This window comes from Hyla sarda, chromosome 2 (assembly GCF_029499605.1).
Source record: "Hyla sarda isolate aHylSar1 chromosome 2, aHylSar1.hap1, whole genome shotgun sequence".
Lineage (NCBI taxonomy): Eukaryota > Metazoa > Chordata > Amphibia > Anura > Hylidae > Hyla > Hyla sarda.
The window spans coordinates 86,783,069-86,902,245 of NC_079190.1; the positions used below are offsets into that span (position 1 = coordinate 86,783,069).

At 44.8% G+C, this 119,177-nt stretch overlaps 1 protein-coding gene and 1 long non-coding RNA gene across 2 annotated transcripts; both read right to left on the reverse strand.

Annotated features, from left to right (window-relative positions):
• Positions 1–2,759: 2,759 nt before the first annotated feature.
• On the reverse strand, positions 2,760–18,642 carry LOC130358745 (uncharacterized). The gene is made up of 2 exons (XR_008889641.1): positions 18,517–18,642; positions 2,760–3,252 (listed from the first exon to the last, which is right to left on the reverse strand). It is a non-coding gene; the product is annotated as an uncharacterized LOC130358745 (long non-coding RNA).
• A 10,303-nt stretch (positions 18,643–28,945) lies between these two features.
• On the reverse strand, positions 28,946–104,768 carry LOC130358746 (retinol dehydrogenase 7-like). Its single transcript, XM_056562471.1, has 4 exons — positions 104,443–104,768; positions 53,624–53,882; positions 52,261–52,424; positions 28,946–29,208 (listed from the first exon to the last, which is right to left on the reverse strand). Exons 1-4 carry the CDS (start codon positions 104,753–104,755, stop codon positions 28,976–28,978), a joined length of 969 nt encoding a protein of 322 aa, XP_056418446.1. The 5' UTR covers positions 104,756–104,768; the 3' UTR covers positions 28,946–28,975.
• Between the last annotated feature and the right edge of the window lie 14,409 nt (positions 104,769–119,177).

A 119,177-nucleotide genomic window follows, 5' to 3' on the forward strand; every position in this document is an offset into this window, starting at 1 on the left:
ATCCCAAGGGATCGAGGGGTAGAGTCCTACCACATCACATGTTACCCAGGAGAAATTTGGTTGCCATTGTATATCCTCCAGGATGCCAATCACATGCTTAGTGTCCTGGATGAATGTGGGGGTTAGAGTAGTAAGGGGTTGTAAATGGTGGTCCACCCACTCCCCAAGTTTCTCCAAAAGGGACCCTATGCCCGCCACGATGGGCCTAAGGGGATGTGGAAAAATCCTCTTATGGAGTTTGGGGAGCGAGTGGAACACAGGTATAATAGGGAGACATACAAGGTTTCTTCTAGTTTGGTATCCAATGCCCCTAATGCTACACCTTCTTTAAGTAATTTCCTAAGACTCTCCTGAAAGGCTTTAGTTGGATGGCTTTTAAGTTTGCGATATGTACTACTGTCTGCAAGTAGTTCCTCATTCTGTCTTTTGTACAACCCGGAGTCTAGAACTATAATGTTGCCTCCTTTGTCAGAGTTGCGGACAACAATGCTATTGTTGTCACATAACTCTTTCAAAGCTGTCCTCTCTGATTTACTCAAGTTGCTGTAACCCCTAGCAACCAATGTTTTTTCATACAATTTTACAAGATCTCTCTCCACCAACTCCTGGAATTTATCCAGGGCCTCTGTGTGAGAGGCCACAGGATAAAACCCAGGGTTGGAGGAGATAAATTGAGTACGCAATGCATCACATTCCTTTGCATTTTCTTTTTATAAGCTCATTAGATGTAACATTACGTTCTGATCAATACAATTGTTACAATCACTTATCACAGTAGGGGACAACAATACATCTTTAGAAACTGCATCATCTTTGATATTAAAGAAATGTCTTTGTAATGTAAGGCCACGTGCTAGCTTATTAACATCTAAAAGTGTATTAAATAAATTGAACTTACAGGTTGGCACAAAGTTAAGTCCCTTGCTGAAAAGTTTAATTTGATCTTCTGAAAGCACGCAGGCCGATAAGTTCGTCATTGGGCTCATCTCAGGGTCAAAAGAGACCTGAGAGGATAACGCCTTTCGCCGATGTCTTCTGCCTGCTCTCCATGTGCCTGTACTCTTTTCTTTAGTCTTTGCCCGTTTTTTGGAAGAGTACCTCCCTGTGGAGTTGGCTTGTTAGAGCTGGTTGTTTGACTCTGTGCAGATTCATCTCTGTTCTTTCTATTACTGCTCTCTTCTTGTGAGCTCTCCGGGTCAGAGAAACTGACTCTTCTCCTTGATTTGGATTTGGCTCTACGTCTTGACTTTGATCGAGAGGTACGTAAAATAGAACATGGAGTGTCTGAGTCCTCTTCTCGATTTTGGAACCAGGTGAATACCTGGTCTTTATTATAGTCCATGGTGTCTCTTTGGAATTTACTTCTTTTAACTTCCATTATGTTGTTTTCAGCTACATCCAATTTATCCCTAACTGCTTTCTCCAATCAGGTGAAATCTGCATGATCTTTGTAATCAGATAAATTGTCTTTAAGTTCTTTTTGCATAAGTGCTAGTTCCTGCTCCTCTTCCTCTACTATGTAGGACATTGGCTTCGCTGAGCAGTCCAAAAGGGCTGTGTCCCATTTTGTGAGAAAGTTTTGAGAGTAGGATTTAATAGGTCTCTTTTTTAGTCTTAGACCACGTGATACCATACTTCTGGTTAGATAGGTAGACAATTTCTTGTGGTCCCACCAAACCTTGGTTTCCCTGGTCATGAGCTTCTCCATTTGTCTTGTAATAGATGTTAGATCCGTGGGAGCCATGTTTATAGTTGTTGTAGCAAAATCTCCGAACACAGACTGTGCTTTCATGTCCCTGTTCGGACCATACTGGTTGCTCTCGCTGTTATTGATATTGCTCGTGGCTTCTACTACCTCTGTACTAGGTGACTCTGGATTACCTTCCATTGTAATGCAAGCAAGTTCGTTGGTGGAGCAAAACTCTTGCGGGAGACACTTGTAATAGCAAATTCCAGTGTCGCTCACTGCACCGATCAATTCCACTACACATGCGCACGGACACGCCGGTCCCGCCCTCGGCTGAAGCAACAATAGAAGAAAAGGATTGTCCAGGCGCTGGGCTTGCGGATAAAAGCTTGTTCTGTATTGGAACAATGCTTGTTCTTTATTGGAACCACATATTTCTATGAATTTTTGTAATTTTAACCAATTGATGATGCATTAGGTCATGTAATCTGGCGTTCTTGTATTTTAACTTGTGTGATTCGTACAATATGTTAGTCTACGATTAAGCACTAATGTGTGAAACGCGTCAGCCGTTGTCCTCTGTCAAGTGATTTCTGTGAATTTTCCAATAAAGAACAAGCTTTTATCCGCAAGACCAGCGCTGGACAATCCTTTTCTTCTATTGTTGCATTCAGCCGAGGGTGGGACCGGCGTGTCCGTGCGCAGGTGTAGTGGAATTGATCGGTGCAGTGAGCGACACTGGAATTTGATATATATGTAAATATATAGTCATTTATCGGTTTTTGCTTATGTGTGCTAAAAAAATGGTGTTCAAAAGCGATTTATTGGTTTTTGCTTAGGTGAGCCAAATTTATCAACCCCCCTGTGATAGTATGATAAATATGTCACACATAAGCAAGTCCAAAGCCCAAAAAAAAAACATGAGTACAGAACTCGCTTACCAAAGCAACGATGATGAATGTCCCCGATAGATTTTATGAAAGACAGAAGGAGAGCATTATCCCTCCCTTTATCCCATCCCTTTATACGTTATTATCGCATAAATATTTCTTTTCACAGCCTACTGATCTACATCTGAGGCGGTCAATGGAATCTCTGCTTACTGATCTTCATCATGTGATATCCTTCGTTGAATTCAACATTCTCGAACACTCGTGTTATATTCGTTATGTTGGACTTCTGGATTTTTTTCCTGACGTAATAGACTGTTCCTGAATTTGGCAATCTGCTTGTTGTTTTCTTTCTCTTTTTATTTTCTATTTATACTATTTTTCAGTTATTTAAATTGCCAAAGAAAGAGGGTGTGGCTTATTATGCAGTGCCTTATATTAGCTAAGCTGCATCCTCATTGGTTATGGTTATGTATAGCACACTTGGTTGTACACCCTCATTGTAAAGTTTTTTGCTTCACACTGATGTTAAACGTTTTAATGTTGCTGCTATAATTTGCAGTAAAGAAAGAATTGCATATAATGCTCGCCTCCTGTCTTCCATAAAATCTATATTTTCCGTCTCCAAGGATAGGAAAATCTCCAACTTTTACTCCAAATTCTTTTAGCTCTTGTCTGCAATAAAGAGTAAAAAGAGGGAAGCGTTATTTTTGTAAAGCATTTTTTTCAAGTTCCAAAACTCTGTGCTGATTTTATAATAATATATTTAGAAAAATTTCTATCAATCCCAGAAAGGGAGGAAGGAAATGGATTTCCCTCCCCGTCAATAAAACCTTCAACCTTCTGATTCAGGAGCAATCTCTATTCCAAGAAGCGTCACATTTACACCTGATGGCCTCGATATTACGTGGACAAGACAAAAACCTTCTTCTTAATTTCATAGATTGCCACTTGACTACAGTTCCCTTAGACAGCTCAATCACAGCTAGTCCGGAGGTCGAAGGCGGTTGTCTTTCAGTGCCCGGCGGCAGTGGGGGCACCTACCTGATCGGCGGCGCAGGACCAGGAGAGTCGGCGCGGCATCCAAGCAGCAGCAGAAGGTACGGACTGTTTACCTCCTGCTGTTGCATAACCACAATTCCCAGCATGCACTGAAAGTCAAAACGCATGCTGGGCATTGTAGGCAGGCAACAGCTGGTGGCACACAACTACAACTCCAAGCATGCCCTTTTGCTGTCTGTGCATGCTGGGAGTTGTAGTTATGCAACTGCTAGAGCCATTTCTTTACTATGAAAAAGTGTGCCTCCAGCTGCTGTATAACTACAACTCCCATCATGCGCGGACAACCGAAGGGAATGCTGGGAGTTATAGTTGTGTGTCTCCAGCTGTTGCATAACTACAACTTCCAGCATGCCCTTCGGCTGCCAGCGCATGCTGGAAGTTGTAGTTATACAACAGCTAGAGGACATGGCGGTTTTACAGTAAGTTTCCCGCTCAGAGTTTGTGTTGCGGAAAATTTGCCATGGCTCAAACTTGTAGCAGGAAACTCATTGTAAATCCAACTGTGTATATTACAGTAAAAACATTGCATTACACTACACTTACACAAAATAAAGAGTAAAACACTACATACACACACACCTTTACACAGTTACTCCTCGCCTCCCCCCCAAAAAAATAGTACGGCACTGATTCCTAACCAGGGTGCCTCCAGCTGTTGCAAATTGACTGTCCAGGCATGCTGGGAGTGGTAATTTTGCAACAGCTGAAGGCACCCTGTTTGGGAAACACTGCCGTAGGGTATGCAAATCCCTAATATCGGCCTCAAATGCGCATGTAGCTCTCTTTGGAGTCCTGTCGTATTTCAAGGCAACAGTTTAGTTCCACATATGGGGTATTTCCATACTCGGGAGAAGATGTGTTACAGATTTTAGGGGGCTTATTCTCCTTTTATCCGTTATGTAAAAGAAAAGTTGGGGGCTACACAAGCATGTTAGTGTAAAAAAAATTACATTTTCTACACTAACATGCTTGTGTAGCCCCATACTTTTAATTTTCACAAGAGGTAAAAGGAGAAAAAGACCCCCAAAATTTGAACTGCAGTTTCTCCCAAGTACAGAAATACCCCATATGTGGACGCAAAGTGATCTGCAGGCACATAACAGGGCTCAGGAGTGAGAGCGCACTATGTACATTTGAGGCCTAAATTGGGGATTTGCACAGGGGTGGCTGATAGTTGCAGCGGTTCTGACATAAACGCAAAAAAAAAAACACTCACATGTGACCCCATTTTGGAAACTAAACCCCTCACAGAATGTAACAAGAGGTGCAGTGAGCATTTATACCTCATAGGTGTCCTGCAGATTTTGTGAACAGTGGTCCGTGAAAATTAAACATTTTATTTCTCATTTGCACAGCCCACTGTTCCAAAAATCTGTCAAACACCCATGGCCAGTTTTAGGCTTAGTGTGGCCCTGGGCAAAATCAAAAGTGGGGCCCCAAAAGTCGTAATAGTGCACTAACCAGATTTGCACATTTTTGGTCACTTCAAATACCATAAAAATATCTAAAAAGCAATTGAAAAGTCCCATCAAAAAAATATGGTACTGATAACTACAAATCACAGCGCAAAAAATTACCCTCATACATCCCCATATACAGAAAAATGTTATAGGGATCAGAATAGTACAATTTTATATTTTTGTATAGTTCCCCCACATTAGGTTGGCAGTATAGTTCCCCCACATTAGGTAGGCAGTATAGTTCCCCCATGTTAGGTTGTAGTTCCCCAACATTAGGTTGGCAGTATAGTTCCCCCACATTAGGTCGGCAGTACAGTTCCCCCACATTAGGTAGGCAGTATAGTTCCCCCATGTTAGGTTGTAGTTCCCCCACATTAGGTTGGCAGTATAGTTCCCCCACATTAGGTTGGCAGTATAGTTCCCCCACATTAGGTTGGCAGTATAGGTCCCCCCACATTAGGTTGGCAGTATAGGTCCCCCCACATTAGGTTGGCAGTATAGTTCCCCCACATTAGGTTGTAGTTCCCCCACATTAGGTTGTAGTTCCCACACATTAGGTTGGCAGTATAGGTCCCCCACTTTAGGTTGGCAGTATAGTTCCCCCACATTAGGTTGTAGTTCCCCCACATTAGGTTGTAGTCCCCCCACATTAGGTTGTAGCTCCCCCACATTAGGTTGGCAGTATAATTTCCCCCACATTAGGTTGTAGTTTCCCCACATTAGGTTGGCAGTATAGTTTCCCCCATATTAGGTTGGCAGTATAGTTTCCCCCACATTAGGTTGTAGTTCCTCCACATTAGGTAGACAGTGGACCACACAGACATACAGCCTTCAGCCATATACAGTGTATGGCTGGAGGCTGTATGTCTGTGTACTGCCCCACTTCAGTGCTCCGTCCACCTCTCCTCCTGTCAGGGGTCACGATCTACTGCTATGGCCTATAGGCCATAGAAGTAGGTCCCGGGACCAAAGGAGCGGTGGTCGAAGCACTGAAAACGTGCCTCTGGTAACTTACCAGGCCACCAGCGCGCGTCCTCCTTCACAATGCTTCGAAGCTCCGCTCCTCCGTTCCTATGGGCGCACGCACGGGCGTCAGTGATGTCTTTGCATGCGCAACCTCCCGGCGGCCCCTGCATTTTTAAAGTTAACGTGGGGCCGCAGAAAGGTAACCGGGATATCCTTGTGTCCCAAAAAGATTTTTCGGGACACAGGGATGTCCCGAATGTGATGGGGGCCCCCTGCGGGCTGCTCAGTGGCAGCCTGCAGGGGCCCTCCTGCAGGATTGGAGCCCCTGGCAATTGCCCAGTTTGCCCAGCCTTAACGCTGGCCCTGCAAACACCAGTGGGATTTAAATGCTCACTTCACTCCTTGTTACATTCCTTGAGGGATGTGGTTTCCAAAAAGGGGTCATGTGGTGGTGGTGGTGGTAGGGGGGAATCCACTGTTCTGGCACCCTGGGGGCTTTGTAAACGCACATGACCCCCGACTTCAATTTCAGCCAAATTCTCTATCCAAAAGCCCCATGGAGCTCCTTCTCTTATGAGCCCTGTTGTGTGCCCGCAGAGAACTTTACGTCCACATATGGGGTACAGTGATCCCCCGACCTACGATGGCCCCAACATACGATAATTTCACCATATGATGGCCTCTCAGAGGCCATCGCATGTTGAAGGCAGCATCAACATACGATGCTTTTGCATGTCGGAGCCATTGCATAAACGGCTATCTGGCAGCGCAGACTGCTTCAGCTACTGATGGATAGCTGGTTAATGTTCCCCGTGTGCTCTGGTGAGTGTCACTCACCTGTCCCTGCCGCTCCAGACCATCCTCTTCTGCATAGCCGTCGCTCTCCTTCGTTGTCATCATGCCACCACGCACGCCGTCCCTTCATCAAATAGGAGCGGCATGTGCAGCTATGTGATTATGGCATTGGAGAACGACTATCCAGGGCAGAAGTGACGGTCCGGATTGGCGGGGACACGTGAGTATAACATTCTATATTACTATCGCACGGATCCCTCAACATACGATGGATTCAAGTAGCGATGGTTCATTTGGAACGAATTAAACTTCGTATGTTGAGGGATCACTGTATTTCCATACTCAGAAGAAATAGGTTTCCAATTTTTGGGGGGCTTTTTTTTTCCTATTACGCCTTGTAAAAATGAAAAATTTGGGATAACATTAGCATTTTAGTGAAATATCAACATTTTCATTTTCACGTTCAACTTTAATTTACCAAACAGCTAGCTGTGGGATGTTAACCCCTTTAAGGACCAAGCCCATTTTCACCTTAAGGACCAGAGCGTTTTTTGCACATCTTACCACTGTCACTTTAAGCATTAATAACTCTGGGATGCTTTTACTTTTCATTCTGATTCCGAGACAGTTTTTTTCGTGACATATTCTACTTTATGTTAGTGGTAAATTTCCCCGATACTTGCATCATTTCTTCGTGAAAAATTCTAAACTTTGATGAAAAAATTTAAAATTGAATTTTTTTTTACTTTGAAGCTCTCTATAAGGAGAATGGACATTCCAAATAAATTATATATTGATTCACATATACAACATGTCTTCTTTATGATTGCATCATAAAGTTGACATGTTTTTACTTTTGGAAGACATCAGAGGGCTTCAAAGTTCAGCAGCAATTTTTCACAACATTTTCAAAATCGGAATCCAGGTTTGAAGTGGATTTGAAGGGCCTTCATATTAGAAATACCCCACAAATGACCCCATTGTAAAAACTGCACCCCTCAAAGTATTCAAAATGACATTCAGTAAGTGTGTTAACCCTTTTGGTGTTTCACAGGAATAGCAGCAAAGTGAAGGAGAAATTTCAAAACCTTCATTTTTTACACTCCCATGTTCTTGTAGACCCAGTTTTTGAATTTTTACAAGGGGTAAAAAAAAAAGGAGAAAAATCCTCCCAAATTTGTAACCCAATTTCTCTCGAGTAAGGAAATACCTCATATGTGTATGTCAAGTGTTCGGCGGGCACAGTAAAGGGCTCAGAAGGGAAGGAGCGACAATGGGATTTTGGAGAGTGAGTTTTTCTGAAATGGTTTTTGGGGGGCATGTCACATTTAGGAAGCCCCTATGGTGCCAGAACAGTAGAAAAACCCCCACATGGCATACTATTTTGGAAACTACACCCCTCAAGGCACGTAACAAGGGGTCCAGTGAGCCTTAACACCCCACAGATGTTTGACAACTTTATGTTAAAGTCGGATGTGTAAATGAAAAAAAAAAATCACAAAAATGCAGTTTTTCCCCCAAATTTTACATTTTTACAAGGGGTAATAGGAGAAATGACCCCCAAAATTTGTAACCCCATTTCTTCTGAGTATGGAAATACCCCATGTGTGGACATCAAGTGCTCTTCTGGCGCACTACAATGCTCAGAAGAGGAGGAGCACCATTGAGCTTTTGGAAAGAGAATTTGTTTGGAATGGAAGTCAGGGGCCATGGACATGCTCAGTGGACCCCCCCCCCCCCCCCACATGTGACCCTATTTTGGATATTACACCCCTCACAGAATTTAATAAGGGGTGCACAAAATTCTGTCAGACACCTGTGGGGTGTACATGCTCACTGCACGTCTTATTACATTACATGAGGGATGTAGTTTCAAAAATGGGGTCACATGTGGGGCGGAGTCCATTATTCTGGCACTATGGGGACTTTGTAAACACACGTGACCTTCAATTCTGGACAAATTTTCTCTCTATAAACCCAATGGTGCTCCTCTTCTGAGCATTGTAGTTCGCCCGCAGAGCACTTTACATCCACATATCGGGTATTCCCTTACCCAGAAGAAATGGGGTTACAATTTTTGGGGGGCATTTTTCCTATTTTCCCTTGTGAAAATGAAAAATTTAGGATAACACCAGCATTTTAGTGAATTTTTTTAAATTTATTTAATTTTTTTATTTAATTTTCCCATCCAACTTTGTGGGGTGTTAACGCTCACTATACACCTTGTTACGTTCCGTGAGGGGTGTAATTTCCAAAATGTGTTCACATGTGGGTATTTATTTTTTTGCGTTAATGTCAGAACCTCTGTAAAATCAGCCACACCTGTGCAAATCACCAATTTAGGCGTCAAATATACATAGTGCGCTCTCACTCCTGAGCCTTGTGCGCCCACAGAGCATTTTACGTCCACCTATGGGGTATTTCCGTACTCAGGAGAAATTGCGTTACAAACTTTGGGGGTCTTTTTTTCCTTTTACCGCTTGTGAAAATAAAAACTATGGGGCAACATCAGCATGTTAGTGTAAACATTTTTTTTTTTTTACTCTAACAGGCTGATGTAGCCCCCAACTTTCCTTTTCATAAGGGGTAAACGGAGAAAAAGCCCCCCAAAATGTGTAGTGCAATTTCTCCCGAGTACGGAAATACCCCATATGTGGCCCTAAACTGTTTCCTTGAAATATGACAGGGCTCCGAAGTGAGAGAGCACCACGAGGACATTTGAGGACTAAATTAGGGATTGCATAGGGGTGGACATAGGGGTATTCTACGCCAGTGATTCCCAAACAGGGTGCCTCCAGCTGTTGCTAAACTCCCAGCATGCCTGGACAGTCAGTGGCTGTCCGGAAATGCTGGGAGTTGTTGTTTTGCAACAGCTGGAGGCTCCGTTTTGGAAACACTGCCGTACAATATGTTTCTCCTTTTTATTGGGGGGGGGGGACGACAGTGTAAGGGGGTGTATATGTAGTGTTTACCCTTTATAATGTGTAGTGTAGTGTTTTTAGGGTACATTCACACGGGCAGGTTTACAGTGAGTTTCCCGCTACGAGTTTGCGCTGCGGCGAAAAATTCACCTTGCCTCTATTTATGTTGAGAGCCTGTACACCCGCATCCCACATGATGCGGGTGTACAGGCTGTCCGTGAAATTCTCACTGTGACTGACAAAACCCCTGAATTTATTACTTTTGTTACGGAGGCCCTACAATTCATATTGGCACACAATGAGTTTAGAGAAGGAGATATTCGGTATAGACAGGAGACCGGGACTGCGATGGGCACCCCGGTCTCCTGTACATACGCCAATTTATTTCTTACAGCGTTTGAACGCCGGTACGTGTTCTCTCATAGCAACCCTTATGTGTCCAATATAAAGTTGTATTTGAGGTTCGTCGATGACTTCCTAATCATATGGGAGGGAGGTTTGAAGCTTTCGTTTCCTACTTGAACACGACAAACCTAGAAAATATGTTATTTACATCTGAATTCGGTGACACTGAGCTTACATTTTTAGACGTTAAACTTGTTGCACAGGATGCTGTCCATGTAACTTCTTCTATGGGGCAAGACAATTCGCCCCATGTTTATGCGTTTTCGTGAGCATATTAGGTCTATTCGCACCGGTGTTGGTGCACCTAGGTTGATTGCCCACGTGGAAGAAGTTCATGGCAGTGACCCTAAGACCCTTAGATTTTCTGGCATCGAAAGGGTGCGGGCTCTACCTAATGGAGGTGACAGACATGCCGCTCTCTTGAGAAGAGAGGCGGCTTGGATACTAAAGTTAGATGCTACCGAACCCTTAGGTCTCAATGACGGGGTGGAATTAGTTCCTTTCCTCCAGCATTGAGACCGTTCTAAAACTGTCACTAGGTATACTACAGTGAATGCACCAATATTGCTTTGTGATTTTTTCTGTCCGTATGTAGCGGTTTCAATGTTTATTTTTGTTTGTTGTTACACGTTTCTTTTGTTTTTGTCACATGATCCTTTGTTATGACACGTGATTCAAACGCCGCCTCCTGGAGCGCTGATAAATAGCGTCACCGACAGGGGCCGCGTTTGTATACCGACTGGAAGAAGCGCCTGAGCGGCATGAAACAGTCTGTTCCGGTCTCTCCCCACCCGCCTCCACCCTACACCAGCCTCCACCCTACACCAGCCTGTCATACCTGACACGAAGTGAATAAAGCATATTCTTTGGATGGTGAGTGCAAGCTTCTTCTTTCTTTGTTTCCAGCCACTGTTTATCACTCATAGCTTTGCACCACCGCTACCAAGGATTCCTGTACAGGAACGTCAGCCTTATCCACACCATATCTAAGCCGTATGCCTTAGTCTAGCAGTGCTGGATAACCTGCTCTTTCTTTCTAGTTTTCTATACAGTGCTCACATCTCTGCTCTGTACTCCGGACAGTGATATGAATAGAACATCACTCATTCATATTTCCCTCTGAGAGCTGTGATTGGCTGCAACCATCCGGCCAATCCCCACTCTGGGTGGAAAATATGAATGAGTGATGTTCTATTCACATCACTGGCCGGAGTATAGTTCAGAGATGTGAGTGCTGTATAGAGCCACTCCGCATCTCTGCTATATTATGGATGATTGCATCGCGTGATATGTCTATTAGTTCAGGTACTACTACTCCCATCATGGAAACAGTCTATTCCATGCTGGGAGTAGTAGTACTACCTAAAAAATTTCAAAAAATAGAGGAAAAAAAAGTGAAACACACACACTTTATTAAAAATTAAATAAACAAAAAATTTAAATTTCATTTTTTCCATCACTACTGCATCCTTTTTTTTTTTTTGGGTACCCAACAAATTTTGGGTACCAAAAAAAAAACGCCAAAGGGGCCAAAAATGCAATTTCCACACAAATGAAAAAACACCAGACGCAGGAAAAAAAAATTCTGTCGTTTTTTTCAAACCAAAAAACGCAGGACAAAAAATCAAGTAGAAACTTATCCTCAGGCCAAAATGGGCTTGGTACTTAAGGGGTTAAAGGGGTACTCCCCTGGAAAAAAAAAATTCTTCAAATAAACTGGTGCCAGAAAGTTAAGCAGATTTGTAAATTACTTCTATTTAAAAATCTTAATCTTTCAGTACTTATCAACTGTTGGATACTACAGAGGAAATGGTGTAGTTATTTTTAGCCTGACCACAGTGCTCTCTGCTGACACCTCTGTGTTAGGAACTGTCCAAAGTAGAAGCAAATCTCTGTAGCAAATGTCTCCTGCTCTGGACTGTTCCTGACAAAAAATTAGATATTGGCCCTGATTTACTAAGAATGGAGTGTAGTTTTCTTTGTGGGTTTAGTTTCCTGACAGGTATTTTACCACGGTATTTACTAATGTTTCCCTAAGTTTTGCTTTTTTATACCTGCTCTGAGCTGTGGGGTTTTCCTCAGCTCAAATCCACTACATTTTATGTGGAAACATTAGTAAACATGTTGGGATTTTTCGAAAATTATGGGAACATGCACCTTTTTCTAATTCTAAAATGTAGAATTGGTCGGGTTTTTTGAAATTTTGGCACAGGCACAATCTGTGACAGATCCGGCCATGTTTTCAATAGTATATCAGGGCGTCTATAGGTTTTGTTTTATTTTACTATTAGTAAAATTTGTTACAATTTTCCTCTTCTGACCCCTATAACTCTTTTTCTGTATATGGGGATGTATGGGGCCAATTGTTTGCATCATGATCTGTACTTTTTATCTGTACCATTTTTGATGGGACGTTTTGATAGCTTTTTATTCATTTTTTTCTGAGGTGACCAAAAAATACGTTATTCTGGAATTTTGGAAGGTTCACGCTGTGCACTTTCCAGTAAAAATGATATGTTTTCTTTATTCTGTGGGTCAATATGATTAAAATGATACCCATGATATATGCTTTTCTACAATTGTTTCTAGAGGTAATAATCTTACACAGAATATGAGCCTTTGTGACCACCTTACCATCATATCTCTAAGATTCAAAAGACGCTGTCACAAAGTTGCAGGAGATCGCATTCCCTCTAGTACTCTTATTGCCAGTATATACGTAGAGTCTCTTTATATTGTAATGACCTTAATTATAGATCAGCCCCAAGAAGATGTTACATAATCATCAAATGTATTGGCTCTTTTGATGAAAATAGCTGTAAAATCCCTGGCATTTTGCAGAAGTATTGTCCTTTATTAACATGCAATCCTGATTTGAAAAGATGTGATCTCACCCATTCCATCAGTTACATATCGCCGTGGGTGGAATTTTAAAGAACAATGACTTTAAAGCTTTTATGCTGAGAAGTCTCACGCTATTTGGTTGAGATCTTTAATGAAAGGCTCCTATCCTTTAGGATGTTATACCTTTTGTCAGTACATGCAACCGACTAAGGACTTTATCTATCCTGGTAATAATCGTAAATACACAATTTAGGTATTCATAAATTGTCTGACTATGGGAGGAATTTATGTAGCCCAATGTACATGACTAGGAATGTGCATTCCCCAATACAAATTGGGGTAATTTGAGAAAAAAAATGTTTTCCTACATTAAGGGGTCATTCACACTACAGAGTCCATTGAGGGGTCAATCACACTACAGAATCTTTGCTTGAGATCTTCATCAGAGATTCCATTGGTAGTCGGCACTAGCAGAACTAACCAACTCTAGGACCGATCAGACATTCTGCTCAGAAAAGGACTGCTCCATAGACTGCAATGCATTTTCGATCGCATTGCGAGTCTGGGATCTGAAATTCCGTAGTGTGAATAGTGCAGCAGAATTCCTTTAAAAACAACAGGATGCTGCTGAACCGTATTTTTCGTAGCAGAACTCTAATGCTCCAACTACAGGACGAAAATACGTAGTGCAAATAAGCTCTTAGATGCATGGTGGATATACCAGCTTTGAGCCTTTAAGGAGTACTCTGGTGAAAAACAAATGTTTTCAAATCAGCTGGTGCCAGAAAGTTAAAAGGATTTGTAAATTACTTCTATTAGAAAATCTTAATCCTTCTAGTACTGTCCAGAGTAGGAAAAAATCCCCATAGCACACCTCTCCTGCATAATATAGCTTTGATATTAAGCATAAATATATGCAATATCAAACTTAATATTATGCGTTTTAATAGTCAATTGCTCTGGTCCAGTATGTAGCGCAAGTGTGTGTCTAGTGCAGCCATACCAATTCTGTCACGATAAATACCTGCACATGTAGTATACATGATGGAATAGAGTAATAATTGTTAAAAAAAAAAAAAAAAAAACACCAATTTCATCTGTAAAGACATTTCATGAAAGTTAACTTTTATGTAAATTCAAAATAGAGAAAAAAACAGACATGGTTGAACATCTACAACATGCACAGTGATCTAAGGCTTCTCAGCAAAATTTATTAAACTAACAAGTCGTTAGTGTACTTAACCTCTTAAGGACCCAGGACGTACGGGGACGTCCCCGCACCCTGGGCTTTAAGGACCCAGGACGTCCCCGTACGTCCTGGCGTTTTCCGGTCTCTGCCGCTCGCCGGGCAGAGATCGGAACCGGATGCCTGCTGAAATGCTTCAGCAGGCATCCAGGGCAAACGCCGAGGGGGGCCATGCGATCTGCGGCGATACCGGGCTGATCGGGTCTCTGGGACCCGACCACCCGGTAATTTCGCATGATCCCGGCTGTCACAGACAGCCAGGACCATGCTGGAGTATAGGAGCGAGGTGGCAAGCCTGCCTCCTCCTCCTATTCCCTGCGATCTGTCGGTTAGTTAACCGACCAATCGCAGGAGGGGGGGCGGTTACTTCCTCCCGTCCTTCCCGGCCCCTTGAAGTCCGGAGAGGACGGGAGGAAGACCAGAGGACGCGGCGGGGGACGGGGGAGTGCTGGGGACCGGCCCCGATACTTACCTCGTCCCTGAAGACCCGGATCCCGGCGATGAAGATGGCGGCGGCGGCGACAGGTGAGTTGATCTTCAGCCGCGGTCGGGCCCTTTACAGCAATGCACGTCGCCGTAAAGCGACATGCATTGCTGTATTGGGACCCTGTAAACTACAACTCCCAGCATGCTCAGACAGCCCTCGGCGTCTGGGCATGCTGGGAGTTGCAGTTTTGCAACTTCTGGAGGTCCACAGTTTTTGGACCACTGTGCCCTTCCAGATGTTGCAAAACTACACATCCTCAGCATGCCCTTACTGTCCAGGCATGCTGGGAGTTGTAGTTCTGTAACATCTGGCCCTTCAGATGTTGCAGAACTACAACTCCCAGCATGCCTGGACAGTTTTGGCATACTGGGAGTTGTAGTTTTGCAACATCTGGAAGGGCACAGATTGGGAACCACTGTATTAGTGGTCTGCAAACTGTAGTCCTCCAGATGTTGCAAAACTACAACTCCAAGCATGCTGGGAGTTGTAGTTCGGCAACATCTGGCTCTTAAGATGTTGCCGAACTACTACTCCCAGCATGCCTGAGAATGTTTGGGAGTTGTGGTTTTGCAACAGCTGGAGGCACACTGGTTGGGAAACATTGTTTCCTAACTCAGTGTTTCCCAACCCGTGTGCCTCCAGCTGTTGCAAAACCACAACTCCCAAACATTCTCAGGCATGCTGGGAGTAGTAGTTTTGCAACAGCTGAAGGTCCCCCCCCCTGTGAATGTACAAGGTACATTCACATGGGCAGGGGCTTACAGTGAGTATCGGGCTGCAAGTTTGCGATGCAGCAAATTTTGCGCGGCAGCTCAAACTCTCTGTAATCCCCCGTCCGTGTGACTGTACCCTAAAAACACTACACTACACTAACACAAAATAAAATAAAAAGTAAAAAACACTACATATACACATACCCCTACACAGCCCCCCTCCCCTCCCCAATAAAAATGAAAAACGTCTGGTACGCCACTCTTTCCAAAATGGAGCCTCCAGCTGTTGCAAAACAACAACTCCCAGTATCGCCGGACAGCCGTTGACTGTCCAGGCATGCTGGGAGTTTTGCAACAGCTGGAGGCACCCTGTTTGGGAATCACTGGCGTAGAATACCCCTATGTCCACCCCTATGCAAATCCCTAATTCAGGCCTCAAATGCACATGGCGCTCTCACTTTGGAGCCCTGTCGTATTTCAAGGCAACAGTTTAGGGCCACATATGGGGTATCGCCGTACTCGGGAGAAATTGCCTAACAAATCTTGGGGGTCTTTTTCTCCTTTCACCCCTTATGAAAAGGTGAAGTTGGGGTCTACACCAGCATGTTAGTGTAAAAAAATAAACTTTTTACACTAACATGCTGGTGTTGCCCTATACTTTTCATTTTGAAAAGAGGTAAAGGGGTAAAAAGCCCCCCAAAATTTGTAATGCAATTTCTCCCGAGTACGGAGATACCCCATATGTGGGCGCAAAGTGCTCTGGGGGCGCACAACAAGGCCCAGAAGGGAGAGTGCGCCATGTACATTTGAGGTGATTTGCACAGGGGTGGCTGATTGTTACAGCGGTTTTGACAAACGCAAAAAAAAAAAAAAAAACACATGTGACCCCATTTCGGAAACTACACCCCTCACGGAATGTAATGAGGGGTGCAGTGAGAATTTACACCCCACAGGTGTCTGACGGATCTTTGGAACAGTGGGCTGTGCAAATTAAAAATGTTGTAAAGACCACTGTTCCAAAGATCTGACAGACACCAGTGGGGGGTAAATGCTCACTTTATCCCTTGTTACTTTCCTCAAGGGGTCTAGTTTCCAAAATGGTATGCCATGTGGGGGTTATTTTGCTGTCCTGGCACCATAGGGGCTTCCTAAATGCGACATGCCCCCCTGAGCAAAATTTGCTCTCAAAAAGCCAAATATGACTCCTTCTCTTCTGAGCATTGTAGTTCGCCCGTAGTGCACTTCAGGTCAACTTATGGGGTACCTCCATACTCAGAAGAGATGGAGTTACAAATTTTGGGGGGTATTTTCTGCTATTAACCCTTGCAAAAATGTGAAATTTGGGGGGCAAACACACCTTTTAGTGATTTTTTTTATTTATTTTTTTACGTATGCAAAAGTCGTGAAACCCCTGTGGGGTATTAAGGCTCACTTTATTTCTTGTTACGTTCCACAAGGGGTTTAGTTTCCAAAATGGTATGCAATGTTTTTTTTTTTTGCTGTCCTGGCACCATAGGGGCTTCCTAAATGCGACATGCCCCCGAGCAAAATTTGCTCTCAAAAAGCCAAATATGACTCCTTCTCTTCTGAGCATTGTAGTTCACCCATAGTGCACGTCAGGTCAACTTATGGGGTACCTGCATACTCAGAAGAGATGGGGTTACAATGTTTGGGGGTATTATCTGCTATTAACCCTTGAAAAAATGTGAAATTTTGGGGGGAAACACACATTTTAGTGAAATTTTATTTTTATTTTTTTACATATGCAAAAGTCGTGAAACCCCTGTGGGGTATTAAGGCTCACTTTATTCCTTGTTACGTACCTCAAGGGGTCTAGTTTCCAAAATGGTATGCCATGTGGGGGATTTTTGCTGTTCTGGCACCATAGGGGCTTCCTAAATGCAACATGCCCCCCAAAAACCATTTCAAAAAAACGTACTCTCCAAAATCCCCTTGTGGCTCCTTCGCTTCTGAGCCCTCTACTGCGCCCGCCGAACACTTTACATAGACATATGAGGTATGTGCTTACTCGAGAGAAATTGGGCTACATATATAAATATACATTTCTCCTTTTACCCCTTGTAAAAATTCAAAAATTGGGTCTACAAGAACATGCGAGTGTAAAAAATGGAGATTGTGAATTTTCTCCTTCACTTTGCTGTTATTCCTGTGAAACACCTAAAGGGTTAAAACGCTGACTGAATGTCATTTTGAATACTTTGGGGGGTGCAGTTTTTATAATGGGGTCATTTGTGGGGTATTTCTAATATGAAGACCCTTCAAATCCACTTCAAACCTGAACTGGTCCCTGAAAAATTGTGAGTTTGGAAATTTTGTGAAAAATTTGAAAATTGCTGCTGAACTTTGAAGCCCTCTGATGTCTTCCAAAAGTAAAAACACGTAAATTTTATGATGCAAACATAAAGTAGACATATTGCATATGTGAATTAAAAAAATAATTATTTGGAATATCCATTTTCCTTACAAGCAGAGAGCTTCAAAGTTAGAAAAATGCTAAATTTTCAAATTTTTCATCAAATTTGGGGATTTTTCACCAAGAAAGGATGCAAGATACCACAAAATTTTACCACTATGTTAAAGTAGAATATGTCACGAAAAAACAATCTCGCAATCAGAATGATAACTAAAAGCATTCCAGAGTTATTAAATGGGCACTGTCATGAAATAAAAAAATTGATATGTTGTAGTACTTAAGTACTACAACATATCTCTAATATAGTTTAATTAAAAAAAGTGATTTTAAACCAGTTTAAAATCACTTTTAAATTCGGCCACTAGGGGTCGCCCTCCTAGTGGCCAAATGCATTCGGCAGTGACGTCACTACAGAATTTCGTCTCATTTGAGCCTGGCAAATGAGTCGAAATTCCAGTCACTGCGGTGCTCGCTCCCGCCTGTCAATCAAACAGGCGGGAGCGAGCACAGTGAAATCCAGGGCTGCGCATTGGCTCCCTGGACTCTCACACTGGCCGCCTCCCTGCTGCATATTCTCCCTGCAGCAGGGAGGCACATGGCTCTTACCTCTGCTTACAGCCCCGGCTCCAGTGGGGATACGCCACCTCCTCACTGCTCCTTGCAGCTGTGTCCTGTCATTGCCGGGGGGAGCGCGTTATATGGAGCAACAAGTGTATGCCCGGCTTCCTGTCATGCTCCTACACTCTGGTAACTCTCTCTATGGTTCTGGAGGACTTTCAATCCTCCAGAAACATAGAGACAGTTTCCAGAGTGTACGGGCATGACAGGAAGCCGGGCATACACTTGTTGCTTGCTACGGACCCCTGCTCATGGTCCGGCACCGGTGAGGGGGAGGGGGAGGGGGGGGGGTGCGATGCGATATTGGTCGGGGGCTGGGTGTCTTCCAACACAGGGTGCCTCCAGTTGTTTCCCCACTACAACTCCCAGCATGCCCTGACAGCAAATAGATGTCAGGGCATGCTGGGAGTTGTGGTGGTGAAACAGCTGGAGGCACCCTGTCCTGAGAACTATGGGCGGAACTCGGCCCCCAGCAGGCATCAGTGACGTGGTGCCTGCTGGGGAAGTCTGCCTGGTAGTGAGCACACTACCAGGCAGACAAAATGCCATTTTTAAGATAATAAAAAAAAAAATAAAGGCAGGGAGGGGGTTAGGGATAGATGGGCAATAGGCAGGGACAGAAAAAAAAAAAGAGGATGGTGGGAGCTACCCTTTAATGTTTAAAGTGACAGTGGTCAGATGTGCAAAAAATGGCCGGGTCCTGAGGTGTAAAATGGCTGGGTCCTTAAGGGGTTAATGATCATGAAGTGCAAGCCCACTAGCCACCTCACACTACTTGGTCAGCACTCTGCCCCTCACCCTAGCCCAGACCTATATAAAATGGCAGAGGCTGAAAAGGGCCCCTATTCTTTTTGGAAGTCTCACAGTCTTTGGCTGGGAGTGCATGGTAAGTCAGCTTTGTCACCTGTTCACAATGGTGCTGCGCTGTGCGACGTCCATTGCTGCCATGGCGCCGCGTCTGTGGGGAGGCGCAGCCCAGGGTCTGGTCAGGCAACACTGCCGCTGCTCTGCCTGTGGGTCGTTCCCCCTGTGGGCACTGGTGTTGTGGGGGTGGTGGTCGCTGGTCAGTGCGGCGCCATTTTATGCTAGGGATTTTAGGAACCCGCTACTTACAGGTGGGCGTGACGTGGCTAGCAGGCTTGCACTTCATGATCATTAAAGGGGTATTTCGGCTTTAGACATTTTATCCCCTATCCAGAGGATAGGGGAAAAGATGTGTGATTGCGGGAGGCCCGCCGCTGGGACCTCCCCCGCGATCTTCCTGCAGCACCCGCATTATGTGCAGAGCTGTGTCTCCATGCTCAGAAACTGGAAATTTTTGGGACTGGAGATGTGACGTAACGTCACGCCCCTCCATTCATGTCAATGGGGGCGCAACGGCCGTTATGCCCCCTCCCACAGACATGGAGGGAGGGGGCGTGACGTGATGTCACAAGGGGGCGTGGCATTACGTCACGTCTCCAGTTCTGAAAACTTCTGGTTGCCGAGCCTGGAGACGCAGGGACCCCCCACGATCAGACATCTTATTCCTATACTTTGGTATAGGGGATAAAATGTCTAAAGCTGGAATACCCCTTCAAGTACACTAACAACCTGTTAGTTTAACTGGTTAACGACCATGGACATGTATGCTCGTCCATGGGCCGTTAACCGGGTATGGTGCGGGCTCCCAACTCGAGCCCGCGTCATACCGGCCGGCCCTTAGCTGATTCTTGTAGCTGAGGGGCGGCGTTAATAGCCAACATGCGGCTGGCTATAAACCCTTTAGATCACCACTGTCAAAGCTGACAGCAGCGTCTAAAGAACCCTGTAAACGCTCCCTGGTGGTCCAGTGGGGTGGATCGCCCCCCGCAGCGCGATCGCGTGGGGGTGTTGGGGGGCTAACTTTTCCTGTGCAAGTTCCGGCTTTCGCATTGATAAAGCCTTGCAGGACCAGGCTTTATCAATCGAGTGCAGATCACACAGATCAATGTGGTTCTATGGAACCACATTGGTCTGTATGTGGAATCCAATGATTCCTCCTAAAAGTCCCCTAATAAAGTGTAGAAAAAAGTTTATTAAAAGTAATAGAAAACACACATTAACCCCTTAACCCCTTCCTTATTAAAAGTTTAAAACACCCCCTTTTCCCAAATTCTATATAAAAAATATAAAAACATAACAAAAATAAACATATGTAGTATCGACGCGTGCGGAAATTGCCGAACTATAAAAATATATTGTTAATTAAACCGCATGGTCAATAGTGTACGTGTGAAAAAATTCCAAAGTCCAAAATAGGGTATTTTTGGTCATTTTTTTGTACCATAAAAAGTTTATAAAAAGCGATCAAAAAGTCCGATCAAAGCAAAAATGGTACTGATTAAAACTTCAGATTACGGCGCAAAATATGAGCCCTCATATAGCCCATATGCAGAAAAAGAAAAAAGTTAAAGGAGTCAGAGAAGGACAATTATAAATGTATTAATTTTCGTGTATGTAGTTATGATTCTTTCCAAAAGTATGACAAAATCTAACATATATAAGTAGGGTATCATTTTAATTGTATGGACCTACAGAATAAAGATAAAGTGTCATTTTTACCAAAAATCTACGTAGAAACGAAAACCCCCAAAAGTTACAAAATTGTGTTTTTTCTTCAATTTTTTCCCCATTTCGTCGTAGATTTTTGGGTAAAATGACTGATGTCATTACAAAGTAGAATTGGTGGCGCAAAAAATAAGCCATCATATAGATTTTTAGGTACAAAATTGAAAGGGTTGTGATTTTTAAAATGTAAGGAGGAAAAAACTCAAGTGCAAAAACAGAAGAACGCTTGGTCCTTAAGGGGTTAATAAATGTTGCTGAGAAGCCTTAGATCACTGTGCATGCGACCATGCCTGTTTTTTTGTCTATTTGAATTCATAAAGTTACTTTTTAGTCTGCAAATTAGTGATGGGGAATTGAGGGTTACAGTGATCATGTTATTGGTCTATTGTATATAGTTCTTTAGTGATTAGCCCTTCATCCATAGGTCTCTTGCATTCATAAAATCTACTGGTACGGTCTGACAGATGGTCACATTAGGCTACTAGCCAACCTGACATACCTTGTCCATTCTTTAGGATCACCTGCAGTTCGGTGGTTTCCGACCATGGCTTTCCTCCTCCATTCACATCTGGTTTCTTTACAAACAGATGAGTCCAGGTAATGACAGGAAACTAAGCTTATTTTAAGAGGCATGTTACTTGGGATTGAGTGAAATTCTGACAGCATTTGACTACTGACCCTGATCTTGTTGCTGATTTTGCCTACAGTCTTACCTTTGCCTTCTGCATCGTCTACCTGGTTCCAACTTTTAGCTTTCTCCAGCAATTGTTCTGGTTATCCTTTGACTTATCACATACGAAGTGATTTAATGGGGTCATGACTATTCTGTGAGCCTGGGTATGCTCCTGCAGCAAAGTCCCTACCTATTTAAGGGTTATAGGGATGAAGACCAGGGGGACCTTAAAGTTCTCACCCCAGTCTAGCCTATTTCAGTTGGTTTGCAACCTAGAGGACTCACATTTTAGTCTGTGACTGTAACATATTGGTATTAAAAGGGATTAATAACACGTTATGATCAAACACAATCGTGCCCCTATATAAATAATTTTTGAAGTCACAAACTTGCCACATGCATGACCCCTTTAAGAGATTGATCAGACAAGATTCCAATTTGCAAAGGATGGAACAGTTTAACTTATTTTTTTTTCTTCAATATTTCAGTCCAACAAAAATTTTAAAACTTCATAAGAGATTGTTTATTGCAACCATCAATAATTTATTAAAAGAAGCTGCAAACAAAGATGTGATGGAATATATCCAGGCTAGTAAAGGTTAAATGGGTTGCATACAATAGGAAAAATATAGCTGCTTTATTCTGAAACCGTTCCACACTTGTTTACACATAAAGTGTTGCATTTCAGCCCTATTTCTTTGTGGAACATCACTGTAATAACAGACACAACCCATGAACCAAGCTGGTGATGTTTTCTGCAGTTGTTGTCCCGCTCCAGCTTGGATATAAGGATATAATGGCTCCAGTTCAAGGCATAATGGCTCTAGTTCAAGGCATTGCACACAGTGATAGAAACAATAGTAATTCAGTCAATATAGGACTAAAAGCTTCTTTCTTTATTAACAGACAAACAGCTTCCAGATAAAGATTTGGATGTTTTTTTTCCACATTAAAAAAAGTTTATAAATATATTCGTGCTCTAACAGTCATGAAGCATTTTTAGGATTCTAAGTTTAGCTGGTAAAGTGTTGGTTAATGAATTTAAAGGGTTACATTTTCTGGAACGTCTCTGGCGACATTGCAAGAATTGTCAGATGTATGTATACAAGCATCTGGAAGAAGCTAATACTGCATTGAGATTTACTGCAAAAAAACATCTGAAATTGAATATACAGTATGTTGCCAGATAGTTTGGGTGGAGACCCCTTAGTAGCTTTCCAGAATTAGTTATTTTAACTGATCATGGAATGTGAAAGTAAGGGGAGAGTCATTACGAAAAGACAAAGGAAATATCTAAGGGTAAGCGGGTTGCTATGGCGTCTATCCTTCATGCAATTCCAAAAGTGCATAAAAAAACAAAAAACATGAATGCGTGAGTGGCTGAATAGTCTTTGGCAGCCTTTCGTCTAGCAGAATAGAGAATTTCAACAATACATTTTGGATTTGCGCTATTAACCCTTTAGCCCGAACAGCTGACAGGACAGCGGGAGGGCCCCTACCTGCCTCCTCGCTGTCCGATCGCCGAATGACTGCTCAGTGCCTGAGATCCAGGCATGAGCAGTCATGCGGCAGAATCGTTGATCACTGGTTTCTTATGAGAAACCAGTGATCAATGATGAAGATCAGTGTGTGCAGTGTTATAGGTCCCTATGGGACCTATAACACTGCAAAAAAAAAGTGAAAAAAAAGTGAATAAAGATCATTTAACTCCTCCCCTATTAAAAGTTTGAATCACCCCCCTTTTCCAATAAAAAAAAACACAGTGTAAATAAAAATAAACATATATGGTATCACCGCGTGCAGAAATGTCCGAATTATAAAAATATATAATTAATTAAACCGCTCGGTCAATGGCGTGCGCGCAAAAAAATTCCAAAGTCCAAAATATTGCATTTTTGGTCACTTTTTATATAATTTAAAAATGAATAAAAAGCGATCAATAAGTCCTATCAATGCAAAAATTGAACCGTTAAAAACTTCAGATCACAGCGCAAAAAATGAGCCCTCATACCACCCCATACACGGAAAAATAAAAAAGTTATAGGGGTCAGAAGATGACAATTTTAAACGTATTAATTTTCCTGCATGTAGTTATGATTTTTTCCAGAAGTCCGACAAAATCAAACCTATATAAGTAGGGTATCATTTTAATCGTATGGACCTACAGAATAAAGATAAGGTGTCATTTTTACCGAAAAATTTACTACGTAGAAACGGAAGCCCCCAAAAGTTACAAAACGGCGTTTTTTTTTCAATTTTGTCGCACAATGATTTTTTTTCCCGTTTCACCGTAGATTTTTGGGCAAAATGACTGACTTCATTACAAAGTAGAATTGGTGGCGCAAAAAATAAGCCATCATATGGATTTTTAGGTGCAAAATTTAAAGAGTTATGATTTTTTAAAGGCAAGGAGCAAAAAACGAAAATGCAAAAACGGAAAAACCCCTGGTCCTTAAGGGGTTAACTTACTTACGTCGGCCTTACACTGGGGACTGGAACGTCGTACAGCCGTCAGCCTATCACCGGCCACAGCGATGTGATAGGCTGATAGCCGGCTTCTTACATGACAGTGTGCTCAGCCTATCACTGGCTGATGGGCGGGACATCGCTCCGGCCGATGATAGGCTGACGGCTGTCCGACGTTCCCGTCCCCAGCATAAGGCCGACGTAGGTAAGTTAAAGTTTATTTTCTTTATCTTTTGCAGCCCGGGCATAGGCATACAGCGTACAGCTGTGGTCTCAAACCTGTGGACCTCCAGATGTTGCAAAACTACAACTCCCAGCATGCCCGGACAGCCAACGGCTGTCCGGGCATGCTGGGAGTTGTAGTTTTGCAATATCTGGAGGTTCGCAGGTTGGAGACCACTGGCGTACAGTGAGTTCCAGCACCAGCGGCCCCCAACAAAGAGGAGGAGGGCAGTGCTTGACACATGTGAGTAGTACCCCGCTCGGCTGATAATTAATTGGGGGGGGGAGCAGAACAGCGCTGGCGGGTCACATATGATTAGTTCCCCGATGTGGGGACAGCACAGCGCTGGGCTGATTCATTCATTCCCGAGACCGAGGGGCCCAACCGGTATTGCGGTATGGGAAAAATTCATATCGTGCAGCCCAAAAATGTCGGTATTCGGTATGAACCGGTATACGGCCCAGCCCTAGATTAGACATTCTTATAATAAATATGTCAACAAAAGTTATATTTTATTTCCATCATTTACACCTTCAAAATAACAGAAAACAAAAAAAAATTTTGTCTGCAAAAGTTTGGGCACCCTGCAGAGTTAATATCTTGTACTGCCCCCTTTGGCAAGTATCACAGCTTGTAAACGCTTTTTGTAGCCAGCCAAGAGTCTTTCAATTCTTGTTTGAGGTATCTTTGCCCATTCTTCCTTACAAAAGTCTTCCAGTTCTTTTAGATTTCTGGGCTGTCTGTCACGCACTGCTCTTTTATGGTCTATCCATAGATTTTCAATTATGCTGAGGTCAGGAGATTGTGAAGGCCATGGCAAAACCTTCAGTTTACGCCTCTTGATGTAATGCCCCGTAGATTTCAAGGTGTGTTTAGGATCATTATCCATTTGTAGAAGCCATCCTCTCTTTAACTTCAGCTTTCTCACAGATGGCATCAAGTTAGCATCCAAAGTTTGCTGAAATTTTATTGAATCCATTTTTCCTTCTACTCGTGAGATGTTCCCTGTGCCACTGGCTGCAATACAACCCCAAAGCATGATTCATCCACCCCTATGCTTAAAAGTTGGACAGAAGTTCTTTTCATTAAATTCTGTTTCCCTTCTTCTCCAAACGTACCTTTGCTCATTCTGGCCAAAAAGTTCAATTTTAACCTCATCGGTCCACAGAACTTGTTTCCAAAATGCATCAGGCTTGTCTATATGTTCATTTGCAAAGTTCAAACGCTGATTTTTGTGGTGAGGACGTAGAAGAGGTTTTCTTCTGATGACTCTTCCATGAAGACCATATTTGTACAAGTATCTCTTTATAGTGGAATAGTGTACCACAACTTCAGTGTATGCCAGATCTTTCTGGAGGGATTGTGCAGTCAAATGTGGGTTTTGAATAGTTTTTCTCACAATCCTGCGAGCTGTTCTGTCTGATATTTTTCTTGGTCTTCCAGATCTTGCTTTAACTTCCACTGTTCCTGATGACTGCCATTTCTTAATTACATTCCGAACAGAGGATATTGACATCTGAAAACGTTTTGCTATCTTCTTATAGCCTTCTCCGGCTTTGTGAGCATCAACTGTTTTCAGTTTCAATTTCTAGACAACTGCTTAGAAGAACCCATGGTGCTGGTTGTTGGGGCAAGGTCAGATGAGTCTGGGCATTTAAAACCTTTGAGATTGACATCACCTGGTCTTCCCAGATGATAATTGAGAACAATCCATGACACTGGCAGGTCTCTGCTTTGCAAAGGGGGCAGTGCATGCTATAAATTCTGCAGGGTGCCCAAACTTTTGCAGACACCATTTTTTTGTTTTCTGTTATTTTGAAAGTGTAAATGATGGAAATAAAATCTAACTTTTGTTGACATATTATAAGAATGTCTAATATGTAATTTGATGCCTTTTGGAGATTTTCCCATTTTTCTTTGGCTTCTTTATGCACATTAATATTTTTTTTTTACCTGGGATGACCAAACTTTTGATCCCCACTGTAAGTAGATATATGTCCTTATAGATAATCCATATTAAAAATGCTAATGACACTATAATGAACGCAATGGTACCTATTGGTTAACATAAGGAATATATACTATCAATACTAATATCCAAAAGTGTGAAATATACTGACGCTGGATGAAATGAATCACAGATGGTTACTGGTAATATTTAAAGAAAATTGTCCATTAGTGACAACAGTAAGAACTATACTATGATCTACATCAAATCATTTAATACAGTCACAATAAGAAGTATAGTAAAGATTCATTGCTTTTCTCTCTAAGTGCTGTGACATGCAAGGAAATAGCAGCATGTCTGAACAAGACCATGAACAAAAAAACATCTATTAAAGCAGGAGATACTGTATTTTGGAACTCAGAATTGAATAGCAAACAACCATCAGGTTTAAATGAAATCTGTACTTTTAAAGCTTATTTGTAACCTGTACAAATAAGTGTTATGTACAGGATATATATATTTTAAAAATGCTACGAAAGCATCTGATTGTAAGTTGTTATTTGCTTGCCTAAATGAACATTTAACTTAGAAACATACTTACCCCTGTGGTTGATCAATTCTTGGTGGTGAAGTCTAAGTCCGGGAGGGTCCACAGTTCACAGAAGCGTTGGCCGCAGATGACAGGAGTGGCGCAGAGAAATGATGAATAAAATGGTGTTGGGATGTGTTGGGCTAACACTGGAGATGATTGGTGAGTAGCATGGCTGCTCCTTAAGTAAGAAATGTATTGGTAGTCACTATTGAACCTCGATCAGAGGCTCTGTTAGGCTGGGTTCACATCAGGTTTTTACCAATACGGGACCGCACATGGCTGGGGGGGAACTAAAACCTTGCGCTCCCGTATCCCTGCCATTTGCCGCCCGTATGCCGCCCGTATGTAATTCATTTCAATGAGCCGACCAGAGTGAAACGCTGACTCCTTACGGCTCATTTTTGCCCCGTATGCGGTTTTCCACCGGACCTCAAACCGTGGTCGACTACGGTTTAAGGTGCAGTGGGAAAACCGCATACGGGGCAAAAATGAGCTGACCGGAGTCAGCGTTTCACTCCGGTCGGCTCATTGAAATTAATTACATATGGGCGGCATACGGCAGGTTTTAGCTCCCCCTAGCCATATGCGGTCCCGTATTGGTAAAAACATGCTGAGAACCCAGCCTCACAAGTGATCTCATCAGTCACTGTACCATGCGGGCACTGATGACGTCATAGGGGCAAAGGCTATATATACCCCTGCTTTCTATGATTATGAGCTATTGCCATCGTAACCTCTTGACAACCCTGTTATTACAGTGAAACATGTCGATGAGGGAATGACACATTTAACCATCATACTGTGACACTTAGTAGTGTACTGCAGTCACTGCAAACTGTTCATACAAGTAGGTATTAATCCTTGTCTAACGCCAACTGGTGCAGGCCCCCAATGTTCTAGATATCACAGTATCAGTTATATAGTCTCTTGTTTGAGGTTTTATAAGGATACAATAAAAGTACTGGGCTTCAGCCCAGGAGTTATTGGTTTTATGTGTTGTACAAACTGTATCTAAATACTAGGGACCTAGGGACACTTGTAGATTGTTAGCCCTTGCAGGCAGGGCTCTCTCACCCTCTATATCAGTGTGTCATATACTCTGTTTCATGTTCTTTGTACTTATTGTACAGTGACCCCCCCGACCTACGATTGCCTCGACATACGATCATTTCAACATACGATGGCCTCTCAGAGGCCATCGCATGTTGAAGGCAGCATCAACATACAATGCTTTTGTATGTCGGGGCCATCGCATAAACAGCTATCTGGCAGCGCTGACTGCTTCAGCGGCCACCGGATAGCCGTTTACGGTGCCCCGTGTGGTCCGCTGACGATCACTTACCTGTCCTCGGGGCTCCGGCTCCTCCTCTTCGGGATCCCCTGCATCGTCGGCGCTCTCCATCGTCGTCATCACATCGCTGCGCACGCCGTCCCGTCATCCAATAGGAGCGGCGTGCGTAACGACGTGATGGCGGCAACGGAGAGTGAAGATGCCGGGGAAGCAGAGGCCTTGCCGGAGCGTTGGGGACACCCCGGGGACGCGGCGACAGCAATGGACGGCGACATCCAGGGCAGCGGTGACGAGTGGTGACGGTCCGGAGCGGCGGGGACAGGTGAGTACAACTTCCTCTACCAGTGGTCTTCAACCTGTGGACCTCCAGATGTTGCAAAACTACAACTCCCAGCATGCCCGGACAGCCGTTGGCTGTCCGGGCATGCTGGGTGTTGTAGTTTTGCAACATCTAGAGGTCCGCAGATTGTAGACCACTGTCCTATACTTTACATTGCACGGATCCCTCAACATATGATGGTTTCAACAAACAATGGTCCATTTGGAATGGATTACCATCGTATGTTGAGGGACCACTGTACTTATGTATCTTAACAATTTTTATATGTACAGTGCCCTGGAAGCCGTGTGTCTGTATTAAAATAGACGTTAGTCATTTATTATTTTTACTTTGCAGAAAAAGAAACCTTTTGGGCTGGTTTGGGCTGTCCCTTGGTTAGGAGGTAGTCTGTGATAACTGTAGGCATATATGAGAGTGGAATCAGAATTAATTTGGTATCCCATCCAGCAGAATAACGTGTCCAGGGATGAACTGCTGTTAGTGCATGCTCCATGCAGTCTGTGGCAAGGGACAACTTCGTTGAGCAGAATGACTCCACGCTGTCCATATAGCCATAACCTGTAACAAAAATACAAACCCCAAATGTTTATTCATGCTTTAAAATAGGGATGTTGATTGAAAGAATGAGCTTGATAACATGCCAACAAGGCATAACATACATACATGAGTAGCAACTAATATGGTTGATTATTTATTTATTTTTTGGTCTCATTTTAATAAGCGATTTCTTCTATTAACAAAAATGTGCACAAGTGCATAAAGCCAGACAAACTGGTTGTATTTTTATCCATTATAAGCAAAGCAGCCAGATTGATGATTGGGTCTTGTGGTTACACAGTACTACCCCTGCTAATCTCCGTCCTCTCTTATAATGGTTAAGCATCATTTTGGCTTCTGTTAGGCTGCATTCACATCACGTTTGCAGCCTACGGCTGCCGGGTCCTACGGCTGCTGCTCCGCAGCTTCTCATTCACTTTAATGAGCCTCATTTTTGCCCCTTATCCGGTTTTGGTGGTATACTACGGTTTTAATTCCAGTCACAAGACCAGATACATGGCAAAAATGAGCCGACCGGAGTCACTATCTTACTCTGGTCGGCTCATTCATATGAATGAGATGGGAGCCGGGTTCGGCTGTAATATGGGAGTGCATGGTTTTCCCATCCCCAGCAGCAGGGTCAGTGTTAGGTCGGGGCAAACCAGCCAATAGCCTAGGGCCCCCATCCCCCAGGGGGCCCCCTGCTGGCTGCTCAGCATAGGCATGCGCACAGGGTGAGGGGTTCCGCGGCCGCCATTGAGCAGCCCGCAGGGGCCCCCCGTCACATTTTGGACATCCCTGTGTCCCGAAAGATGTTTTCGGGACACAAGGATGTCTCGGTTACCTTTCTGCGGCGGCCCCCGCGCTAACTTTAAAAACAGCCATAGCAGTAAATCATGAGCCCGGACAGGAGGAGTGGTGGTCGGAACACTGAAGTGGGGGCAGTACACAGATATACAGCCTCCAGCCATACACTGTATATGGCTGAAGGCTGTATGTCTGCGGGGGAACTATACTGCACCTAATGTGGGGAACTATACTGCACCTAATGTGGGGAACTATGGTGCAATATTGCTCCCCACATTAGGTGCAGTATAGTTCCCCACATTAGGTGCAGTATAGCTCCCCACATTAGATGCAGTCACCTAATGTGGGGAACTATATTGCACCTAATGTGGGGGAACTATACTGCCAACCTTATGTGGGGGAACTACAACCTAATGTGGGGGAATTATACTGCCAACCTAATGTGGGGGGAACTATACTGCCAACCTAATGTGGGGGGAACTATACTGCCAACCTAATGTGGGGGAACATACTGCCTACCTAATGTGGGGAAACTATACTGCCTACCTAATGTGGGGGAACTATACTGCCTACCTTGTGTGGGGGAACATACTGCCTACCTAATGTGGGGGAACTATACTGCCAACCTAATGTGGGGGAACTACAACCTAATGTGGGGGGAACTATACTGCCAACTTAATGTGGGGGAACTACAACCTAATGTGGGGGGAACTATACTGCCAACCTAATGTGGGGGAACTACAAACTAATGTGGGGGGAACTATACTGCCAACCTAATGTGGGGGAACTACAACCTAATGTGGGGGGAACTATACTGCCAACCTAATGTGGGGGAGCTGTACTGCACCTAATGTGCTAATGTGCCAACCTAATGTGGGGGAACATACTGCCTACCTAATGTGGGGGAAATATACTGCCAACCTAATGTGGGGGAACTATACTGCCGACCTAATGTGGGGGAACATACTGCCTACCTAATGTGGGGGAACTACAACCTAATGTGGGGGGAACTATACTGCCAACCTAATGTGGGGGAACTACAACCTAATGTGGGGGAACTATACTGCCAACCTAATCTTGGGAAGCTATATATGGGGGATCTATACTGCCTACCTAATGTGGGGGAACTATACTGCCTACCTAATGTGGGGGAACTATACTGCCTACCTTATGTGGGGGAACATACTGCCTACCTAATGTGGGGGAACTATACTGCCAACCTAATGTGGGGGAACTACAACCTAATGTGGGGGGAACTATACTGCCAACCTAATGTGGGGGGAACTATACTGCCAACCTAATGTGGGGGGAACTATACTGCCAACCTAATGTGGGGGAACTACAACCTAATGTGGGGGAACTATACTGCCAACCTAATCTTGGGAAGCTATATATGGGGGATCTATACTGCCTACCTAATGTGGGGGAACTATACTGCCTACCTAATGTGGGGGAACTATACTGCCTACCTTATGTGGGGGAACATACTGCCTACCTAATGTGGGGGAACTATACTGCCAACCTAATGTGGGGGAACTACAACCTAATGTGGGGGGAACTATACTGCCAACCTAATGTAGGGGGAACTATACTGCCAACCTAATGTGGGGGGAACTATACTGCCAACCTAATGTGGGGGAACATACTGCCTACCTAATGTGGGGGAACTATACTGCCTACCTAATGTGGGGGAACTATACTGCCTACCTAATGTGGGGGAACTATACTGCCTACCTTGTGTGGGGGAACATAATGCCTACCTAATGTGGGGGAACTATACTGCCACCTAATGTGGGGGAACTGCAACCTAATGTGGGGGGAACTATACTGCTAACTTAATGTGGGGGAACTATACTGCCAACCTAATGTGGGGGAACTACAAACGAATGTGGGGGGAACTATACTGCCAACCTAATGTGGGGGAACTACAACCTAATGTGGGGGGAACTATACTGCCAACCTAATGTGGGGGAACTGTACTGCACCTAATGTGCTAATGTGGGGGAACTGTACTGCCAACCTAATGTGGGGGGACTATACAGCCAACCTAATGTGGGGGAACATACTGCCTACCTAATGTGGGGGAACTATACTGCCAACTTAATGTGGGGGAACTACAACCTAATGTGGGGGAACTATACTGCCAACCTAATGTGGGGGAACTACAACCTAATGTGGGGGAACTGTACTGCACCTAATGTGCTAATGTGGGGGAACTGTACTGCCAACCTAATGTGGGGGGACTATACAGCCAACCTAATGTGGGGGAACTATACTGCCAACCTAATGTGGGGGAACTATACAAATATATAAAATTGTACTATTCTGATCCCTATAACTTTTATTTTTCTGTATATGGGGATGCATGAGGGTAATTTTTTGCGCTTTGATTTGTAGTTTTTATGGGTACTATTTTTGTTTTGATGGGACTTTTCAATAGCTTTTTAGATATTTTTATGGTATTTGAAGTGGGGGAACTATACTGCCAACCTAATCTTCGGAAGCTATACTGGCAACCTGATGTGGGGGAACTATACAGCCAACCTAATGTAGGGGAACTATACAGCCAACCTAATGTGGGGGAACTATACAGCCAGCCTAATGTGGGGTGACCTATATTGCCAACCTAATGTGGGGGAACTGTACTGCACCTAATGTGCTAATGTGGGGGAACTGTACTGCCAACCTAATGTGGGGGGACTATACAGCCAACCTAATGTGGGGGAACTATACTGCCAACCTAATGTGGTGGAACTATACAAAAATATAAAAGTGTACTATTCTGATCCCTATAACTCTTTTATTTTTCTGTATATGGGGATGTATGAGGGTAATTTTTTGTGCTTTGATTTGTAGTTTTTATGGGTACCATTTTTGTTTTGATGGGACTTTTCAATAGCTTTTTAGATATTTTTTTATGGTATTTGATGTTACCAAAAATGTGCAAATCTGGTTAGTGCACTATTACCACTTTTGGGGCCCCTCTTTTGATTTTGCCTAGGGCCACGCTAAGCCTAAAACCAGCCCTTGCCCAGCAGGATCCAGTTCCTGGTCACCAGCCTTGGAGAGGTTTCTGTTTTTATGCTGGATGAGGTCTGCATTGTTCCATTGAGCAGGATCCATTAAAAAAACAATTCATGCCACGTAGTATACATTTCTTTTGCATCCAGCCTTACCTGTTTATTTTTTTTTTCAAAACTCTCCTTCTTATCTACAGTACTCTTTACAATACTCACAAATCTATATTCTCTACTGACCCATCTGTGATTTTATTTTCCACTTTCTACCACTCACATTTTCCATTATTACATTCTCCTCCTCTTGTTTTCAGAATCTCTCCTGTGCTGCACCCAGCCTCTGGAGTCATCTTCATGGTTACAACAAACACTAAAACATTCCAAATTGCCTTAAAAAATGTTTTATTGGAAGGTTTCCTTGTGAGAGTAGTTACACGCCTGAGACCACCATGCACAGTAAATGTTGAATTGACTGTTGTGAAATTGATTACCTTTGGGATTTGAAGTACATGGTGGAGATTTATTAAAACCTGTATAGAGGAAAATTTGACCAGTTGCCCATAGCATCCAATCAGATTGATTATTTTATTTTTCACAGACCTGTTTAACATGAAATAAGCAATATGATTGGTTGCTATAGGCAACTGGTGAAGTTTTCCTCTATGCAGGTTTGGATACATTTCTCCCATGATTCTTTGGAGTAATGAATTAAAGTGACCCCCGCGACCTACGATGGCCCCGACATACGATAATTTCAACATGCGATGGCCTCTCAGAGGCCATCGCATGTTGAAGGCAACATCAACATACGATGCTTTTGTATGTCGGGGCCATCGCATAAACGGCTGTCCGGCAGCGCAGACTGCATGCAGGAAAATGTATACGTTTAAAATTGTCATCTTCTGACCATATAACTTTTTTATTTTTCCGTGTACAGGCCGGTTTGAGGGCTAATTTTTTGCGCCGTGTTCTGAAGTTTTTATCGGTTCCATTTTTGTATTGATCAGACTTTTTGATTGCTTTTTATTAATTTTTTCATGATATAAAAAGTGACCAAAAATACGCTATTTTGGACTTTGGATTTTTTTTGCGCGTACGCCATTGACCTTGCAGTTTAATTAACAATATATTTTTATAGTTCGGACATTTCCACACGCGGCGATACCACATATGTTTATTTTTATTTACACCGTTTTTTTATGGGAAAAGGGGGGTGATTCAAACTTTTATTAGGGAAGGGGTTAAATGACCTTCATTAACTTTTTTTTTTTCACTTTTTTTTTTGCAGTGCTATAGCTCCCATAGGGGGCTATAGCACTGCACACACTGATCTTTTACCCTGATCCCTGCAAAACCATAGGTTTGCATGGATCATCTAGATAGAGGCTCGATTGCTCAAGCCTGTAGCTCAGTCTTGAAGCAATTAAACGCCGATCGGACGCGACGGAGCAAGGTTAGGGGGTCTCCTCTCGCGTCCTAGCTGATCGGAATATCGCAATTTTATTGAGATGTCCCGATCAGCCAGACTGAGCTGCCGGGAAGCGTTTACTTTCACTTTCAGATGCGGCGGTCAACTTTGATCGCCGCGTCTGAAGGGCTAATAGTGCTCACCACAACGATCGGTGCCGCACGCTATTAGCCCAGGGTCCTGGCTATCCTTAGCAGCCGGGAATGACCCGGTGTGATGCGGGGTAACAGCGTGACCCCGTTTTAAACACCGGGCAAGGGGGCATACAGGTACGCCCTTTGTCCTGAAGGAGTTAAGAAATAAAAGAAGCAATCTGATTGGCTGCTATGGGCAACTGGTAAACTTTATATCTGCACAGATTTTAATAAATCTTCCCCATTTTCTTAAATGTATTACTTAGATAAAATTCTGAATTTCTAGCCATCTGCGAATTAGCTCTCTAACAGAAGAGTTCTCTCTATAGTGCCACCTACTGGAAGTAACATCTCTGAGGCTGCTTTAAAAGCCTCAGAACACCACTGGCTAATATTTGCCTTAACAGCATAAATGACTGTCTAAAAATAGATCTCTTTGTGGATTTTTGTGGATTTTTAGGCTCTCCAGGCGATCCAACCATCTTTTCCTGTCAGTGAGTCTTGTACTATGGTAGCAATGCAGATGTGGAATTCAATAAGTGGACACAGTTCTCAGTTATAGTCATATGTATTGCAGGTTTTTGTACAAAAGGAGACAGATCAACAGTTCTCAGACATAATGCAGGGTTGAGTTTGAATGCATAGTACATATTCGTTGAGGCACAGAAAAGCTACATCAAAGACAAGCCATAATAATCAGCACAGAAGTACAAAGCTGTGGAGTGATGGAGGGCAACAAGTGCAACCCATTACTAATCACTAGGTGCAGAAAACACATGGCTGGGCAAAGCTAAAACAAGCAAGACACTTCCTAGTAGGGCAGTAAACAAATGCAAAAAGTCCAGTACAGCTCCTAAAATCAATGTACGATCATGTGAATACACCCTAGGACAAAGATAAGATTTCCTGCTCCAAATTTCATACAATTCAAGCTTTATTTGACATCATCTTAAAAAAAAACATTTGTTTTTAGGGTGTACACGTTATAGTAAAAATGACATGTTCTCTTTATTCTGTGAGTTAATACGATTAAAATGATACACATGATATATGCATATATTGTACCGCTTAAAAAAATTTAAAACTATTTTAACAAAATTAGTATGTTTGAAATTGCCCTATTTTGACCAGCTATTACTTTCTCATTTTTCTGTAAGGTCTTACCGGATCAGGTCTAGAAAGCACGGGATCTGAAGAAAAGGCAGACTTTAGGCTGAAGAAAGCCTCTCCGGCCTCAGGATGCCATAAGTTAGGGTTAGAGTTCTTTCTAGTGAGAGCTACAATGGGAGCGACCACAGAAGAGAAATGTATAATGAATTGATGATAACAATTGTCAAACCCCAGGAAACGTTGACTAGCCCGAAGACCGGTAGGGCGAGGCCAATCCGACACCGCAGACAGTTTTACTGGATCTATTTGCAGACCTTGATGAGAGACCATATAACCAAGAAACAGGAGACTGGATTTATCAAAAAGGCATTTCTCCAGTTTGGTGTAGAGATGATTCCTCCGGAGGCGTCGAAGGATGAGACGAACATGAGTGAAAATGCTCCTCCAAGTTGGAAGAATAGATCAAGAAGTCATCAAGATACATGACAACACAGGTATAGACAAGGTCGCGGAAGATATCATTGACGAATTCCTGAAAAACAGCTGGAGCATGACAAAGACCGAAAGGCATCACGAGATGTCCATCTCGGGTATTAAAAGCTGTCTTCCATTTGTCTTCCTCTCGAATTTGAATCAGATTATCATCTCCATGTAAATCCAATTTGGAGAAGACTTTGGCCCCCCAAAGATGATCAAAAGGTTTAGTGATCAAAGGAAGAGGATAATGATTCTTGACCATGATTTTGTTGAAACATCTGTAATCAATACATGGGCGGAGAGAACTATCCTTCTTGCTCACAAAGAAGAACCGGCTCTGGCAGGTGAAGAGGACTATCGGATAAATCCTTTTTGGAGGTTCTCTTGGATATATTTTTGCATGGCTTGAGTCTCAGGGACTGACAAAGGAAAGATTCTACCACGAGGAGGCATAGTCCCAGGCAGTAAATCAATGGGGCAATTGTAAGGACAATGCGGAGGTAAAGTCTCGGCCTGTTTTTCGCAAAAGACATCAGAAAAATCTTGATAAGGGGAAGGCAGACCAGGCATAGGAGGAAAGGAAGAAACAATTTTAGGTTGGACCGGCACAAGACAACGATTTTGACAGCCCTGTCCCCAGCGGGTGATGTCTCCATATTTCCAGTCAAGCTACGGGGAATGGCGTTGGAGCCAAGGAAGACCGAGAAGTATCTGAGAAGTACAATGTGGAAGCAAATAGAATTCAATCCTTTCCTTATGCAAGACTCTCACCTGCAAGAGAAGAGACTCTGTGCGGTAAAGCACTCTACAGTCCAGATTTTGTCCAGTGATGGAAGAGATGAACAGAGGCTTGACACGATGACGCACAGGAAGACGATATTCATGCACGAGAAAGGCATCAATTAAGTTGCCAGCAGCACCAGAGTCCAAGAATGCAGAAGCGAAGAATGAAGTCTAAGCAGAAACGTGGACTTGAACAGAGATATTCAAATGAGGAGAGGTAGTATTCACACCCAGGGACGCCTCTCCTATGTATTCTAGGTGCGAGCATTTTCTCGGACACTGAGGACGGGAAGAACAGTCTTTCAGAAAGTGCTCCGGACTGGCACAGTATAGGCACAAATTCTTGTTGCGTCGTCGGGATCTTTCCTGCTGGGTGAGGTGAGTACCATCCACTTGCATAGCCACTTCAGTAGGTCCACTTTTATTACGAAGTTCCTCCTGTCTTTTGGCAAAACACACATCAGTACGTGTGGCCAAATGGATCAGTTCACAAAGGTTAGTCAGAGCATCACGCGCAGCAAGAGCATCCTTTATTCTACTGGACAGTCCTTTTTTAAATGTAGCACATAAGGCCTCGTTGTTCCATGTCAATTCAGAAGCAAGGGTGCGAAACTGGACTGCATAGTCTCCGACAAAGGAAGTCCCTTGTCTTAGGTTAAGAAGAGCAGTCTCGGCAAAGGAGGCTCATGTGGGTTCTTTAACGCTGCGGAACTCAGCTAAGAAGCCCGTGACATTAGAGGTAATTGGATTACTACAATCCCAGAGAGGAGTAGCCCAGGCCAGGGCCTTTCCAGACAAGAGACTAACCACAAACGCCACCACTGGGTCACAAAGCCTCTACACAGCTTAGGATCTCCTTCAAAATTCATGGGAAGGGGAAAATGAAGCTTTGATCCAAAAGGAACTGCAGGAACGGGTGGAGAAGCTGGAGCAAATTGCGACTGCTGTTGCATGGGCAGAAGTTGCTGCGCCATAGCAGACAGTTGATTTAGTTGCTGTGTCTGTCGGGCCAACTGTTGCGACTGACAGGCCACAACGGAAGGGAGATCTGAAACCTTGGGCAGAGGTACCTCAGTGGGGTCCATGGCCGGATCTTGCTGTTAGACTCACAGCAGTCGACTGGAACTCAGGAGGTAGTAGATATGCAATACCACAGTGGTCTGGAGCAGGAGATGTAGTCGATCCGCTGGGCCTGTGTGACAGATGACGTGGGCAGTGACAGGGAGCGGAGTCTAAGGTGCCGTTGGTTTTCACCAGAGCCCGCTGCAAAACGGGTTGGACTTGCTGTGGCAGGTGGCACCCAGTTCGCTATTCCTCGCGGTCATGGCGGATTGTAAATGTACGTCATGGTGCGTTAAGTACCACGGCACCATGACATCCATTTATGTCCATTGTCGTTAAGGGGTTAAAGGAGAACTCCAGCCAAATGAAATTACCTTTATATAGCTACACATGATAAAGTTATATAACTTTGCAAAGTGAAGTGTAATCTTTGCTGAGCACATACCCTGTTTCTCTCCAGATAGGTAGTCTAGGAGATCTTATCACAATGATGACTAACGTCTACTGTAGACGACACTTCTCACTCCCTCCTCCCCTGCTCAGAGAGCTGACAGCTTCAGTGTGAGTGTCTCTGATTGGCTAGAGGGCACCCCCCCTTTCCTGCTCACTCTCACAGCAGCCCCTCCCTGCAGCTCACACAGGAAATAAGCCCAATGTGTGGATTTTTTTGCTGACACAGCAGGATTATGGGTCTGATTTTTAAACAAATTAGTTGGGATGCCTTGTGGAGTCATGGTGAGCTTATAAATATATAACTTATTTAAGTGTTTTTTTTCCACCAATTTTGGCTGGATATCTCCTTTAAAGGGGTTATCCACCATGAGGTGATTTTAGTACGTACCTGCTAGACAGTAATGGACATGCTTAGGAAGGATCTGCGCCTGTATTGGGGCTAAATGGCTATGTTGTGAGATTACCATAACACCGTGGTTAGCTTTTTGTCAACTGGTATTTCCTGTTTGACTTTTCTTTTTTTGATTACAAAACCCACAATTCCATTTTCCTCCCTCCTACACATCCGCCAGCCCACCCATTGAAACAGAAATGAGCTGCATCCATTCAAAAGACCTGTGGTTTTCAATCAGGGTGCCTACAGCTGTTGCATTAGTTGCAGATTGATCTCTCTCCCACCAAGCGATCGCTCCTCCCATTGAAGCAGACAGGCTCCCTGTCATCAGCTGACTAGTGAGTCAGGTCTTGGCCGCATTGCAACCTGGGAAAAATCTGAGACAACATTCATTTTGTATGCTGGTAAAAATAGATATTGGAGGGAAAATCACAGAAGAATTGTGAGAAAACCGTCACACACAGGTAAAGACTATATTATGAACTACACTAACTTTACATATTATGAACACACTAACTTTACAGCCCCTGTAGCATAGTCAAATAAAAAAATATTCCTGGAATGCCCTTTTAATGTTATACTGCCTCATCATGTACACTTTTTTTTAAACTTTTTTTACTTTACCCTTCCCTCTACTGTGTGTGCCTTGTGGGAGTTTATGGTGCCCTTTTTGTACAGTTTTTTTGCTTAGTCTTTTTACAAATTTTTTTTCAATAAAGATATATATCGCCAGGGCCAGACTGTCGATAAAAACGAGCCCTGGTGTTACAGCTGTGGTGAGGTGGATCCCTGACCTGTGAGGATGATGGTGTGGGCCGTACCAGGGAGCGGAGTCTAAGGTGCCGCTGGTTTTCACCAGAGCTCGCTGCAAAGCAAGATGTAGTTGCTGCGGCAGGCAGCACCCAGGTCGCTACCCCTGATACGACTCATCCCCACAGGCAGCCGAGGTATAACGTGGCACAGTAAGCATGAGGAACAGACAAAGTCAGGACAGGCAGGAGGTCTGGGCTGGTGGCAATGATGCAAGGTCAGGTCATGTAGCAAGAGGTTAGAAGGTAGGCGGCACAGGAGCAAGGTCAGGATACGTAGCAAGGGGTCAGATACACGGCAAGGCAAGACACAAATAAACGCTTTCTCTTAATAACTACATAAAGATCTGGCAAGGATTAAATGAAGTGCGGGGCTATATAGGGTCAAAAGAGACTAGCTCCAATCAATTTTAAAGAGCTGGCGTGTGCGCGCCTTAGGAGGCGGGGACGCGCGCGCTGGCAGACACGGTGAGTGGAGGAGACAGAGCAGCGAGGAGGTGAGGAGAGACCCGGCGGTTGCATGCATCCGCATCGCAGGATGCATACCCCAGCAGTGCCAACAGCAGAAACAGGGATGCGCTTGTGGTAAACAAGTCTGACTGCAGCGCTTACTGTAACAGTACCCCCCTTAGGTCTCCCCCTCAATTTGGGTCGCAGGAACCGATGAATAAAACCTTGGTCCAGTATCTTCTCTTCAGGTTCCCAAGATCTTTCTTCTGGCCCGAACCCCTTCCAATCCACCAAGAAGAAGCGTTTTTTTCTGACAATCTTGGTGGCCAAAATCTCTTTAACTTCAAAGATGTCAGAGGAACTAGAGACAGAAGTGGAAGAGACATCCCCATGAGAAAAGTGATTAAGAATAACGGGTTTGAGGAGAGAGACGTGAAACAAGTTCTGAATTCAAAGAGATGCAGGCAGAGGGAGTTTGTAAGACACAGGATTAATGCGTTGCATGACTTTGAAAGGACCCAGGAAGTGGGGACCCAATTTGTAGCTGGGAATCTTGAAATGAATATACTTGGTGGATAACAAGACTTTGTTACCAGGTGAAAAGATCGGAAGAGGTCTTCTCTTTTTGTCTGCCTGCGACTTTATGCGGGTGGATGCAAGAATTAAAGAGCGCTGAGTTTCTTTCCAAATAGAAGAAAAGTCCCGTAACAGAATATCCACCGCAGGTACTTCGGAAGGAACAGGCAGAGGAAGAGGAGGATGAGGGTGACGGCCGTAGACAATGTAGAACGGGGAAGTTTTAGTAGCTTCAGAATCCTGGTGGTTATATGAAAGCTCAGGGAAGCAGGTTGGCCCAATTGTCTTGTCAAGCAGAAACAAAATTATGTAGATAATCTCCAAGAATTTGATTCACCCTCTCTACCTGACCGTTGGACTGGGGGTGGTATGCAGAAGAGAAGTCAAGCTTGATTTTGAGACGAGAGCAGAGAGCCTGCCAGAATTTGGAAACAAACTGAACCCCACGATTAGAGACAATGTGAGATGGTAGGCCATGCAAAGGAAACATATGTTGAAGGAATTGATCCACCAGTTGTGGAGCAGAAGGAAGTCCAGAGAGGGGCACAAAATGAGCCATCTTGGAAAAACAATAAACAACCACCCAAATGACTGTGTTGTTGCAGGAGGGAGGCAGATCGGTGACAAAGTCCATAGCAATGTTAGACCAAGGGCCCTCCAGGATAGGCAAAGGAAGTAAAAGACCTGCAGGCTTAAGCCGGGAAGTCTTGTCATGGGCACAGGTCGTACAGGAACATGCAAAATCAGTGACATCACGCTCCACGATCGGCCACCAGTAATGTCAGGTGATCAATTGAATGGTCTTCCATAGTCCAGCATGCCCGGCTAGTAAAGAAGAATGGCCCCAATACAACACTTTGCGTCTCAGACGAGGAGACACAAAAGACTTCCCTGGAAGGACTTGCTGAAGAACAACAGGCACCACCATAATCATGCGTTCAGGAGTAACAATATGCCGAGGAGTAGAGTCCAGATCTTTCACATCATAAGCTCTAGAGAGAGCATCAGCACTGACATTCTTGTCCGCAGGTCAAAAATGAATAAAGAAATTAAACCGGTAAAAGAAAAGAGACCATCTGGCCTACCGGAGGTTCAGGCACTGTGCGGACTGAAGAGATAAAAGATTTTTATGGTCCTTGTAGATACTGACAGGGTAAGTTGATCCTTCCAATAACAAATGCCAATCTTCTAAGGCAAGCTTAATGGCCAAGAGTTCCCGATCTCCCATAGAATAGTTTCTCTCAGCAGGCGAGAGTGTCTTAGAAAAGAAGCCACAAGTCACCATTTTACCTCTGGAGGATTTTTGAGTTAAGTTGGCGCTGGCTCCTACTGAAGAGGCATCTACTTCAAGAAAGAACGGCTTTTCTGGGTCGGGTCTAGACAGAACAAGCGCAGAAGCGAAGGCAGATTTCTAATGGATAAAAGACTCTTCTGCTTCTCGGGACCAGGATTTGGGATTACTGTTTTTTCTTGGTGAGAGCCACAATCGGAGCAATCAAGGAGGAGAAATGTGGAATGAACTGTTTATAATAATTGGCAAATCCAAGAAAACATTGTATGGCCCGTAGGCCAGAAGGTCGTGGCCAATTGAGTACCAAAGACAACTTTACTGGATCCATCTGGAGGCCTTGGCTTGAGACAAAGTTACCCGGGAACGGAAGACTTGTCTTCTCAAAGAGGCATTTCTCGAGTTTGGGATAAAGATGATTATTCCACAGGCGACGTAAGACCTGGTGCACATGAATGCGATGCACCTCCAAGTTGGGAGAGAAGATAAAGAGGTCATCAAAATAGACCATGGCACAAGTGTAAAGAAGGTCCCGAAAGATGTCACTAACAAATTCTTGGAAGACAGCCAGGGTGTTACAGAGTCCAAATGGCATCACTAAGTACTCAAAGTGCCCATCACATGTATTAAAAGCCATCTTCCATTCATCTCCTTCTCAAATCCTGATTCAATTATATGCTCCTTACAGATCCAATTTAGTGAAGACCTTGGTGCCCCGCAGATGGTCGAAGAGCTCAGAAATGAGAAGTAAAGGATACCGATTCTTGATGGCAATCTTATTGAGACTACGGTAGTCAATGCAAGGATGAAGAGAGCCGTCCTTCTTCTCCATGAAAAAGAAACCAGCTCCGGCAGAAGAGTAGGATTTCTGGATAAAACCCTTCTGGAGATTCTCCTTAACCCCTTAAGGACACAGGGCATGCCTGTATGTTGTGAGTCCTCTCCCTTTCTATAACGTGGGTGCCACGCGCTATTAACCCTTTAGACGCGGCGTTCAAAGTTGATCACCTCATCTAAAGTGAAAGTAAACTACCTCCAGCTAGCCCAGTCGGCTGTTCGGGACCGCCGCGGCGAAATCGCTGTGTCCCAAACAGCTTGCAGGACATCAGGAGGATCCCTACCTTCCTCCTGCGTGTCTGATCGCCGAATGACTGCTCAGTGCCTGAGATCCAGTCAAGCAGCAAAATCTTTGATCAATGTTATCCTATGGGATAGAAATGATCAATGTAAAATATCAGTGTGTGCAGTGTTATAGCCTCCTATGGGAGCTATAAGATTGCAAAAAAAAGTGAAAAAAAAAAAGTTAATAAAAGTAAAAATCACCCCCCTTCTTTTCCCATAAAAAAAACAAAACTGTGGAAATAAAAATGAACATATGTGGTATCGCCGCGTGCGGAAGTGCCAGAATTATTAAAATATATCGTTAATTAAACCGCATGGTCAGTGGCGTAAAAAAAATTCCAAAGTCCAAGATAGCATATTTTTGGTCAGTTTTTATATAATGAAAAAATGAATAAAAAGCAATCAAAAAGTCCAATCAATACAAAAATGGTACCGCTAAAAACTTCAGATCACCACGCAAAAAATGAGCCCTCATACCACCCCGTATTCGGAAAAATAAAAAAAGTTATTGGAGTCAGAAGATGACAATTTTAAACATATACATTCTTCTGCATGTAGTTATGATTTTTTCTAGAATAAATAGGGTATCATTTTAGTTGTATAGACCTACAGAATAAAGAGAAGGTGTCATTTTTACGAAAAAATTTACTGCGTAGAAATGGAAGCCCCCAAAAGTAACAAATGGTGTCGTAGAATTTTGGGTAAAATTACTGATGTCACTACAAAGTAGAATTGGTGGCGCAAAAAATAAGCAATCATAAGGGTTTAATATACTGAGACATGGCTTTCGTTTCAGGCACAGACAGGGGGTAGATTCTTCCCCGGGGAGGTGTAGTACCAGGCAGAAGCTCAATAGGACAATCATAGGGTCGATTTGGAGGAAGACTTTTGGCCTGTTTCTCGCAAAACACATCAGCAAAGTCCTGATAAGGACCGGCAGAGAAGAAGGTGAAGCAAGAGAGCACTTCAATTGCGATGCCAACAGGCAGAGATTTTAAGGTTCAAACTTTCACCGTTGATGGAGGAGATGTATAGGGGTTTCCTGAGCCTTGTCACCGGAAGATGATGCTTGTGGACCAGGGTGCATTGATGAAATTTCCTGCCGAACCAGAGTCCAAGAAAGCAGGGGCATTAAATGAAGTCCTGGAAGAGGTGAAGATTTGGACCGGCATAAACAAACGAGGAGAGGAGATATTCTCACCTAGGGATGCCTAGGTGCTTGCATTTCCCGGACGAGAAGGACAGAAAGTACAATCTTTGAGGAAATGTTCTGGATTGGCACAATAGAGGCAAAGATTTTCCTCACATCGTCGAGACCTCTCATGCTGTGACAGGTGAGCTCGGTCCACTTGCATAGCTTCTTCAGCAGGAGGTAAGGCAGGTGACAGAGTAGTCCGCTGGAACACCGGTGCCAGTCGAGCGAAATGACGAGTACGAGCAGGTTCACGCTCGAGACGAATTTCCTCTTGCCTCTCGGCGAAGTGCACATCAATACGAGGGGACAGGAGAATGAGTTCACTCAAGGTAGGAGGAGGATCCCGTGCAGCCAAAACGTCTTTGACTCTGCCGGAAAGGCCTTTTTTGAAGGTGGCACAAAGGGCTGCATTATTCCAGTCAAGTTCAGAAGCAGGGGTGCGAAATTTGACCGCATACTCACCTACAGAAGAATCGGCGGAGGTTCAGAAGCGCAGTTTCTGCAGAGGAAGACCGAGCAGGCTCTTCAAAGACGCTGTGGAATTCTGAGAGGAAAGCTTGCAGGTTGGTAGTCACTGGGTCGCTTCTGTCCCAGAGAGGTGTGGACCAGGCCGGAACCTTAGCAAAGAGCAGACTAACCACGAAGGCCACCTTGGCACGTTCTGTCAGGAACTGATCGGCCATATGTTCGACATGCATGGAGCACTGGGTCACGAATCCCCTGCACAATTTAGGATCCCCTTCATACTTTGTCAGCAGGGATAAATGAAGTTTGGGACTGACGGATGCTGCAGACACCGGTGGAACCACTAGAGCAGGTTGCGGCTGTTGCTGCTCCTGCTGTAGTTGCTGCTGCTGGACCGTGAGGAGCTGATGCATCATCACGGACAGTTGATTAAACTACTGCACCTGTGTAATTTGCTGGGACTGCTGGGCCACAATAGAAGTGAGGTCAGAAGCATCCGGCAGAGGCACCGCAGCGGGATCCATGGCCGGATCTTACTGTTACAGCTGTGGTGAGGGGGATCCACTGACCTGTGAGGATGATGGCGTGGGCCGTACTAGGGAGTGAAGTCTAAGGTGCCGCTGGTTTTCACCAGAGCCCGCCGCAAAGCAGGATGGACTTGCTGCGGCAGGCGGAACCCAGGTCGCTACCCCTGATACGACTCGTCCCAGGCAGCCGAGGTATAACGTGGCACAGGAAGGATGAGGCACAGACGAAGTCAGGACAGGCAGGAGGTCTGGGCTGGTGGCAATGATGCAAGGTTAGGTCACATAGCAAGAGGTCAGAAGGCAGGCGGCACAGGAGCAAGGTCAGGATATGTAGCAAGGGGTCAGGTTTATGGCAAGGCAAGACACAAGTAAATGCTTTCTCTTAGGCAATAAAGGTACACAGATCTGGCAAGGATTAAAGGAAGTGCGGGGTTATATAGGGTCAAAAGAGACTAGCACCAATCAATGGTGCACTGGCCCTTTAAATCTTAAAGAGCTGGTGCGTGCGTGCCCTAGGAGGCGGGGACGCGTGCACCTGCAGACACAGAGCGGAGGAAACAGAACGCCAAGGAGGTGAGGAGAGACCCTGCATGCGTTCGTATTGCGGGATGCGAACTGCAGTTGTGCCGGCAGCAGAGACAGGGATGTGCTTGCTATCAGCAAGTCTGACCACATCGCTGACTGTAAAACCTGGAAATAATTGCACGCCAGCCCCACAACACAGTGTCATTGTGCCAGCCAATGGCTGCCACACACAGTCGTAACTTTTTACAAAGCTACATATGCTACACATATTAATGAATAAATATTCATTTATATGTGTAGCATAACACATTTAAAGACCCAATCACAGTCCACAGATTTAAAAACTAAAATGGTGCAGTATTCCATTATAGTGAAAAATGGTGGAAATGCTTGAAAAAGGTTCTATTGGGAAAGGGAAGCATTGCACGTAAAAATCCTGTATACTGAGACTGATATTACAAGTATACAAGGAGGAATATTATCACCATACATATACCATCATACTGTTACTGACCAAATCCTGTATACTGACAGCAATATTACTAATAATACCAGTATAAAAGGAGGAATAGTATCACCCTTCTATTACCATCATGCTGATACTGACCAAATCCTGAATACTAAGACCAATAATACCAATAATTCCAGTATACATGGGGGAAATATTATTACCATACATATAACCATCATACTGTTACAGAGAAAAAACATTATACTGAGACCAATATTACCAATAATTCCAGTATACATAGAGGAAATATTATTACCATACATATAACCATCATACTGACTAAATCTGTATACTGACAGCAATATTACTAATAATACCAGTATACAAGGAGGAATAGTATCACCATATATATCTTACCATCATACTATTACTGACCAAATCCTGTATTCTGAGACCAATATAACCAATAATACCAGTAGACAAGGGGCAAATAATGATAGTGCTTACAGTTTCATCCAGTGAATCACAGGTGACTTCTTTTCCTAATGAATCACAGGTGACATCTTTGAGTGGTTCACTTTCACTTTTCTTCACCATCTGTCCTGGGCATCATGAAGATTCTTCCTGGCCAAGACTTGTCTCCACAGAACCTGCCAGACAAACATTTTAGTCTCATCACTTCACCGCCATACTCACCTCAATACACACTTCCCATCAATACTGCCTTATATACACTGCTCAAAAAAATAAAGGGATCACATCCTATATCTGAATGAATGAACTAATCGTATGAAATACTTTCGTCTTTACATAGTTGAATGTGCTGACAACAAAATCACACAAAAATTATCAATGGAAATCAAATTTATCAACCCATGGAGGTCTGTATATGGAGTCACACTCAAAATCAAAATGGAAAACTACACTACAGGCTGGTCCAACTTTGATGCAAAATCCTTAAAACAAGTCAAAATTAGGCTCAGTAGTGTCTGTGGCCTCCACGTGCCCGTATGACCTCCATACAATGCCTGGGCATGCTCCTGATGAGTTGGCGGATGGTCTCCTGAGGGATGTCCTCCCAGACCCGGACTAAAGCATCTGCCAACTCCTGGACAGTCTGTGGTGCAACGTAGCGTTGGTGGATGGAGCGAGACATGTCCCAAATGTGCTCAATCAGATTCAGGTCTAGGGAACGAGCGGGCGAGTCCATAGCATCAATGCCTTCCTCTTGCAGGAACTGCTGACACATTCCAGCAACATGTGGTCTAGCATTGTCTTGCAACCGCACCAGCTCATGGTCTCACAAAGGGGTCTGAGAATCTCATTTCGGTATCTAATGGCAGTCAGGCTCCCCAAAGAAATGCCACCCCACACCATTACTGACCCACCGCCAAACTGGTCATGCTGGAGGATGTTGCAGACAGCAGAACATTCTCCACGGCATCTCCAGGCTCTGTCACATGTGCTCAGTGTGAACCTACTTTCATCTGTGAAGAGCAGATGGCGCCAGTGACGAATTTTCCAAACTTGGTGTTCTCATGCAAATTCCGAATGTCCTGCACAGTGTTGGGCTGTAAGCACAACCCCCACCTGTGGATGTCGGGCCTTCATACCACCCTCATGGAGTGGAGTGGACACATTCACATTTGTGGTCTGCTGAAGGTCATTTTGCAGGGCTCTGGCAGTGCTCCTCCTGCTCCTCTTTGCACAAAGGCAGAGGTACCGGTCCTACTGCTGGCTTGTTGCCCTCCTATGGCCTCCTCCATATCTCCTGGTGTACTGGCCTGGTAGCACCTCTCTACTCTGGACACTAGGCTGACAGACACAGCAAGCCTTCTTGCCACAGCTCGCATTGATGTGCCATCCTAGATGAGCTGCACTACCTGGGCCACTTGTGTGGGTTGTAGTCTCCGTCTCATGCTACCACTAGAGTGAAAGCACCGCCAGTATTCAAAAGGGACCAAAACATCAGCCAGGAAGCATAGGAACTGAGAAGGGGTCTGTGGTCACCACCTAAAGAACCACTCCTTTACTGGGGTGTCTTGCTAATTGCTTCAATTTCCATCTGCACAACAGCATGAGAAAGTGATTGTCAGTGTTGCTTCCTGAGTGGACAGTGTGATTTCACAGAAGTGTGATTAACTTGGAGTTACATTGTGTTGTTTAAGTGTTCCCTTTATTTTTTGAGCAGTGTAGTAATTGTGCCCCCATATAGAACTTAAGCCTTCACTTTGCCCCATATAGCTGTTAGGCCCCCTCTATTCCCGCATGTGGCAGTCAGGCCCTATCTGTGTCCACATATGGCAGTTAGGCCCCCCCTATGGCTGTCAGGCCCCCTCTGTTCTCCATAGAGTAAAGCCCCCTTGGGTTCCCCATATTAGCTCCCTCCTTCCATATTAGCTAGGTTGATCTCCCCACCATTATATTAGGAATGTAAGTAGGCTCCCCCCTTATATTAGCTGGGTAGGTAAGCATGCTGCTCCCCCTCACTATTAGCCAGGTGGATCCCCATTACATTAGGTAGGTAAGTTAGCAGGCTTCTCCTTCCCTTCCCTCCCTCCATGTAAGTTAGAAAAATGGTAGGCAGGTAGGAGGCAGGCAGCACTCCCCCCCTTTACAGTAGACTCCCCCCTTCGGAGTTAGCAGGTAGGTCCCCCCTTTAGAGTGGGTAAACAGGCAGGCAGGTAGGCTCCCCCCTCTCTAGAGTAGGTAGGAAAGCAGACAGGTAGACCCCCTTTAGAGTAAGTAGGCAAACAGACAAGTAAGTCCCCCCCCCCCCCCCTTTAGAGTAGATAAGCAGGCAGGTAGGCTTCTCCACTCCCTTCCCTTTTGCGGCAATGTTTGTTAAAACCAAAAAAATCTAACATACAACAACTTACCTTTCCACCGCGCCCATGCAGAGCATTTCTGTGCGGCACAGTAACGTTTCCATCCTTGTCTCCCAGCAGGTAATGGGGTGAGCGGCAGGGCTTGGAGCTTATAGTTCTCAGCTTTGCTGCTCTGTGGCCGCTGCTACAAGGTCCTGATACTAATGTCAGGACTTTTTGTGCTAGTGTGGGTGGGTGGGCGGCCGGCCCGCTGCTGGCCCACAACTGTGAGGCTGCGTCCAGTGGCCAGGCACGGCCAGCCACTGCTGACCCACAGGGAGGCAGGTCTACCGGCTATTTTCCTGGTATCCCAGTAGGCCAGTCCGGCCCTGTGCTTTGATGTTTGATTACATTTTGCTGTAGTGTCCTTGTTTGGCGTTACATGATTAAAGACAGCAAACTGGTAGAAGCGCGTCGGCTATACCAGAGATGTGAATTTCAAGATGTTACTTAAAGCTTGAATGTTATGAAGTTTGGAGCTGGAAGTATATCCATATTTTTGTGGTACACGTTTAGGTTTGCTATACGAATAAAACAGATAAGTACATTATATGGTGCGGCTAAGCTGGTTACTGTAGCTTAGCTTCCATTAAAGTTAATGCAGTAACCCAGAATGGCCACTATATATTGTACAGATCTGTTTTATTCCTGTGCTGTTTCTTATGTATTCTGGGTCAAAGCTCGAGCAGACAATCACTGCACTATTCTAGAAAGCAAAACTAAATGTGTACCACCTGAGAGGAGACCAAAGTGACTAGTTTGACCTTTGTCAGGTTATGTCAGGGGTTTATGGACATGTTTGCCGTGTAGTCTTGGAGCCTTCCCAATGCACACAGCAAATGATTACTGAAAATACAATGTGAAAAAGCTTTATCTAGGCTTGAACTCTGGATTCTCAATCATACTTTGCAGCCTTATCTGCTCTACTAGGAGTTTGTGTATGCACAAACTTCGAAGTAGACTGATTAGTAAACCAAAAATTCCTTTATTTGCCTTGTCAGATTTGTTTCGAGGTTTCTTACCTCTTTTTCAATGACCACAGCAGTTATTACATTAGAACCTAACATCACTAAAGTCCTTGCAGCAAAACATTCTTTTATGGATTTCTTTTGGGGAAGCTTTTGTATAAATGGTAAATATTTTTTATTAGTTTCACTAGCGGACTTAACGCTGTGATCACATGATCAGTTGCTTTGTCAAATGTAATTATTAGATATTAATAATGTATTTTAATTATGTGTTTTATAAAGTGTGTGTGATTTTTTACTTTTTTTTACTTTATTCTCTTTATTTTATTCATTATTTAGGTACTACCCTCTCCGATCTGTCTATTAGTACAGATACTAAAGCTCCCAGCATGGAACAGTCTGTTCCATGCTGAGAGTAGTAGTAGTACCTAAATAATGTATAAAATAAAGAGTATAAAGTCAAAAAAAGGAAAAAACACACACACTTTATAAAACACATAATTAAAATTCATTGTTAATAAAAAGTTTCACAAAATTTATTAAAAAGATATTATTTTTTACAATTACATGCCCCCTTTATCCTTTTATAATATTGCTGGCTATATTTTTTGTCTCTGCCTGCTCACATTAATTAGTCCCTGATTAAAAATTTATAAAAATTTTGTTCTAAAAAATAAAAAAAATTTCCCTACAGTTTTTTCCATCCCTACTGTATCTTTATATATATATATATATATATATATATATATATATGTGTGTGTATTTTTTTTTATGTTGACCTATGAAATTGAATAAAAAATGCTTACTCCATTCCTCCATCCCACCCACATGGTGTTTTTCTTGGCGTAGACTTCTATGGGAGAGAAACGCCACGATTTCTGTGAAAAAACGCCATAGTCCCAACATGCTGCGATTTTGAAACACTGCCAAGGAGCAGGAAAACGCCAACGAGGAGTGAAAAAATGCCAAAAGGATAAAAAAAACGCCAAACTGAAAAAAGCTAAGTGGAAAAGGCATTTTGCTGTTCCCTATTGACTTGCAGCTAACATCTGGCCGTAGCGTTTTTTCACAAAAAATCCCTGCCTGTCAGGGATAAACTAACAGTTATTTGACCCTTGCAATAAAATGTCAATCAGTATTACCATCATCTATTTATCAGTGTTTGAAAATGCTTTTCTTTTAGCCACACAAAACCTCGGAAAATTTGATGTCACATACTAAGCCTAGGGTGTCAAACAGTGTATACACAAACCATCAGAAGGCACCTGCATGATAATGGGCTATCAGCCAGACATTCAGCTACACTAACCGCACGCCACCGCTCTCAAAAGAGCAGAGCAAGAGGGCAATAGAAGGTTGCAATGGAGGGCTATCCTTTTCAGTGATGAGTCAAAATGCATTGATAGCCAGAAATTGGTCTCGAGACTACGTGGGTAATGCCATGAAGAGGCCTTTATGAGGGAATGCCACACAATTTCTACTCCCCAGGATTATAGTGTAATGTAGGGTAGCCAGACCCCTCTATTCTTCATTCCAGGTACACTAAAAGCTTGTGATTTGGTCGTGAAACCATCATACAGTAATTTCTCCAAATTGTCCCAGAATCCTTTTTTCAATACGACAATGCCAGACTGCATGTTGATCATGTTACTTTGAGCAGTCTGCATGGCCTTAATATGCTACTATGGCTTGCAGCATCTCTGGACTTGTCAACCATCGAGCACATCTGGGATGTTGTTGTTTGGCAATTGCAAAGCGAACTGAATCTTGATAATTTGCATGTCTATGTGGATCCAGCAACATTCCTCAGTCAACCTTATGGATAGCATGCCAAGGCATGTAAGTGTGTGTATTATTTTGTTTTAATTTTTCATTTGCATATCATTTACATGTCTAACGACCCTGTGATTTCCATCATTCCACAACCTTTCCTTTTCGGTGTTGCAATTTCAATGTTGAGAAGTGTTTTAGTGCTAAGGGCATGGTAGGATGCTCTCCTTTGAGAATAGGAAGCTTTACCAAAACTTGCTTTGTATTACAGTGTAAAATTTTTAGCAGACAACAAAACCTCACATCCTAACTTAATAAATACTATTATCAGCATCGGTTGTATAAGGTCACTCACTTTTCATAAAAAACTCTGCTCCATAACTTTCCTTGACTTCTTCTGATGCTTGTTCCCATGTCCGTTTAATGCTTTCCTTTTGTAACTGTGGATTTGTAAGTTCAGTTTTAAAAAAGCCAGGTTCAATGATAGTAACCTTTACTCCAAATGGAAGCATTTCACGGCTGAAAAACAAGAGTAATTTGAATATAGATAATGGCTACACATGGATTAGTCTTAGATCATTAGAATCAAAAACGTTTTATATGTTGGGCATCTTGGCAAAACATTAACCTTTCTAATTTACTTCATAAAAAAGTGTTCTCTCCTTTTTCTAGAAATCATGGCTTATAAAAAAAAAAAAAAGACCACTAGGGGTCCCCATACCATCCAGAACATAATCCTGTCTGGCTGCAGCATCATCTCTCTCCTAGCTGAAGCACAGTCCGGGACAAAGTCCAGTTAGTAAGGGTGGGACAAGCACCCTTTTTTGCTCACTCCTGTCCTGTCTATCAGACTCCTGTCTGAAAACAGAGAGGAGAGAGTTACAGAGCAGCCTGTGGTGATTGAATGAAGAGATCCAGCACTGCACAGCAAACTCATGGAGGAAGTGAATGCATGGGGAGTGACGGCGGGCTCAGTGCTGCCTCGGACACACCTCTTCTTGAGCAGTGGATATCAGAATGAGTGAGCAGCAGAACTGAGGGAGTCAAATATAGAAGCTAGACACTTAAAAAAGCCTTTAAAGGGCTAAATGACAGGTGCAGCAGCAATAGGGGAGGAAGGGGGGGGGGTCGCTATTATTAAGGTTTATTGATAAACCGAAATGCTTAATCTTTTAATGGACAAATGAAAGACTTCATTTTTTTAATGGGAGCTGGAACCACCATTTTCTTTCCATTATGAGCAAAATGACAGATGAAGCACCAATGGGCAAGGAGGGTGAGGTGGGGTGGCATCTAGTACTATGGCAGCCCAAAGCCCTTAATAGTTCTCTGTGCCTGCTATAGTAGACCTTAGGCAGGCTTTGTTAGCACAGCACAGATTAAACTGATCCATACAATGCTGACTCACTGCCAATGCTAAAGGGGAGGTGGACAGAGGATGTGTTCTGGCCCAGGGCACTTTAAGGCCTTAGGAACACCTTCTTGACACTTGGAGGTATATATGTGCATGCTATATGGTAATGATCCAGGGCCTATAATGGGTATAACATTTTATAAAGATCTCTACGCTTCCTTCCCAACTTTTTGCATGATAATTTGTTGGAACCACCAATCCAGAAAGACACATCGTATTGACAGTTTTGCTTTCATTTGGTTTAACATGCAAATGTTTTCATTCACAAGAGACATAAAAATAGTTCTTAAAAGAAGATACACACCGAAGACTGTCTGAAAAGGATTCTATTCCATGCTTTGATATGCAATATCCTCCACCACAAATACTTAGTCTTCCAGCCACACTGCTGACATTCACAATACGGCCTTGTGCTTTCCGTATCATCGGCAACATATTAATTGTCACATCAATTACTCCCAGTAGATTTACTTTCAGAATCTTCACAAAATCATCTGTAGTGAGCCATTCATTTATCCCTCCTGGGATACCAATGCCGGCATTGTTCACCAGACCCCAAAGGCCTGGAAAAGAAACAACCCAGAGAATGTGGTCACCATGAAGTTAGATTTCTGCATAGACAGGTCCATTTCTTACATCAGTTCTATCAGGAAACAAAAAATATGACATTAACCCCTTAAGGACTGGGGTTTTTTCCGTTTTTGCATTTTCGTTTTTTGCTCCTTGCCTTTAAAAAATCATAACTCTTTCAATTTTGCACCTAAAAATCCATATGATGGCTTATTTTTTGCGCCACCAATTCTACTTTGTAATGACGTCAGTCATTGTGCCCAAAAATCTACGGTGAAACGGAAAAAAAAATCATTGTGAGACAAAATTTAAAAAAAACTGCCGTTTTGTACCTTTTGGGGGCTTTCGTTTCTACGTAGTAAATTTTTCGGTAAAAATGACACCTGATATTTATTCTGTAGGTCCATACAGTTAAAATGATACCCTACTTATATAGGTTTGATTTTGTCGTACTACTGGAAAAAATCATAACTTCATGCAGGAAAATTAATACGTTTAAAATTATCATTTCTGACCCCTATAACTTTTTTATTTTTCCGTCTATGGGGCGGTATGGGGGCTCATTTTTTGCGCCGTGATATGAAGTTTTTAACTGTACCATTTTTGCATTGATAGAACTTATTGATCGCTTTTTATTCATTTTTTCATGATCTAAAAAGTGACCAAAAATGCACTATTTTGGATTTTTGAATTTTTTTGCGCGCACGCCATTGACCGTGCGGTTTAATTAACGATATATTTTTATAATTCGGACATTTCCAAACGCGGCGATACCATATATATTTATTTTTATTTTTATTTACACTGTGTTTTTTTATGGGAAAAGGGGGGTGATTCAAACTTTTAATAGGGAAGGGGTTAAATGATATTTATTCACTTTTCCCCCCCTTTTTTTGCAGTGTTATAGGTCCCATAGGGACCTATAACACTGCACACACTGATCTTTCACATTGATCACTGCTTTCTCATAAGAAACCAGTGATCGATGATTCTGCCGCTTGACTGCTCATGCCTGGATCTCCGGCACTGAGCAGTCATTCGGCAATCGGACAGCGAGGAGGCAGGTAGGGACCCTCCTGCTGTCCTGTAAGCTGTTCGGGATGCCGCGATTTCGCCGCGGCTATCCCGAACAGCCCACTGAGCTAACCGGCATGGTTTCAGTTTCACTTTAGGGTTAATAGGGTGAATAGCGCGCAGCACAGCGATCAATGCCGCGCGCTATTAGCCACGGGTACCGGCTGTTGTTAGAGGCCGGGCCCGACCCGGCCGCGGCCCCGCGTTATAGATCGGGAGCGGACACATGAGGTTCCAGTACATCATGTGTCCTTAAGGGGTTAAAGGGGTACTCCCGTGGAAAACTTTTTTATCAACTGGTGCCAGAAAGTTAAACAGATTTGTGAATTACTTCTATCAAAAATTCTTAATCCTTCCAGTACTTATGTTAAGGATGAATATGATGATTTTGATTGAATGAATATACATGTATACTCTTGCTAATGCTGCAGAAAAACATTATTATCCTTATCAGTTATATCAGCTTGCTATTTGCTTGTAACCAAAATGGAACCTGCTCTCTGGGTCAATGCCCAAGAAGCAAGAAAGAAGATTTTCAGTGTCCAAAAATGAGAAATACAATGTAACTGAAAAATATGCAGCTGGTGGAAAATAAAGGACATCTCGAGAATCTTCTTCATAAACAGGAAGCCTGCATCATATAGCTACACATGACTATGATTAATATATGCTTACATGAGCATATACACTTAAACAACCAATCAAATAATAACTGTTATGATATGTAAAGAAGGTATAACTAGTGGATAACTAGTGGATATTGACGATCCTGAAATGCAGTGATTAAATACGATACTGTATTGCAATAAGGTGTTCCCCAAGTACAATGCATACAGGCAGCTGAAAAAAAAACAGGTGAAGGTTACCTTCAATGTATGCGTCCTTGACATATATTCCCGGTCCAGATCGATGGCGGTTGTTTCAGCCGGGATTCAGCTATGTTGCTTTGTAATTTGTATTCCGTGCTGGTGCTCCGGGTGTGTGTAGAAGTCTTTGTGCAGCCGCAGGGAGATCTGCCCCGGCCGGCGGCCTCTCCACCTGCGTGCTACAAAGTGAAAGGAGTAAAAGTCCTGTACTTACAAGTGACGTCACTAAGGTAAAACAAATGGGCCAAAAAGGATAGCTCCAACGGTGTTTCGGAGAATGATGTTCTCCTTCCTCAGGGATACCCTGGCCCTCTGGGATTAGGCTATTTATACCTTTCACTATAATGCTCCCCCATGGACCAGATTAAGTAATAATGATAATTTTGTATGCATATATGTTGTTGCTGATCCTCTTGCAAGAAAACAAAGTACCTAGCATATAGTATCCTCTAGTATCATCACCCTACAGTCTATGTGGAAAAATACATCTGAAAAAACGCATATAAAAAAAAACATATTTCCAAGATGTTTTGCTATTCCTTTCATTTTTGCAGGTTTGATATATAGCATACTCATGATTCCAAAAAGGCAAACAGTTCAAAATCAACATAGAGACCAATGGGGACTAAGGTATTAAGATACAAAAATCCAACTGCATTCCGCTTTGGATAATTGGGAGATATAGTTCCCTCCTCTCCAATATGGGTGTATGTGTTCAATACCATAAAAGTGGGACCATTGAAAGGAGGCATTATGTTTCTCCACATAATGTTTTGAGAGGGGGTGTCCTTCATATTTTCTCCCAATATTATATAAATGCTCGCTGATGTGTTTTGACAAGAGTCTTTTTGTTCGTCCTATATAAGTTTTTCCACATGGGCAGTCTATTCCATAATTGACTCCCTTAGTTTTACAGTTAATATGGGAACTGATTTTTTTCTCAAAAGTGCCATCTTTATTGTTAATGAGTGTTTTTGAGGTAGTGATTCCAGTGGATTTAAGTCTGGTTTTTGGAAGAAAACTGTGTTGGTACTATTTTTTGTATTTCCATGATTTTTTACTGTAGGGGTTACTATATTCCCTATATTTTGACTTTTTTGGAATACAAATTATAGATTTTTAGGGAGCAGTTCCCCAAAAATTCTGTCTCCCTGTAAAATACCCCAGTGTTTTTTAATAGTCTTCATGAGAAAGAAGCTCTGGGAGTTGTAGGTGGTGATTATAGGGATTTTGATGGTTGTGTCACCTATGATCCTGTCTTTTAAAAGGATAGATCTTTCCACTTTTTGTACCTCAATAGTATCTGAGAGAACAACAGTTTTATACCCTTTATTTACGATTTTTTTCTGTAAATCTTCCGCTACTTTTAAAAAAAAATATAATCATCTGTACAATTTCTGTGCAGTCTAACAAATTTACTTCTCGGGATGTTCTCCAACCAAATAGGAAGATGGCAACTTGTAATGTGAATAAAACTATTACTAGCAGTGACCTTCTGGTATGTTTTGTGCACAGACCTCCGTTTTTTACATAAATAACTAAATCTAAAAAGTTGATTTCGGTCTGACTGATGGTGGGTGTAAATTTAAGATAGAACTCATTTTTATATAAATTAGTTAAAAATGATGTTGTCTATGAAGCGACGCCATAAGACCAGATTGGATGCAAAATGGGCACCGGGATGTATGAACATGTGTTCCCAGTGCCGCATATATAGATTGGAATAACTTGGTGCAAACCTGGTCCCCATGGCTGTGCCCCATTGTTGTAAATAAAAGTGATCATCATATATAAAATAATTATGCTTCAATATAAAATCAATACAATCACCAATAAAATCAACCTGAGGAGTTAAAAATTCTGTTTCCTGTTTTAAAAAGAATTCAGATGCCGCTCGACCCTTTTGATGTTCAATGACCATGTATAAGGACATGACATCCAAGGTCCCTAAAATAAAATCTGGTTCCCATTTAATATTTTGTAAAATTTGTAAAATGTGCTTGGTGTCTTTAAGATACGCTGGAAGTTTAGTGACACATTTTTGTAAATGGGTGTCCACATATCTGGAGAGTTTAGAGGTTAAACACTCTACCCCAGATATGATGGATCTGCCTACAGTAAAAATCCTGGAAATACAAAAAATACTACCAACACAGTTTTCTTCCAAAAACCAGGCTTTCCCCCCCCCTGTCGCATGTGCAAAGGATGTAAATCCACTGGAATCACTACCTCAAAAACACTCATTAACAATAAAGATGGCACTTTTGAGAAAAAAATCAGTTCCCAAATCATTTGTAAACTAAGGGAGTCCTTTATGGAATAGACTGCCCATGTGGAAAAATGTATATAGGACGAACAAAAAGACTCTTGTCAAAACGCATAGGCGAACATTTATATAATATTGGGAGAAAATATGAAGGACACCCCCTCTCAAAACATTATGTGGAGAAACATAACGCCTCCTTTCAAGGGTCTCACTTTTATGGTATTGAACACATACACCCATATTGGAGAGGAGGGAACTATATCTCCCAATTATCCAAAGCAGAATGCAGGTGGATTTTTAATCTTAATAAATTAGTCCCCTTTGGTCTCAATGTTGATTTTGAACCGTTTGCCTTTTTGGAATCATGAGTATGCTATATATTAAACCTGCAAAAAGGAAAGGAATAGCAAAACATCTTGGAAATATATACTGGGACTGTATTCACATGGTGCGTTTTTGATATGCGTTTTTTCAGATGTTTTTTTCCACATAGACTGTAGGGGGATGATACTAGAGGATACTATATGCTAGGTACTATGTTTTCTTGCAAGAGGATCAGAAACAACATATATGCATACAAAATTATCATCATTACTTAATCTGGTGCATGGGGGAGCATTATAGTGAAAGGTATAAATAGCCTAATCCCAGAGGGAGAGGGTATCCCTGAGGAAGGAGAACGTCATTCTCTGAAACGCCGTTGGAGCTATCCTTTTTGTCCCATTTATTTTACCTTAGTGAAGTCACTTGTAAGTACAGGACTTTTACTCCTTTCACTTTGTAACACGCAGGTGAAGAAGCCGGCGGCCGGGGCAGATCTCCCTGTGGCTGCACAAAGACTTCGCCACACGCCCGCAGCACCAGCACGGAATACAAATTACAAAGCAACATAGCTGAAATCCGGCTGGAACAACCGCCATTGATCAGGACACTGAAGGACCGGGAATTTATGTCAAGCACGCATACATTGAAGGTAACCTGCGCCTGTTTTCTTTCAGCTGCCTGTATGCATTGTACTTGGGGAAAACACCTTATTGCAATACAGTATCGTATTTAATCACTGCATTTCAGGATCGGCAATATCCACTAGTTATACACGTATTAGCAAGTCTCCACTAGCGCTGCCGTCTACCTTATTTACATATCATATCTTTTATCTATTAAATGGTGATACAGGGTCCCATTGGGTCGACACTATAGCTGCTGTGGGGCACACTGCCTGAGATCCATAACGCCAAGGTACATACATTATTGTAAATAATAACTGTCACGCACCTGAATGCGGGCTGTCACAAAACGGGATGTGGATCCTCTACCTGTGTGGCTGATGACTCGGACCGTATCAGGGAGCGGAGTCTAAGGTGCCGCTGGTCTTCACCAGAGCCCGCCACAAAGCAGGATGGATTTGCTGCGGCAGGTGACACCCAGGTTGCTACCCCCGACACGGCTCGATCACACAGGTAACTGTGCAAAGCGGGGTACCGGAGGATGAGGCAGAGGCTTAGTCAACGTAGCAGAAGGTCTAGGCAGACAGCAAAGGTTTGGAGTAAAAAAAAGTAGCAGGAAGGTCAGGAAACAGGTAGGCAAAACAGGCAATGGGAACACTTTCTCTTAGGCAATAAGCACTGAAGATCCGGCAGGGGGGCGTGGGAGGAATAAATAACTTGGTGACAGGTGAATTCACTAATTATGGGCGCACTTTACCATTAAATCTCAAAGCTCCGGCGTGCACCCACCCTAGGGGACAGGGACATGTGCGCCGGGGCTGAGAGGAAGCAGCTGCAGGAGCAGAGTGTGGTAAGAGACGGGCCGGGGTTCGCATGCGGGCATGTCCCGTGATGTGAATCCCGGCCCCGCCGGCAGTCGGGGACACGGGTGTTACGCCGAGCGCTCCGGGTCCCCGCTCCTCCCCGGAGCGCTCGCAGCATCCTCGCATTCGCAGCACCCCGGTCAGACCTGCTGACCGGGTGCGCTGCAATATCTCTCTCAGCCGGGATGCGATTCGCGATGCGGGAGGTGCCCGCTCGCGATGCGCATCCCGGCTCCCGTACCTGACTCGTTCCCCGTCTGTCTTGTCCTGGCGCGCACGCGCCGGGTCTCTGCAATTTAAAGGGCCACTGCGCCATTGATTGGCACAGCAGGCTTAATCAGTGTGTTCACCTGTGCACTCCCTACTTATACCTCACTTCCCCTGCACTCCCTCGCCGGATCTTGTTGCCATTGTGCCAGTGATAGCGTTTCCTAGTGTGTTCCTAGCCTGTGTTCCAGACCTCCTGCCGTTGCCCCTGACTACGATCCTTGCTGCCTGCCCTGACCTTCTGCTACGTCCGACCTTGCTCTTATCTACTCCCTTGTACCGCGCCTATCTTCAGCAGTCAGAGAGGTTGAGCCGTTGCTGGTGGATACGACCTGGTTGCTACCGCCGCTGCAAGACCATCCCGCTTTGCGGCGGGCTCTGGTGAATACCAGTAGCAACTTAGAACCGGTCCACCAACACGGTCCACGCCAATCCCTTTCTGGCACAGAGGATCCACCTCCAGCCAGCCGAATCGTGACAGTAGATCCGGCCATGGATCCCGCTGAAGTCCCACTGCCAGTTGTCGCCGACCTCACCACGGTGGTCGCCCAGCAGTCGCAACAGATAGCGCAACAAGGCCACCAGCTGTCTCAACTGACCGTGATGCTACAGCAGCTATTACCACAGCTCCAGCAACAATCTCCTCTGCCAGCTCCTGCACCTCCTCCGCAGCGAGTGGCCGCTTCCGGCTTACGATTATCCTTGCCGGATAAATTTGATGGGGACTCTAAGTTTTGCCGTGGCTTTCTTTCGCAATGTTCCCTGCACTTGGAGATGATGTCGGACCAGTTTCCTACTGAAAGGTCTAAGGTGGCTTTCGTAGTCAGCCTTCTGTCTGGGAAAGCTCTGTCATGGGCCACACCGCTCTGGGACCGCAATGACCCTATCACTGCCTCTGTACACTCCTTCTTCACGGAGATCCGAAGTGTCTTTGAGGAACCTGCCCGAGCCTCTTCTGCTGAGACTGCCCTGCTGAACCTGGTCCAGGGTAATTCTTCTGTTGGCGAGTACGCCATCCAATTCTGTACTCTTGCCTCCGAATTATTCTGGAATAATGAGGCCCTCTGCGCGACCTTTAAAAAAGGCCTATCCAGCAACATTAAAGATGTGCTGGCCACACGAGAAATTCCTGCTAACCTGCATGAACTTATTCATCTTGCCACCCGCATTGACATGCGTTTTTCCGAAAGGCGTCAGGAGCTCCGCCAGGATATGGACTTTGTTCGCACGAGGCGGTTTCTCTCCCCGGCTCCTCTCTCCTCTGGTCCTCTGCAATCCGTTCCTGTGCCTCCCGCCGTGGAGGCTATGCAAGTCGACCGGTCTCGCTTGACACCTCAAGAGAGGACACGACGCCGCATGGAGAACCTATGCCTGTACTGTGCCGGTACCGAACACTTCTTGAAAGATTGTCCTATCCGTCCTCCCCGCCTGGAAAGACGTATGCTGACTCCGCACAAAGATGAGACAGTTCTTGGTGTCAACTCTGCTTCCCCACTCCTTACTGTGCCTGTGCGGATATCTTCCTCTACCTTCTCCTTCTCTGCTATGGCCTTCTTGGATTCCGGATCTGCAGGAAATTTTATTTTGGCCTCTCTCATCAACAGGTTCAACATCCCGGTGACCAGTCTCGCCAGACCCCTCTACATCAATTCTGTTAACAATGAAAGATTGGACTGTACCGTGCGTTACCGCACGGAACCTCTCCTAATGTGCATCGGACCTCATCACGAAAAAATTGAATTTTTGGTCCTCTCCAACTGCACTTCTGAAATTCTTCTTGGATTACCGTGGCTTCAACGCCATTCCCCAACCCTTGATTGGTCCACAGGAGAAATCAAGAACTGGGGTACTTCTTGTCACAAGGACTGTCTTAAACCGGTTCCCAGTACTCCTTGCCGTGACCCTGTGGTTCCCCCTGTATCCGGTCTTCCTAAGGCTTATATGGACTATTCTGACGTTTTTTGCAAAAAGCAAGCTGAGACTCTGCCTCCTCACAGGCCTTATGACTGTCCTATTGACCTCCTCCCGGGTACTACTCCACCCTGGGGCAGAATCTATCCTCTGTCTGCTCCTGAGACTCTTGCCATGTCGGAGTACATCCAGGAGAATTTAAAAAAGGGGTTTATCCGCAAGTCCTCCTCTCCTGCCGGAGCTGGATTTTTTTTTGTGTCCAAAAAAGATGGCTCCCTACGTCCTTGTATTGATTACCGCGGACTTAATAAAATCACGGTAAAAAAACGCTACCCCTTACCTCTTATCTCGGAACTCTTTGATCGCTTACAAGGTGCCCACATCTTTACCAAACTGGACTTAAGAGGTGCTTATAATCTCATCCGCATCAGGGAGGGGGACGAATGGAAGACCGCATTTAACACCAGAGATGGACACTTTGAGTATCTGGTCATGCCCTTTGGCTTATGCAACGCCCCTGCCGTCTTCCAAGACTTTGTTAATGAAATTTTTCGTGATCTCCTATATTCCTGTGTTGTGGTTTATCTGGACGATATACTGATTTTTTCTGCCAACTTAGAAGAACACCGCCAGCATGTCCGCATGGTTCTTCAGAGACTTCGGGACAATCAACTTTATGCCAAAATGGAGAAATGTCTCTTTGAATGTCAATCTCTTCCTTTCCTAGGATACTTGGTCTCTGGCCAGGGACTACAAATGGACCCAGATAAAATCTCTGCCGTCTTAGATTGGCCACGCCCCTCCGGACTCCGTGCTATCCAACGTTTTTTGGGGTGCGCCAATTATTACAGACAGTTTATTCCACACTTTTCCACTATTGTGGCTCCTATCGTGGCTTTAACCAAGAAAAATGCCAATCCCAAGTCCTGGTCTCCCCAAGCGGAAGACGCATTTAAACATCTCAAGTCTGCCTTTTCTTCCGCTCCTGTGCTCTCCAGACCTGACCCATCTAAACCCTTCCTATTGGAGGTAGATGCCTCCTCAGTGGGAGCTGGAGCTGTCCTTCTACAAAAAAATTCTTCCGGGCATGCTGTGACTTGTGGTTTTTTTTCTAGGACCTTCTCCCCGGCGGAGAGAAACTATTCCATCGGGGATCGAGAACTACTGGCCATTAAATTGGCGCTTGAGGAATGGAGGCACCTGCTGGAGGGATCAAAATTTCCAGTTATCATATACACTGATCACAAGAATCTCTCCTATCTCCAGTCTGCCCAACGACTGAACCCTCGCCAGGCCAGGTGGTCGTTGTTCTTTGCCTGTTTTAACTTTGAAATTCATTTTCACCCTGCTGACAAGAACATTAGGGCCGATGCCCTCTCTCGTTCCTCGGATGCCTCGGAAGTAGAGGTCTCTCCGCAACACATCATTCCTCCTGACTGTCTGATCTCCACTTCTCCAGCCTCCATCAGGCAAACTCCTCCAGGGAAGACCTTCGTTTCTCCACGCCAGCGTCTCGGGATTCTCAAATGGGGACACTCCTCCCACCTCGCAGGCCATGCGGGCATCAAAAAATCCTTGCAACTCATCTCTCGTTTCTATTGGTGGCCGACTCTGGAGACTGATGTTGTTGATTTTGTGCGGGCCTGTACTGTCTGTGCCCGGGATAAGACTCCTCGCCAGAAGCCTGCTGGCCTCCTTCATCCTCTGCCTGTCCCCGAACAGCCTTGGTCACAGATTGGTATGGACTTTATTACGGACTTGCCCTCATCCCGTGGCAACACAGTTGTTTGGGTGGTCGTTGATCGATTTTCCAAGATGGCACATTTTATTCCTCTTCCTGGTCTTCCTTCAGCGCCTCAGTTGGCAAAGCAATTTTTTGTACACATTTTTCGTCTTCACGGTTTGCCCACGCATATCGTCTCGGATAGGGGCGTCCAATTCGTGTCTAAATTCTGGAGGGCCCTCTGTAAACAGCTCAAGATCAAATTAAACTTCTCCTCTTTGTTACGCCGAGCGCTCCGGGTCCCCGCTCCTCCCCGGAGCGCTCGCTACATCCTCGCAATTGCAGCGCCCCGGTCAGACCCGCTGACCGTTGGCGCTGCGATACCTCTCCCAGCCGGGATGCGATTCGCGATGCGGGAGGCGCCCGCTCGCGATGCGCATCCCGGCTCCCGTACCTGACTCGCTCTCCATCGGTCTTGTCCCGGCGCGCGCGGCCCCGCTCCCTAGGGCGCGCGCGCGCCGGGTCTCTGCAATTTAAAGGGCCACTGCGCCACTGATTGGCGCAGTTAGCCTAATTAGTGTGTTCACCTGTGCACTCCCTATTTATACCTCGCTTCCCCTGCACTCCCTCGCCGGATCTTGTTGCCATCGTGCCAGTGAAAGCGTTTCCTTGTGTGTTCCTAGCCTGTGTTCCAGACCTCCTGCCGTTGCCCCTGACTACGATCCTTGCTGCCTGCCCCGACCTTCTGCTACGTCCGACCTTGCTCTTGTCTACTCCCTTGTACCGCGCCTATCTTCAGCAGTCAGAGAGGTTGAGCCGTTGCTGGTGGATACGACCTGGTATCTACCGCCGCTGCAAGACCATCCCGCTTTGCGGCGGGCTCTGGTGAATACCAGTAGCAACTTAGAACCGGTCCACCAGCACGGTCCACGCCAATCCCTCTCTGGCACAGAGGATCCACCACCTGCCAGCCGAATCGTGACAGTAGATCCGGCCATGGATCCCGCTGAAGTCCCACTGCCAGTTGTCGCCGACCTCACCACGGTGGTCGCCCAGCAGTCGCAACAGATAGCGCAACAAGGCCACCAGCTGTCTCAACTGACCGTGATGCTACAGCAGCTACTACCACAGCTTCAGCAATCATCTCCTCCGCCAGCTCCTGCACCTCCTCCACAGCGAGTGGCCGCTTCCGGCCTACGATTATCCTTGCCGGATAAATTTGATGGGGACTCTAAGTTTTGCCGTGGCTTTCTTTCGCAATGTTCCCTGCACTTGGAGATGATGTCGGACCAGTTTCCTACTGAAAGGTCTAAGGTGGCTTTCGTAGTCAGCCTTCTGTCTGGGAAAGCTCTGTCATGGGCCACACCGCTCTGGGACCCCAATGACCCCGTCACTGCCTCTGTACACTCCTTCTTCACGGAGATTCGAAGTGTCTTTGAGGAACCTGCCCGAGCCTCTTCTGCTGAGACTGCCCTGCTGAACCTGGTCCAGGGTAATTCTTCTGTTGGCGAGTACGCCATCCAATTCCGTACTCTTGCCTCCGAATTATCCTGGAATAATGAGGCCCTCTGCACGACCTTTAAAAAAGGCCTATCCAGCAACATTAAAGATGTTCTGGCCGCACGAGAAATTCCTGCTAACCTGCATGAACTTGTTCATCTGGCCACCCGCATTGACTTGCGTTTTTCCGAAAGGCGTCAGGAGCTCCGCCAGGATATGGACTTTGTTCGCTCAAGGCGTTTTTTCTCCCCGGCTCCTCTCTCCTCTGGTCCTCTGCAATCCGTTCCTGTGCCTCCCGCCGTGGAGGCTATGCAAGTTGACCGGTCTCGCTTGACGCCTCAAGAGAGGACACGACGCCGCATGGAGAATCTGTGCCTGTACTGTGCCAGTACCGAACACTTCCTGAAGGATTGTCCTATCCGTCCTCCCCGCCTGGAAAGACGTACGCTGACTCCGCACAAGGGTGAGGCAGTTCTTGATGTCAACTCTGCTTCTCCACGCCTTACTGTGCCTGTGCGAATATCTTCCTCTACCTTCTCCTTCTCTGCTATGGCCTTCTTGGATTCCGGATCTGCAGGAAATTTTATTTTGGCCTCTCTCATCAACAGGTTCAACATCCCGGTGACCAGTCTCGCCAGACCCCTCTACATCAATTGTGTTAACAATGAAAGATTGGACTGTACCGTGCGTTACCGCACGGAACCTCTCCTAATGTGCATCGGACCTCATCACGAAAAAATTGAGTTTTTGGTCCTCTCCAACTGCACTTCCGAAATTCTTCTTGGATTACCGTGGCTTCAACGCCATTCCCCAACCCTTGATTGGTCCACAGGAGAAATCAAGACCTGGGGTACCTCTTGTTTCAAGGACTGTCTTAAACCGGTTCCCTGTACTCCTTGCCGTGACCCTGTGGTTCCCCCTGTAACCGGTCTTCCTAAGGCTTATATGGACTATGCTGACGTGTTTTGCAAAAAGCAAGCTGAGACTTTACCTCCTCACAGGCCTTATGACTGTCCTATTGACCTCCTCCCGGGTACTACTCCACCCCGGGGCAGAATTTATCCTCTGTCTGCTCCAGAGACTCTTGCTATGTCTGAATACATCCAGGAAAATTTAAAAAAGGGGTTTATCCGCAAATCCTCCTCTCCTGCCGGAGCTGGATTTTTCTTTGTGTCCAAAAAAGATGGCTCCCTACGTCCTTGCATTGATTACCGCGGACTTAATAAAATCACGGTAAAGAACCGCTACCCCCTACCTCTTATCTCAGAACTCTTTGATCGCCTTCAAGGTGCCCACATCTTTACCAAACTGGACTTAAGAGGTGCTTATAATCTCATCCGCATCAGGGAGGGGGACGAATGGAAGACTGCATTTAACACCAGAGATGGACACTTTGAGTATCTGGTCATGCCCTTTGGCCTGTGCAACGCCCCTGCCGTCTTCCAAGACTTTGTTAATGACATTTTTCGTGATCTCTTATATTCCTGTGTTGTGGTTTATCTGGACGATATTCTGATTTTTTCTGCCAACTTAGAAGAACACCGCCAACATGTCCGCATGGTTCTTCAGAGACTTCGAGACAATCAACTTTATGCCAAAATGGAGAAATGTCTGTTTGAATGCCAATCGCTTCCTTTCCTAGGATACTTGGTCTCTGGCCAGGGATTACAAATGGACCCAGACAAACTCTCTGCCGTCTTAGATTGGCCACGCCCCTCCGGACTCCGTGCTATCCAACGTTTTTTGGGGTTCGCCAATTGTTACAGACAATTTATTCCACACTTTTCCACTATTGTGGCTCCTATCGTGGCTTTAACCAAGAAAAATGCCAATCCCAAGTCCTGGTCTCCCCAAGCGGAAGACGCATTTAAACGTCTCAAGTCTGCCTTTTCTTCTGCTCCCGTGCTCTCCAGACCTGACCCATCTAAACCCTTCCTATTGGAGGTAGATGCCTCCTCAGTGGGAGCTGGAGCTGTCCTTCTACAAAAAAATCCTTCCGGGCATGCTGTTACTTGTGGTTTTTTTTCTAGGACCTTCTCTCCGGCGGAGAGGAACTTCTCCATCGGGGATCGAGAATTACTGGCCATTAAATTGGCGCTTGAGGAATGGAGGCATCTGCTGGAGGGATCAAAATTTCCTGTTATCATATACACCGATCACAAGAATCTCTCCTATCTCCAGTCTGCCCAACGGCTGAACCCTCGCCAGGCCAGGTGGTCGTTGTTCTTTGCCCGTTTTAACTTTGAAATTCACTTTCGCCCTGCCGACAAGAACATTAGGGCCGATGCCCTCTCTCGTTCCTCGGATGCCTCGGAAGTAGAGGTCTCTCCGCAACACATCATTCCTCCTGACTGTCTGATCTCCACTTCTCCAGCCTCCATCAGGCAAACTCCTCCAGGGAAGACCTTTGTTTCTCCATGCCAACATCTCGGGATTCTCAAATGGGGACACTCCTCCCACTTCGCAGGCCATGCGGGCATCAAAAAATCCTTGCAACTCATCTCTCGTTTCTATTGGTGGCCGACTCTGGAGACGGATGTTGTTGATTTTGTGCGGGCCTGTACTGTCTGTGCCCGGGATAAGACTCCTCGCCAGAAACCTGCTGGTCTCCTTCATCCTCTGCCTGTCCCCGAACAGCCTTGGTCACTGATTGGTATGGACTTTATTACAGACTTACCCCCATCCCGTGGCAACACTGTTGTTTGGGTGGTTGTTAATCGATTTTCCAAGATGGCACATTTTATTCCTCTTCCTGGTCTTCCTTCAGCGCCTCAGTTGGCAAAACAATTTTTTGTACACATTTTTCGTCTTCACGGTTTGCCCACGCAGATCGTCTCGGATAGAGGCGTCCAATTCGTGTCTAAATTCTGGAGGGCCCTCTGTAAACAGCTCAAGATTAAATTAAACTTCTCTTCTTCTTATCATCCCCAATCCAATGGGCAAGTAGAAAGAATTAACCAGGTCCTGGGTGACTATTTACGGCATTTTGTTTCCTCCCGCCAGGATGACTGGGCAGATCTTCTACCATGGGCCGAATTCTCATACAACTTCAGAGTCTCAGAATCTTCTGCTAAGTCCCCATTTTTCGTGGTGTACGGCCGTCACCCTCTTCCCCCCCTCCCTACTCCCTTGCCCTCTGGTTTGCCCGCTGTGGATGAAGTGACTCGTGATCTTTCCACCATATGGAAAGAGACCCAAAATTCTCTTTTACAGGCTTCATCCCGCATGAAAAGGTTTGCCGATAAGAAAAGAAGAACTCCCCCCATTTTTACGCCCGGAGACAAGGTATGGCTCTCCGCTAAATATGTCCGCTTTCGTGTCCCCAGTTACAAACTGGGACCACGCTATCTTGGTCCTTTCAAAGTCTTGTGCCAGATTAATCCTGTCTCTTACAAACTCCTTCTTCCTCCTTCTCTCCGTATTCCCAATGCCTTCCATGTCTCTCTCCTTAAACCACTCATCATTAACCGCTTCTCTCCCAAACTTGTTTCTCCCACTCCTGTTTCCGGCTCTTCTGACGTCTTCTCCGTGAAGGAGATTCTGGCCTCCAAAACGGTCAGAGGAAAAAAATTCTTCTTGGTGGATTGGGAAGGCTGTGGTCCAGAAGAGAGATCCTGGGAACCTGAGGACAACATCCTAGACAAAAGTCTTGTCCTCAGGTTCTCAGGCTCCAAGAAGAGGGGGAGACCCAAGGGGGGGGGGTACTGTCACGCCGAGCGCTCCGGGTCCCCGCTCCTCCCCGGAGCGCTCGCTACATCCTCGCAATTGCAGCGCCCCGGTCAGACCCGCTGACCGGGTGCGCTGCGATACCTCTCCCAGCCGGGATGCGATTCGCGATGCGGGAGGCGCCCGCTCGCGATGCGCATGCCGGCTCCCGTACCTGACTCGCTCTCCGTCGGTCTTGTCCCGGCGCGCGCGGCCCCGCTCCCTAGGGCGCGCGCGCGCCGGGTCTCTGCAATTTAAAGGGCCACTGCGCCACTGATTGGCGCAGTTAGCCTAATTAGTGTGTTCACCTGTGCACTCCCTATTTATACCTCGCTTCCCCTGCACTCCCTCGCCGGATCTTGTTGCCATCGTGCCAGTGAAAGCGTTTCCTTGTGTGTTCCTAGCCTGTGTTCCAGACCTCCTGCCGTTGCCCCTGACTACGATCCTTGCTGCCTGCCCCGACCTTCTGCTACGTCCGACCTTGCTCTTGTCTACTCCCTTGTACCGCGCCTATCTTCAGCAGTCAGAGAGGTTGAGCCGTTGCTGGTGGATACGACCTGGTTGCTACCGCCGCTGCAAGACCATCCCGCTTTGCGGCGGGCTCTGGTGAATACCAGTAGCAACTTAGAACCGGTCCACCAGCACGGTCCACGCCAATCCCTCTCTGGCACAGAGGATCCACCACCTGCCAGCCGAATCGTGACACTCTTCTTATCATCCCCAATCCAATGGGCAAGTAGAAAGAATTAACCAGGTCCTGGGTGACTATTTACGGCATTTTGTTTCCTCCCGCCAGGATGACTGGGCAGATCTTCTACCATGGGCCGAATTCTCATACAACTTCAGAGTCTCAGAATCTTCTGCTAAGTCCCCATTTTTCGTGGTGTACGGCCGTCACCCTCTTCCCCCCCCCCTCCCTACTCCCCTGCCCTCTGGTTTGCCCGCTGTGGATGAAGTGACTCGTGATCTTTCCACCATATGGAAAGAGACCCAAAATTCTCTTTTACAGGCTTCATCCCGGATGAAAAGATTTGCCGATAAGAAAAGAAGAACTCCCCCCATTTTTGCTCCCGGAGACAAGGTATGGCTCTCCGCTAAATATGTCCGCTTTCGTGTCCCCAGTTACAAACTGGGACCACGCTATCTTGGCCCTTTCAAAGTCTTGTGCCGGATTAACCCTGTCTCTTACAAACTCCTTCTTCCTCCTTCTCTTCGTATTCCCAATGCCTTCCACGTCTCTCTCCTTAAACCACTCGTCATTAACCGCTTCTCTCCCAAACTTGTTTCCCCCACTCCTGTTTCCGGTTCTTCTGACGTCTTCTCCGTAAAGGAGATTCTGGCCTCCAAGACTGTCAGAGGAAAAAAAAATTTTGGGTGGATTGGGAAGGCTGTGGCCCTGAAGAGAGATCCTGGGAACCTGAGGACAACATCCTAGACAAAAGTCTTATCCTCAGGTTCTCAGGCTCCAAGAAGAGGGGGAGACCCAAGGGGGGGGGTACTGTTACGCCGAGCGCTCCGGGTCCCCGCTCCTCCCCGGAGCGCTCGCAGCATCCTCGCATTCGCAGCGCCCCGGTCAGACCTGCAGACCGGGTGCGCTGCAATATCTCTCTCATCCGGGATGCGATTCGCGATGCGGGAGGCGCCCGCTCGCGATGCGCATCCCGGCTCCCGTACCTGACTCGTTCCCCGTCTGTCTTGTCCCAGCGCGCGCGGCCCCGCTCCTTAGGGCGCGCGCGCGCCGGGTCTCTGCAATTTAAAGGGCCACTGCGCCATTGATTGGCGCAGCAGGCTTAATCAGTGTGTTCACCTGTGCACTCCCTTCTTATACCTCACTTCCCCTGCACTCCCTCGCCGGATCTTGTTGCCATCGTGGCAGTGAAAGCGTTTCCTAGTGTGTTCCTAGCCTGTGTTCCAGACCTCCTGTTGTTGCCCCTGACTACGATCCTTGCTGCCTGCCCTGACCTTCTGCTACGTCCGACCTTGCTCTTGTCTACTCCCTTGTACCGCGCCTATCTTCAGCAGTCAGAGAGGTTGAGCCGTTGCTGGTGGATACGACCTGGTTGCTACCGCCGCTGCAAGACCATCCCGCTCTGGTGAATACCAGTAGCAACTTAGAACCGGTCCACCAACACGGTCCACGCCAATCCCTTTCTGGCACAGAGGATCCACCTCCAGCCAGCCGAATAGTGACAACGGGGATGCTGCGCTCACGCCTGGTGTCTGTAGCCGGAGCGCAGCATGTCACAGTACCCTCCCCTTTGGTCTCCCCCTCCTTTTATGTCTCAAGAAACTTTTGAGAAGATCCTGATCCAGGATGTTATCCTGTGGCTCCCAAGACCTCTCTTCAGGACCGAATCCCTCCCAATCTACAAGAAAGAAATGTTTACCTCTGATGAGCTTGGAATTCAGAATTTCCTTGACTGAATATACATCAGAGGTACCAGAGATGGGAGTGGGAGAAATGTCCTTTTTAGAGAAGCGGTTATAGATGACCGGTTTCAGGAGGGAGACGTGGAAAGAATTTGGGATCCGGAGGGAGGAAGGCAGATGTAGCGAATAAGCGACTGGATTAAGACGTCTTTGACCTTGAAAGTCCCCAAATAGCGTGGTCCCAGTTTGTAGCAAGGTACTCTGAAGCGGATATATTTAGATGACAGCCATACCTTGTCCCCGGGTGAAAATTCAGGAGGAGAACGCCTTTTCTTGTCCGCTTGAGATTTCATATGAGTCGTGGCATGAAGAAGGGAGAGCACGAGTCTTCTTCTAAATGGTGGTGAAGTCCCGTACTAGTTCATCAGTCATAGGGACTTCAGAGGAAGAAGGTAAGGGTAGAGGAGGACGAGGATAAAGTCCATAGACTACATAGCAGGGTGACGTTCCTGTGGATTAAGTATCCCTCAGGTTGTATACGAGAACTCAGCCCAGGGTAGAATATCAGACCAGTCGTCATGGAGGAGACAAAGTGGCGAAGATAATCTCCCAAATTCTGATTCACCCTCTCAACTTGACCATTAGACTGGGGGTGATAGCCAGAGGAGAAATCCAAATTAACTTGAAGTTGTGAGCAGAGTGCCCTCCAGAATTTTGAGATGAACTGGACTCCTCGGTCAGAGACAATATGTGTCGGCAATCCATGAAGACGGAAGATATGGGATAGGAATAATTTGGCAAGTTGAGGTGCGGATGGTAACCCATGCAAAGGCACAAAATGAGCCATCTTAGAGAATCGGTCCACAACAACCCAGATGACTGTATTGCCGCTAGAAGAAGGAAGATCCGTAATAAAGTCCATTGCAATGTTAGACCAGGACAGATCAGCAACAGGCAAAGGATGTAGTAGACCGGCAGGCTTGGCGCGTGGTGTTTTGTCCCGGGCACAAACAGAGCAAGAACAAACATAGTCCATGACATCCATTTTCAGAGTGGGCCACAAATACTGTCGAGAAATTAGTTGCAAGGATTTATGGATACCAGCATGACCTTCCAACAGAGAAGAATGACCCCATTTCAAGATCTGGAGTCTCAAACGAGGAGAAACATAAGTCTTCCCAGGGGGCAGACGCTGAAGACTTGCCGGTGCTGTGGAAATAAGACGATCCGGAGGGACAATATCTTGCAGATGGGGTTCCAGGTCTTGTACCTCAGAAGATCTAGATAGAGCATCGTCCTGAAGATTCTTCTCTGCAGGACGAAAATGAATAAAAAAGTTTAATCTGGAGAAGAACAGGGACCAGCGAGCCTGACGAGAATTGAGACGATGGGCTGACTGAAGATAAAGCAAGTTCTTGTGATCCGTATAGATGGTTATTGGATGCACACAGCCCTCTAAGAGATGACGCCATTCTTCCAAGGCCAAGTTAATAGCCAGGAGCTCTCGATCTCCTATAGTATAATTTTTCTCCGCTGGAGAGAAGTTTTTTGAGAAGAATCCGCAAGTCACAGTCTTACCCTTGATAGATCTTAGTGTCAAGACTGCTCCTGCACCGACAGAAGACGCATCCACCTCTAAAGTAAATGGCGTGTCCGGATCAGGTCTTGACAACACCGGAGCAGATGCAAAGGCAGACTAACCTTTTGAAGGCTTCTTCGGCCTCTGGAGTCCAGACCTTAGGATTGGATGCTTTTTTGGTTAGAGAAATGATGGGGGCAACCAAGGTGGAGTAGTGGGGAATAAACTGTTGATAATAATTGGCAAAGCCAAGGAAGCACTGAATTGCTTTCAGTCCAGTTGGTTGAAGCCACTCCAGTACAGCGGATAACTTGTTAGGATCCATTTGTAGTCCTTGACTGGTAACAATATATCCCAGAAACGGAAGGCTGGTCTTTTCAAAGGTACACTTTTCTAGTTTTCTGCGTGGAGTTGGTTGTCTCGGAGACGCTGCAGAACTTGACGACGATGGAGACGATGAGTGTGGAGATTGGGTGAATAGATGAGGGTGTCATCCAAATAGACAACAACACAGGAGTAGAGAAGGTCCCGAAAAATGTCATTGACAAACTCCACTTAAATAATAACGTTAGACCCAATAACGCAAAAAATCCCATTAGCCCCAATAACTTAAATAATAACGTTAGACCCAATAACTCAAAAAATCCCATTAGCCCCAATAACTTAACCCCTTAACGACGCAGGACGTATATTTACGTCCTGCGCCGGCTCTCGCGATATGAAGCGGGATCGCGCCGCGATCCCGCATCATATCGCGTCGGTCCCGGCGCTCATCAACGGCCGGGACCCGCGGCTAATACCACACATCGCCGATCGCGGCGATGTGCGGTATTAACCCTTTAGAAGCGGCAGTCAAAGCTGACCGCCGCTTCTAAAGTGAAAGTGAAAGTGACCCGGCTGCTCAGTCGGGCTGTTCGGGACCGCCGCGGTGAACAGCTTGCAGGACACCGGGAGGGCCCTTGAGATCCAGGCAGGAGCAGTCAAGCGCCGATAACACTGATCACAGGCGTGTTAATACACGCCTGTGATCTGTGTAAAAGATCAGTGTGTGCAGTGTTATAGGTCCCTATGGGACCTATAACACTGCCAAAAAAAAGTTAAAAAAAGTGTTAATAAAGGTCATTTAACCCCTTCCCTAATAAAAGTTTGAATCGCCCATTTCCCATAAACAAAATAAAACAGTGTAAAAAAAATAAACATATGTGGTATCGCCACGTGCGTAAATGTCCGAACTATAAAAATATATCATTAATTAAACCGCACGGTCAATGGCGTACGCGCAAAAAAATTCCAAAGTCAAAAAAAGCGCATTTTTGGTCACTTTTTATACCATTAAAAAATGAATAAAAAGTGATCAAAAAGTCCGATCAAAACAAAAATCATACCGATAAAAACTTCAGATCACGGCGCAAAAAATGAGTCCTCATACCGCCCTGTACGTGGAAAAATAAAAAAGTTATAGGGGTCAGAAGATGACATTTTTAAACGTATAAATTTTCCTGCATGTAGTTATGATTTTTTCGAAGTACGACAATATCCAACCTATATAAGTAGGGTATCATTTTAACCGTATGGACCTACAGAATAATGATAAGGTGTAATTTTTACCGAAATATGCACTGCGTAGAAACGGAAGCCCCCAAAAGTTACAAAATTGTGTTTTTTCTTCGATTTTGTCGCACAATGATTTTTTTTTCCGTTTTGCCGTGCATTTTTGGGTAAAATGACTAATGCCACTGCAAAGTAGAATTGGCGACGCAAAAAATAAGCCATAATATGGATTTTTAGGTGGAAAATTGAAAGGGTTATGATTTTTAAAAGGTAAGGAGGAAAAAACGAAAGTGCAAAAACTGAAAAGCCCTGAGTCCTTAAGGGGTTAAATAGTACAATTAGCCCTTATAACTCAAATAATAACATTAACCCCAATAACTCAGAAAATCCCATTAGTGAGACTATAGGTGTAAAACTTAATGGAAACGTAAAGTGTATGTTCACAAATGCCAGAAGCCTAGCAAATAAAATGGGGGAGCTTGAGGCCTTGATACTGGAGGAACATATTGATATAGTTGGGGTCACTGAGACATGGCTGGACTCCTCGCATGACTGGGCTGTCAATCTGCAGGGGTTTACATTGTTTCGCAAGGATAGAATGAACAGAAAAGGTGGTGGAGTCTGTCTGTATGTAAGAAGTGGTATGAAAGTCAGTGTGAACGATGCCATAGTGTGTGATGATTCTGAGGATGTGGAATCATTGTGGGTAGAATTACAAAAGGAGGGAAATATTTAAAAAATAGTATTTGGTGTAATCTACAGACCACCTAATATCACTGTAGAGATAGAAGGTCGGCTGCATAAACAAATGGAGAGGGCCGCCCGGGCAGGTACAGTGGTAATAATGGGAGATTTTAACTATTCAGATATAGATTGGGGTCCGGGGTTGGCTAAAACTACAAAGTGGAGAAAATTCCTAAATTTATTGCAGTTTGTTATGGGCCAGTTTGTGGAGGACCCAACAAGAAGTGATGCCTTGTTGGATCTGATCATTTCCAACAACGCAGAGCTGGTTGGTAATGTAACTGTGTGGGAAAACCTTGGTAATAGCGACCACAATATAGTTACTTTTGACTTAAAATGTAGAAAACAAAGACAGACGGGGAAAGCAAAAACATATAACTTTAAAAAGGCAAATTTCCCTGGGCTGAGAGCTGCACTACAGGAAATAGACTGGGGGGAGGTGTTCTCAAATACTGATACAGAAGGTAAATGGGACATTTTTAACCTGTTGGGGACGAAGGGCGTATGCATACGCCCTTGCGTCCTGGTACTTAAGGACGAAGGGCGTATCCATACGCCCGTGGGAATTTCGGTCCCCGCCGCGTGCCGGGCGGGGACCGGGCCGGGATGACTGCTGATATCTATCAGCAGGCACCCCGTGCAAATGCCCCCCCATGTCGGCGATCGGCGCAAATCGCAAGTGAATTCACACTTGCGATTTGCGACGATTCCGGGTCATTACGGGTCTATGGTGACCCGGAATAGAAGTGGGATCGTGGGCATCTAAGACACCCACAATCCCCCTAAAGCGATAGGAGTGAGGTGGCACGGGTGCCACCCCTCCTATCCCTGCTATTGGTGGTCTAGACGCGACCACCAATAGCAGATCTGGGGCGGAGGGGTTTACTTTCGTTTTCCCCGCCCTGCCCTCCCACAATATGCGGGGCAGAACAGGGAAAACGAAGAGGAGCGACGCCGGAGTCTACTTACCCATCCGGAGGCTGCGAAGCGACGGCTATCGGCGGGCGGCGACGGAGATCTGCGGCGGCGTGCGGCAGAAGAGGACGGCTCCCGGATGCGACGGAAGCCGGTGAGTAGTTGCCTAGCAACATCTAGAGGGCTACAGTTTGAGACCACTATACTAGTCTCTAGACTGTAGCCCTCCAGATGTTGCAAAACTACAACTCCCAGCATGCCCAGACAGCTGTTTGCTGTGTGGGCATGCTGGAATTTGTAGTTTTGCAACAGCTGGAGGATTACAGTTTAGAGACCACTGCACAGTGATCTCTATACTGCCCTCTAGATCTTGCAAAACTAAAACTCCTAGCATGCCCACACAGCTGTTTGCTGTCTGGGCATGCTGGGAGTTGTAGTTTTGCAACATCTGGAGGTCCACAGTTTGGAGATCACTGTTCAGTGGTCTCTAAATTGTAGCAGTCCAGATGTTGCAAAACTACAAATTCCAGCATGCCCACACAGAAAACAGCTGTCTCAGCATGCTGGGAGTGGTAGTTGGGTGCCTCCAGCTGTTACATAACTACATCTCCCAGCATGCCCTTCTGTGATCAGTACATGCTGGGAATTGTAGTTTTGCAACAGCTGGAGGCACACTGGTTGGAAAATACTGTGTTAGGTAACAGATCCTAACTGAAGGTTTTCCAACCAGTGTGCCTCCAGCAGTTGCAAAACTACAACTCCCAGCATGTACTGACAGACCGTGCATGCTGGGAGTTGTAGTTTTGCAACAGCTGGAGGCACACTGGTTGGAAAATACTAAGTTAGGTAACAGAACCTAACTGAAGGTTTTCCAACCAGTGTGCCTCCAGCAGTTGCAAAATTACAACTCCCAGCATGCACGGTCTGTCAGTATATGCTGGGAGTTGTAGTTTTGAAACAGCTGGAGGTTTGCCCCCCCCCCCCATGTGAACGTACAGGGTACATTCACACGGGCGGGTTTACAGGAAGTTTCCTGCTTCAAGTATGAGCTGCGGCAAATTTTTCGCCGCAGCGCAAATTCCTAGCGGGAAACTCACCGTAACCCGCCAGTGTGAATGTACCCTAAAAACACTACACTACACTACACTAACACCTAATAAAGAGTAAAACACTACATATACATCCCCTTACACTGTCCACCTCCACCCCCCCCCCCCCCAATAAAAATGAAAAACATATTGTACGGCAGTATTTCCAAAACGGAGCCTGCAGCTGTTGCAAAAAAACAACTACCAGCATTTCCGGACAGCCACTGACTGTCCAGGCATGCTGGGAGTTTAGCAACAGCTGGAGGCACCCTGTTTGGGAATCACTGGCATAGAATAAACCCCTATGCAATCCCTAATTTAGTCCTCAAATGCGCATGGCGCTCTCTCACTTGGAGCCCTGTGGTATTTCAAGGAAACAGTTTAGGGCCACATATGAGGTATCGCCGTACTCAGGAGAAATTGCACTACAAATTTTGGGGGCTTTTTCTCCTTTTACCCCTTATGAAAAGGAAAAGTTGGGGTCTACACCAGCCTGTTAGTGTAAAAAATTTTTTTTTTACACTAACATGCAGGTGTTGCCCTTTACTTTTTATTTTCACAAGAGGTAAAAGGAATAAAAGACCCCCAAAATTTGTAACGCAATTTCTCCTGAGTACGGAAATACCCCATATGTGGGCGTAAAATGCTCTGTGGGCGCACAACAAGGCTCAGGAGTGAGAGCGCACTATGGACATTTGAGGCCGAAATTGGTGATTTGCACAGGGGTGGCTGATTTTACAGCGGTTCTGCCATAAACGCAAAAAAATAAATACCCACATGTGACCCCATTTTGGAAACTACACCCCTCACGGAATGTAACAAGGGGTACAGTGAGCATTTACACCCCACAAGTGACTGACAGATTTTTGGAACAGCGATCCGTGAAAATGAAAAATGTAATTTTTTTGTTTGCACAGCCCACTGTTCCAAAGATCTGTCAAACGCCAGTAGGGTGTAAATGCTCACTGTACCCCTTATTACATTCTGTGAGGGGTGTAGTTTCCAAAATGGGGTCACATGTGGGGGAGTCCACTGTTCTGGCACCACGGGGGGCTTTGTAAATGCACATGGCCCCCGACTTCCATTCCAAACAAATGATCTCTCTAAAAGCTCAATGGTGCTCCTTCTCTTCTGAGCATTGTAGTTCGCTCGCAGTGCACTTGACGTCCAAACATGGGGTATTTCCATACTCAGAAGAAATGGGGTTACAAATTTTGGGGGGCATTTTCTCCTATTACCCTTTGTAAAAAAGTAAAATTTGGGGAAAAACCAGCATTTTAGTGGAAATTTTTTTTTTCATTTACACATCCGACTTTTACAAAAAGTTTTCAAACACCTGTGGGGTGTTAAGGCTCACCGTACCCCTTGTTACATTCCTTGAGGGGTGTTGTTTCCATAATAGTGTGCAATGTGGGGTTTTTTGCTCTCCTGGCACCATAGGGGCTTCCTAAATAGGACATGCCCCCCAAAAACCATTTCAGAAAAACTCACTCTCCTAAATCCCATTGTTGCTCCTTCTCTTCTGAGCCCTCTAGTGCACCCGCCGAACACTTGACATACACATATGAGGTATTTTCTTACTCGAGAGAAATTGGGTTAAAAAATTTTGAGAGGATTTTTTTCCTTTTACCCCTTGTAAAAATTCAAAAACTGAGTCTACAAGAACAGTGTAAAAAATTGATTTTGAATTTTCTCCTTCACTTTGCTGCTATTCCTGTGAAACACCTAAAGGGTTAACACACTTACTGAATGTCGTTTTGAATACTTTGAGGGGTGCAGTTTTTATAATGGGGTCATTTATGGGGTATTTCTAACCAGAAGACCCTTCAAATCAACTTCAAACCTGAACTGGTCCCTGAAAAATTCCGATTTTGAAAATTTTGCAAAAAATTGGAAAATTGCTGCTGAACTTTGAAGCCCTCTCGCGTCTTCCAAAAGTAAAAGCATGTCAACTTTATGATGCAAACATAAAGTAGGCATATTGTATATGTGAATCAATATATAATTTATTTGGAATATCCATATTCCTTATAAGCAGAGAGCTTCAAAGTTAGAAAAATGCAAAATTTTCTAATTTTTCAAAATGTTTTTGCATTTTTCACCAAGAAAGGATGCAAATATCGACAAAAATTTACCACTAACATAAATAAGAATATGTCACGAAAAAACAATCTCGGAATCAAATTTATAAGTAAAAGCATCCCAGAGTTATTAATGCTTAAAGTGACAGTGGTCAGATTTGCAAAAAATGCTCCTGTCCTTAGGGTCATAATGGGCTCCGTCCCCAAGGGGTTAAATCAACTCTAAATAACTATACAGCTAAATATATACCAAAGGGGAACAAATATAAACGATTAAAACTGAATCCTACATGGCTGACAAATGATGTTAAAAGAGCAATAAACAACAAAAAAATAGCCTTCAAAAAATTCAAATCTGATGGGTCAGCTATAACATTTAAACAGTACAAGGAGCTTAATAAAATCTGTAAAAATGTAATAAAAACAGCAAAAATTCAAAATGAGAGACAGGTGGCCAAAGAAAGCAAAACTAATCCTAAATATTTTTTTAGATATATAAATACAAAAAAAACAAGGACAGAGCATGTAGGACCCCTTAATAATGATAATGGGGAGGTTGTCACGGGCGATCAAGAGAAGGCGGAGCTACTGAATGGGTTCTTTAGTTCTGTATATACTATGGAAGAAGGAGCTGACATCGAACAGTTCAGTAATGGTAACACATCATGTAATGTACTGAACTGGCTTAATATAGAGATGGTACAAGGTAAAGTAAAGTAAATGTAAGCAAATCTCCAGGACCGGATGGACTACACCCAAGAGTTCTTAGAGAGGTAAGTTCAGTAATATCTGTACCCTTGTTCATGATATTTAGAGATTCTCTGGTGTTTGGTATTGTGCCAAGGGACTGGCGCAAGGCAAATGTGGTGCCAATCTTCAAGAAGGGCTCTAGGTCTTCGCCAGGCAATTATAGACCGGTAAGTTTAACGTGCATTGTGGGTAAATTGTTTGAAGTGTAAATCACAGAAAACATTAAAACTTTACTTTTAATAAATCACTCTAAAATATATAGACCATCAAATCCACATATAACAATTCTGGTGTTGTACCCAGATATCGTACATCCAACCAGAAAGGACAAGGTAAGTTACACCTTGGTCATACAGACCACTTTTTGCTGCACTGCAACTACGATAAGTTGACCATTTGCAGACTTACAAAAAGAAAAGACAACACAGTCCCCTGGTCCGGCAGCAGTAATAAGATACATACAGATTATAAAATCAATCTGAACAAAATATCCTAAAATAAAGGATGGGTATAAGGGTGGGGTAGGTATGGGTGGGACCTGGGGGTAGCACGGGCTAGATATGAAATGCCCCTATGGCTATCCTGACCCTAGGTGATCACCCTGCTCTAGGCCTAAACCTAGGCGGAGTGAACGCCCTGATAAGGGCGGCCCCGCTCCGGAACCTTCCCTGATATACCCTAAAAAACCCTATTTAGGAGACAATTAGGAAGGTGGCTCACTGTCTCACTGGGGCGCCCTATCTGACTCGGTGGACAGGGAGGATACCCTAACTTAAAGTAGAGGATATTAACAGGTAGTGTCCCACTGAGGTGTTTATGTCAATTCCCCAATGTGTTTGGTGTATGACTCAAATCATAGAACACTGGACTATATACCAGTATTTGTATCTGTCAGGATAACACAGGTTAGAGTGGTAGTATTCTGATATACTGTAAATTTATACAGACAAATAAGGCTAAAATAAAGCAAAGATGACTATTTGCTGTGGAGACACCAGCGGTTTTTCACCCTACTGCTTTCCATCCGCCATCATGGGATTGTCCACTTACTCCATATCACCCCTCTATCTGTACCCTGAAGAACTGAGGGGGTGAAACGCGTAGGGACTGCGGTCCTCCGGTCCTCCAGCAGCCTTGATAAGTATCCCACTGGTCCTTCTCTTGTGCATATTTACATTTGCTAATCTGTGTTGTGTATGACTCTACATTTGGATTTCTGGGGTTCCTAAAGTCATCTAGTTGAAATCAATTTTATTTGTGAACCTTTTTGGTTGCCTATAACAACCAGAGGTTGCCATCAATGCCTGCTGTGGTTGTTTATAGTAACTAGGAATTCTAGCTCTGTGTTGAGAACAGTGATTTTTGGAGCAGCATTGCCATTTCTCACCTGCCCCGGTTATGGCAGATAGATATCTGTGTCTGTCTCAACAGCAAATAGGCATCTTTGCTATATTTTAGCCTTATTTGTCTGTATAAATTTACAGTGTATCAGAATACTACCACTCTAACCTGTGTTATCCTGACAGATACAAATACTGGTATATAGTCCAGTGTTCTATGATTTGAGTCATACACCAAACACATTGGGGAATTGACATAAACACCTCAGTGGGACACTACCTGTTAATATCCTCTACTTTAAGTTAGGGTATCCTCCCTGTCCACCGAGTCAGATAGGGCGCCCCAGTGAGACAGTGAGCCACCTTCCTAATTGTCTCCTAAATAGGGTTTTTTAGGGTATATCAGGGAAGGTTCCGGAGTGGGGCCGCCCTTATCAGGGCGTTCACTCCGCCTAGGTTTAGGCCTAGAGCAGGGTGATCACCTAGGGTCAGGATAGCCATAGGGGCATTTCATATCTAGCCCGTGCTACCCCCAGGTCCCACCCATACCTACCCCACCCTTATACCCATCCTTTATTTTAGGATATTTTGTTCAGATTGATCTTATAACCTGTATGTATCTTATTACTGCTGCCGGACCAGGGGACTGTGTTGTTTTTTTCTTTTTGTAAGTCTGCAAATGGTCAACTTATCGTAGTTGCAGTGCAGCAAAAAGTGGTCTGTATGACCAAGGTGTAACTTACCTTGTCCTTTCTGGTTGGATGTACGATATCTGGGTACAACACCAGAATTGTTATATGTGGTTTTTGATGGTCTATATATTTTAGAGTGATTTATTAAAAGTAAAGTTTTAATGTTTTCTGTGATTTACAATTTGACTGGTACATTATAAATATTATTTATCTATTTCTGTGAATTCCTAAATTGTTTGAAAGACTTATACGGGATTACATAGGGGATAATAGTATTATAAGTGATAGCCAGCATGGGTTTACTAAGGATAGAAGTTGTCAAACCAATCTAATTTGCTTTTATGAAGATGTGAGTAGAAGCCTTGACAGAGGAATGGCTGTGGATATAGTGTTTCTGGATTTTGCTAAAGCATTTGATACTGTCCCTCATAGTCGTCTGACAGGTAAGTTAAGGTCTTTGGGCTTGGAAACTTTAGTTTGTAACTGGATTGAACACTGGCTCATGGATCGTACCCAGAGAGTGGTGGTCAATGATTCGTACTCTGATTGGTCCCCGGTTGTTAGTGGCGCACCCCAAGGTTCTGTACTGGGACCGCTGTTGTTTAATTTATTTATCAATGATATAGAGGATGGCATTAACAGTTCTGTTTCTATCTTTGCAGATGACACCAAGCTTTGTAGCACGGTACAGTCTATAGAGGATGTGCATAAGTTACAAGATGACTTGGATAGACTAAGTGTCTGGGCATCCACTTGGCAAATGAGGTTCAATGTGGATAAATGTAAAGTTATGCATCTGGGTACTAATAACCTGCATGCGTCGTATGTCTTAGGGGGGATTAAACTGGCAGAGTCACTGGTAGAGAAGGATCTGGGTGTACTTGTAGATCACAGACTTCAGAATAGCATGCAATGTCAGGCTGCTGTTTCCAATGCCAGCAGGATATTGTCATGTATAAAAAGAGGCATGGACTCAAGGGACAGGGACATAATACTCCCCCTTTATAAAGCATTGGTACGGCCTCACCTGGAATATGCTGTTCAGTTTTGGTCGCCTGTACATAAAAAGGACACTGCGGAGCTGGAAAGGGTGCAGAGACGTGCTACTAAATTAATATGGGGCATGGAACATCTTAGCTATGAGGAGCGATTAAAGGAGTTACAATTGTTTAGTCTTGAGAAGAGACGTTTAAGGAGGGATATGATAAACGTATATAAGTATATAAATGGCCCATACAAAAAATATGGAGAAAAACTGTTCCAGGTTAAACCCCCCCAAAGGACGAGGGGGCACTCCCTCCGTCTGGAGAAGAAAAGGTTTAGTCTCAAGGGGCGACACGCCTTCTTTACCATAAGGACTGTGAATTTATGGAACAGTCTACCTCAGGAACTGGTCACAGCAGGAACAATTAACAGCTTTAAAACAGGGTTAGATACATTCCTGGAACAAAATAACATTAATGCTTATGCAGAATTATAAAACTACATCCCTTCCCCTTATCTCCTTACACCCTTCCATTCAATTCCCTGGTTGGACTTGATGGACGTATGTCTTTTTTCAACCATACTAACTATGTAACTGCTGGAGCATTACATAGTCTGAATGGCATAACAAGATATTTGAAATGTCCATCTCGAGTATTGAACGCGGTCTTCCACTCGTCCCCTTCTCTTATACGAATTAAGTTATAGGTACCTCCAAGATCCAATTTGGAGAAAATCCTGGCACCTCGCAGACGGCCGAACAACTCCAAGATTAAAGGAAGGGGATAACGGTTTTTAACTGTAATTTTATTCAGTCCCCGGTAGTCGATGCAAGGACGCAACAACCCAGCTCTGGCAAGAGAAGAGGACTTCCTGATAAATCCTTTCTGTAGGTTCTCCTGGATATAGGTTGACATGGCCTGGGTTTCTGGAACAGACAAGGGGTAGAGACGGCCCCTGGGAGGTGTGGTGCCGGGCATCAAGTCTATAGGACAGTCGTGTGGACGATGTGGAGGCAAAACTTCAGCTTGCTTTTCGCTGAAGACATCAGCAAAATCCTGGAGAAATAAAGGTAAACCGGGTAGAGGTCTAGACGAAGGTTCCCTGGTCACACGTATGTGAATGCAGTGATTGTTACAGTGCGGACCCCAGCGAAGGACTTCTCCGGTTTTCCAATCCAGCTGTGGGGCATGGAGCGGCAACCAAGGTAGACCAAGCAAGAGAGGTGAAGTACAGTGTGGGAGTACATAGAAGGACAAGTTCTCCCTATGGGAGACTCCGACCTACATCAACAGGGGTTCTTTGTGGTATAGCACTGTGCAGTCCAGTCTTTCTCCATTGACTGTAGAGATGAACAGAGGTTTCAGGAGGTGGAAAACTGGTAGATGATACTTATGCACTAGAGAGGCATCAATAAAGTTTCCTGCAGAGCCAGAGTCCAGGAAGGCCAGAACTGAGAGGTTCTCTTTGGAGGGAAGAAGAAGCTGAGCCGTCATATTTAAGCGTGAAGAGGAGGAATTCATACCTAGGGAGGCCTCTCCAACAAACCCTAGGTGCAAGCTATTCCCTGTGCCTGAGGACGCAGAGGACAGTCCGTAAGGAAGGGGTCTGCACTGGCGCAGTATAGACAAATATTCTCGGTTCGTCAGCGAGTCCTTTCCTGCAGGGTGTGGCGAGACCGATCCACATGCATAGCCTCCACTGCGGGGGGCAACGTAGAAGGTTGCGGTGGTTGCTGGAAGACTGGCGCCAGCCGAGGAACGCGCCGAGGTCGAGCAGATTCCCTTTCTTGTCGTAGTTCCTCTCGTCGCTCGAAGAAACGGATATCGATCCGGGATGCCAATTTTATTAGTTCGTTCAAGGTAGATGGCAATTCACGGGCAGCAAGGACATCCTTAGCGACGTAGGACGTATATTTACGTCCTCCGCCGGCTCCCGCGATATGCCGCGGGGTCAGGCGGTGTCCCCGCGTCATATCGGGTCGGTCCTGGGGCTATCAACGGCCGGGACCCGCGGCTAATACAGGACATCACCGATCGCGGTGATGCCCTGTATTAACCCTTCAGACGCGGCGATCGAAGCTGACCGCCGCGTCTGAACTGAAATTGAAAGTATCTCGGCTGCTCAGTCAGGCTGTTCAGGACCACCGCGGTGAAATTGCGGCGTCCCGAACAGCTTACAGGACACCGGAAGGGCCCTTACCTGCCTCCTCGGTGTCCGATCGACGAATGACTGCTCCGTGCCTGAGATCCAGGCAGGAGCAGTTAAGCGCCGATAACACCGATCACAGGCGTGTTAATACACGCCAGTGACCAGCATGAGAGATCAGTGTGTACAGTTATAGGGACCTATAACACTGCAAAAAAAAAAAAAGTAAAAAAAAAGTGTTAATAAAGGTCATTTAACCCCTTCCCTAATAAAAGTTTGAATCACTCCCCTTTTCCCATAAAAAAAATAAAACAGTGTAAATAAAAAAAAAACATATGTGGTATCGCCGCGTGCGTAAATGTCCGAACTATAAAAATATATAATTAATTTAAACGCACGGTCAATGGCGTACGCGTATTTTTGGTCACTTTTTATACCATTAAAAAATGAATAAAAAGTGATCAAAAAGTCTGATCAAAACAAAAATCATACCGATAAAAACTTCAGATCACGGCGCAAAAAATGAGTCCTCATACCGCCCTGTACGTGGAAAAATAAAAAAGTTATAGGGGTCAGAAGATGACATTTTTAAACGTATAAATTTTCCTGCATGTAGTTATGATTTTTTCCAGAAGTACGACAAAATCAAACCTATATAAGTAGGGTATCATTTTAACTGTATGGACCTTCAGAATAATAATAAGGTGTAATTTTTACCTAAATATGCACTACATAGAAACGGAAGCCCCGAAAAGTTACAAAATGGCGTTTTTTCTTAGATTTTGTCGCACAATGATTTTTTTTTCCATTTCGCCGTGAATTTTTGGGTAAAATGACTAATATCAATGCAAAATTAGAATTGGTGACGCAAAAAAATAAGCCATAATATGGACTTTTAGGTGGAAAATTGAAAGGGTTATGATTTTTAAAAGGTAAGGAGGAAAAAACAAAAGTGCAAAAACTGAAAAACCCTGAGTCCTTAAGGGGTTAATTTGACTCGCTAATCCTCTCCTGAAGGTAGCGAAGAGAGCTTCATTATTCCAGGCTAACTCCGACGCCAGGGTTCGGAACCGGATGGCATACTCGCCAACAGTGGAGTTGCCCTGAGAAAGACTCAGCAGAGCCGTCTCAGCAGAGGAAGCACAAGCAGGTTCCTCGAAGACAGTGCAAATTCCATCAGGAATGCCTGGAGATTAGTAGTGATGACATCACTGCGATCCCACAGCGGAGTTGCCCAGGCCAAGGCCCTTCCAGAAAGGAGACTAATGAAAAAACTCGTTCTGTGGAGAACTGGTCCGCCATGAGCTCAATGTGCATGCAGCACTACGTCACGAAACCTCGACAAGAATTGGAATCCCCCTCATATTTTTCAAGCGACAAACGGAGTTTGGAGCTGGAGGAGGAGGCTGTGACAGTTGCTGCTGAGCAGATAGCAATTGCTGCATCATGGCGGATAGCTGGTTAAGCTGCTGTGCCTTCTGGGCCAACTGCTGGGACTGGAGTGCCACGATAGATGCAAGATCCGTGTTGTCAGGCAGAGGAACCCCATTTGGATCCATGGCCGGATCTTACTGTCACGCACCTGAATGCGGGCTGTCACAAAACTGGATGTGGATATTCTACCTATGTGGCTGATGACTCGGACTGTCTTCACCAGAGCCCGCAGCAAAGCAGGTTGGATTTGCTGTGGCAGGCGACACCCAGGTCGCTACCCCCGACACGGCTCGACAACACAGGTAACTGGGCAAAGCGGGGTACCAGAGGATGAGGCAGAGGTGTAGTCAATGTAGCAGAAGGTCTAGGCAGGCGGCAAAGGTTCGTAGTCAAAAAACATAGCAGGAAGGTCAGGAAACACAGGAAGGCAAAACAGGCAATGGGAACGTTTCTCCGGTGGAAAATATAATTTTTTTTGTTTAAATCAACTGGTGCCAGAAAGTTAAACAGATTTGTAAATTACTTCTATTAAAAAATCTTTACCCTTCCAGTACTTTTTAGCAGTTGTATGCTACCGAGGAAATTCTTTTCTTTTTTAATTTCTTTTTTGTCTTGTCCAAAGTGCTCCACTGATACCTGATGCCTGTATCAGGAACTGGCCCGCCCGTTTCCTAGACCTGAATCCGATTGAGCACAACTGGGACATCATGTCTCACTCCATCCACGAATGCCACGTTGCACCACAGACTGTCCAGGAGTTGACTGATGCGTTAGTCCAGGTCTGGGAGGAAATCCCTCAGGAGACCACCCACCACCTCATCAGGAGCTTGCCAAGGCATTGTTCAGAGCAGGAGAAAATCCCCATTGCAAACCTATGCTGCTCTGGACAGTTCCTTACACAGACAGAGATGTCAGCAGAGAGCACAGAAATATAAAGAGAAAATAATTTCCTCTGTAGCATACAGCTGCTAAAAAGTACTGAAAGGGTAAAGATTTTTTTTTTTTATAGAAGTAACTTACAAATCTGTTTAACTTTCTGGCATCAGTTCATTAAAAAAAAAAAAAAAAAAAAAAATCCACCAGAGTACCCCTTTAAGATACAACAAAAATTTACCAAGATAATTTCAAAAAATAGGTAATTGATCAAATTTTGGAATACTCCTGGTGCATTTTTTTCTGGTACCCGGATAACCCCTTTAACGACGCAGGACGTATATTTATGTCCTGCGCCTGCTCCCGCGATATGAAGCGGGATTGCGCCGCGATCCCGCATCATATCGCGTTGGTCCCTATGGGACCTATAACACTGCAAAAAAAAGTTAAAAAAAAGTGTTAATAAAGGTCATTTAACCCCTTCCCTAATAAAAGTTTGAATCACCCCCTTTTCCCATAAAAAAAATGAAACAGTGTAAAAAAAAATGAAAATAAACATATGTGGTATCGCCGCGTGCGTAAATGTCCGAACTATAAAAATATATTATTAATTAAACCGCATGGTCAACGGCGTACGCGCAAAAAAATTCCAAAGTCCAAAAAAGGGCATTTTTGGTCACTTTTTATACCATTAAAAAATGAATAAAAAGTGATGAAAAAGTCAGATCAAAACAAAAATCCTACCGATAAAAGCTTCAGATCACGGCGCAAAAAATGAGTCCTCATACCGCCCTGTACGTGGAAAAATAAAAAAGTTATAGGGGTCAGAAGAGGACATTTTTAAACGTATACATTTTCCTGCATGTAGTTATGATTTTTTCCAGAAGTGCAACAAAATCAAACCTATATAGGTAGGGTATCATTTTAACCGTATGGACCTACAGAATAATGATAAGGTGTAATTTTTACCGAGATATGCACTGCGTAGAAACGGAAGCCCTCAAAAGTTACAAAATGTCATTTTTTCTTCGATTATGTCGCACAATGATTTTTTTTTCCGTTTCGCTGTGCATTTTTGGGTAAAATGACTAATGTCACTGCAAAGTAGAATTGGCGACGAAAAAATAAGCCAGAATATGGCTTTTTAGGTGGAAAATTGAAAGGGTTATGATTTTTAAAAGGTAAGGAGGAAAAAACGAAAGTGCAAAAACGGAAAAACCCTGAGTCCTTAAGGGGTTAAAGAGTACCTGTCATAATCTTGATAAATTTTTTAATCCTCTCAATTCTCTCTCCCTATCATAATAAACCATCACATGCCTTTATTTTTATTATTTTTTAGTTTTCTACCTTGATATTGTGCTGTATATTCTGGCATGACATTATCTGAACCCTTACAAGGGAGAACTTCCACCCTCTCTCTGCTATTATACTCTAAACATACAGCCTAGAGCGTTCAGTGTGTGATAAGCTGTGCTGTGATTGGCTGAGATGGCACCCCCTCCACCCAGCTCTGAACTCTAACTCAACTCTACAGTTTCTGAGCTCTGCCGAGCAGCTGCAAAAGGAGCTCAAATACAGTGCTCAAAAAAAATAAAGGGAAAACTTAGACAACACAATGTAACTCCAAGTCAATCACACTTCTGTGAAATCACACTGTCCACTCAGGAAGCAACACTGATTGACAATCAATTTCACATGCTGTTGTGGAAATGGAACAGACAACAGGTGGAAATGATAGGCAATTTGCAAGACACCCCCGGTAAAGGAGTGGTTCTGCAGGTGGTGACCACAGACCACTTCTCAGTTCCTATGCTTCTTGGCTGATGTTTTGGTCACTTTTGAATGCTGGCGGTGCTTTCACTCTAGTGGTAGCATGAGACGGGGTCTTCAACCCACACAAGTGGCTCAGGTAGTGCAGCTCATCCAGGATGGCACATCAAAGAGAGCTGTGGCTAGAAGGTGTACTGTTTCTGTCAGCGTAGTGTCCAGGAGCCAGAGCCCTGCAAAATGTGCATGTGTCCACTCAAAAGGTCAGAAACAGACTCCATGGTAGTATGAGGGCCCGACATCCACAGGTGGGGGTTGTGCTTACAGCCCAACACCGTGCAGGATGTTTGGCATTTGGCAGAGAACTCCAAGGTTGGCAGATTCGCCACTGGAGCCTTGTGCTCTTCACAAATGAAAGCAGGTTCACACTGAGCACATGTGACAGACGTGACAGTCTGGAGACGCCGTGGAGAACATTCTGCTGCCCGCAACATCCTCCAGCAACCAGGTCGTATCCACCGGCAACGGCTCAACCTCGCTGACTGCTAAGAAGGCGTGGGACAGAAGGGCTAGGCAGAGGCAAGGTCAGACATAGCAGAAGGTCGGGGCAGGCGGCAAGTTTCGTAGTCAATATGGATAGCAGAAGATCTGGAACACAGGCTTTGGACAACACTAAACGCTTTCACTGGCACAAGGGAACAAGATCCGGCAAGGGAGTGCAGGGGAAGTGAGGTAATATGGACAGGGAGCAGGTGGAAGCTAATCACTGGTGCACTGGCCCTTTAAATCTTAGAGAGCTGGCGCACGCACCCTCGGAGCCGCGCGCGCCAGGACATGACAGCCGGGGACCGGGACAGGTGAGTGACTTGGGATGCGATTCGCGAGCGGGCGCATCCCGCTATGCGAATCGCATCCCCGCCGGCAATGTCAGTGCAGCGCTACCGCGGTCAGCGGGTCTGACCGGGGCGCTGCAGAGAGAGGGACGCCGCGAGTGCTCCGGGGAGGAGCAGGGACCCGGAGCGCTCGGCGTAACACCTGCTCAAGAGTCCCTGCTCTCAGCTCAAAGGGAAAGGAAGCTGAAATATTCAGCTCCATACACTGTGCTGAGCTGAGATCCCGCCTGAATTTCCTGCCTTTCTGCAAGCAGGACTGCAGGCAGGACCATTAGGCGGACCCCTGGGAGCCAATCTATTGGGGGCTAATTTAACACAAAATTACAAAATGTTATTAAAAAGCATTTTAGACAAGTAATTTGAATAAGCTAATGTATAATATATGACATTTCATTGATGGTTTAATTGATACCTAAACACATAGGGGAAGATCTATCAAAAGCTGTCTAAAGCAACTAATCAGCTTGCTTCTTTAATTTTTGAAAAGGCCTCTGAAAAATGGAATCTGATTGGTTGTGTGGTGAGGGTGTGATGAGGACAGATGTTATTACCCTAGGGGCAGATGGCATTAACCCCTTGTGTTCGTGACACCAGGGCGTGATTTAACCTCTACACCACCCGGAGGTATACCGCTGGATCCTGGGCTAGGAACGGGGGCAAATAATGACTCTGACGCCAAGTTACTGAACAACAGCAGCTTTACTGAGGTAGACAGGTGTAATAGTCTTGACAGCTCAGTGACCAGTGACTTCAGAGACCTTAGGGCTCGCTGTGGATTTGGACAATTTGCTGCAGGCCCACGCTGACTTGATGAAGACTGATCTCGAGTGACTTTACTAGACTGACTTGACAGACTTCACCCTGTCTGTAGCTTACCAGGTTTTGAAGTTCACCTGTGGGGTAGTGGACTTGTGGATTCGTGGCAGGCTTTAGGCCTCCTCAGGACACCAGACACTCTCTCTGGACTTCACTGCTCTAACCTCAGAACCCAAGAGAGCTAGCTAGCTTCCCCCAGGGTTAATATGGGGGAGACTCGGTAGGGGTCCTATAGGTCACCCTATAAGTCACCTGATCACTGGTACCTTCCTTGGTTACAAGACATATCAATAATATTTAAAGGAACATAACAGCATAAAGACATTGCAATAGATAACATAGGCACTTAACTATTTATAGTATACAGGTAAAGGGGGGACTCAGGGATCACTGCAATTGAGTCCGCCAGACAGGACAGCAAGGGTACAGGGGTGCAACTTCTGTACTGGACCACCACAAACTCCCTCTCTTAACAACAGCCATACTCGGCGCCCAGTCCTGGAGGGCGGATGAATATAAGGTGGCCACTGAGGCCATGAAACAACAAAACAGTTCCTTGGGCTTTGCACCAATGTCCTTTACATGGCTGATGAACTGGGGAAGAGTCCATGTGACATTACAATCAACGTCCTTACATGCTCAGTCTTCTGAGGGTTTTGAGAACTGGGAAAATTGAAATCCTATGGTCTTGCAACTGCTTTTTTGTGAATACTTGGTTCGGATCCGGCTGCCTGAGGCTCCCTACCTGATGCCTGTGCTAATGGGGCCCGTCGACTTTAGCTACCTCTCCCCATAACATTAAAACTAGCAGTTATACATTTCTTAAAAACACATGAAAATGTTACCGATATATACACAATAGCTTTGTCACTGGATGTGCTACTTACGCCTTCAGGAGAACTGTCTGGCCACAAGAGAACCCTGTGCACATTGGACAGGAAACAACTGACATTAGACATTAAATGATTATAATGGATTGAATATACTGACTTTTTGAGTTACAGTCCTGACTAAATATACAGTGAGGCACAAAAATATTTAGTCAGGCACTAATTGTGCAAGTTCTCCCACTTAAAAAGATGAGATAGGTCTGTTATTTTCTTCATAGGTACACCCAACTATGAGAGACCAAATGAGAAAAAAAATCCATAAAACCTCTGATTTTTAAAGACTTTATTTGCAAATTATTGTGGAAAATAAGTATTTGGTCACCTAAAACAAGCAAGATTTCTGGATCTCACAGACCTGTAACTTCTTGTTTAAGAGTCTCCTCTGTCCTCCACTCATTACCTGTATTAATGGAACCTATTTGAACTTGTTATCAGTATAAAAGACACCTGTCCACAACCTCAAACAGTCACACTCCAAACTCCACTATGGCCAAGACCAAAGAGCTGTCGAAACAAAATTGTAGACCTGCACCAGGCTGGGAAGACTGAATCTGCAATTGGCAAGCAGCTTTGTGTGAAGAAATCAACTGTGGGAGCAATTATTAGAAGATGGAAGACATATAAGGCCACTCATAATCTCCCTCGATCTGGGGCTCCACGCAAGATCTCACCCCGTAGTGTCAAAATGATCAGAAGAACGGCGAGCAAAAATCTCAGAATCACACGGTGGACCTAGTGAATGACCTACAGAGAGCTGCGACCAAAGTAACAAAGGCTACAATCAGTAACACAATATGCCAGGGACTAAAATCATGCAGTGCCAAATGTGTCCCCCTGCTTAAGCCAGTACATGTCCGGCCCGTCTGAAGTTTGCTAGAGAGCATTTGGATGATCCAGAAGGGGATTGGGAGAATGTCATATGGTCAGATGAAACCAAAGTAGAACTTTTTGGTAAAAACTCAACTCGTCATGTTTGGAGGAGAAAGAATGCTGAGTTGCATCCAAAGAACACCATACCTACTGTGAAGCATGGGGGCGGAAACATCATGCTTTGGGGCTGTTTTTCTGCCAAGGGACCAGTATGACCGATCCGTGTAAAGGAAAGAATGAATGGGGCTATGTATCGTGAAATTTTGAGTGAAAACCATCAGCAAGGGCATTGAAGATGAAACGTGGCTTGTTCTTTCAGCTTGACAATGATCCCAAACACACCACCCGGGCAACAAAGGAGTGGCTTCGTAAGAAGCATTTTAAGGTCCTGGAGTGGCCTAGCCAGTCTCCAGATCTCAACCCCATAGAAAACCTTTGGAGGGAGTTAAAAGTCCGTGTTGCCCAGCGACAGCCCAAAAACATCACTGCTCTAGAGGAGATCTGCATGGAGGAATGGGCCAAAATACCAGCAACAGTGTGTGAAAACCCTGTGAAGACCTACAGAAAACATTTGACCTCTGCAATTGCCAACAAAGGGTATATAACAAAGTATTGAGATGAACTTTTGTTATTGACCAAATACTTATTTTCCACCATAATTTGCTAATTAATTCTTTAAAAATCAGACAATGTGATTTTATGGATTTTTTTTCTCATTATGTCTCTCATAGTTGAGGTATACCTATGATGAAAATTACAGGCCTCTCTAATCTTTTTAAGTGGGAGAATTTGCACAATTGGTAGCTGACTAAATACTTTTTTCCTCATTGTATGACATTTGACTATGTTAGATACACAAGATGTACTATGTACATTATTGATTATCTGTACATGAAATTAGACTAGATACTAGCATGTGGTTACCTAGAAACTTTTATACAAATAGATACTTTACTCTCTATACCTTGCTGGTATTTGACCTTGTGTGGACCTTTGGGATCTGCGCAGTACCACCTCTGGAGAATAGGAACTGACAAAACTTCTGAAACCTCAGCAGGCTCTTCTTCAGCCAACACGGGAGCTGGAACTTGTTCAGGAGTTTCTGGAATTGGGACCGATAGTACTTGGACTGATGAATCGGAACTATTGCTGGCACTCTGGAAACAGATATATAAGCTGTAGCCAACGGAGATAGAGCAGGAACTGGCATGTTGACTAATGTGGCTGGACCAATCCCGGTGGCTGGAGTCAAACAGATGAATGCTGGCTGACTTGGAGAGAACATAGGGAAATCCATGGATGGATGGATCTCTTCGCCAGGAACATATCCCCTTGCAGGTCTGACATCTGGAGGAGGCAGTGGTGGGAGTACTGCTAGATATTCCTTTAGACAGATCTTAATTTCAGTGGATGACGGCTTGCGGCTAATACCCAGGCTTCTGAACTTCGTACACATCGGACTCAGGATAGGATTTAGCTGTCACCGTGTAGGGCTCTGTTTCTCAGATGGAATCCAATTTGTCCGTTCTCGGGAACTTCCGTAGCCAGACTTTGTCGCCTACCTGGAATGGTGTTGCTGAAATCGGGGCTTACAACCCTAATGTCCGGTCTTTTGGCAGTTGCCCGTGTCATCATCAAGTAGAAGGGGGTGTATCCAGTGGAGCAGTGCACTGTATTGTAAATTTCCAGCAACTCGGGCAGTAGCCGGGGCCATTCTTCTTGTCCTGATACAGCATATGGATGACTACTTGATTGATGCGCTCACAGAGCCTATTTCCCTGAGGGTAATTGTTATGCCGAGCCCTCCGGGTCCCTGCTCCTCCCCAGAGCGCTCACGGCGTTCTTCAGCGTGCAGCGCCCCGGTCAGACCCGCTGACCGGGAGCGCTGCTCTGTTATCACCGGCGGGGATGCGATCTGCATAGCGGGACGCGCCCGCCCGCGGGTCCCATCCCCATCTTCTCACCTGCCCCGTCCTCCTGCTGTCCTGTCTTGGTGCGCGCGGCCCCGCTCTCTAGGGCACGCGCGCGCCAGCTCTCTGAAATTTAAAGGGCCAGTGCACCATTAATTGGTGCCTGGCCCAATCAGTACCAATCACTTCCCACATTATAAAAACCCACTTCCCCTTCCTGTCCTTGCTGGATCTTGTTGCCCTAGTGCCCTGAGAAAGCGTTCTGTGTGTTCCCAAGCCTGTGTATCCAGACCCTTGTTGTTGCCCCTGACTACGAACCTTTGCCGCCTGCCTTGACCTCTTGCTACGTCCGACCTTGCCTTCGCCTTGTCCTTGTGTACTATGCCTATCTCAGCTTTTAGTGAGGTCGAGTCGCTATCGGGGGATACGACCTGGGAGTTATCGCCACAGCAAGTCCATCCCGCCTTGCGGTGGGCTCCGGTAAAAACCAGTAACTTCTTACAACCGGTCCCCTGGTACGGCCCACGCCATCGCCTCACTAACACAGAGGATCCACTACCCGCTTCCAGTCCGGTTCCTGATAGTAGATCCGGCCATGGATCCCGCTGAGGTACCACTGCCAAGCCTCGGTGATCTCACCACCGTGATTGCCCAGCAGTCCCAGCAGATCGCCCAACAAGGACAGCAGCTGTCACAGTTGACTGTTATGTTCCAGCAGCTTCTACCTCCACAGCAGCAACCATCTCCTCCACCAGCTCCAGCATCTCCTCCACAGCGAGCTGCCGCCTCCACGTCCAGAGTCCGCCTGTCTCTATCTGACAAGTTTGATGGGGATTCTAAGCTCTGCCGTGGGTTCCTGACCCAGTCTTCGCTGCACCTGGAGAGCATGTCGGACCACTTTCCCACGGAACGGTCTAAGGTGGCATTCGTGGTCAGTCTGCTATCTGGAAAGGCCTTGTCCTGGGCCACACCGCTTTGGGACCGCAACGATCCTGCTACTGTGTGTGCCTGCTATTGCCACTAGTGAAAGTGTACTCCCCCCCAGATCGCGAACTTTATTCATGTATTGCTGTGTACAAGAGCGGTGCTTGTGGGGCACCATACAAGGGGGCCAAGAGAAAAGTAAGTGGGGAGACGAAGATTTGTCTACAGTTGAAATGTGTAAACTGCGCAATGAGTTCATGCTGCGATTCTCTGGTCCGGTCAGCACAGGCGGAGCCGAACTGCTGCCGGAAAAGAGCGCAAAGAAAGCCCGCGCTGCGCCACGCCCCTGGGCGTGGACACCAAGTTGCTGTATCCCAGCCGAAAGGGAACTCAGAGATGCAGGAGTCATTTCTGGAGGGACCGGAAGTCGGGGCTGCACCGATAGCGTCCTTCCTGCCCAGCGCCATTTTGGAGAAGCCTACTATAAAAGACGCCACACAGAGCAGCCTCTTCAGTCTGCAGAGAGAGCCGGAGAGTACAGACATGGTGGAGAGCAGCGTTCCACGTGGTCCAGTTGGCAAAATGGTGCCGGAAACACGAAAAGTTGTGGCAGTCGCAGCCCAACTTTTTCAAGAGCTTGCTGACCTTTCTGCAGCGGTTGTCATTAGATGAAGAGGGGGCCTGCAATCTTCCCCCACTGCCTGATGATGACGACGATTGGCCAGAGACACCTCCAGCGAACAGTGCAGGGACACCTGGAGGTGTGTCACCGGTGAGATTGTCCCCTCACCACAGAACCTGGGGCTCGTGGGCCGAGATCCCGTTGGAGGAGTCTGCTGTGAGTACCCCGCCAGAGGCGGCCTATTCTTCCTCCTCCAGCCCTGAGGTCATTCTTCGATCAAGCTTGCCAAGTGCACGACCGTGCTCACCAAAATTGCTGCAATGGGTGTTCAGAGATGAGCCGGAGCTGATAGAGTACATGCACAGAGTACTTCAACCATTACCTGGGAAGCCACTCCCACCAATCCCAACTGCAGAAAGGGAAAGGGCCCGTCAAGAAGCCGAGCTGGCCGAATTGATGGAAAAGCTAAAGGCCCGATACAAAGAACTCTACGCTCCAAAGCACGTACATTTTCCTTATGAAGAAAGAGTGCGGTATCAAGAAAATACCAAAGAAATGGAGGCATTGTACATCCGTAAATGGGATCACCCCCAAGAAAGGGAGGAGCCATTAGAAAGGAGTAGAGCAACTGTGGTCAAGTTCGACAAGGTCAGAGGTTATGGGGCACTCCTTGACTGCCATACTGGGCAGACCATCCTCGTAAACCGGCGAGCAGTGCAAAGGCCATATCTCCATAAGAAATTCTATACCTTGGAGGTGGGTGAAATTGTGGAGTACACCCCCTTCCAGAGCAGACCAGACCAACAGCCCCAACAAAGCTTCCTTTCAAATATTTCCCGTTGACGGATTGGGAGTCCAATCCCTTCAACTTGAGGCTGACGAGGTCTGCTCCTAAAGCCTCCACCAGCGTACCCAAGGAGGAGGAGCCTAAAGAGTCAAGTCCATCATCTTCTATGTACAGTAAAGAGTCAAGTTCATCATCTTCTTCATACCGTCGAGAGTCAAGTTCTGCACAGGGTGAATAAAACAGGCCAAAGTTGCAGCCACCCAAGTCGGTACCTAGACCCTTCTCGGAGCAGTGAGAGTTTGCCAGTTCCTAAGGTACCAACGAAAGGGTCATGGGTTGCTCCTAATTTGGAGATGGTGCTCAAGCCCTATTGCCCCACTGTGATCCCGGCTAGTAAGCCTATAACTCCTTCTCAAGCTGCCTTCCACAACTCCATCCTCACCAATGTGGTGTGGCAAAGATATATTAAGTCTAATCCTTCCCCTGACGTTGGCAGATATAGAGGAACCAAGAGAGGCACTACAAGAGTAAAGAAGAACATCTTCTAGAGAGACTCTAAAGTAATGTCATATTGTTTTTCTGTCTAACCATTTTGTCTTACAGCAACCAAGTTCAAGAATAGTGCCTAGCAGGAGTGTGCTAAGTTGTTCCAGTTCAAAGTTCAGCAACGTAACCACTAAGCTTGTGCCTGACTATTAAGTCAAGAGACTCCTAGCCTGTAGGAGATTCATTAAGGACTGTACCCGGCTGATTTGTGGTAAGGCCGTGTTTACCTTTCCCTTCCTATGAACTCCTAGTGTAGGTTACATAGTTACATAGTTAGTTACATAGTATGGTTGAAAAAAGACATAAGTCCATCAAGTCCAACCAGGGAATTGAAGTGAAGGGTGTAAGGGGATAAGGGGAAGGGATGTAATTTTATAATTCTGCATAAGCATTAATGTTATTTTGTTCCAGGAATGTATCTAACCCTGTTTTAAAGCTGTTAATTGTTCCTGCTGTGACCAGTTCCTGAGGTAGGCCGTTCCATAAATTTACAGTCCTCACGATAAAGAAGGCGTGTCGCCCCTTTAGACTAAACCTTTTCTTCTCCAGACGGAGGGAGTGCCCCCTCGTCCTTTGGGGGGGGGGGGGGTTTAACCTGGAACAGTTTTTCTCCATATTTTTTGTATGGGCCATTTATATACTTATATACGTTTATCATATCCCCCCTTAAACGTCTCTTCTCAAGACTAAACAATTGTAACTCCTTTAATCGTTCCTCATAGCTAAGATGTTCCATGCCCCATATTAGTTTCGTCGCGTGTCTCTGCACCCTTTCAAACTCCGCAGTGTCCCTTTTATGAACAGGCGACCAAAACTGAACAGCATATTCCAGGTGAGGCCGTACCAATGCTTTATGAAGGGGGAGTATTATGTCCCTGTCCCTTGAGTTCATGCCTCTTTTTATACATGACAATATCCTGCTGCCTTTGGAAGCAGCAGCCTGACATTGCATGTTATTCTGTAGTCTGTGATCTACAAGTACACCCAGATCCTTCTCTACCAGTGACTCTGCCAGTTTAATCCCCCCTAAGACATACGATGCATGCATGTTATTAGTATCCAGATGCATAACTTTACATTTATCCACATTGAACCTCATTTGCCAAGTGGCTGCCCAGACACTTAGTCTATCCAAGTCATCTTGTAACTTATGCACATCCTCTATAGACTGTACTGTGCTACAAAGCTTGGTGCCATCTGCAAATATAGAAACAGAGCTGTTAATGCCATCCTCTATATCATTGATAAATAAATTAAACAACAGCGGGCCCAGTACTGAACCTTGGGGTACACCACTAATAACCGGGGAGCAATCAGAGTACGAATCATTGACCACCACTCTCTGGGTACTATCCATGAGCCAGTGTTCAATCCAGTTACAAACTAAAGTTTCCAAGCCCAAAGACCTTAACTTACCTGTCAGACGTCTGTGAGGGACAGTATCAAACGCTTTGGCAAAATCCAGAAACACTATATCCACAGCCATTCCTCTGTCAAGGCTTCTACTCACCTCTTCATAAAAGCAAATTAGATTGGTTTGACAACTTCTATCCTTAGTAAACTCATGCTGGCTATCACTTATAATACTATTATCCCCTATGTGTTCCTGTATGTAATCCCTTATAAGTCCTTCAAACAGTTTACCCACAATGCACGTTAGACTTACCGGTCTATAATTGCCTGGCGAAGACCTAGAGCCCTTCTTGAAGATTGGTACCACATTAGCCTTGCGCCAGTCCCTTAGCACAATACCAGACACCAGAGAATCTCTAAATATCATGAACAAGGGTACAGATATTACTGAACTTACCTCTCTAAGAACTCTTGGGTGTAGTCCATCCGGCCCTGGAGATTTGCTTACATTTACTTTACTTAACTTACCTTGTACCATCTCTACATTAAGCCAGTTCAGTACATTACATGATGTGTTACCAGCACTGACCTGGCCAATGTCAGCTCCTTTTTCCATAGTGTATACAGAACTAAAGAACCCAGTCTGTAGCTCCGCCTTCTATTGATCGCCCGTGACAACCTCCCCATTATCATTATTAAGGGGTCCTACATGCTCTGTTCTTGTTTTTTTTTGTATTTATATATCTAAAAAAATATTTAGGATTAGTTTTGCTTTCTTTTGCCACCTGTCTCTCATTTTGAATTTTTGCTGTTTTTATTAAATTTTTACAGATTTTATTAAGCTCCTTAAGTACTGTTTAAATGTTATAGCTGACCCATCAGATTTGAATTTTTTGAAGGCAATTTTTTTGTGGTTTATTGCTCTTTTAACATAATTTGTCAGCCATGTAGGATTTAGTTTTAATCGTTTATATTTGTTCCCCTTTGGTATATATTTAGCTGTATAGTTATTTAGAGTTGATTTAAAGATGTCCCATTTACCTTCTGTATCAGTATTTGAGAACACCTCCCCCCAGTCTATGTCCTGTAGTGCAGCTCTCAGCCCAGGGAAATTTGCCTTTTTAAAATTATATGTTTTTGCCTTCCCCGTCTGTCTTTGTTTTCTACATTTTAAGTCAAAAGTAACTATATTGTGGTCGCTATTACCAAGGTTTTCCCGCACAGTTACATTACCAACCAGCTCTGCGTTGTTGGAAATGATCAGATCCAACAAGGCATCACTTCTTGCTGGGTCCTCCACAAACTGGCCCATAAAATTATCCTGCAATAAATTTAGGAATTTTCTCCCCTTTGTAGTTTTAGCCAGCCCCCGTCCCTAATCTATATCTGGATAGTTAAAATCTCCCATTATTACCACTGTACCTGCCCGGGCGGCCCTCTCTATTTGTTTATACAGCTGACCTTCTATCTCTTCAGTGATATTAGGGGGTCTGTAGATTACACCAAATACTATTTTTTCAATATTTCCCTCCTTTTGTAATTCTACCCACAATGATTCCCCATCCTCAGAATCATCACACACTATAGCATCGTTCACACTGACTTTCATACCACTTCTTACATACAGACAGACTCCACCACCTTTTCTGTTCATTCTATCCTTGCGAAACAATGTAAACCCCTGCAGATTAACAGCCCAGTCATGCGAGGAATCCAGCCATGTCTCAGTGACCCCAACTATATCAATATATTCCTCCAGTATCAAGGCCTCAAGCTCCCCCATTTTATTTGCTAGGCTTCTGGCATTTGTGAACATACACTTTACATTTCCATTAAGTTTTACACATATAGTCTCACTAATGGGATTTTCAGAGTTATTGGGGTTAATGTTATTTTTTGAGTTATAAGGGCTAATTGTACTATTTAAGTTATTGGGGCTAATGGGATTTTTTGAGTTATTGGGTCTAACGTTATTATTTAAGTTATTGGGGCTAATAGGATTTTTTGCGTTATTGGGTCTAACGTTGTTATTTAAGTTGTTGGGGCTAATGGTATTTTTTGAGTTAATGGGGCTTATTGTAGTTATTGAGTTATTGGGGCTAATGGAATTTTTTGAATTATTGGGATTACAATTTTTCGGGCTACATTTATTTTTACGGCTGGTTTGTAACCCATGGATCTCCTTATCCACTGCTCTTAACCTCCCCCCACAGGACTCCTCTTCACCCACCATTATGTCCTGACCCCTCTCTAACCTATCCATCTGATTGTCTGCTTTCTTTGCTTTATTATCCTCCCCCCACTCACCTAGTTTAAATACTCAGCCACCCCTTCCAGGATTCTCTCCCCCAGCACAGCGGTGGGACTGCTGATCCTTACATGCCAATTTGTATATTTTCTTTGGACTCTTAGTGTGGGTGGACTGCTGATCCTTACACGTCTGCTTTATGTATATACCACCAGTTTCATAAAAACTCTTATGATAAATATTGCACTTATCGGGTGAATGCATCTGAAACATGTTGGAGTGTTGATAAATGTATAGTAAATATGTATATGGTTCTGTACACAGGAAGGTATCCTCGTGTCTGTGTACATAAGTAGTAAGTAAAGGTTGTACATAAGAAAATAGTCTAATGTCTATGTACATAAGAAGTAAGTCAGAGCTGTACACGGAAAATATCAATGTACTGCACGTGTACACTCAACACTTAAAACACCACTAATGCTTGTACATATAAATGTATTAAATGCTAAAGGTGTTTAGTAGGTAACTTTACAGGGGACACCTCGGCTCCTCCGAGGGAAATATTATTGCTGTCGCCCATCGCTAGCACCTGCCTCAACAAAAATAGTAGGGAGGATTCCCTCTTAAAATAGTACTTGCATTCATAGTACCCTAGATTACTCACTTAAATGTACTACTTCAAAATGTTCTAGTACATAAATCAAAATAAATATCTCACTTAAAGAAAACACTTAGGACTTGTAGCATATTGATATCCAATTCCTGCCACTGTTGGTACACTTCTTCTTTTCTTTACTCATTGCGTGTGTGAGATGCTCTGCCTGGCCAGTAGGTGCTCTTGCAAATATAAAAATAAACACGCAATTCGAAGAATAACCTGGTAGGTTGTTTTTAAAGTGCTCTAGGGATAAGTAGCGTGTAGCCGATAGACCCTAGCAGCCACCCTTACTGTGACCTAGCTTCCGGCTAGCCAGTATACCTTTCGTGTACTAACTAACAGGTAACTTATTGTTGGCAAATAGAATGTGTGAGATAATACAAATGCCTATTCAGCTTGAAGCTAACTTTATAGAAAGCTGTACTAATGTCTAGTTAGCCTTATGTATAGAAGTATGTGCTAATGTTCAGTTTAGCCTCATAAAAATGTATAGAGAGCTAATAAAGTGTCTTAGGAGCTATCAACTACATGTCAGATAGCTGCCTAATTGTCTAGTAAGCTTAAAATGTATAATAAGTTTAATAAAGTTGTATAGGAAGCTAGAAACTAAGGGATAGATAGCGTCTTTAAATGTCTAGATAGCGTCTTTAAATGTCTAGATAGCATTGAATGTCTAGATAGATTTCTAATTGCCTAATCCAGATACTAGGAAAGGTATCAAAAGAATGTAAATGTGTTTAGTCTACTTAGGATGTATAACAAAAGTACAGATCATCCTGTTATATAGCATCCTGTTCTAGTCCCAGTCCCTCTGTCTCAGGGGACAGACGTCGAGGCCGACTCATCTTAAGTAAGGGGGTTTGTGGTGTCCCGGTACCGCATCTTATACGGCACCTACGTATGTGTGGGTCCCCATAACCAGAGTCCCTAGGATGTAGGGATCCCTGTTGTGTAGCATACCCCTTGTCGCCTCTATTCCAACTAATAGCCTAGTAATTTATGTAAGGGTAATGTAAATATAGTAATATATGTAAATGAATGGTTAATTACCGGTTCCATAGCGTTGCAGGACCTGCGGGTCACGTGACTAGGTAAACTCTATAGTATTCTGCTTAAGGACCTTTGGAGGCCCTGTGACGTATGCAATCCCATTACTATGTTTAATGGTGAATGACAGATGTTCGGACCAATCGGATTCACCCCGCCCCCTGCCCATATAAGGGAGCGGCGGCCATCTTTTCTCTCTCTTGTTCCTGGGCTGTCAAATGAGAAGGATCTGCGCAGCAACTATCGCAGTGAGTTAGGCCCGAGCCTTGCGGCAACGGCTGAGTCATTCAGAATAGAGAGTGTATCAATTCCCAGACACTCTGCAGCATCACCGGACCTAATATAACCTCTAAATCCGGACGGATCTGCAAATATCTACCCTAAAATTCAGAGACTTTCTAAATTGCTCAAGGTCCGCAACAACTGTCAGTCACTGAGCAATATAAGTACTGTTTGTATGAGACTGTAACTGTGCCTCGGATGTATCGCAAGCACTTAAGTAAAGTTGTTCAAGTTCAAGTTCAATCTCCTTGTGGACCTTCAGTCATTTCATGCACCTATCGTTACTGGGAAGGGCGGCAATAGGCCGGAGCATTACCTCAGCATACCAGCCCTCAGCCTGGCGTCACGAACTATAGGGTTAACATTAACCCCTCATATACAGATACCATACCACCACTACCATACACCCCCCAAGGGCTACCACATTCCCACAGCAGAATATTTGACCAATGTCTGTCCAGAAAACACAGGCTGATATTCCGCCAAATATCTGGTTCCGGAAGAACATGCCAGCCCTAGGACCAAACAAAAATGCGCCATCTCCATAGATAGCAATGCATTTCCGAATGGATTCCACCAAAATAATTTACATGTCAATTCTTTTAGCAGAGGCTGGATTTAGGGTTTCTGTTATGGAATATCTGCTGTGTGCGTAGTGCAGGAGAATCCCATTGGGACACTGTTGCAATGGAATTTTCTGCGCTGAATTTTTCTGCTGGTTTCCATTTGGAAATTCAGTTGTGTGAACATGGCCTTACCAAGACATGTAGCTGGCTTTTTTATTTTTTATTTTTTTTAGATACAGTACTGTGTATCTAAATATCATCTACTCAATCATCTACTTAGAACTTAGCTAAGGGTTAAATAGTTTGACATTGACTATTGAAGATGTTGGATCCTGATATCCTATCAGATCCTATCAGTCAAGAACAATATATAGTCTTTCATAGTGAAAGTCAATAGCTGACGTGTCCAACTGTATTGGCATACAGTCTGATATTTTGTAGGCTATTTTATACCAAGTTTGCGTGGTACCTTCACTGTATATGTTGAATGTGTTCATACCGTCTGTAGGGCCCAATGTACGTCAAAAGAGATAGCTTTTTCTAACTGTATTGATGAACATTATCAATTACGCTTTATTGCAGTTAAATCTATCAAAGACATTTAACATGGACATCAATCCTAAATATGGTCATGTGTGTGAGGCCTTAAAAACAGTTTTAAAGTATTTGTCCAAATATGAGAGATAATGGATATAATTCCTACCTTTATCTTTGACTATAGTAGAAACCCACTTGGTAGCAAATCTAACGCTTTTACTGTCAGTGACATCAAGGATTATGGTCTGCAGTCTACTAGATGTCTCCTTCTTCAGGTTCTCAGCCCCCTTTTCTGTCAGAAAAGATGCCAGAACTTTCATTCCACGTTTGTCCAGTTGCTTGGCCAGCAGGTTTCCAAATCCAGTGTCACATCCAGTGATGAAGACATATTTATCCGAGAGATTCTCCAATACCTGACTTTGCCTGTACCATCTGTACAGGATGCTCAGACCCAACAATACTAAACCAAAGAGCCACATGACTGTAGCAGAATTGAATTTCTGTATTTTACAGAAAGAGAAAAAAGACAGTCATTGGTTGGAAAAAGTCACTGTTGGATAGCTAGGGTATAAAAGAAAACTGTACCTTCTCTGAAGCTTTCTCCAACCCCATGGCTGACATTATGATGCCTCCCAGTCCCCAATGTTCACTGCTGCTTCCTGGCTGCTGTGATGTGTCATCCCTGAAGCAAATGCCTGCTCAGCCAGTCATTGCTGCAGTGGTGACCCACCCCGCTAAGCAGTAAGTTCCTTCAGAATAGCAGCAGTGGGGGGATTGGAGAATTGGACCGGTGAGTATGATGTCTTTTTTTATTTATATAAAACCATGACTCTGTTTAAAAAAAACATTTGGTCTGGAATACCCCTTCAAAGGCTGTATGTCTGTGGGTGGAACATACTGCACCTAATGTGGGAGACTATATACTGCACCTAATGTGGGGGAACTATATACTGCACCTAAAGTAGGGGAAATATATACTGCACCTAATGTGGGGGATTATGTACTGCACCTAATGTGGGGGAACTATACTGCATCTAATGTGGGGGAACTATACTGCACCTAATGTGGGGAACTATACTGCACCTAATGTGGGGGACTATATTCTGCACCTAATGTGGGGGAGTATACTGCACCTAATGTGGGGACTATACTGCCCCTAATGTTGGGGATCTATACTGCACCTAATGTGGGGAAACTATACTGCACCTAATGTGGGGGAACTATACGGCACCTCATGTGGGGAACTATACTGCACCTAATGTGGGGAACTATACTGCGCCTAATGTGGGGATCTTTACTGCACCTAATGTGGGGGGAACTATAATGCACGTAATATGGAAAACTATACTGCACCTAATGTGGAGAAGTATACTGCACCTAATGTGGAGAACTATACTGCACCTAATGTGGGGGAGCTATACTGCACCTATTGTGGGGAACTATACTGCACCTAATGTGGGGGAACTATACTGCACCTAATGTGGGGGAACTATACTGCACCTAATGTGGGGGAACTATACTGCATCTAATGTGGGGGAGCTATACTGCACCTAATGGGGGGGAGCTATACTGCACCTAATGTGGGGGAGCTATACTGCACCTAATGTAGGGAAGCTATACTGCACCTAATGTGGGGGAGCTATTCTGCACCTAATGTGGGGGACTATATATGTTGCACCTAATGTGGGGGACTATATATACTGTACCTAATGTGGGGAACTATATACTGCACCTAATGTGGGGAACTATATACTGCACCTAATGTGGGGAACTATATACTGCACCTAATGTGGGGAACTATATATTGCACCTAATGTGGGGAACTATATACTGCACCTAATGTGGGGGAACTATACTGCACCTAATGTGGGGGAACTATACTGCACCTAATGTATAGCTCCCCCAGCTATACTGCACCTAATGTGGAGGGGAACACTGCCTACCTAATGAGGGGGGAACTCTGCCACACCTAATGTGGGGGGAACTCTGCCGCACCTAACGTGGAGGGAACTGCGCTGCACCTAACGTGGGGGGAACTGTGCTGCACCTAACGTGGGGTGAACTGTGCTGCCCCTAACGTGGGAGGAACTGTGCTACACCTAACGTGGGGGGAACTGTGCTGCACCTAATGTGGGGGCCTCGTATCGACGTTCGCTCACGTCGTGCTCCCAGAATTCAAGGGCCGGCGTTACTACGTCCTGATGCCGGCCCTAGAGCGTGACGTGTGTGAACATCTAGGGGGGGGGGGGCCTCCATGTCCATGTTGCTTGGAGCCCCCAAATTCCTTCAACCGGCCCTGAAATTGATCCCCAGTTGACACTCACACCTCCCTAAACTGGTTGTTATTTTAACAATCAGTTCAGGAGAACAGTCAGCATGTGGTGATAAGGGCCTCTGGGCTCTGACTGCTGTGATCCCTATTGCTATTCCTCTACTTCCTAAAAGTTATTGCCACTTTAGGGGTTGCAATACCCCCCCCCCCTTATGACCTTTTGGCTTGAGTACCCAGGGCTTCATTTTCTTACCTTATGTGGGTGCAATCAGGAGTGACACTATAGGGACAGTCAGGACTGGTTTTTACAAGCACTCAATTGACCTGGTAGTTAATAGTTTACAGAAACATAGCAATGAGCTGTAATCATTGTAATCTGAGTTGTGGGGGTGGAGAATATAAAGAATCCACTTGTCATCTACAGCCAAAATGTGTATTTCCAATTATGACTAATGCTGCCTGGATTGCAAAGACAGAATTATTAAAGGAATAGTGACTCCCAAATACGGTCTCCTGAGAAATGTATATACAGAAAAAGATGGAGTCATTTACAAAGGGTATTTTCACAAAAATAAATCTTTATTTTAAATACATAGATTAAAAACTAGGAAGGATGGAGGGGGGGGGGGGGCAATGGGTGTCACTGAGGCTGCCATAAAAATGTCTACACAGAGAATCATAATGATGCAATAAATAGCTAGATGCACTGTGAGGCTAAATCACAATGTTGAAAGGACACATAACAAGTGCGGTCAACAGTACAAGGCATAGAGGCATACATTACCACACCCCCGGGTGGAATACTTCCTAGTTTTTAATCTATGTATTTAAAATAAAGATTTATTTTTGTGAAAATACCCTTTGTAAATGACTCCATCTTTTTCTGTATATTTGTATGTAATTTTGGGAGGTCATATAGCACCATATTGATTGGGCGATTAAGCGGTATATTTTTGCTGTATTATTCATACATGCACACCCTAATATATCTGAAATATTGTTTGTTGTTTCTCCTGAGAAATGAGATAGAAAAGAAAAAGTAAATGAGATAGAAAAAATTGTTTCTGTGCCACTTAGACAATCTTCAAGATGCTAGGAGATTTTAAAGTTATATTAGGGAGAATATTTTTTATACCCCATGCTAAGGGTTCAGTTAAATAAAAAATAAAAATCTTCTGCAAACCTTCCTCCCTCCCCGACAATGTCTTGATGTCTATCCCTGCTGCGAACCTGCTGCCGGCTATGCCTATCAGTTAAGAGAGCATTTAGGAACTCTGACGTAGAGTCTGATGACTTAGGATGCCCGTCACCTGACCGTGGACCCAATCCATGTGACTACATTAGTTATCATATTAAACCTCCCATAGTAGTGATATATATAGGAAGTATTGGGCACATCAATACAATCAATTCTCTCCTTGTCCAGTATGCACTTGGGGTTTATATATTTTAACCCCTTAAGGACCAGGCCATTTTATACCTTAAGGACCGGAGCGTTTTTTGCAATTCTGACCACTGTCACTTTAAACATTAATAACTCTGGAATACTTTTAGTTATCATTCTGATTCCGAGATTGTTTTTTCGTGACATATTCTACTTTAACTTAGTGGTAAAATTTTATGGTAACTTGCATCCTTTCTTGGTGAAAAATCCCAAAATTTTATGAAAAAAATGAAAATTTTGCATTTTTCTAACTTTGAAGCTCTCTGCTTGTAAGGAAAATGGATATTCAAAATATATATTTTTTGGGTTCACATATACAATATGTCTACTTTATGTTTGCATCATAAAATTTATGAGTTTTTACTTTTGGAAGACACCATAGGGCTTCAAAGTTCAGTAGCAATTTTGAAATTTTTCACAAAATTTTCAAACTCACTATTTTTCAGGGACCAGTTCAGTTTTGAAGTGGATTTGAAGGGTCTTCATATTAGAAATACCCCATAAAAGACCCCATTATAAAAACTTCACCCCCTAAAGTATTCAAAAAAACATTCAGTAAGTGTATTAACCCTTTAGGTGTTTCACAGGAATAGCAGCAAAGTGAAGGAGAAAATTCAAAATCTTCATTTTTTACACTCGCATGTTCTTGTAGACCCAATTTTTGAATTTTTGCAAGGGATAAAAAGGAGAAAATTTTTACTTGTATTTGAAACCCAATTTCTCTCGAGTAAGCACATACCTCATATGTCTATGTTAATTGTTCGGCGGGCGCAGTAGAGGGCTCAGAAGGGAAGGAGCGACAAATGGTTTTTGGGGGGCATGCCGCATTTAGGAAGCCCCTATGGTGCCAGGACAGCAAAAAAAAAACACATGGCATACCATTTTGGAAACTAGACCCCTCAGGGAACGTAACAAGGGGTAAAGTGAACCTTAATACCCTACAGGTGATTCACGACTTTTGCATATGTAAAAAAAATATATATTTTTTTTACCTAAAATGCTTGGTTTCCCAAAAATTTTACATTTTTAAAAAGGGTAATAGCAGAAAATACCCCCCAAAATTTGAAGCCCAATTTCTCCCGATACAGAAAACACCTCGCATGGGGGTGAAAAGTGCTCTGCTGGTGCACTACAGGTCTCAGAAGAGAAGGAGTCACATTTGGCTTTTTGAAAGCAAATTTTGCTCTGGGGGCATGCCGCATTTAGGAAGCCCCTATGGTGCCAGAACAGCAAAAAAAAAAAACACATGGCATACCATTTTGGAAACTAGACCCCTCGGGGAACGTAACAAGGGGTAACGTGAACCTTAATGCCCTACAGGTGTTTCACGACTTTTGCATATGTAAAAAAAAAAATTATTTTTTACCTAAAATGCTTGTTTTCCCAAAATGTTTACATTTTTAAAAAGGGTAATAGCGGAAAATACCCCCCAAAATTTGAAGCCCAATTTCTCCCGATTCAGAAAACACCCCATATGGGGGTGAAAAGTGCTCTGCTGGCGCACTACAGGTCTCAGAAGAGAAGGAGTAACATTTGGCTTTTTGAAAGCAAATTTTGCTCTGGGGGCATGCCGCATTTAGGAAGCCCCTATGGTGCCAGAACAGCAAAAAAAAAACACATGGCATACCATTTTGGAAACTAGACCCCTCGGGGAACGTAACAAGGGGTAATGTGAACCTTAATACCCTACAGGTGTTTCACGACTTTTGCATATGTAAAAAAATATATATTTTTTTTACCTAAAATGCTTGGTTTCCCAAAATTTTTACAATTTTAAAAAGGGTAATAGCAGAAAATACCCCCCAAAATTTGAAGCCCAATTTCTCCCGATTCAGAAAACACCCCATATGGGTGTGAAAAGTGCTCTGCTGGCGCACTACAGGTCTCAGAAGAGAAGGAGTCACATTTGGCTTTTTGAAAGCGAATTTTGCTCTGGGGGCATGCCGCATTTAGGAAGCCCCTATGGTGCCAGGACAGCAAAAAAAAAACACATGGCATACCATTTTGGAAACTAGACCCCTCGGGGAACGTAACAAGGGGTAATTTGAACCTTAATACCCTACAGGTGTTTCACGACTTTTGCATATGTAAAAAAATATATATATTTTTTTACCTAAAATGCTTGTTTTCCCAAAAATTTTACATTTTTTAAAAGGGTAATAGCAGAAAATACCCCCCAAAATTTGAAGCCCAATTTCTCCCGAGTACGGCGATACCCCATATGTGGCCCTAAACTGTTGCCTTGAAATACGACAGGGCTCCAAAGTGAGAGCGCCATGTGCATTTGAGGCCTAAATTAGGGACTTGCATAGGGGTGGACATAGGGGTGTTCTACGCCAGTGATTCCCAAACAGGGTGCCTCCAGCTGTTGTAAAACTCCCAGCATGTCTGGACAGTCAACGGCTATCTGGCAATACTGGGAGTAGTTGTTTTGCAACAGCTGGAGGCTCCGTTTTGGAAACAGTGGCGTACCAGACGTTTTTCATTTTTATTGGGGAGGGGGGTTGTATAGGGGTATGTGTATATGTAGTGTTTTTTACTTTTTATTTTATTTTGTGTTAGTGTAGTGTAGTGTTTTTAGGGTACAGTCGCACGGGCGGGGGTTCACAGTAGTTTCTCGCTGGCAGTTTGAGCTACGGCAGAAAATTTGACGCAGCTCAAACTTGCAGCCGGATACTTACTGTAATCCTCCGCCCATGTGAGTGTACCCTGTACGTTCACATTGGGGGGGGGGGGGAACATCCAGCTGTTGCAAAACTACAACTCCCAGCATGTACGGTCTATCAGTGCATGCTGGGAGTTGTAGTTTTGCAACCGCTGGAGGCTCCGTTTTGGAAACAGTGGCGTACCAGACGTTTTTCATTTTTATTGGGGAGGGGGGCTGTGTAGGGGTATGTGTATATGTAGTGTTTTTTACTTTTTATTTTATTGTGTGTTAGTGTAGTGTAGTGTTTTTAGGGTACAGTCACACGGGCAGGGGTTCACAGTAGTTTCTCGCTGGCAGTTTGAGCTGCGGCAGAAATTTTGCCGCACCTCAAACTTGCAGCCGGATACTAACTGTAATCCTCCGCCCATGTGAGTGTACCCTGTACGTTCACATTGGGGGGGGAACATCCAGCTGTTGCAAAACTACAACTCCCAGCATGTACGGTCTATCAGTGCATGCTGGGAGTTGTAGTTTTGCAACAGCTGGAGGCACACTGGTTGTGAAACACCGAGTTTGGTAACAAACTCAGTGTTTTGCAACCAGTGTGCCTTCAGCTGTTGCAAAAGCTACAACCCCCAGCATGTACGGACAGCGGAAGGGCATGCTGGGTGTTGTAGTTATGCAACAGCTGGAGGCATACTACTTTGGCTGGGGATGCTGGGGATTGTAGTTATGCAACAGCTGGAGACACAGTGGTTTACTACTTAACTCAGTGTGCCTTCAGCTGTTGCAAAACTACAACTCTCAGCAGTTACCGACAGCCAACGGGCATGCTGGGAGTTGTAGTTATGCAACCACCAGATGCACCACTACAACTCCCAGCATGTACTTTAGCTGATTGTGCAAGCTGGGAGTTGTAGTTACACAACAGCTGAAGGTACACTTTTCCATAGAAAGAATGTGCCTCCAGCTGTTGCAAAACTACAAGTCCCAGCATGCCCATAAGGGTATGCTGGGAGTTGTGGTGGTCTGCCTCCTGCTGTTGCATAACTACAGCTCCCAGCATGCCCTTTTTGCATGCTGGGAGCTGTTGCTAAGCAACAGCAGGAGGCTGTCACTCGCCTCCAACGATCCTCGCCGCACAGGTCAGTCCCTCGTCGTCTCCGCCGCCGCCGCTGCTCCTGGGGCCCCGATCCCAACAGGGGCGCCGGGGATCGGGGTCCCCAGCACCCGGGGTGCACGTCCCGCACCCGCTCACGTCCTCCGGAAGAGGGGCGGAGCGGGTTGCGGGAGTGACACCCGCAGCAGGCGCCCTGATTGGTCGGCCGGTAATCCGGCCGACGAATCAGGGCGATCGTGAGGTGGCACCAGTGCCACCTCACCCCTGCTGGCTCTGGCTGATCGGGGCCGTCTCTGACGGCCCCGATCAGCCAATAATTCCGGGTCACCGGGTCACTGGAGACCCGATTGACCTGGAATCCGCCGCAGATCGCTGGACTGAATTGTCCAGCGATCTGCGGTCATAATGACCCCCCTGGGCGATATGCCCCGATGCCTGCTGAACGATTTCAGCAGGCATCGGGGACCGGCTCCGCTCCAGATGGTTGCGGGGGGCCGGTAAAACACATGACGTTCTCATACGTCATGTGTCCTTAAGGACTCGGAAATGGAGACGTATGAGAACGTCATGTGTCCTTAAGGGGTTAAAGGGGTACTCCTGTGGAAAACTTTTTTTTTTAAATCAACTAGTGCCAGAAAGTTAAACAGATTTGTAAATTACTTCTATTAAAAAATCGTACTTATTAGCTGCTGAATACTACAGAGGAAATTCTTTTCTTTTTGGAACACAGAGCTCTCTGCTGACATCACGAGCACAGTGCTCTCTGCTGACATCTCTGTCCATTTTAAGAACTGTCCAAAGTAGGAGAAAATCCCCATAGAAAACATATGCTGCTCTGGACAGTTCCTAAAATGGACAGAGATGTCAGCAGAGAGCACTGTGCTCATGATTCAGCAGAGATCTCTGTGTTCCAAAAAGAAAAGAATTTCCTCTGTAGTATTCAGCAGCTAATAAGTACTGGAAGGATTAAAATGTTTTAATAGAAATAATTTACAAATCTGTTTAACTTTCTGGCACCAGTTGATTTAAAAAAAAAGTTTTCCACCAGAGTACCCCTTTAAGTGGATTGAATAAAATATATACTTTTTATAGTAAGGGGGGGCGGGCTCTATAAGTTATAAGGGCAATTGGTTTATACTCTGTAACATTCCTTCCTTTTTTGAGCCATGACTATACAACGGGTAGGCAGAGCAGACATCATAGCAGGGCTGAGGTGAGTAATAGGACAGGACCTGACTGTCTCTTTTGATTTGACCCCTGCTTGAGTAAAGGGGTACTCTGGCCCTGATACATCTTATCCCCTATACAAAGGATAGGGGATAAGATATCTGATCGCGGGGATCCCGCCGCTATGGACCCCTGCAATCTGTCATTCAGCACCCACCTTTGCGAGCTCACCGCAGCGCTGGAGGCTCCGAGTGTGCAACGTTACGACCACGGGGCTGGAGTATCATGACCTCACGACTCCGCCCCCGTGTGGCCATCACCCATCACGACTCCATCGTGACGTCACGATACTCCAGCCTCGTGGTCGTCACACTACACACTCGGAGCCTCCAGCGCTTTGGAGAGCTCAAAAAGGGGGTTACGCAATGATAGATTGCGGGGGTACCCAGCGGCAGCACCCCCGCGATCAAACATCTTATCCCCTATCGTTTGGATAGGGGATAAGATGTATTAGGGACGGAGTACCCCTTTAATCTCTGCATAGTCCTTCAGGTTCTAAACTTCTGACCCATTCCCTGGTTATCTCCCTAGATAGGAGTTTGTGATTGGAATTTAGATACAATTTAGATAACTGCACACTTTTGTGACTTTTTGAATTATTTCTATGTTGTACTGTATTATTGCACCCTAAATGGGTAGTCCAAGTTAAATTTGCTTACCCACAGGATAAGAGAAAAGTTTAAAATTGGGGAGGGGGCTTTGTAGGGTTACCAACCGATGTTGACTTTAGCAATTTAACCCCCTAAGGATGCAGGGTATCACCTTCTACAAATCCTAAAGCTTTCAATTTTGCACATAAAATTCCATATTATGGCTTATTTTTTGTGCCACCAATTCTACTTTGCAGTGACATTAGTCATTTTACCAAAAAATCCACCGCGAAACGGAAAAAAAATTCATTGTACGACAAAATTTAAGAAAAAATGTAATTTTGTAAATTTTGGGGGCTTCTGTTTCTACGCAGTGCATTTTTCGGTAAAAATAACACCTTATCTTTATTCTGTAGGTCCATACGGTTAAAATGATACCCTACTTATATAGGTTGAATATTGTCGTACTTCGGAAAAAAATCATAACTGCATGCAGGAAATTGTATACGTTAAAAATTCTCATCTTCTAACCCCTATGACTTTTTTATTTTTCCACATACGGGCCGGAATGAGGACTCATTTTTTTGCGCCGTGTTCTGAAGTTTTTATCGGTTTCATTTTTGTATTGATTGGACTTTTTGATCGCTTTGAATTCATTTTTTCATGATATGAAAAGTGACCAAAAATACACTATTTTGGACTTTGGAATTTTTTTGCGCATACGCCATTGACCCTGCGATTTAATTAACGATATATTTTTATAGTTCGGACATTTCCGCATGTGGTGATACCACATATGTTTATTTTAATTTTTATTTACACAGTTTTTTTTATGGGGAAAGGGAGAGGGGTGATTCAAACTTTTATTAGGGAAGGGGTTAAATGACCTTTGTTCACTTTTTTTTTCACTTTTTTTTTTGCAGTGTTATAGCCCCCATGTTTCTATTAGCCCAGGGTCCTGGCTATTGTTAGCAGCTGGGACTGACCCGGTGCGATGCGGGGTCACAATGTGACCCCATTTTAAACACCGGGACCAGGCGAGGGGCGTACAGGTACGCCCTTCGTCCTGAAGGAGTTAATCTTATATTCCTTTTTGAACAGTACCCCCTTTTGTATAACTTTTTCTTTATCCCTCCACTTTTTAGTATTTTTTTTTATACACTACTTTTTTGCCCTTCTTATGTTTAGCTGTAAATTAGCTGTAATGTGTTTGGACTTAGTCCTTCTAACACATATGTGTACATGCCACCTTGAATGTGTGGTACTCTTGGGGCTGGCAGGGCTGTAGTGATAGCAAGCTTGGAATAAAAGTCCCTTGGGGATGTAGACGTCTAGGTCACATGGCAGCATGGTCTTTAATGAGCCAAAGGATAGGGGATAAGATGTCAGATCCCCCAGGATCTCCGCTGCAGCACCCCGCTATCATTACTGCACAGTGCACACTCGCTCTGTGCGTAATGACGGGCGATGCAGGGGCTGGATCATCGTGACGTCACGGCTCCGCCCCTCGTGACGTCACGGCACGCCCCTTAATGCAAGTCTATGGGAGGGGGCGTGATGGCTGCCACGCCCCCTCCCATAGACTTGTATTGAGGGGGCGGGTCTTGATGTCACGAGAGGCGGAGCCATGACATAACGATGCTCCGGCCCCCGTCATTACGCACAGAGCGAGTTTGCTCTGTGCATTAATCACAGCAGAGTGCCGCAGCGGAGATCCCGGGGGTCCCCAGCAACAGGACCCTGGTGATCTGACATCTTATCCCCTGTCCTTTGGATGGGGGATAAGATGCTAGGGGCGGAGTACCCCTTTAAAGGGACGGTGATCAGCTGTTTAATAATTTGCTCAAAATCTGTAATCTACAACTCTGTGCTAAAGAGAATGTGTCTTGTTCGGAGTTGCACAGAACGTTTAACAAAGTTCTACTATGGTTCTACCTTATATGTATCAAGATTTGTCATTTCTGAACCTCTCACTATGGGAAAAACCCACTTAAAGGAGTACTCCGCCCATAGCATCTTATCCCCGGGATCTCCGCTGCGGCACCCGCTGTAATTACTGCACAGAGCAAACTCGCTCTGTGCGTGATGACAGTGGCCGGAGCATTGTTACGTCATGGCTCCGCCTCTCGTGACATCACGGCCCGCCCCCTCAATACAAGTCTATGGGAGGGGGCGTGGCAGCCATAGACTTGCATAAAGGGGGCGGACCGTGACGTCACGAGGGGTGGAGCCGTGACGTCATGATGATCCAGCCCCTGTATCGCCCGTCATTATGCACAGAGCGAGTGTGCTCTGTGCAGTAATGATAGTGAGGTGCTGCAGCGAAGATCCCGGGGGTCCTCAGCAGCGCGACCCCGGCGATCTGACATCTTGTCATCTTATCTTGGGGATAAGATGTCTAGGGGCGGAGTACCCTTTTAAGAGAGGGTTTTATAGGGTTTTATACCGCCCCATACACGGAAAAATAAAAAAGTTATAGGGGTCAGAAGATGACAATTTTAAACGTATCAATTTTCCTGCATGTAGTTATGATTTTTTCCAGAAGTACGACAAAATCAAACCTATATAAGTAGGGTATCATTTTAATCGTATGGACCTACAGAATAAAGATAAGGTGTCATTTTTACCGAAAAATGTACTACGTAGAAACGGAAGCCCCCAAAAGTTACAAAACTGCGTTTTTTTTTTCAATTTTGTTGCACAATGATTTTTTTTTCCGTTTCACCGTAGATTTTTGGGCAAAATGACTGATGTCATTACAAAGTAGAATTGGTGGCGCAAAAAATAAGCAATCATATGGATTTTTAGGTGCAAAATTGAAAGAGTTATGATTTTTTAAAGGCAAGGAGCAAAAAACGAAAATGTCAAAACGGAAAAAACCCCGGTCCTTAATGGGTTAACTGCTTAGGGTAGTTGTTTCTGTCCTGATGATTCTTTAAAGGGGTTATCCACCATAAGGTGATTTTAGTACATACCTGCCAGACACTAATGGACATGCTTAGGAAGGATCTATTGTTACGCCGAGCGCTCGCGGCGTTCTCCTCTCTGCAGCGCCCTGGTCAGACCCGCTGACCGGGAGCGCTGCACTGACATTCACGACGGGGATGCGATTCGCATAGCGGGACGCGCCTGCTCGCGAATCGCATCCCAAGCCACTTACCTGTCCCGGTCCCGGGCTGTCACGTTCTGGGGCGCGCGGCTCCGCTCTCTAGGGCGCGCGCACACCAGCTCTCTAAGATTTAAAGGGCCAGTGCACCAATGATTGGTGCCTGGCCCAATCAGTCTAATTAGCTTCCACCTGCTCCCTGTCCATATAACCTCACTTCCCCTTCCCTTCCTTTCCGGATCTTGTTGCCTTGTGCCAGAGAAAGCGTTTAGTGTTGTCCAAAGCCTGTGTTCCAGACCTTCTGCTGTTGCCCCTGACTACGACCCTTGCTGCCTGCCCTGACATTCTGCTACGTCCGACCTTGCTCTTGCCTTGTCCTTTTGTACCGCGTCTATCTCAGCAGTCAGAGAGGTTGAGCTGTTGCCGGTGGATACAACCTGGTTGCTACCGCCGCTGCAAGACCATCCCGCTTTGCGGCGGGCTCTGGTGAATACCAGTAGCAACTTAGAACCGGTCCGCCGGCACGGTCCATGCCAATCCCTCTCTGACACAGAGGATCCACCTCCAGCCTGCCGAATCATAACATCTATGTGGTGTCCAAGGACCACTAGCTGTCCTGTGGCTTCGGACTGCTTCAGGCAGCTTTTCAGCACAAAGTGTTGGGCCTACCAAAGGACTAACTGTTATATTCATTGTGATTATATTCTATTGCAAAGTAATATATTTTCCTAAATGAATTCTATTTCTTTTTTATGTATATATGTTATTCCTGTGTTACTGTACCCTTAGGAGTGAGAAGTGTAAACCTCATGTGACCCTGCCTGCCAATGGGAACTCCTAAATTCTCACTCTTATTGTGTAGTCTGGGGAGGAGTTGCCCAGTTACTGCTGAGCCACAGTGTGGTTCAGGTGTGTTATGTGCTCCAACATGTGTTGTAGGAAATGAAGCAGTGAAATTACGTTGTTCATCCCGTAATCCTGGCGACTTACTAATAATGTGGCTGCCTCAAAGTGCCCGAGCAAACGGCAGGTGTCACGTATGAGCTGCCACTGGTTGACATTGAAGTTATACAGGGGAGTACCCCTATCCGCTTGGATCATCAAGAAATCGGTGATGGCTTTTCTCTGTTCGTATAGTCGGTCCAACATATGGAGGGTAGAATTCCAACGTGTGGCAATGTCGCAAAACAGCCTGACACTGCCGTGCCCTGCATACGTTATGCTGAAGGGGCACTGAGACTTGTTTGGGCAGTGGAGGCTGGGGACACGGGGGATGATGAGGAGGCGGAGTCGCACACTGTCACAGGACCAACGGCCTGAGAGCATGGAGGAGGAAGCGGCGTGACCTGTCCAAGTTGGTGTTGCAGCAGTGCAGGAACCACATTCACCCAGTGAGCCAGAAAGGACATGTATTGTCCCTGACCATAGTTACAGCGCTGCTGGGCAATTTGGTACATACCGACAGGCTCAAGGACCGGCCCACCTTTCTATTCCACAAAATTATGCAGGGCTGGTACTGCCTTCTTCGCAATGAAATGACTGCTTCGCACTCTCCACCTCGGCTCGGCACAAGCCATCAGTTCTCTGAAAGGTGCAGAGTCCACCACTTGAAAAGGGAGGGACTGCAGCACCAGCAACTTGGACAGGAGCACATTCAGCTTCTGCGCCATTGGGGGCACATTGTTGTCTCTTGGACATGGCTTCGCTGATGGCTGACTAAAAGTAGGAGGAGCAGGAGCATCTGAAGCGACAGAAGGAGGGCATGACACACAGTGTTCCCTTCGTCTGAGGTGGTGGAGCCTTGGCGTGCTGAAACAGGGAGCGGAGTGCCACTGAGTTATGCAGCAGGCTGGACAACTACATCGGAGCCACGGTTCTCCCAGGCCGCTTTATGGTGGGGCAGCATATGTTGACGCACGGCCGTGGTGCCAACATTGGGACCCTGGCCATGCTTCACCTTCTGCCGACACATTTTGCATGTGGCTATATTAACGTCCTTTGGATGCTTGATGAAAAACTGCCACACCGTCAAGTTGCTGATTTTCCCACCAACGGTCTGCACTAATTGACTGCTACTGCCACCGTCTCCAGGGACCCCTGTTCCACTACCTCCTGGGAAGGTAGGCTGCCGCGAAGCAGGTTTTTACCCCGGGCACATTTGGCTCCAGAATTTAAACTTTTGCCACCATGCTGACTTCCAACCATGCTACCACCTTGCTGGCTCAGCTGCTGCCTCACGGGCAACCTGCAACTCTCTTCTCCTGATGATGATGAAGCCCCTTCTGCACCCGGCTCCCAATTGCGATCGGCTTCATCATCCTCAACAAGTGTTTGCACGTCACTGATGTCCTCCTCAGGTTCCTCAACAGTGTCTGCTTCAGGACCCTGAACGCTGGCAACACTGTCTCCCACGTCACTCTCCTCATCCCTACATGCCTGCCTAGCCGAGGAAGCAGCAGATGTCTCCTTCACTTCTTGGCTGGGCAGTAGCTGCT

Coding starts and splice junctions, on each gene's coding strand:
- LOC130358746 (XM_056562471.1), bottom strand. CDS start 104,755: ATGTGGCTCTTTGGTTTAGTATTGTTGGGTCTGAGCATCCTGTACAGA. Junction 53,883..104,442: donor TACTATAGTCAAAGATAAAG/GTAGGAATTATA, acceptor TTTCTTTTCCAG/GCCTTTGGGGTCTGGTGAAC. Junction 52,425..53,623: donor TCCTTTTCAGACAGTCTTCG/GTGTGTATCTTC, acceptor CTTGTTTTTCAG/CCGTGAAATGCTTCCATTTG.